The following is a 109,852-nucleotide window of genomic DNA, read 5'->3' as shown; positions in this document are numbered from 1 at the left end:
TTATCCGGTCCCATCAAAATGGTACTTGTGAAACGAACTATAACTTCTTCTGAATGTCATTAATCAGATTGGGCATCGCGGTCGAATATATGAGCCAGGGGGAATTATATAAAGTATCGAAGTATAAATATATCGTGTTTATATAATTTAAGGTGTGTTGCCGAAACAGTACAAATGTGTTAGTTTGCGGACCATCTGTTGGCGATGGCGGATCTGTGTCGCGGACGTGTCACGATTGCGTCCATATCTGGCTATAAGGCATCTAGGCGGCTATCTTGTGCTGACATTTACTTCAAGCTTATCTGATTTTTAGGGTCTGAATAACCTTCGCTGGAAATACGTCTGGGTGGTATTATATTGGTTTTAACTGATTGCGACCATGGAATGCAATGTATCTTTGGGGTCGAAGCAGTTAGTGAGTCTATCGTATTAAAACCTCAGTTTCGGTATAATGAGTTTTATACCTCCTTGATATTAAACAAAAATAGAGTGTTTAAAACATGTGTACACGTTATAAAAACCCACCAAAACAGTAACAGTAACAGTATCGTGTAAAAGTATCGTTAATATTAGCTATATTTTAGATTATTGTATATACTGTAAGATAATTAGATGTCGTTCTGTTCGTTACAACGTCCTAAATATTACCTTGTCACCAAAGTTATTGGTAGAATAGGATGGGGTTTTTGTTTATTTGTTCTAGAAAAAAGCACACCCAACTCGATTAAAAATCTATTTCGAATAGATACACACTTATTAATTTAACTATTGTTTATTGTATGTAAACTTATATGAAAGTACTTAGTATTCAATACAACTAAGGACAATCGGCTAAGGTTGTATTATTGTAATATTTTAGAGGTCTTTATCCATTTTACCTAGCTAATATGTTATTAAATGTAACGTATTCAATGCAATTCACTATAGTATTATTATATTATTCTACAATAAAACTATTTATCGAAGAATACTCTGTATGTTATACGAGCAACCGTACCGTTGTCTTCGCGACCAGATTAACAATAACACTTTTTTTTTATTGTATCAATGCCCCCTTTTAAATAATTACTAATATTTCTATTTACTCCTTCCACTAAGGTTAATGGAAGCTAGAAGTAGAGAGGATAATAGTCCAATAGGTCAGAATCAAACCTGCGACTTTTTACATCATTTGTACCGAAAACCATTACACCTTTGACGCTTATTTATACTGTAAAAATTTGTTAATTCATAATTACATATTTTTGCAATATTTTACAATAAAGATTTACAGTAAAATTTTACACCAAGCTGCTTGTACGAATGGAAATAAAAATAGGAAAGCGCGACAGTGCTGAATTTGAATTGCACTTCTCATTTTGCATTTTCTCCCGAGTATTTATGAGGATGCGGTAAATGGATTTAGGGACTTAGCGATCCTTGAAGGTTGACCACATAACCAGTAGCATGCTCACTCTGCGTAACGCGACAGACGCTTGACACACTTGTACATATACAGATATTTACAAGTAGGTACCGTGTTAGGTAACAACGAGATCATATAAAATCAAAGTAATTATACGAGAAACAAATAAATTTAGAGTTACCACCGATGGGATAATAGATTCTACCACAAGCCGCCAAGTAATTCAGTAGTTTAGTCTATAGGTAATTAAATTTAAATGAGGATATTCTAAACATTGAAGATTTTGTAATCATTATGGTCGAAACAAAATTCAAAAGCTAACCGGAAAACTTGCACAAGTTTATGGTGTCAAACAAGGTTTTGACGTTAGGTTTTTACTTACAAAAACTATTACGATTATTAAGTAACTATCGATTTTACTTGGAAGTACTAACTATTCTATATATTTATTATATTTTTAGTGAATAAATTGTCTAAAATTAACCTATGTCACAGGACTTAATGATATATAAATATTACGTAAGACAAAAAGGAGAGCGAAGTGGACCGACGCGCATTGAATCACTATTTACCGCGGCATCTATAAGGAATAATTAAATTATTTTTCATAAATACAGCGACAGGGTTGAACATAGAAATTTTGATAGTTATTTTAAATAACACCTTCAAAATATAGTTTAAGAAATTTTTGGAATCATAACTGCGTTTTATGATTTGCCTTTTTTTCGGACTGTTTACTGCTGTTGACTCTAATTGCCTCCACAACGTCGTTGGGGGGAGAAGTGAGTTAAAATACTCACATCGCTTTTAGTGCCATAGAGATGCTATGCGTTAAAAGGTAAATTCGTTTACAAAAACATTTAGTCAAAATAAAGTAATTTATTCGAGTCGGCTTTTGAACACCGTTTTACAAGAATCTCGGCAGTTATTATTTCCCTACATTTAAACTATGGTATGGTAATTAAATTTTATATGCCCTACATGAAAATCAAAAAAATACTGAAACCACGTAATGTTGTTTTGAGTAATTTATGAATGATTGTTTCTTAAAAATTGGTTGGCGTTAGAGTTTTATTTCAACTAAAAGTTCCCAGCCCTACGCTCACCCCGCAGTGGGACAAGGGCGGCGGGTCTCGCTGCGAGGACGTCGCACATATGTTCCTGACTCACTGCCCAAATATTTCACATCGCATTGTGCGCAAGTCATTAATGCTTAAGGAAAATTATTTATTGAAATTATATATTAAACCACACCGGAGCCCTCAACTGCTCTTTAAAATAATATTTAATATTTGTGTCAGGCATATGAATGTAGTGATAAATACTTTATTTTACTTTTTCTTCCCTCACGTGAAGCGGGGCGTATGAGGAACTCACTGGTACTAAGAATGCCTGGTGTGCCCCAGCTAACCGCCCCCACTTAGGTCGCCCACGGATCGCTGCGCATGCTACCGTGGCGGTAATAAATCGTACCGTAGCTTATATTTGCAGAAATTTAGATTTTTTTTCTAAAACTTTAATTAAAAGATAATCCTTATGTAGTCTCTCGTGAGAAGGATAGGTACTATAATGCTCGTTTACACAACAATTAAATAAATTTATATTTCAAAAACGTAACCGACGGTTAACAGCAAGTTCCCAACTATTGGTATATTAAGCCCTTTTGGTACCAGAGACAACTGGACCGTCTTCGACGATTAAATTACTCGTCAGACACGCAGAATTCCATCCAATTTATAATGACCGGACAGCAGAAGGTAATGTAATGTGCTATGAAAAACCAGTCAACTTGAGCTATACTTACAAAAACACTTTTTTATAAAAACTGTTTTCAAAACACCGAAACATCATGTCGCTAAAACCAAATATGATTTCTTGGTTATTTATACATTCGTGCCAATTCATCAAAACACGCCACAATCAGAAACCATAAGTCAGCCGTCACACTGTCGCCCACCGCATTTATCTGGACATAATGTATAAAGAGTTATGAGCGCCACTTCCTTCGCATAGACGTAAGGTTTGAGAATAAAGTTGGACATAAGATCATCACTTCTGAATGTAAGATCAAATCAACATATACTCTGTTCCAGTTCCGACGCGCAGTTTTGGAATCTTTTGCTTTTAATTAAATGTAACTTTAGCATCGCAATTTCTCATTACTGGTGGCCAACAGGCTACCCACGAGCTATGTAGAGACCTCCGTTACAGTTAGTAAACAATAATTATTTAATAGCTAGAAATGATTTAGTTCATTTACGTCTGTGGCGTTTTAAATTTGCGTTTTCGTATTATGATCTTATATGGCTTTGTTGTATTCCTATTCTTAACTAAATAGTTAACTTGCACATATTAAAACTGTTTAAGGAACTCCGATTTTAAGGTATACGGTTTATCTGATTCACATTAAGTTAAAAGGTTAATTAAAAGAATCGTTAAGTCTTAAACAGCAGTTTCTATGCTAATCAGTTAGACCTGCTGACTAGATAGTATCATGTTTTGTAAAAATTACATAAGCCAATATTATTACACAGAAAATCTAACAATGATATACAAACGACAGTTAACAGGATTACTTCAAACCTCTTTTATTGACTACTAGCTACCCGTCCCGTCTTCAACGGGTTCAATTTGGATTTGGATTCAATATACATTTTTTACATCGAAGAACAGTCATAAAAAATAAAACTTGTCTTCTTTTCTCTGCTATAATATGCATGTATACATATAAACCTTAAAAATATCCGGTTTTAAATACTGATAGTAATATCTTAGTGTGTGTATGTGTGTGTAATATCTTGAATCACTCTGTTTATTGGTGATAACCGCATTTAAATCTGTTGCGTAGTTTTAAAGATCTAAGCGTCCAAATGGCAGGAAGTGAGTCTGTTTTATACTATGTGGGGATTATTATTCACTAAGATATACTTCGGAAGCGCCGAGATGGAATTGATAAAACGCATCGATCTTAACAAAGATCATGACCCGAAGTCGACATGAGATTTTATTTGCTATATTTGTATTCATCTCGTTTTCGACGGTGAAGGGGATCATAACTGACGTGCGTTTTTTTAATAAGTCTGTGTTTATTTCTTATACGATTAAAGTGCAGCTTAATGATAAAATTATTTTCTTTTTGTCTCTTTGTCGGGATTCAGTTTCTAATCCGAGCTGATTTATAGCTTATTTTTATCCTCGATTGGGTTGATCCTTGTACCTCGAGATCTGCGCCATTGCCTTGATCAATGAGGCAGCTTGATTTACACATATGTCGAATTATATTAGATCAGATTCATTTATTTTTTAGCAAAATAAAATTTGTCACCTGATTGTAAGTGATCACGACTGCCGATAAATATAACCCTCCCTTACATAGGGAATTCACAACTTGGGGAGCAATAAAGTTAAGTCCCTTGTAGCTGTTACTGGCTCTCTCACTCTTCAAACCAAATCACAGTAGGCTATTTGACTGGTTTTTAAAATCAATTTTATACTATTTAGTAGAGGTTAAGGAGCCCAGTAAAAATTGTGTATTTTAATTCTAGTACATATTTGCTGAAAAATATCAAATTAAAAATTCTATATTTTAATAGCGCGCAAAAACGCTACTTTGACAATATGGCGCTGCAATGGGGTCGGTGACGTCACTTGCCTGTATTGTAATCTGTGGCACATATAATTCACATACAGTAGGCAAACGAGGTTAACAAACAAGTGACGTCATCATAAGCCGGACCAATCAGGAGCGTTTTAATTATCGAATAATAAGCATTTTTAAACTCATAATAAATACTGATTATAATAATTGACACTTTATTTTTCACATTGTCAATTTGCCTATTATACTAAGTATTACTGTTTGGCGGTAAAGTATCTGATGACTTGAGTAGGTTTCAACCGAAGGGATTTCACAAAGTCCTACAAGTAAATAGCAAACCTAATAATAATAGTTCATCGGTAGTAACATTTTTACGGACTCATATCATTTATCATAAACTAGCTCATCTGTCTGGCCAAACTTTTACCGGTTGAATCTCCCGTCGACCGATCCACCTTTGACTTTCACGAACAAGCGTACGAAGCTGACATTAAACGACTTATCGCCGTCGCCTGTCCGACCGCACGCTGCAGTATCTTGTCTCGGCCGTGCGATCCCGAATACCACCCTAATGACGTGTAAACTGGTCGTGTGTTTACTTATCTCTAAATAGTTGGCTGTCAGCTGACAAAGGAAGCTAATCTTACAAATAGCTAGCTTAGCGTGTTTTATGTACGATTACGAATCAAGTTTAATTGCTTGAGAAAATGTAAAGGATTCGCTCGATAACGAACTGAATGTAGGTTTAATACAAATATAGAAATTAAATTTTAACTATGACATGTCATGAGAACATAATTAACAAAAGATAAAATTATATTAAATAGAGAAAAATTAAAAATACATCAATCATGTTTAAGTCATCAACCAAGTTTAGATTAATCACACTTAAATGATCTATTTTGAATAAATTTACCCTATCCTGTCTGTCAAATGATTTTTTTATGCCATAGGTAGGCGGACATGCAAATGGATTACCTGATGGTAAGTGGTCCCCACTGTCATTGGAGGTCGGCGCTCAAATTAATAATAACCATTCCTTTCACCGCCAATCCGCCACCAACTTTAAGAATTAAGATGTTATGACTCCTGTGCCTGTAGTTACTTACTCAACTTTCAAACCGTAACACAAAAATACCAAGTATTGCTACTTAGCGGTAGAATATAAAATAAGTGATAAATGGAAAGCCCTCCAATGAAGTAAATGTTAGTTATGTTAGGTATTGACGAGCTCTATATACTTTATCTGTATAGGTATATTCTGATATAAATTTTATGTATATTGATTCAGTCAGTATGCTAAGAGGAAAATAACGGACGGATGTGAGCGGAGAATAATATAAAAAAAAAACATCGGACAACAACAATATACAAAAATGTAAATCGCGAGAGCTTAAAGCTAACTAAAATAATATTTATAAAAATATACGTTAGTCAAGATGGCCGTTCCTTAAACAAAGTCCTACGCCGGGGGCTCTAGCGAAGTTTACATTAATCACGTTACAAATTTATTCACGTTGACATATCTGTCTCAGGCGTTCAATATAGATCTTACTAATACATTGTGTTACCCACGCTTTACCTTAAACGAACGTTTTTTTTTTAACTCCTTTGCATGTATTATGATGAATATGAAATAAGTCTGTTCATTTTAAGATAGCTGCTTTAGATTGGTACTTCTATGTTTCGAGCGGTTCTTTTAATCGGCTTGGCTTAGGTATATAAAGAAAATAAAATAATGGACTTACAGTAGAGTGAATAAGCAGAAAGTGACCACTTACCAGGTGGCCCATATGCTCGTCCGCAAAACCATTCCCATAAAAAAAATACTACGAATGGATATCTTCGCCCGTTGACACTGGTACAGATAGAATTATATCGCCCCCGTGCCACTCTAAATTGATATAGTACCCTGTTTGCACTGTCTCCCGCACACGTCAATCTAAACGAAAATATAAAGTATTGATGTACAGCGGTAGAATCATTTAAGAGTAGATGAACCCATCCTGCATGCACAAGGCCCTACAGGCGATGAAAGCCAATACGTCGCTGCAATATAGAAATTTATTTATATATTAATTAGAAAGTAGAACAATAATTTTGATTTACATAATACACAAATATATAAAGGCTGAAAATTAAATAAATAATAAATTCAAACGTGGTTTTCTCGCTAAAGTGATTTCTCAAGTACAGGCCTTTGGATAAAATGGTAAGAGAACGATTGAGTGCAATTAAAATTCTAATTAATATATATATTATATGACTGTATATATATTATATATATAATTTAAATAATATTAAATTCAATCCAATAGCATGACTTTGAGCCTACTTGAAAAAAGAGTTATGCAATTGATTTTAGTTTTACCCAATACACACGTAATAATATATATTGTAGAATTAATATTACTGAATATGGAAAACGGCTAACAAATTATTTTTAGTAAATAACTAAACGACACTAACATAATGAGTACCTTACCTCGCAAAGCCCGAACGCAATAAATAATTAATGTAAGTTATGCGTAGTTATTCTTATAACTGTTTTCATTAAATTCGTAAAGTTTAGAATTCGTATGGTTCTGATTTTCTAATAAGTGTTAAAGATGGAAAGACAGGTTTGATAAGTAGTACAATTAGTAGATGGTATTAATGAAGTAGTTTGTCTGGCGATGAATAGCAGAATTACGCGCAGCCGCCCGCCGCGTCGCCTCCTTTCCATATTTGGCACAACTCTCGGTATTTAACTTCGAGGAAAATTGTATTTCTATAGACTGTGATGTCATAAACCCTGACCCATTTTTGACGTTAATTATGAATTAAATCCTGAGAACTAAGCTTTATTTAGTTAAACATATGGTTTGATAAGTATTGTTTATCCTAGAGTTGTTTTTAGCCTTTGACTAGATACCTAGAAGGCATGATAACCTTATACTTTTGCCTTTCAACGATGTATTTTTTTATTTATTATCCTGTGGCAGAAGTCTATGAGCCTGATGACTGACTGTGACCGCCAGTAGATAGACATTTTTTTTTTTATGTTATAGGGGGCAAGCAGCGAGCAAGGGGGCGAGCAGGAGGCTCATCTGATGGAAAGTGATTACCACCGCCCATGGACATCTACAACACCAGTGGGATTGCAGGTGCGTTGCCGGCCTTTAAAGAATAAGTACGCTCTTTTCTAAACAGCGCCAACAACGTTAACTAAGATGTCATGTACTTTGTGACAAAAAGTATTGGTGCGGGTCGTTCCTGTACTGATGGGCAACCGCCAATTATAAATTTGACGTGATTTGTAGATCTTTAAGATTTAGGAATACAATAAAGAAGCTTTATTTGCCCTCAAGTTCTGTCTTAATTCGATATGACCCTGTGAGTAGAACAACTGTCTCATGACGGAAGATTGTGGGTAAAAATCCGGCTAAATCATCACGAAATAATTACGTACTTGATTTGTTTTTAATTCATCTCATGCTTGGCGGAGAAACCTGCACATGCTGGATGGAAATGTGGCATGTGTATTCACCATTCTGCATGTGATCAAGCTCTGAATAAGCTCTTGAACTTCTTGAAACCTTCGCCAGGCCTTCGCTCAGCAGGAGGACATCTTTATTTTATATAACTTTTAGACAGACGGGCAAATGGGATACCCAATTGAACATGGTACTACACAGACGAAATTAACATCGTAACTGCATCCTTGAATGGTACGCTGGTTGGTGGTGTAAGGAATGTTTAATATTTCTTACACCCTCATTGTTTATGGCCATAGATAATAACAGCTTAAGAAAGATGGTGACCACTTGCCATTGTCCCACTTGCCCGTCCGCTAACTTATGTCATAAAAACCTGCACTTGGTTTGACGACCATATGTTCTAAGTTCTTAACGTACCGAAAACAAACCTTGTTACGATACTAAGTGTGAAGTTTAAGCTCATAAGCCTTTCATTGACTTATACATTGTACAAGGATTGTATTTTTTGTTACAAGTGTACACTTTAAGGCATAAAACACGATCCTTTTAAAGAGATGGCCGTATCTGTAGTTTTGTATAGGTTAACATTGCGCAAGCGCCGGCCGGGTGTCGTAAGACGTGTTGTGTTCCCATTGCAATCTGTAACGTTACACTGACCGCAATTGATAGATATCGAAATATGATTAGTTCTGTCCAGGCTACCCAATGAACTGGCTGATTCAAGACCTAAGGTGCTATGCAAAGAGATATTACAGAAATAAAACTGTGATTTCATATCTCAGTAACGCCACTTAGCGTAATATGTCAATACTAGAGCGGAGCTACTGGAAACACCCCATCCGCCAGTACCGTCAGCAAATGCATTTATGAAAATTATTTGAGTAATTATTAAATAATTACAATAATTGCGATATAAACTGATGTTAGATCCAGTCACTTGACCATAATGAGATTTGTAATAACGTAATGTGAAACTCGTCATATTTACATAGAAAATGTTTTTGTTTTATTGGACACGTATGCGACTTGACATGCAGGCGTATCGCACTAAAATGAGCGACTTTTGACTACTAGGATAGATGTATTGGATCTTTTTGAGTCTGTATAAACGAGACGACTATTGTTAAGTATTCTTTAATGTATTTGGCAGACGATTTTCATTTAATGCTGATGACTATCCACATGTATATAATATTATAATTCCCATGTGATTATAATTATTTATTTACTAGCATCAAATAGATTATGTTGCGCACACACATTATTTATATTAGGCGCAAGCCTAATTATATGTCCTGTGCAATTTTATAGTCTCCGATAAATTTAGCCGCCATGAACGAAATTGGTGCTAGGCTGTTTTTAACGTTATTATTAGGATGTATATAACTATATCTACAGTTGTGAGTATGTGTATTTATTTTTCAGCAAACTCAGAATACTGTAAGCATTAAGTCGAAAGTCGCAAGAAGCATTTTTTTTTGATAAAACTTTGCAAATAATTATTTTGTTAATCTAGTATATTACTAAAATAAAAAATGTTTAAAGTAAAATATTCAAAAAAGATATGTCTGTCCCCATTACGATCGATCTCGCTACCCTTGATACCGCATTATACAAAACAATGTAGGTTTCTGAGGTCGTTCAGTAATAATCGTACAATTTATCGCAATTCGAAGACAAGGGCTTTAATTATTCTTAATTTATTTACATAAAACTTTACACGAAACAGCCAGCCAGTTTCAAAACCACATACGAATCCTGGCCTCCACATCATCACGAGCGGTATGGAACCCGTGACCGTCGACTCTGATACTAATTATGTAAGATGCTGTAATCTTTTTCATGTGTATGATACATAATCACAAACAGTACTTGCAAGCAACCGGAGAGAGTCCAGTGGATATTAGCCATAGTACGTGAGTTAATATTTCGGTTAGTGTAATAATATACACGTACATTGTAAAGATTTGGGCAGAATGGATCACAAATCATTATAAAATTGCCGAGATGACCCAGTGGTTAGAACGCGTGCATCTTAACCGATGATTTCGGGTTCAAGCCCAGGCACCATCAGGTATTCAGGTACCACTGAATTTTCATGTGCCTAATTTTTGTTTATAATTCATCTCGTGCTCGGCAGTGAAGGAAAAAATCGTGTGGTAACCTACATGTGTCTAATTTCAACGAAATTCTGTCACATGTGTATTCCACCAACCCGCATTGGAGCAGCGTGGTGGAATATGCTCCAAACCTTCTCCTGAGAGGTAGAGGAGACCTTAGCCTAGCAGTGGAAAATTTACAGGCTGCTAATGTATTATAAAATTGGTCTGGACTTGAAGCAGCGTGGTGGAATAAACTCTAAACCATTTCCTAATAATGAGAGGAGACAAGACGGAGGGAGATTAACGGGCTAACTTGTATGCATGATATTAAATGAGTACATAAAAGTTAAGATTTCAAGCTTGCTAAATACTTGCATTTTCTGTGTTTCTCAAGCCTATCTTGTCACTGTATGTACGCTCTTAAGCGTCGTGGTTTTCATCTTGATTTCTAGCTACTGGCGTTCCACCCCTAACAAGCTTTACGCTCAATGGGGGTCGAATAGAACTACCTACAATAAGTTGATTCCTTTTTTCTCAAAGAAAAACTAAAAGTAATTTTTAAATACATGTACCAAAAAGATTTATCCTCAACATTATTAACTTTAGAGATCAGCGATTCAATGCTTTTTATCCTGAAATACGAGAGAATAATAAGTAGAAAAAACAATTTCCCAATTTATTAGATTAGATTAGAATCGTAAATTAATAAAAGGTTTTAATAAACCGATTAACGAGACTATAAACGCAAACGTTGTATTGAATCTTTGATATTAATGACTAAATTGTGATCTAATAGTGCTTTCTATGAATACTCGAATGCAATTTCCAATGATTAAAGATACTATTAGAGTATCCGATACAATAGGTGATTCTGAACAGCATCCATCATCGCGGGGTCACGTCCCACGCGCTGAATCATTTCGTGAACAGACAAAACGTAAAAGTCAATTTCAATTAACAATGAACGTATGTACGCGTGGAAATACAGTATGTTAGTATCTTTTGAAATTGAAAGTCTCGTTTTTGGGTGATATACGTTCCTTATCTGTCATCACACAGGAATCCTTGGTATTGTTAAATCTATAGTAATATAGAGGTAAATTTTGTTTGTTTGTATGCAGGGAGCATATCATGTAATTTTATTTATTAATCATTTGCGCCCGTACGAAGTTGAGACTAGTGTATAATATAGTATAGTGTATAATATAATATAGTATAAAGTATTGTAAAATAAAGAGTGATCAAAGTAAGAAAAGTAAAAGTTTTTGATTTAATTGTTAATAAATAAATTCTGGTTCTATTACAATCTGCACAAAAAATTAACTTGGTTACCTGTGTGCAGTCATCGGTATCAATGCTGATTTTCAGACCCCGTCCCTTGATCACGGGCTGATCGGAGGCCATTTTAACGAAAAGAAGCAAGTTATTTTTAGACTTTTTTTTTGGATATTTCTATCAGTAAGTATTTTTAATTTTTGTATACACACCTCGAAAACTTTATTTGATCGAATTAATAGGCCTCTGTTAGTTGTTATTCCCTTAGTCCCATCGCAGCATTAATAATGTACCGGCAAAAAATATTCATCGTGTAAGGATGACAAATTATGTGCGTTTTGCTTATTTAAAAATAAAAATGGTCGCCCATTTTTTTAAATAATAAAATTGGGTTAAACGAACCCTAGTATCGATACCTCGTCATTATTGCTATAAAAAAATCCCAACCAGGTGTCAAAAAACGCGTCCATGATTTTAAGTTTGACATGACGGGTGTTGCCAATGGCTGTATTAACATAAACGATGAATGTTTCTATATATCTACTGTTGCATTACTACTACTTAGTATATCTACTTAATTACCACATATAATAATCGTAATAAAATTCTTTAAATCTTTAAAGTGATTAATTTCGTAAGTGTCATTTCTTTTTTACCTAGTTGACATTGGCAGAATATTTACGCTCAATTAGCGTAGATACATATCAGATATAAAAAAAAATGTATAAGTATTTTACTTTATTTAATGTTTTTGTAAGACGTAATTGTATAAATTTTAGTATTATTTCAGCACTCCTCTGTATAAACTTCTCCGTGCGCAATATGTTAAAAATGGGTACAAAGTTTTCCCTTCGCGTATTATATAGATATTACCTAGTAACTCGACATGCAGAGGCGCTATTTATTAAAATATATCAGTAAATATATATCGATATGGTATCGGTGTGATCGCGGTGTATGTTTGTTTCGTGCGCACGATTCTGCTAACAATGAAGGTTAGTCACAAGTCGACCAGCGTTTTTAACGCATAATGAATGACGTAAACGTATGCATCACCTTATCAATATTTAAATGTTATAATGTATGTTTGAAAATAGCTGTGTTCTATTTTATATTTCTTAGAAAAAATATCCCAGAGCTAGGTTAAAGGCTATTCCGGCACACTGCTCCAGTGCACAGGTTTTTACGATGTTATTCGTCAATTTCTGTTCGATTTATTACAAGCACAGATTGTGCACATAAGCTTCTTGTACTACTTGGTGTATAGTATTACTTTTATATTTATATTATATATTACTTTTAGTAAAGGAGCATATAGACAGGACCGACTTAATCCGGGGTACAGAAGGGAAAGGGGAGCCTTTGTTGTGCTTAAAGGCTGAACATAGACATTAGACATATATATATATAAGTCATCATCATCCTCCTGCCCTTATCCCAAGTTTACTTGGGGTCGGCGCAGCATGTCTTCTTCTTCCATACTTCTCTGTCGGACGTCATCTCACAAGTAACATTCATTTTAACCATATCGTCTTTCACACAATCCATCCATAGTTTCTTTGCTCGTCCCCTACCTCTATGTCCATCCACATGCATTTGCAAAACCTTTCTCACAGCATGCTCCTCATTCCTCCGCATTACATACCCATACCATGACAAACGGTTTCCAGATAGCTTCTCGATATACATATAAGTATGTATATAAATTATGATTTTTATAATAAATTTGTCATGTATATTCGTCGCTGGAAGTTATGAAATAAACAAATAACTCAGTGGTGTTAGTCTCGATTAAACCCAGATCTGTGGTAAAGATCCCACTAATCAATTAGGATTTTCAATATGTAGTAATTTAACTTAGAAAGGTGTTAGTTAGAATTTAATAGCCAGAGTTTGAAAGAGCCAAAGTTTACTTGGTGGGAGGACTTTGTACGGGTTCGTCTGGGATTCCGTAGCTACCTCCCACTCATAACTCACTCTGCCGCTAATCAACACTTCCTAGTGTTCTCATTTGAAGATTAATGAAGCCAGTTTAATTACAAGCACAAGAAATTTCTTAGTTCCCAAACGTTGGATAATTAAGTTGGTGGAGCATTGGCGATGTAAGGAATTATAAATATAACAACGCCAATTTCCATAGGCGGTGGTGACCACTTAACATTAGGTAGTTCACCTACCTGTCATAAATTAAACAAAACACGTGAACGCCTCACTGCGGTGCATGTTGACCAATATCCGTGCGTAAATATGTGCCGCTATGGGCAGTCGGTTTGAGGTTACCTTTGAGCCGTGCGCGCACTTCTGTCACGTCACGTTGTTTATGTATAATTCGTTTGAAAAGGCAATTCATGATATGATTTATACAATTGATTGCGATAACAACATGCAGCTGGATATGATACGCCGTGAAAATCTAAATCATGTCTAAGATTTAGATTAATAAGAATAGGAATATATATATATATATATATCTTAACCTGATTACCTATTTTCTCAGTTTAAAAATTATGAATCAATCACAATCTTGATTTGTAGTTTTGTTTAGTTTTAAGACTTCATATAAATACTGGCGATATTCATATTCAAAATATGTAATTATTTTTAAGAACTATGTTTTTATTTATTTTCAAAATTATATATAATTTAATTATAATATTTTTGCGGTTTCCATACAGGGTATCATCTATTTATCTCAAACAAATATAATACGAAGATACATTTTTATATAAGGCTTATATTTGAATAAATTAAAAGCAAGGCTTTAATAATAATAAATAAATAAATATTGGACAACATCACATACATTACTCTGATCCCAATGTAAGTAGCTAAAGCACTTGTGTTATGGAAATCAGAAGTAACGACGGTACCACAAACACCCAGACCCAAGACAACATAGAAAAGTAGCGAACTTTTTCTACATCGACTCGGCCGGGAATCGAACCCGGGACCTCGGAGTAGCGTACTCATGAAAACCGGTGTACACACTACTCGACCACGGAGGTCGTCAAAGGCTTTATATCAGTCTTCTACGAAAACCAAATTGTTTTTATGGCATTGGTAGGGTTGGCAAATGAGCCAGCTGTTGGTAAGTCACCACTGCTACAAGCAGTCCTGCGTCTTGGTTTCCAAGATAAGTGGCGCATTGGCGGTTTATGGAATATTTATTTAATATCTCTTCAGAGCCAGTATCTATGTAACCACTCACCATCAGGGGGCCCAATTTGCCATCCGCCTTAAATCAAATAAATCATAAATCTTGAACAGCCCAAGCAACTTAAAAGCACTCTAATTCTCATCTACGCTCTATCATCTAGAATAAATTACGAATAAATTATTGCTAACATTATTATCATACTTTTATCATTTTAAAATATTATCTACTTTAAGGATATAAATATTTGAATGCTCACATTAAGAGTTCTCAATCTTATAAATTCGTAATAAATAATTTTATTAAAATTCTTGATATTTTTACTTTTTCTCAGAAATAAACCCAAATAAATCAAATCAAATCTAAATATACCGTATTCAACTAGGCTCGTGTGATCACTTTTGAATCGTAATTTAACATGATTAAATTAAAGCTAACACCGGTTCTGAATGTAGATTCTACAGAGAAGAACTGGTAAGAAAGCTTATTTAAATGAATGAAGTTATTATTTTAAAAAAATCAATTTATTTTATTAATAATTAATACAAGTTTTTTAACATGCGAATGAAATTTATTAACAAGCAAAGCGATAAGTATTTTAGCAATTGTACTATAGATGCGAACACCTTGCCCAACGAAGAATGGATTGACATTGCGTTGAAGGAACCCAAGTGTTACAAGCTTTTTTTGACAATCGTGTTCATACAAATGTTCTTACCTGTTTAAGTAAAACAAGCAATATTATTATATTGAGATAGGATGTAAATAATGTTATTATAAATATCTATATTGTGATGCCATCAAAACCAATAAAAATATCTCAAAGGGAGTCTCGAGGTCTCAGATTGTAAATAGCCTTAACGACTCGCCTTTTAATGAATAAATAGTTTATATGTCAGTAGCATTATCTCAAAGTATTATTCCATAGAACGTGATTCTATGAAAATATACAAATAGATAGAGCAATATCAATGTCTCTCAGTAGCTGTCCAACCTTCCTAATGGCGCATGTAGCGGAGCTGAGTCTGCAATGGCTGACAAATGAGAATCCACTTTCTAAATTTGTCGTTCTTCAATTCAAATATCTTCCTTCGTTATAGAAACTTTAAACTACACTCACTTATAATAATACACTGAGCTGAGAGGATCTGACGAAGAAACAAGGTTAAATAAAAATATTTAATAAAAAATTGAAAATAGTTTTCAAGTATACTTATACAATGGACAAACATCATAAACATGCTTTCTTGATACGTTTGCGATCTTAACCTCGCGGGCCAATATTCCTTAACCACTTCTTTTACGATTTGGGGTGACATTAACGGTATAATCAGCGCTGAAATGACGTAATCTAAAGTATAGTATTAGTGTAAAACCTACCCGGTATAATAAGGTACAATTTATGACCTCGATCTCTCGCTTAAAATCCGATAACATCTTCATATAAATACCTACCAGATAGGCAACTTTAGTAATGCCTACGCTAATATAATTTTATTGACAAACGATAATTACTCGAAGCGAGAGCCCTTATAAGGCGCGCGGTGATGGCTGACGTCACCTGCGCCCACGCATCCTGCTCACTCCAACCTGCTGAATATTAGCTCAACTTGATATTGAACTTGAACAATGTTGCTATTTTGTTTTAAATAAATTAGACGTTGTGCATGTGATAATTATGTTGAACGTCCTTTATTGTTACGAAAATAACTTATCTATTTTAGTAATGATTTTACACATTACATTTTTTACATTAGCAGCCTGTAAATTTCCCACTGCTGGGTTAAGGCCTCCTCTTCCTTGAGAAGAAGGTTTGGAGCATATTCCACCACGCTGCTCCAATGCGTTTTGGTGGAATACACATGTGACAGAATTTCGTTGAAAGTAGACACATGCAGGTTTCCTCACGATGTTTTCCTTCACCGCCGAGCACGAGATGAATTATAAACACAAATTAAGCACATGAAAATTCAGTGGTGAGTGCATGGGTTGGAACCCGAAATCATCGGTTAAGATGCATGCGTTCTAATACGGTTTTGTTACGGTGATAGTGTTTCGTGTGGAGCTTAGATCGGGCCTGGTTCCACCCGATTGGGTGGATAATACACGCACATTGATTAATTCTCACCAAACATAATTTTACACCACTGTATGGTAATGTGCACTTTACTTCCTGGTTGTTCTAGTGTTTAGCTTTTGCATATCTGGAGAAAATTGATGATTTCTTCCATCGAGAAGAACCGCAGTGAACGAGAATATCAAATCATTTCGATACAGCTCACCCACAGCGCCCTCCCCAAAATGGGATAAAGTCGAGTGAATGAAAAAGTATAAATAAACTTTTGAATGAAATCATAACGAAAAACTAATCATTCAAAGATTTCTTGATGCATTTTATAGTCTACACGACGTGTATATGCCGTTGTAGGTCTTGTTTTTTTATGTCATAGATTGGCATATGGGCCACCTGATGGTAAGTGGTCACCACCGCCCATAGACAAAGGCGTTGTAAGAAATTTTAACAATTTCTTACAACGCAAATGTACCACCAACTTTGGGAACTAAGATGTTATGTCCCTTGTGTATGTAGTTACACTGGCTCACTCACCCTTCAAACCGGAACACAACAAAAATGAGTACTGTTGTTTGGCGGTAGAATATCTGAAGAGTGGGTGGGTGCAAAAAGTCCTACCACAAAGTGAAGTGTCACATTTTTTTCAAAACTAGAAACACCAATCACTTTTTCACGTAATAAGTGTCTGTTTAATAGTTTGTCTCGTACGTGAGGTTACCGCACTAGTGAAATTTTGAATCAAATCTATATTCAGTTTCCGCACACCCTAAGTGGAGCATCGTGGTGAAATATACTCCAGACCCCTTTCTTTATCGGGGAGGCCTTTAGGGTACATTTACAAGAACTAAGATAAAGTAAAAACCAAATATGGCACGGTCAAGAAACGGTATTTATATCGAAAGTTTTAAATGAAGTTGTGGCCTAAGACTCGTATATAATTAAAATAATTCTTCGAACATTATGGCATGAAGTGGAAAGGAAACATCGTGTCCAAACGTTCGTCTTACATGAATTATATCTAAGCCAGGAGATAAGCCATCGTCCTCACGAACTATTCGCTCACTCCTAACTTCTAAGTGCATTTCTGTGTTATTCATGTTTTAAAGTTCAACAAACCGACTTATACTGGCTGACTAAGTTGGCAAATTTGTCTATGTTAATGGTAATATATGATTTATTATAAAAGGAAATAGAAATTAACCTATGGTTGTTTATTGAACCAACACGAACAAAGGCAAAATGACCATATATCTCTTTTTTGTGTTACGCAATGAAAACACCATTTGATATAAAAAAGCGTATTTCTTGTTAATTTTCTCATTATTTTCATTATTGGATGATTAGTAACAAACTTATAAACATAGTAATTGTTATATAAATCGGTACCTATAATAAAAAAACAGCAATCAGCTAATGACATGATAAAGAGTCCAAATCCTCCTTAACGGGACTAAAGGTGCTTCAGAATAAGGAAATACTATATTCTAACAATAAAATAGCCCGAGCCAATGGACTCAGTCCTTATTACGTCTTAGCCGTAACTTACTGACATTGACAGAGAAATCTTAAGGACCGTGTTCATCAATGATTTAATTCCTACGCTAAATGTATTCGCAATCTTCGCCCGCCATTTTGAAATTTATATTTACCGTTACCAATGAAGTCTTTAGTAGCAAAACCTTATACAAAGTTGAAAAGATTATTGTGTAAATAGCGTTGAACGCAATTTTGGAAAATCGAAGGATTTTAAAGGTGTTAATGATTGGTTAGTTTCAGAAATAGAATTAGTGTGTGTTTGCAATTCTGGATGACTACATCCAAAATTATGAGGTAAGGTTTAAAAAGTGTGCTCAAACTAGTCAAGGGAACAATTATCATGAAAACTAAATAATTTTATTTTTATAAAGGGCAAATAATAAAAATAGACTCAACTTTATTAGATACTCATTAAATATCTACAAATCTTTTGATAGAAATCGAATTGTTATAATTGATGTGGTTATCGTAACATTATCTTAGTGGATCTAAAGAAATATATTTTTTTGACAAGGCCAAATAAGCAATTAGTTTCAAGCTTTTCTGGGAAGGGTCCACTCACTCACCACATATTCTACCGCCAAACAGAAATACTAAGTAACTTTGTGTTCGGTTTGAAGGTTGTGTTAACCAGTGTAACTACAGGTTCAAGGGACGAGCCTATAATATCAATGTCTATGAGCGGTAGTTAACACTTACCACCATGTATGCGTTTGCCCGTCCGCCTACTTATATCATAAAAATATACCATCATGGGCTGACTTTACTTTACTTTACCTAAATAAATTCATAGAAGTAGGTCATTCCTTAAGTTACCAATGCGTGGTTTACCGTCTAAATTATTATTGTGTAACTTAATTTTGTACTTAATTATCTGTACTTTAGTGCAGTTTTATGTCCACAAATATAATGACATCCTGCGTAATCGACGCCTGGCAACACTGGCAGTGACCTTCCCGCCTCCGCAGTGCAAAATTTATGTACATTTCAGATATAGGAGGTCTCGAATATATTAAAATAATTGGGTACCTACGTGTTGTTGCGTCGATATTCAACATATAAGGTTATCAGATTGTAATTACGTCACTCTCATTCAATAAACTTTTTTTCCATTTATATTTCGATAAAATTGAGTAATCCTTATTTAAAAATTCAATAAATTAATAACGCTCCGTGTTTAGTTGTTATTTTAATATAAAGTGGTCCATTCTACGAGCGAATTAAATTATTGAAGGTTACCTTTGAAAATTTCTTCTCTACACAATATATTAAGCTAGATTCTATTGATATGATGCGAAATGTCAAACTTCATACTCAGGCAAGCACCACTGAATTTTAATGTGCTTAATTTGTGTTTATAACTCATCTCGCGCTCGGCGGTGTAGGAAAACATCGTGAGAAAACCAGCATGGGTCGAATTTCAATTAAGTTCTGTCTTCCACCAAACCGCATTAGAGCAGCGTGGTGAAATAAGCTCCAAACCTTTTCCTCAAAAGGGGGTCTTAGCCCAGCAGTAGGACATTTAGTGTCTGTTACTTTCTAAATTCTATTGAAAAATGAAAAGGAAACAGAAATTATATATTATTCTAAAATAAGAGGAACTGAAAGGACCCGATGATTATAGAAAATACTTGGACTTCGATTCCTATTGTTTTTATACACTCATAAGGAACATAAAAAAACTTCACTTGTATTTTCAGAGAAGTGATAAGAAATAATATTGAAATGATTTCATTTCAAATATAATATAAAAAAAAACTTAATTATCAATTTCAGCCCATAAATGTACCACTACTAGTCGAAAACCTCTTCTCTTGAGCAAAAGATTTGGAACTTATTCGTACATATTGCATGTAGCTTCCCTTAAGATATTTTCCTTCACTATCGAGCACGAGACGTACCAAACACTTCACCTTCTGGCTGTTATTTTTCAATGTTTATTGAAAGATTAGGCCTCCAGGTTTGACGACCAGCCAGAAAACAACAGTTCAATGAAATTATTCTACACCTTCATCGGTAGAACTTTTTCATTGCATTTAAATGTTATCTACCTTTTTATCAATTTTAAATCAAAAACAATCATAACTCACACAAAATACCTTCTGTTTTTGAAGTCGGCTAAGGAGACGAGTCTAATGCGAGCAACGACCTTAAGGAAACGGAATCCTACCAAATATGTCTCAAGAATGTCCAATAAATACAATTTAATTGTACTAAAATACGTTTTGCTATTAACTTAAGTTGAAGTTTATTGATATATTATTATATTAAAAAAAAATGTCACGAAATACTAATTAAGGCTAATCGTCTACGTCATTTGGAATTAAGCAATTAAATAATAATAAAGAAGTAATTACATAATAGTATCTATTATATTGACTTTTGATTAAACATACTATTGGAGACATTTTCTGCGCAATAATATAGTTTACATACTATTGCACAGATGTTGGGCGGCATGCATTGCAATGTCTCATTATGTCTCATTAATTTAGCTTTTTTATGATCTACCAGCGCCCGATAACGGCGCAGTAATAAATCTTAACCATTCCTTACATCGCCAATGCGCCACCACCCATGATTCACCCTACATACCGGAACACAATACTGAGAACTGCTGTTTGGCAGCAGAATATCTGATGAGTGGTAGCTACCAAGATGGGCTTGAACAAAGCCCTAACACCAAGGGAAATTATTTCTGCGTTATAATATTGCATTATACTTGACGGTGACCGTCTCTGTAACTTTGCTTGTAAACGATTGTGTAACTATTATGTATGTATGTCAAAAATTGATTAACGCTCTTTAGGTGTCCGCCTGTCCTACCATTTTTTACCCCCTACGTATTTAAAATAATAAACATGTATTTATTTTAGTAACTAAAGCTCTAGTTTTTATATTTACGAAAATCCGATAGTTTTAATTTACTTTACTCTCCATATCATATATTTCATAAATTATTTAAATAACCAACGATTTCAACGATACGCACCCGCCGTCAGTCCTGTGACGCCAACAATTTTTAATGCGACGTTCTCCGTGATAAAATGCATACACATTCTCATTGCGACCAGTTGTTACATATTCTGGCGGCATTTTTTCCGTGCCTTTGGTTATTTTTTGAAGTTATATATCTTTTAACGCTTTATGAAAAAATGATGAAATTAACTTTTAGAATGAGTGCGCAAAGGGTATTGTGAAAGCTACATGAAGTTGCTCGCTAAACCACCAGATAAGTGTCCGCTCGAAATAGACAACTTCACACCTCGTACATCGTAATAATATGACTAGTGGTTTATACAATCGATATCTTCAATAATCATGGTGATATTTCAGTCAATTTACTCAGAACTTTTTACTTGGTGGTAGGGCTTTGTGCAAGCCCGTCTGGGTAGGTACCACCCACTCATCAGATATTCTACCGCCAAACAGCAGTACTTAGAATTGTTATGTTCCGGTTTGAAGGGTGAGTGAGCCAATGTAACTACCTACAGACACAAGGGACATAACATCTTAGTTCCCGAGATGGTGGCGCAAGGAATGGTTAATATTTCTTACAGCGCCATTGTCTGTGGGCGGTAGTCACCACTTACCATCAGGTGACCTATTTGCTCGTCCACCTACTGATATCATAAAAAAAACTTACACAAATGACACACGTTAACACATGAATAAGTCAACCCATTGATGAAAATGGTATGAAAATCCGTTGAGTAATTCATGAGTTAGCCGCGTTCAAACAGTCAGAAGCGAGTGAGGTCTTTGTTTTATAATATGTAGCGACAAAGGTTAATTTCGACACATACCCAATCACTGTTTTATTGAATACTTGTAGCTTAAGACAACAGTAATGGATATGTTGTCATTACTATAATATATAGGTGATTCACTCGACCTCGGGCCAACCAGCCACTACGCCGCGCCGCCTATTGACACAGTATTCTTAAAATATATTTTCCTTACACCCACTTACGTAAAGAATGTTCTAATTACATACATATGTATTATGAGTTAAAAGATGATGTCCGCCTGATCCTTGACTTATCGCTCACAGCGGCGACTCTCGGCCGTGTAAAATACGACACGATCGGATATATTTCGCTATCAATAAGTTTATTAATAAAATTTAATATTACCTTAACAATTTCGTGAATATTATCCTAACAGTGACTGTCGAAGTGATAAAAGCAGTGTGTCTGTATAAACACAAAACAAGAAATTTAACATTAAACGCTTTCAATTAACTTCTCTGAACAAAATGATTACATGCCACATGTATTTCGGTTTCATTATTATATAATATATTGTTTATATCGAATCTGTCAATTCATATTTTGTTTTTATGAACAACTTTAGCGAATATGTACCTGAAATTATTTAAGTATAGAAAAATGTGAAAATTTAATAATAAAAACTATGATTTTATATTTTTTTGTGATGAAATCTGCATTTGAATTCCAATATCCTAATTTATCAAATTATATAAGCGCTATATCAACGGCCTAGCGTGTTTTAAGGCATGTAAGCAATGCCAATTTCCAAACTCCAGGCTTCTACAGAAAAGGACCAGAATCCAGGACCCAGAACCGTGGGATTATCCTTAAATTATCCGTAAATATTATACAACATTGTAATACTAGTTTTTTTTAGTAGTTCTTTTTCTCTCGAGCTGCTATGACCTCACCAATGAAGGCCTCGGAGCCAGGTTTAAAATGCCACACACTTATGTCTTATATAAGAAACCACCCAGTTTTTAAAAAACTATAAGTGTAGGAATACGAAAATTATGCAAATGCTTACTAGAATCAAAACACATTTAACAAAAACCTCTGAATAAAGTTTAATGGCCGTGGCATTCCTTCTTCACAAGAGCTGGTCGAGCTACTTGTAATACCAGAGCTCGAGGCTCTTCGGGACGTTTTAACAAAGTAATACTTCCACTGGCATCAAGTATATTAGCAACAACATGATGTATATTAACAACAATACTTATTTTTTTAACAGTTTCAAATACCACAAGTAAAATCAACAATTAAGCAACGATAAATAAAATTAATTCCGATTTAAATTTAAAACAAGATGTGTGCGTGTAATTAGGGATAAAAAATCTACCTCTGTGCCAAATTAATTCGGATCCAATATCGGATCGGTCTGCTAATTCGGTTTTTATGTTTTTGTATTGAGACGGAGTCCGGCAGTGTTTCCACTTTGATTATGTGCCTGAACTCTTTTTATTTGCCTTTAAAACAGATTATGAGATTGAGTATAAAAACAGTGCAGTAGTGTTTGCGTGAACACTTTTGTACTATAATACGTCCTGGGGGACAATTCTACTCACTAAGAACGGTTATAATACATTACTGATTCAAATTCCAATTCAATTTCGACTTAATCGCAACTGAATCGTTGTATTAGTAGAATAGAAAAAGGGCTGAACGAGATATAACAGGGCTGAACTAACAATTTGTTAGCAGAATAAGAGCCCTGAGCAGAGGCCTTTCCCTATGGGAGAGGTCGCGGGGCCCGAAATCATTCAGAACTGCAAATTATTAGCCCGTTACAATGTTTCATAACATCCACATTAAGCGCTTAAGTGATACATAGTTATCGTAATTATATCCGATAATGATTGAAACATTGAATATTTAAAGCATTATGTCACTTAAATATTAATCACTTGTTCGAATTGAATTTCGACAAGTGATTTACTTAAATTTTTTATAAAATTATAATTAAATTGTATAAATAGTTTGCATGTCGAGAATAATTATAATGCAATATTTGTGTAAAAGGTCATCATAAATATCGGAAATTTAAATATAAAAAGTGCACCAAGGCACTTCGTCGTTGACAACTATAATTATATTGGGCATGTCATGTAAAAACTTTTACATACCCTGATATATATAACGCCACTGGACCATTTCCACTGCCCCATATGTTCTTGATAAATATATTATATTGTTTTCACTGGAAACGTTTCGTATATGACAAATGATTTAGTGCAGTTTTGTTATTATATTTTGTATTGAGATGATTATTATAAGGACTGTGCCTCACGGATTGGCTATACTTTGTTTAAAGAGGTTTAAAACCACTTGAATCAACATTTATCATAAACGTGTATTATTTAAGTATATTTACTAATATTTTAAATGAGAATATAACTCGGTCTGACTGTCTGTCTGTGTCGATTTCACAGCTCAATGACTAGATCGATTTTGATGAAATTTAGTACAAAATAAGCTATAACCTCAGGGAAATACGAACATTTCATTTTGAGAGGATAACTTTGGGGATAAAAGATTGTAAACATATTTTTGAAGGCTTTTCGCCACAAACTAAATTCCAAGCGGACGAAGCGGACGAAAATTTTTCGCGAATAACTGTGACTAATAAATATACCATATTACATACTCCATTTGTAAAAACTTAATTGATATAAACAGTATTGATATCAAAGAAATTTATAGAACCATATATTTTAAGCGTATTTAATTCAAACAAGATTAAATGGTCATTTCTTCTAGTGGCTATTATATTAGGGTCTAGACCAGGAGCTCGCTTCTGTATAAAGCTTTTCAAAAAGTTATTGAGCTAATCTGTCATGGAATGAGTAGTAGGTGTGTGGCGTAGTAATGTGCAATGTGTAGTACGAGAGCGTCATATGCATGTACCACCATACTAAACTAGAAGAGCGTGGTGGACCAAATCGTTTATAGGAGGTTCATAGGTTCACTAGGTGAGAGGCAAACGACAAAGCAGTCGCTAAACATTTAAGGATTGTAACTTTGCTTTTTTGAAGTACTTATAACTAAAGTTGATATAAAATGCGCTGGTTTAACTTGAAGATTCTGTGTGGAAGGATTGTTATCACTGTTATGGAGAGACATAAAAAGGACAAAGTAAAACAACTAACTCGGCTGATTGCTCTTATAAAATATCCGAAATTTTATAAACGGACCAACCAATAAACATAAACAGTCGTATAAAGCTTTGTCAGTCAACTAAATTCTTTTAATATCAAGGTTCAAAACGAACCGTTTAAAATAAATAACATACTTACGCTAATTATGTGTATGTGATATGGGTGTTATAACGCATTGAGTGGCGTCGAGTTGCTTTCTCGGAACGCAGCCGATAAAGTTTTATCTCGGGGCACGAAAGCCTGCGGGAGAGGGCTGGGGAGTAGGAGGTGCGCGCGCGCATCCCGTCGGAGCCTCGAGCCGTGCGCGCCGCAGGCAGTGATCGCTCGGACGCCACACGCGCTGCACGTCCCCTCTCGCCGCTCTGAATGAACAAAAAAAAACACCCGACCCCGAGTGACCCCAAAAGTGCATATGAGCGGCCGACACGAACGAAACGACGTCGCGAACACATTCCGCGAATAACTCTTTAATTATTATTAATTTAAACTAACCGCTTCGCTATAACATATGTGAGCTTATTTAACTGTTTACAATACGCAAATTAACATAAGGTGAAATATTACGGACTGTGAACTTGAAGTAAAGTTTTGATTTAAATAAATGTTAACGAGCGTTCTGCGTTAGGCCCGAGGCGATACCAGCGGTCAGGTGAGTCATATTTTATAATGTTTAAATTATTTTGCGAGACATCTTATTACGGAATTCGGGGGGCTCTCGCTCGGCCTGCATTTATCCTTCAACTTTTAGGATACGCTCATATTTCTTTTATAAAATATCTGTGACTTTAACTGACATTCATATTAATGGGTTTCCTCGTGTGGGTATTTGTAAATACAAATTGACATTTCGCGAAACAAATAGACAACAATTACTTTATAATCAATAATAATTTCATTTACTCGAGTATTTGGTACCAATAGTATAATTTAAATATAAATAAACAATAATCATTTTGGTGTAATTGAATAATATCGACTAGAATGTTTATTATCCGTTACGTAAGTGTAGTACTCTCTTTGATAAATGTAATAAAATACTATGAAATTAGCTAACGTGGGAGAAAAACTGAAGGATACAGATTATCATAGTATAGACATGTCATGCGGAGGGATGGTCATCATTACGAGAAGAACGTAAAAACCGAAATGAAAATATTTGAAAGGGGCTATATTAGGGATAGTATGTCAAAGAAGGCAGTAAATTAGGATTTGATTTAAGAATGGAAGGGAATAGTTTAACAACTCAATTGAATGGGAAATAGGAAGCGCTTGACGATGGTGTTATATCTTTTTTTAGTTATAGAAGCTTATTATGAAGCCAAAACAAATCGTAATTTTACAAGATTCTTGTAAATATAATTATTGTGAAACTACCAAAGTTTCAAGGTGTGGATTTCACCCTATACTCCAATAAAATAACTATATATGACAATAAAATAAATTTAAATTTGAATATCCTTATCAGGAATGAAAAAAATATGTAAATAACACTTCGGACAATTTGTTGGTGATAGACGACCAGAAAGAAAACAATGAGTGTATTATTAAATTGTTTAATTGTTACCGTATGACACTTTATTCAAAGTGATGGTCCATTGTTGTAGAACTACTTTTGTAAATATAATGTACGACGGCATGAGACGTTGGCATATGAGCGTATTGTTTGTGGATGCTATTGGTGCTGGTCGATATCGCTTTGGTTTTATTGCATTAATTTATGTATTTTCTGGACTTAGAAGGAGCATTTCGTTTCTTTTTGTGTCGATTTATTGTTGAATATTGTGGTCGTAAAGTAAAAAGCAAAAGCTCCCCTCCCAAGGTGTTATGAAGGAGACACATATTGTAACGAAATTTTATCCATCACAAGTAGTGAACAACTAGCTCAGTCGATCCTAAGGATGCGCCACAACACTAATGTTTTACTAATAAAACTATTTGGTGCCACTGGTAACCATATTTGTTCAATTATTTTCGAAGTGCTATAATATGCAAACAATTAGCGAATCTTGTCATCGCGATTTAGAATTGTCTACAATTTGTCATATAGATAGGTGGACTGGCAGATTGGCCACCTGATGGTAAATGAACCGCCAATCTTAGGAACTGAGATGTTATGTTCCTTGTGCCTTTAGTTACACCAGATCACTCACGCTTTTAATCAGAACACAACAACGTTAAGTTTTGCTTTTCGGCGATAGAAGATATGACGATCATGATCAGTATCGTCCACCGCTGTAAATGGGCATCTTCTGTGGAGCCCACAGAACTCAACTTTTGGCTTTTATTTTCGAACCTCCCGCCATTTTTCGTATGTCACTATATATAGCCTGATTACGTCCTCTCTCGCTAGTAGCTTACAATTAATGATTGTAAATATTTTGTAAAAACCAATTCGTTTTTGTCACTGTCTTACAATATGTTAGTCCGTAAGCGAAAAGAAGACAAAGTATAGCAATCTATGCCCTGTCTCTTTTTGTTGTGTAATCTGTTTTTTAATAATCCAGTAATTAGTTATTCCGTGTGAATCTTGAGGAGTCGTATACAAAAGAAATGTTATTTATTGACGCCTGTGTACTGTAACGATTAATGAATTCTGCAACCATCAATTTCTTTTGATTGACAATTTTACAAATAAATAAAAATGTATAATAACTTTATAAGTATTTAATCTCTGCCATTCATGTCCACTAATCCACACCAGAGTCGTTTTGGCTGGTATAAGCTTTGGATGAGTTTTATAAACAAGGCGAGGCAAAAATCGAACATTTGAAAATTTTGTAAAGTTACCGTTTCGGGTAAATTCTACCCAGAATACGAGAAATGAAATAGGTGTCCATTACTACAGTTTTTTAACGTAGTAATTATTAAGTTAGTAACTAAATAGTAACTATTCTCTCATGGTTCATTAAAAATTATGTAAATTTAATTGGTTCAAGCCTTAATGAGTATTTTAATGTTGAAAATTAAACTTTTTGAACAATTAAATATTAACATTTAGACTAATTTTAAGTGATTTAGTTTTCACTTAAAATTTTTTGGATTGTAAATTGGTTTTGCCTAATATTTTAATGGACGTAATTAAAACTATCATAATTATTTTTTTATGTTCGTTCTGTGACTGTACATTAAATTTTTTCTTCTTATAATAAATAAAAAAACGAGAATGTGTTTGTTCTTTTACGCAGCAAATGAACTAACTGACGTGAGCTTAGGGATAGGTTATGGGCCGAGCTAGAGATATTTCTGATAGCACCAGAGACACTACATCTGCTTAAAGAATGAGTGAGCAAATTTAACGGCACAAGGGACATAACAACCTAAAACTCATGTCGCTAAGCTGCAAAAATTACTCAAACTAAAAATGGGACGTGTGCCTTTTAAACTTAAAAAAGAAGTATAATTTTAAAAAAGTAACTTATTCAAACTATCTTCATGAGACCGAAAAGACCTTTCGATAAGAATCAGCACCAATTACGAGCGAACTGGATCAATTTGTCGATTAAAAACCCATCTAATTAAGAAAACAGGTATAATTGTAAGTCGATTAATATATGACGTCATAAATTGCGTTTTAAAGTTTTGAATATGTTGTTACCCGAGACGCCACGGTCAACAATGTACGAACAATGCGCCGCCGGCCACCGGTGGGACAATGCCAGCTACGACGCGTGACGGGTACATTATATTTAGTATACTTATTACTAGAATTTATACTTAGAAGGGATAAACTAGTATTTTCTCGAGAAAATTCAACTGATTTTAGTGCAATATGGTGCGATCTGAGTAGGTACCACACATATTATTATTATATGATATATATTATGATATTATATTAGTTGTTGTCGTCAGGATTCATAGTAGAGATTGAATAATCAATCATAATATACTTATATTAAGCTTTAAAAACCACTTTTGAATCAATGCAAAATAAACTTTATTCAACAGGCTTTATCGTCCACTTTTGATTAATTTTACACGATTAAATCAAAGCTATCACTGAATTTGGAATTAGAGCTCAATTGAAAAGAGCTGACAAAAAACCCAGTATTTACTTATTTCAAACAATTACGTATCATGGTTATTTATTGACAAGTACGAGTTGTATACGAGTACAAGGATAAACAGTTTCAAAATTGGGAACGCATATCGACACACCGCATATGACATTTCTCATATCAGGCATAAACACGACAACTAGCTTGTTAAATAATTAGTGGATTCTATTGAACGTACATTGACCTTTGACACTCGAAACTATAAAATTGTAACAAACGCTAATTCTTATTTTCTCAACCATGTAATATTAAAAATAAACATTTAAGATATCGTAAAGTTAACGGCCTTCAATAAGGAAATACCGTAATAAAAAAAACACTTGGAAAATATTGTAATATTTAATTTTCTTTCTGACAGTCTTATGGCTGTATAACTATACCTTCAAAGCAATTCAATGAAAATTGAGAACATATAATAGTCTGGGTAAATCTTGTATACAAATATTTACTATTCCATATAAGTAATACACACGTAAAATAAAATATATAGTACTGTATTATAATATCAGAAAACATCGATAATTATTTAGAACTATTCTCACGAACGATTCCCGTCGCAATTGTAATGTTACAAACATGTCATTACCCCCCGAAAAACAATTCGGTGAAAATAATTTACACTCTGATAAACACAGCGTAGTAATGATACGTGTCTTTTTTTAATTAATTATAATATTAAAGCGATAGCGTGACCTCGAAGACGTCCTTGTAGTTATCGAATTAATTTACACGTCTTTCTGTTGGCGCCAACATTTTTTGCTGCCGATTAAACAATAAAAGAAAGCCAGGGTTAGACTAAACCAATAATATTGGCTCTTTTATAAGCATCACAGTCGTGCTTTCTGTTACTTAAATACGTTATGTTATATTGTTGATGTACTATGATGTTACGAGGTGAGATATTCCACGGAGTGGAGTGTATTCAAATCTAACTGTAGAGGGAAACATAATCTATACATATAATAAAATTGGAGTGTCTGTTTGTAATATTAAAATAACCCATTTCTACTAAATATGTATGTATACGTACCATACATATACCAAAATAACATTTTTTACAACATTTCTCTGTCTGTCTGTCTGTCTGTCTGTTTGTTCCGGCTAATCTCTGGAACGGCTGAACCGATTTCAACGATTTCACAGGCATATAGCGGATGTAATAAGGAGTAACTTAGGCTACTTTTATTTTAGAATTATATATAGAATAAAAATAAAATCACGCTACAATATCCAAATAACGTAAATTTAAACAACGCGCACGAAGTCAGAGCAGGGCAGAGCTAGTTGATAAATATAACTTAATATAACCAACACCTTCGCCATATTGTGAAACCGATTATAAACAAACGCGTTTGGTACAAAGAAATCGTTATATATTATTTCATAGTAATCATTATTTATTACAAATACGTACCCACTACGATGACTAGTTATCTTAACTCTAGTTTATTAGAAATTCAATTTGCGTGATACATTTTAAAACGACATCAGGCGCTCTAAATTATTTATACTATCTGTATAAAATTAAACAAAAATTTTGACAATTTAACCAAACTATTTAGTTTATAACTTGTATATAATAAAGGAATAATTCCTTCTAATTCTCATTCCTTCTATAATAGGTTTTTTCTTTTAAAAGTATCAAAACAATACTCTTGTTTTCTCCTACATATATCTTGCAAGGCGGTCTGCAGGCCGCGGCGTTATTAATTACTATTTACTAATTAGTATAATATATAAATGATCTATTATTATAATTACAAGTGAAATATTCCCTGACTCATGTCCACTTCTTTGAAACAACGAGACCTACTTTAAAGTTTACTCAGTATTTTCCTTATGTTCCATAAACTCACTCACTCATCACTGAGAACTGGTTTTACTGTAATCAAAAACAAAAAAAAAATACAAATGAGAATTATTATACTTACGCTTGAAATACTTTGGGCATATAGAGATAAAGTTTTTGAAACAAGATTTTATAACATATTTTTATACGCGTAAGAGATTATATCTATCGGTATAAAGATTAAAACAATGTTGTATTTATAGCTCATCTTTATTATTTAATCTTTAAAAAGAACCTGATGAAAGTATTGACCCCTATAGATATTGGCTGTAAGAATTGTTACCTTTGCCTTAAAACGTCAATACGCTGTCAAGCATGAAATCTGTCGATGAAGATGTAATGTTCCTTGCCGGTATGGTTTTAAAAAATCAATTAAAATGCTGGGTTATATAAATATCTATAAAGCTATATATAAGGCTGTACGCGGAGGAATTATACAATAAAAAAAAATTGGTTACTTGTAACAGACGGGATCCCATTTGCGATAGAAATGTATTATTTTGTAACGTTACGTTGCACTCAAATTAAAGATAAAATTTAACTTAAAAAATGACAAGTGATTACATGTTCATAATCGTACAGATAAAGAATTATGAAATAAAATTTGACGTTTATTTAAATTCTACATAACTACATGTATATTGATAGTTTTTTACAAATAAAACGTTAAAAGTATAATTGCGCCACATTACGAGCTCTGATAAGTACGCGTGCTCTATCGACCGATTGTTTTATACCACAGGGCTATCTTATTTGTTTCCAACGCATGCTAGCATTCCTCATCTTCATTTATCTAGACTGTATAAGGCAGCTGCTCTTCCGTACATATTAATTCATTTAATCCTTAAATAAGAGTATAACATTGGAAATACAATGGAGCAATGTAATAATTTTATAGTAATAAAATATGAACAAGCATTTATTTCAAATATATCGTGAGAAAGATTAAACCATGGACGACCTTGTATAAGAGCGTAAATATGATCGAGGATCGAACGTAACAATATAAACATTGTATTAAGGGTATACAGCAGGGGAGATAGGAGATTCCAGACGTAAATCCCCCTAAAATCGAATTTAGCTCTCTGGGACGTCGCTCCTTAGCGCGTTAGTGGCCCTGAGTGCCATCGCTTGGAACCAATACTTAGTGCAAAAACAGGTCTCGCTTACTTTATGAATGTATGAACTATATAATTTTAAGTAATTTTCAAAGTCAAATTAGCGAAGTTTGACCTAAACAAACTAACAAACATTGCAAGTTCAATAAAAGTTTGTAATAATTACGTTTATTTACGCAATGCTCCTTAAGAAACGAGATATAATGTATTTATATATAAAATATTTATTATGTATAATACATTATATATTGGAGCCCCTATTAAATACTCGTTGGTCTAATAGCTGGCATATACTGAGGCTGGAGATTCCAAATAAAACGTTCCGAGGCTTTCGGTCAAGAGATTTTTATGAGTAGTCCCGAGTTTAAAAGACGCGCGTATGACCGCGCCTCCGCCTCAACTCCCCGATCGTGTCAAATTGCCGATATTGTTATCATTAGTCTTTAAACAAGAACCGATAAGGATTCCAATCGTATCATATGTTTTAAGAGAATGATTATACCTTGTGGCAAGCGTGATGTTATTACAACAACAGATTGTTGACTTTTGGGCAGGATGTACTATATACAATATAATTGTACTTAACTAACATAATGTATTTAGTTGTGTCTTGACGGTTCCCGGTAGAATCTAGATTCACTGGTGGTAGATTAATGTTCAATACAGTAGTTAAAAATGATTCAAAAGTGCCTCTTTAAGCCTACTTGAATAGAGTAGATTTTATTCGATATCAATACATGACACCTTCATTGTGTTTATGTTCTGTGGAAGGATTTCACTTGTATAGGTATAATGGTAGTTTCTAAATATATCTCAGTTGATCTCGAGAGCCTCGTCTTAATGATTAATTATAACAAATTGTATCAGCAATTATTTCTGAATTTACGTATTAAGTCTATACAACATTATAAGGCGAAAGTAACTCTATCTGTCTGTCTCTCACGCGAAACCACTGAACTGAATTTGATGATATTTGGTATACTTAAGCTTGAACTCCAGAAAAGGATATTGACTACTTTATATACCTAACTGACGATCAACCTCTAAAACGCGAGCAAAGTCGCGATTGACAACTGGTTATTAATATGTAAATGTAGAATTTTATATAATCTAATACTTATTTTATTACATGTTACAAATGTCTTTATAAAACCTTTGTATATATTTAAGTAATTATAATAAATTATTTAAAAAAAAAAAATCTTAAAAAACATAATACGACTAAAAAATTGTCGAAGGCATAAATTTATCAAAAAAAAAAAAACAAAACACGCAAATCCATTTGATATTCGAATGTAAAATAAATTAACATAACTGACGTAACATCAAGTGACTTAAATAAAATTAATTTAAATTAAAATACGATTTTATTTACATGAATCGCATTATATTCATTTTTTTATTACTGCGGTTAAGCTCGTCACGGTAGCCGACACTCACTGAAGCCAATATTTTCAATACGATTTATTTAACAAAATACTTTATTTTGATATTAAATTTCTAACTGGTTAGGTTAGGGCTCCGTGACCCGATGGTTAATTATATCATTCTACTGCTAAAGAACAGAACTATGTATTATTTCCGGTTTATAGGAGTAAGTCAGTTTAATTAGACCAATTTTAAGTTAAATATACTTTTAATTATTAATTAACAAGCTCTAATTTCCCATGGGTGTCAACGCGTTGATGATGTAACATTTCTTAAAGTGGCCCATGAATACTGGTCTCTAAGTTAATGATGTATGTAGGTGGACGAGAAAATGGGCCATCTGATGGTAAGTGGTCACCACCGCCTATAGGCAATGGCGCTGGAAGAAATATTAACCGTTTCTTACATCGCTAATATGCCACTAACCTTGAGAACTAAGATGTTACGTCCCTTGTGCCTGTAGTTATACTGGCTCACCCTTCAAACCGGAACACAACAATACTGGGTGCTGCTATTTGGCGATAGAATATATGATCATTGGGTGGTACCTACCCAGATGGGCTAGCACAAAGCCCTATCACAAAGTAATATGGGAATGACTGCAACATAAGTATATTATATACCAACCACGTACCAAAAGTTATTCAATGCTGAATATTGTCTCTTAGGTCTCTTCCAAAGTACGGCAAAGTTATGGTCCGACTTCCGTATCCAGTGTGGTACCTCCTTCAGGTCATCGATCCTCCTCGCTATTTACATATCAATTAAATTATCTTGTTCTAATGACCTTGACTTTCATATCACTGGTAGCGTCAGTATGTGGCGCAGTAAATACGTAATTCACACCTTGTTTGTTTATTATAATTGTTTCCACTTCTAGCCTTGAATCAAACATAAACCCTATTTACATTAGAAAAGTGCTCAGCAAAGTGGTATCAAGTTCCTGGAGTTCCAAGACAATTTATACAACTAACCGCTCAGGTGTCTGGTGCAACTCTTTCACACTTATGTACTGCACTTATAATCCTATTATAATCTCCATTAAAGAGAAGGCTCAGCGAAATATTTACGGGCGATAACATTTATTACCTAATACCTAGGTCAGATTCTAGCTGGTTCAATAAGCTAAATAAAATAAACAATTTTCGATACTTATACTATCTTAATTGGACCATACAATAATTTGTAAATTAAAAGTAAATATTTAACAAACCTGTGAAAATACGTAATACACACATACATAGCTTTATGTACAATGATAAATTTTAACGACGAAATTTAATTAAAACGATTAACAGAAGTCTTTAATACGATTTTTTATGGCTAGTGATTGAACGTCCTTTATCGATAAAGGTAGTAAATTACAAATATATGCTTCAACAATAAGAAGAAGACGAGAAGAAGGTAGAAGCACGGGAAATGGGCAAATATCAGAATCTAATCCGAGCGAAAGGTTTCGTTAAAGATCACACTGCAATATAAAATATACATATGAGGTCAGTCGAGTTTTTTATACGAAATTATGATAATTGTCTTGAGTTGAATTTAAATTAAGTAACAATATAACACGTACATGTGTTGCAACTAGTACCTTACTGATGTAAAAAACTAATAGATCATTAGACAGAGACGTGTGTGGGAGTCGTTTTGTTTACGTCTTCCGTCTTACCTTCTGATGCATCAAATGTATTATGGTAATGATTTATGCTAAAATTTATTGTCCTAGTAAAAAACAAAGTTACTTTAAATTATTAAAATGAATAACAATTCGATCCGAATTAGTTTTATTATTTGAATTTGACAACATACGTCAAGTCCAGGTGAACTGATGCCCTTATCGTGAAAGGGATAAGTTTATGTGTACCAGTGCTGTCAGACTGCGATAGCTCAGTGAACTTAAACACATTTTGCTAATTCAAGAAAAGTACTTCAGAGATAATATTTATCTATTTACAATTAATATTTTCGTATCCCATTATAATTCGAAATTCAAATGTCATTAAACAAACTGTAGGCACTTATAAAAATTTAAATAATATTTATTATTAATAAATACCTACACCATAACAAATATATACACAGATTATTTTTTATTAATTGTTTAATTTTATAAACCTTATAATCCTTCGGTGACCGTCATTTTTTATATTTCTAATTTGACGCGGGAAAACACCTTATATTAACTTTTGAAGCCGAATGACGTTCTGAAATCAATTACACTTATTTTTATGAAATCGGATACAATAACAAAATGTGAGATTATTAAATATATAATTAATATAATTATAATATAAATGTAACTGCATAAATAAGTGTTTCTAAAATTATATAAAAGCTTCGAATTTTTTCATAGATAAACGAGATCAATACCCAACCGTGAGATATTAATGACCTAACACTGAGACTTTTCTGTGCTCTGTAATGCTAGTAGAGTTCTCTCGTGATATTTTGACGATCGTCTTACGATATTACGCTATTTTCAATCTTGTATTATTTATCCTTTAAATGTTTTATTATATTTTTGATAACGTGGTCAACGACTCATATTACTTTCTGCCATTTCGAGTAACTTTACGGAACCGGTTTTGATTGTTGAAAGCATACGAAATAGTATTTTCTGATATATGGCGTTTAATAATTATAATAGATTTAATAAATTAAAAATAACACTTTATAAGTCTTCGCAAAGTATTAATAGATCTAATAAATTTAAATTAGTTTCGAGCAAATTAAGCGTTAAGTTAAATCTGTCATATTTCCAATCTTAATATACATATCATGCAATTTTGATCTTTGATTTATCGCCTTATAGAACATTAATAGATATGAAATATTATTCAATACGAGATTATATTGATGACAAGCAAACGTGAAGAGTAAACTACTGATATTCTTGCCGGCTCCTGTCAGTTGTGTTGAACAATCTAAAAATTCTGGGACTTTTAGAATAATGTATATTTTAATTTTGGCTCGTAATGTGTTTTGAAAACGTTGTATTTTAATTTATCATGACACAAATTTTATTAAAATCTACCATACTGGAATGTAGATTCTACCAAGAGGAACGAGCAAGTATATTAGTTCATTCCTTCACTGATTTTTATATATCCTGTATGTAACTAAACGACTACCTATTGCATAAACTTGTGAAGTATAATAATCTTTATTTATAAATATAGCTTTTTACCAAGCGTGTTAAATTTAATTGTTAAAACTTAAAAGTAATATCATTCCAACTCGTGACGTTACGTGTTCCGTTAAACAAGGAACTGCGGTGAGAGAGACAGTGCGTTTAATTAGCCAAGCTGTGGTCGTGTCTATCTGCGGTTAGATCGCCACAAATAGACTAATGATTAGTTTGTGAGTAGATATCTAATTATTTATTACTCGACTGCCGCACAACGCTCTAAGTAACCTGTACGTAAAGTCCATTATAAGAATAAAGATGAGATGTTTGAAAACTTTGAACGATACTTGATTTTTGATCTACATTTTATTTTTCAATACAATTCTTGTAAAATATTGACGTTATAGATATAATAAATCACGCTTTTATATGTATTAAAATAAATGTAAATAATGTTAATATTGTCTAACATGTATAATAAACAAACTACTATAATACCGTACTTAAAATGATTTTCTTTTCGCTTCGTGTTTGTGGTAATTTTTTTGTAAACTTAATAATTACAAGAGCTGAAGGTCCAGTAACTATTATAACGCGTTAATCTTAACCGAATATTTGGATGATTATGACTCACTCACCCTTCAAACCGGAACACAACAATACTGAGTACTGCTGTTTGGCGGTAGAATATCTGATGATTGGGTGATACCTAACTAGACGGGCTTCCACAAAACCTTACCACGAAGTAAAAATTCAGACGCGAGCTAGCCAGAAGGTTTATCGGTCTGTTTTCAAAAGTCATAGTGTAATTAAATATGCAATTCAAATAAATAAACTCTTCATCTTTATAATATAATATCGTTTTACAAGAAACCATTACAACATATAAACGATCGCAGTACGATCATATTTTAATGAAGAAACAAGCCAATAAATGTCATTGTGATAATTGTCAAGTATACAATTTAATGTCTTTTGAATTTTATATTGTATTCGTTTCGTTCGAGTCGGGATGAGCTGGCGAGTTTGTATCGACTTAAGGTGTTAAATCTACCTTTTGTTAAGGCTCTGTAAAGTAACAGCTTGAAGATATCCAACAGCTTAAAGTCTCGTCTCTTTTTGTATAGAAGCTTAATGCACATGGAGCAGAATATTATTCCATAGATGCATGTTTATTCGATATTACCTTATAAACACAAATTGAACGCATCAAAAACCAAGGCGTGTTTGAAATAGCTTTTTTCGGTTAAAATTAACTTTCTACTGAAAATTTTGATTATGTAACTGTGTTGCGCAGGCTCAAATCTTTAAGTTAAAGTGTATTATTTATTTACTTAAATGATAATTCCATTACAAACATCGTTTATATGACTTGATTACTATTATTATATAACCAGAATTACATATATAATGTATAATAATAAGTAGAAAATTGAGATACTTATTAAACTGGTTTCACAATTTGTCGCCATATTGCTTATTATAACTAGAATTACATATATATATATATATTTGGAATACTAAACGAATGAACACAACCTCATTTACCAAAATGGGTTGAACGGGCGTGGTAACTACATCTCCGTTTTTGGCTGTATGTTATAATATATTGAATATTCTTAACGTTTAATTTTAAACTGACTTTGTTACTTTTACTTTTAATCTAGATATTTTTGATCTTTCCTGCTAGATATTGCCTTCTCTTTTCTGCTAAATGTAAATTTTATTTCGATATGCGGTTTCTTGAAATTAACTTATTTTTCTTAATCTAAAGATTTAGGACTTTATTTGGACAAATAATTGATAAACTTCGATAACTAATCTGGTTCTGCAATATCCTTTTTTTTAATAATATAGGTAGGCGGATTTACAAATTGGCCAAATGATGGTCACCAACGCTCATAGACTTTGCGTTTATGGCATTGCCAACTTTAATTCCTTCGATCACCAAAGCACCACCAACCTTGGGAGCTAAGATGTAATGTTCCTTGTACGCGTTACACTAATTTTTGTTTATGTTCATTTGTATAGCGTACGTTAAAATTTACTTGGTAATGTTTTGATAGTACCTCGCACTTCTACGAAGTTGATGAATAATTTGTTTTGACTCAATACAATTTTTGTTAATTGATATAATATTTATTTATAGAAATCACACAACATTTATCCTTATGTATCGAGTGGTCGCCGTAGTTGGGATGACTTCAAATGTATTTGTGCTATGACGGTTATTTATAAGCCTTTGATTATTTATTTACAACTATTTTACGAGCGCGGCTTCGCTCTAAAGGGGTTGGTTGTCAATTATTAGTCACACAATATCTTAACATCCATACACACACACATATGCCTTTATATTATTAGTAAGGATTCGTAGATAATCTTCCTAATAGGTCACTCAGTGGTCACCACAACCCATAGACATTTTCACTGTTAGAAATATTAACCATTCCTTACGTCACCAATGTACCACTAATCTCGGAGACGACCACCCAGATGTGCTTACACAAACCACCTAATCATGAAATCAACACTTAATCATATTTCTTATCCTTCTCTCTATCTCTCTCTAAATGCCCTCTCGTTCTCCCAAGGGTCTATAAGATATCCTCGATACATGTAATTGTTAAGTAATGGTTGGAATTGCACCGTGTAGTGACACTGAGAGGAATCGCCCACGCATTGTTTAACGTAAATCCAGCGATGACGCGCCGCTACTGCGTATTAGGTATTGTTGACTTTCATATTATTTACCGACTTCGATAAAAGGAGGATAAGAGGAGACATCAAAATGAAATTATCTCTCATCACGCTTGTTTTTGGTATACCATAAACACAGGCCTACAAGTGAAATCGTTTTAGCCATTTTTTATTCTTGTTTCCAATCAAAAATAAATAAAATACTCCAACAGAAATTTTGAGACACGATTTAGCATTTTTTTTTTGGGAATACAGAGTACGATCCTGTCGCCTGTTTGATTAATTTTGATGTTTTTTACAATGATATGGTTTAAGGTTAATTCGGGCTATCAAAAATGAACTACATATACTCAGTCAATTTCATATTATACATAAATTATCTCATTAAGTAAAAATAATGTAAACAAATATTTGATTACAACAAAATACAATTGTTTCAAAATAGACAATTTATCAAGACTGCTTCAATCAACGATTGAAACACAAAATTTATAATAAAAGCAATAAATCTTTCCCCAATCGACCCGAATGTAACTGCACCAGTCAGACGCGTTAGATAACATCATCGCCAATTGTCTCAAAATCATTCCATTAAAATTTGTCAGCACCAAATTTAGCGCAATTTCAATGTCGGACTGATCGGATGTTATCCGGTGAATTATTAATGCCACAAATAACAAATTGATATATATTGTAGATTTTTTTTAAAAAGACGAGAATAGATCGCTGGTTTAGCGATAAGGCCGCCTAATGATGTGTGTGTCTATTGGTGTAAAATAAAGAGTATTTCATACTACGACAAGACATGCGCAAAAGAGTAACCAGTAGTATGAGAATGGGTAGAGATTAATGGAAGAGATTAGTAGCGCCGATATGCATTTTCTTTATTTATATGTGCAAGATGTTTCTCTACTGACTTCTTATTGAAAACAGAATATCCCAATGATAAGTTACTAAAAACAGTAGAATATCTGATGACCTGGTATCATCTCCTATCATTTGATAAAATAAAATTGCACATTATGGCTTTCGGTATTAAATATAAATCTACCTTTGACACGTGCACCATAACTCCGTTTAAATAGAACCTACCAAAATAATTTATTCGTACCATCTTTAATCATGATTTTGCTAAGGATTACCTTTTTAAGAATCATCAAAGCTGGCTGTATTCTTACATACTGGAAAATCGAGATATTATAATCTACGTATAGTGTGAGAACCCTGCACAGGTAAGCCTGGTGACAAATGAGGTCCAGATTGAAATCTACCGCCGTCGTTTGCCATTTTACTGACATGGCTCTGTGATAGATAGGGCTGTTAGCAACTCTTGTGAGTTAAAATTTAGCCCTTCTTATCAACTCCTCTCTCTTATTAGTCAAATTAATGGATAAAAAACATTGTGATAAAAAAGCAACGTATTGTAATCGCAAATTTAAAAGGCGCACTAATGATTATTTCTGTAAGTGACGAAAATCTCGCCGCGCCTGGTTATGGACTCGGCGTTGATTAATTATTTCGAAGATAATAAAAAAAATAAACTCGTTTTCAGTAAAAATAATTGACAAACATTTATATTTTTTATTATATTGCAACGATGTGCTGAAAAATTAATTATTAAAAATGTGACATATATTATTAAAAATGTGACAACCCTGTATGGTCAGCTATCTGGCCTTTTGGATTACATGTTGCTCTATTTTTTTTTGTATAATATAGGTGCACGGTCAAATGGTCCATCTGATGGCGAATAATTGGTCACAACCACCAATAGACATTGAGAAGAAAAAGTAATCCATCCTTACATCGCCAACACGCCACCAACGTTGGGAACTAAGAATTTACGTCCCTCGTGCCTGTTGTTACACTATCTATAACTTTATACGAAAAATGAAATTAATCGTGAATGCAAATATATCATAAAAATATTTTTATCAAAATTCGATCCCAAGCTTTTGTTGGTCCAACCTGTAATTTGAACCAATACAAAAATATCAGCCAAACATGTTACCAACTCGTTTTCAGCCATCGGTTTACGGGTGTAATAGTATTTTAATTACATAAAAAAAGTCTATATCATTACATTTTCTAAAACATAGGGGTAAGGTATTTGCATAAATTTAATAAAACACTGGAAATCATTTGTATTTTGTGAACCTAGACTAAGACTAAGACTGAGGCGTGATACTACTCAGCAGTTTTAATTTTACTTCATATTTATTTGGGCTTACTTGTTGGTAGGACGTTGTTGAAGCCCATCTGGATAGTACCCATGATATATTCTACAGCCAAATAATAATACATATCATTGCCGTATTCCTGTTTGAAAGGTGGGTCAGCCAGTGTAGTTACAGGCACAATAGACAATACAACTTAGTTCCCATGGTTGATGGCAACTGGCAAGGTGATATAAGGAATGTACATGAACGGACATTGGTGACCACTTATGAACAGGTAGACTGCTTAAGAATTATTGAAGACCACGAATCTACATAAATCTCCTTAGGAAAGTTCAGTGTTTAACATTTAAACATGTTTTTGTTTTACAAACTCCCGTTATTATAACATGTGGATTATTCCCATCATCGGAATTAAACCTGCAAAGGTTTTGTATTTGTTTAGGTTCGCTTCGTTACCGCTACCTGCACCGCACGTTCGGTCATTGTCTTGAACATATACAAATAGTGAAGATTATCTTTATATTTATAACATTCTGTATAATTAGCCTTAGCATAGTGAACGTCATGCAACATCTTTGGATCATCGAGTCAGAAAAATGAGTCTTAGCTCAATATTTCTTTTAATAAAACCACCATGTTAAATTTCATTAATAAATAACTAAACTCCCCATCGATATATTTTCGCGAACGTCGACATGTGAGCCGAGTCCGCGTGGGTGGGTTCGCTCCACCCGTCACCATCTTACTTCTATATCACAGTACGGTCGCGCTTGTTGTATCGCGTTGCCTGCGCGTGCGCAACCTGCGCTGATCCTTGTGTTATATGCTGTGTTATTGATATCTTAACTCGTTGATTTTGGTAAGTTATACTTACAGTTAAAATAGATATATTTGAATCGTACTTTTAAAACTTATGATAATATATCAGTGAATTCATAATGTGTTGTTGAATAAAAACTCATTTTATATCCCATTAGTTGATGCTAGCCTTTTTGCAATTTTCTTGATCATATAGTACTTAAAATTAAAAGGGGAAGTTTTAAATTTATTAATAGGCAATGTTAAAAATATCTGTATAATTTGACTATAGGAATGAATGCTGAAATGTATGCTATCATACATCCTTTTAACTTTCATCCGTATTAACTTTGTCGAATATGAAATTTACTGTTCTAAGTTTACTTACTATTCTCTTTACTTAAGATTGTCACTTATTCTATCAAAATGATCTATTTTATTTTATTTTATTTTAACATACATAATATTGTGATACTATAACTATGTTTGTTTATGTCACCCCGAAGTCCCGAGTATGAATCTATAAACATCCGCGGAGTTTACTAGTGATGGTTTTCTCAAAAAACAGACTCATATCTTCTGTTCAAATGGAGAGCAGATCTTTGCCCAGTGGTGGAATCTGTACCGGCTAACGTTACGCTTTTAACTTAAGTAATATCTTTCCTATTTTTTTAGGTTTAATGATTTTTGATATCCTTTCTTTTTTTTCGGGCAGCATAACAAATATAAATATTATTGATATACTTAATAGTCAAAGTCAAAGTCAAAGTCAAAAATCTTTATTCAATATAGAAGTGTTTGCACTTGCTTATTGATTGTCAAAAATCTACCACCGGTTCGGAATTTAGCACCTCGGACCTGAGAGGAACCGGCGAAAGAAACTCAGCGGGATATATTTTTTTTATTTTTTTTAACCATTTTCCATGTAGGTACAATGATAAGTATATTTTAGTTGTTTGAAACAGCCTGGAGGCGATCATTTCATTCCCAAGGTGTGCAGTCAACTAAAAAGTCATTAGTGTTGTAATATCCTTTAGCACACAAACGCTCTTTAACGATTCTTTTAAATTTTATAATTGAATAATTTTGAACTTTTTCTGGGATCCTGTTGTAAAAACGTATACATAGCCCCAAAAAAGAGTTACTAACCCTGTGTAATCGGGTACTTGGAGTAACAAGTTTATTCTTGTTCCTAGTGTTAATAGGATGTACGTCACAATTTCTAGGAAAATCATTTATGTTTTTGCGTACATACATAACATTATCAAAAACAAATTGAGAAGCGACAGTCATTATTTTAATTTCTTTAAATTTACCTCTTAACGAATCTTTTGGGACCAGGTTATAAATTGCACGAATAGCCCTCTTCTCTTAATAAAAATAATAATACACTTGTATTACAATATTTTTAGTTTAGATAAACAACTATATAAATAAATTATTAATAATTTTATCAGTTGACGTAATGCAAGAACACCTACGGTTTCTTCGAAGCTCTAATAATTGTTCATTCCTTTCTAGAATATTTTAATGTGATGTAATTTGTAAAAAACAACGATTCGCATATCGGCACCTTGACACGAATTATTGTAGTGAGTATCGTAGTCTCATTACTTATTGACATATACATAAATACATCGGCCAAATTGTATTTATTTATATTTTATATCGGAAAGCGGACTGACTTATACACCTGTTCAAACTTTTTCTGTAGCCGGATTTAGTTTTGGTATTACAGGTGGATGAGCTTCACGCACAAAATCATCATAGTTCTCTTCTCTGTAGTTAATAGTGACGGAAACCGTGTAAAGTAACAGCCGTATATGTACCACTGTCGGGCCTCCATTCCACTTGAATTAAAGAGCTTATTCCACCAAGCTGCTCTGCTGATTTAAACATGGGTAGGAATTTCATCTAGGAACACAATAACACAAAGTATTACTGCTTGACTGTAGAATACGGCGGGCTTGCTCAAAGCCTTACCACCAAATTATAAACTACTACATCAATTTGAAACAAAGATGTCGTTACTTGCAGTATCAGATTATAAATATTATTCAAATGTCATTAAGTAATGACACCTGTTAAGCACTTTTGCCTACTATATAAAAAAAACTCTATTTATGGCATCAAAAAAGACGATAACAAAAAAAACTAAATACTATAAAAGGATTTCCTGTGACATCATAGTCTACGTTCAGGGCGGTGTTTATCAAAGGCTCTGATTGCAAACAAGCACGTAAACAAAGAAGTACATCCCCATCTCGTCTGCGTCAACCGACTGCGTTTATAAATTGCAATTCAAATTGCTAGGTCAATATATTATTATTCATATATTTGTATAACCTTATTCATATTGAGTCGTTTCATTAGCGGCATTTGATGCGACGCCGCTTATTGTAAGACGGACGGACAAACATGTAAACTACATGCACATATTTATACATTGCTCGTCTCTCGCCGCTGGTAGTCCGGAAGCTGACTGACATTTGTTTGAAAGAATCACAGAGGCTCCTGAGTGTTGAGTTTGAGGACTGTTGTGCGGACACTGATAATTTTTGAGCCCGATTTTGATTTGTTTACAAAGACTGTATATGTACGCATACTCGATTATTGGTCTTTGATTTAATTCTAGATCCTTGACTCGACTCTTAAGTATAAGAAGATAGCCGTAATTAATTATATATACAGACTCAGTAATTAAAATGGTGGAAATGTGTAACTACTGAGTTTCTTTCCGGTTCTCAGTAGAATCTACTTTCCGAACCAGTGGTAGCTTTACATCTTCTAACTAAAATTAATGCTAAACTTATGAGCCTACGAATAAAGAATTATTTGATTTTGATTGATCTGACGTCTATCATGTCTATCATCGCGGATTGATAATACATTTTATCCAAGTTTGAACAAAGTCGCAAATGTTAAATATAAGTATTAAGACGTTACATAAATTGCACAATAGCTCACAAACTGCACGGACCAGCTCCAAGATGCGGTACCGTGAAGGTTTTATATTTATTCTCCTCACACGCATACATAAACAAAATACTTTTGATGTACAAACTTTGTCCTTAAACCACTAATCATAAGGTTTGATTTACAATAGCGTTACGGCTTAACGTATTAAGGTATCGAGTTATCTTAAACGTTTCGAAGGAAAAACGGTTATAATAAAATAAGACTAAGACTATCGGTTAAAATATTTTAATTGAAATGTATATTATCGCAATGAAGTGAAAAAGTAAAAAATAATTTAATTGTAATTAAGAAAACAAAATGATTTATCTATATAAATATAACCTAAGTTACATACATTACATTACATACATTCATTAACAGCCTGTATATTTCCCACTGCTGGGCTAAGGCCTTCTCTCCCTTTGAGAAGAAGGAATACATAAGTGACAGAATTTCGTTGAAATTAGACACATGCAGGTTTCCTCGTGAAGTTTTTCTTCACCAAGGAACACGAGATGAATTATAAACACAAATTAAGTACATGAAAATTCTGTGGTGCCTGCCTGGGCTTGAACCCGAAATCATCGGTTAAGATGCACGCGTTCTAACCACTGGGCCATATCGGTTCTCAACCTAAGTTACAAAAAAGTATTAAAGTCAAATACCTTGCAAATCGATTTGAATAAATATCGAAATTATTTAAATATAGATGTATTCCTATATATGTCTTTCGAACGCCAGTATATTCAAAGTATTAAATACTTACACCATTGAGTGTTCGTTACGCGATTGTTTAGCTTTGCTAGTTACAATCTTAGCTACAATTATGCTCACCCTAGGCTTTTCGCTACATTGTTGCACTATTTTACTCAAGTACATTTAAACGATCAAACAATTCTACTTCCTATTTAAACGGAATACGGACTAAAATACAGCGAACCCGTTGTAAAAGCAGTTACAATAATTTAAGTTCAATTGCGTGGAGAAAATGCGTTTATGGTATTAATAGATTTCCGATAGTAATTTAGACTTCGACTTATAGAGATAGTTACGAGAACAAGAGCTTAGAATGTAATTGTATACCTATCGCTTGCGGGTAACTTGTAATAACTTAGAACTAATATTACTGGAAATGGCATCAACTAACTAAATATACTTTGATGAGTTAATTAAATGATTATAATATATTCTAGACCAGTGATGGGCAAAGTACGGCCTGCGGGCCAACTCCGGTCTGCGAAGGTATTTAATCCGGCCCGCCGAGGGTCCATCGACATGGATATTACATGGCCCTCTATAATTATGTTTTGACGGTGGAAAAGTAGAATCTACTTAGTAGAATTATAGATGCTTAACCTATACTGTTAGGGGCAATTACACACAAGTGTATAGTGCTGTAATATTTTTATAATATTATGATTAAACCAAAATGCTTTTATTTCTATAATTCTGACCGGCAAAAGCTCAGGTGCAGGACCAACGGTTTTACGTGCTTCCCGTGATAGGAGAGTGTTGTCAGAGCCAATTTCCAGACTTTGAGCTGCTACTGAAAATTTCTTAGGAAAACCAATGGCACAGGTTTTGAACCCATACCTCATACCAGTCGAATTAATGATAAAAATTTGTTTAATATCATAGTCTATTCTCACACAAGCTATTCAAGACTAGAATCGCTAACGATGGCAGAGGCGACGATCGGCGGATGTTTTCAGAGAATGTCGGTTGGGCTCCGTCAAAACAAACATTCGTCGCTTGTTTAATTTCGATTTAAACCATCTTCAACTATTATTTAAGCAACCGCTCCGTCTGCGCTAAAATTAATTTTATTGATTGTTTAATATAGTAGTTTGTAGTAGGGAATTATGACATTCAAAAGGACCGCGGCTATATTAGTTTATATACTAAGTGAGCACGTAAGAGTCTGTCTTGGTCTATGACACTTAAAATGTGATCATCTTTCTGATGTTATTTGTCGTTATTAACGTATTATTATTATTATAATAGTTACAAGCTGTACATCTTATATCATAAAGTAGGCGTTATAATTCACATTGGTTGCAAATGTTTGATTCGTTTAAATATATGGCGCTTATTGATATTACGTTATTCGCCAACGTTGGTAATGCTTTGCAGAAATAAACCAGATTGACCGGTATAGGGTTGGACAAACGTTTTTTTTTTTAGATCTTACGATCTTTACCGTCTCTGACTTCGCTCGTGTTATTTTTTTTATGTAATCGGAGCAAGTGAGCCACCTGATGGTAAGTGGTCACCACCGCCATTGACAATGGCGTTGTACGAAATATTAACTATTTCTTACATTACCAATGCGCCACCAACCTTGGGAACTAAGATGTTACGTCCCTTGTGCCTGTAGTTACACTGGCTCACTCACCCTTCAAACCGGAACACAACAATACTGAGCACTGCTGTTTGGCGGTAGAATATCTGATGAGTGGGTGGTACCTACCGGGCTTGTACAAAGCCCTACCACCAAGTAAAAAATATAACATTTTTAATAGCCGTGTTATGCAAAACATTGCCTCTCGTTGATAAATGTAAATTATTACTTTAATTAACGTTAAATCGATACAACATATTTAAATATGCGATATGTGTTCTAATTTAAAACTAAATTTAAATAAATATCAACGTAATAAATTTGCAATAAAGACATTATTTGAACACATATAATAATATAGAATTGGACACTTAGGTTATTGATGTTTCCATTAATATATTATGATTTATTCAACTTGTCGATTCGACTCGAGCCGTAATCACACAGAAGTATATTTCCACTTCGAGATGCAAATGTTTCGTAATAAAATTATATTAAGCTTCGTTTAATACGGACTTTCTGACGTTTAACTTCAACACATAATTTCAGATTGTGTCAGAAATACATCTAAAATCAGTAAGGTTTAAGATGTATCCTACGTTTCAGGAAATCATTTTATTGTTTTTTTTTCGGTCTGTAACGGTTCTACTGATTGCCAAAGATTTTTTTCACGATGTTTTGCTTCGCTGCTGGGCACGGTGAACTATGAACACAAATTAAACAAATTAAATGCGTGTTGTTCCGCATTCACTGTTTTCGCTTAAGTTTGCCGCGGTCTAACCACTGGGCCATACCGGCTCCCAACTGAACATAATCTATGTAAACTCTTCCTGTATTTCTCTCTATTGCTCTTTCACGACTAAACCACTGACGACCAATCTCTAAAAAGCGAACGAAGCCGCAGATGACAACTAGTGCTATATAAACATCTTTAACACACATAACAATAATTTGATAATATTTCGCAGTTTAAATTTCATGACATTGTTAGGTAATTTATATAAAAAACATCCTCGCTTGTCTCGAAATAAAACAGAACGGTATTAATTTTAACATAATCCTAACATTAGTATTAATTTTTAATGCACAACATTTGCAGTAAAAGACAAAATACTAAAGTAAAGAGAGGTGGGTAGGGTGTAAATCAACTAAGTACATAATGATAAAATAATCAAAGACTATTTGAATAATTAATAACTTACGTCTGACAGCCCTAACAGGATTCGCGGCGAGGAACCAGTTTCCGCTATACATACGGGTATGTGCGACTCGCGCTCTGCGCCTGCGCACTGCGGGGTTGGATATTGCTATGTCTCACAAGCTATAAATACTCGGAATGCATCATAAATCTTTGAATAAAATTGTTTTTAATGCTTTTGAAGGACCGGTTCAATTTGCTAACAAGTTTCGAGGCTCAAAAAAAAGGTTACGTTTTACGATTTATGTGTGTTTTAACGTGTCTCATGACTAACAAAGGCTTTATTTTTACAAAATAAGTGACCGATAGTCATAAAACTTATTTTGAAAATTTTATTTTTACATCAGTATTTTTAAAAAAAAGATTGATGAGCTAAGCGTAGAGGGAGGGAAGGGAAGAGGGCGACCCAAAAAGACATAAACGGAGTGTTTGAAGAGGGATATGAGAGAGATAGATGTGAACGATCAGATGACAAATAATAGAGGAGAATGGAAGGAAAAGATATGCTGCGCAGACACCAAATAGGTCAAGGGCCAGGAACAGAAAATTTGTATTAAAAAATCTGAACTCGGTATTGATTACTGGTTCAATACACTCAATTAAGTCATTATAACATAGCCTATTAACTGTCTTAACTATTATCAAACATTTTTTTGTTCTATCCATAATTCGTTAAGTATTACACACAATTGCTGCACATCCAATGTTTCTATAGAATCTCAAGTAAGAATCCCACGAGTTTTGTTAAAGAGTATAGGAATTTGTCTAACATTTGTACTATGTCACATTTGTAGGTTCTTTTTGATTATTGAATTATCATAATTTTTCACAGTGTCGAAAATGTGTTGCTATGTATATATATTTATATATATTAAAATATATTAGTATCTGCAAGAACCATATATACGAATAAGTGCAATTGATTTGTATTTATTAATTACTAGTTGCCGCCCGTGGATTCGGTCGTACTTTAGGCGTTGTTCGTCAGGCATAAAAAATAGCCTTTGAATTAAATCTTCATACCATTTTTCTTCAAATCCGATTTATTGGTCCGGCCGTGAAAGAGCAACAAAAAGACAGAAGGACCGTTACTTTCGCATAGAATTTTTTTAAATAATATGACGTTTGCTATTGACATTCTAATTTTAAGAGACTTGTATTAAGTGTAATACTAAAATCATTATAGTTTTCAAATAATCTGCACAGATGACAATAGTTATTTTAAAATCAAATATTTAAAAACAGAGTATCCGTGACAAATATGAAACTCCGTCAGCCATGTTTCATTTCAATGTTACATATACAAACTATACATTTGAAGTCGAAAACAAAAAAATACCTTATAGGACCTTTTTCAATTTACTTGGTTTTAGTAATGTGTTTTTAAACTACAATCATTCCAATAATGTCCAGTTTTGTTGTTAATTTAAGTTATCAAAAGAAACGTTGAGAGGTTAATCGTTTAAAGGGGCTTGAAACCGTAATATTTTTGCCAGCTACGTCAACGTCACTGGCGACACTTAAGACATTATTATAAAGGTAGAAAAACAAACTTAATCCCTGAACCAATCAGCGATCAGCGTATGGAATTTTAAACAGAGAGTGCTAATACTACGAATTTGATTTGAATGACAGGAATAAAATTACACACAGATAAAAAATACAGTAACTTAATTTTTTTTAATTGAAGAATCATGTTTTATATAATTACAGAAATAAATATAAATACCACCCATTATACTAATATTAATAAAATAAATTATGATCTGCAAATGCCTTGGTTTGCTTCTATAATAACGCCACTTTGTTTCTCAGAATTTTTGTATTCTCAAACATGCTAGTCTATTCTCATGAGTAAGGTCACAACTCGTTTATGGAACTAATGTATACTAGGAGACAATTCGTCGAGTTTATTTTTGTCTTTAAAACATCCGTATGTACCGTACTATATAAGGATATTTAATATATCGTAATATTATATATACTTGGACAGAAATAGGTACAAACAAATACGCCCATAGATAATATGACTCTTATGATGGAAGTCAGATAATTATCATTTATGACCATTAAAAGAGAATAATGAGATTACTCTCCGATAGCCGTCCCAGTGGACTCTGAGAGGGATGGAGTAAGGAGTGAACCTTTGTTTTCATACTTACTTGTGCATAAGTTCTTCGCATATGGTCAGATTATGATACTTAAATAAAAACAGTTTTCATTAAAAATATCAAAGTTAAAAATAGTTAATGTACAAATCATGAATATGGGAAATAGTTTCACAGTAAATAAATTCTACGAACACTATTAATTATAAATTTATTATTTATTGCAGTATCTCGATGATGCTGTTACGGTATCAGACAGACATGTTAAATATTTGCTTTTAAATGTTTACAAACAGTTTCAACAATGAGACGACGCGCAAAAGTATTCATCAAGCTATCATTGAGACGACTGACAGATAAGCGTAAATATAATCGCATATTTCCACTGCAATAGACGATATAATGTCTGACGATGGCTGTGTTTGCAATTGTTTGCATTTATTCAAAAAAGCACCAACAAAATTACACAATATTATATATATTTTTTATTGATAACTCAAGGTCTGAATCAGTAACACTTTATGAAAACCACAATCTCCCAATTTGTTATTTTTTTGAGATGCAATTTAATGAGATAAGTGTTATGTTTATCCCAAATAAAAATAGTTTTATTAGTAATAATTAAATTTTGAGGTTGCCTCGGAATGATAATATGAAAGAACACTAAATTAAATACAATCTTAAAAGATGCATCAAAAGCTCGGACATGTCTAGAGAAGATATATAAAAATATTGTATGTATGTATGATGTACATCAAAATCATATTACCCGCAGTAAAAGTTAACCTTGTGGTACTTTATGCCCGGAGATCAATTACAATAGGTTTTGAAATTACTTCTGTAAGACTAAAATACTTTCTACTGATTCAAAGTCCGCTCAAAATAATGGTCACAGTCAATTTACAGATAAATGTTTGCTCATAACCGGTTTTTTAAAACTCATAATCGATACGTAAAAAGCCTAATAATTCTTCGAGATACTTGACATAATCGGAGATAAATAGTCGATTTGTCAATGTTGTTGTATCTCTATGTAAATTCGCAATGTAGGCACTCTCGCCATTAGGAATAAAGGAGAAATCAATACAAGGAACAGCTAGTAAACAGATCTGGTCTAGGTAAAATAACTGAAGTCGTGATATCATACCGGTATGTTTATATTATATGTTTTTAAGAAGCTGACGTAACCGCAGTAGACTAAGATTTGTAACTTCGTGTAATAGAATAAATTGCCGTATTATAGTAGGTGTTTGTGAATCGCTCGTGTCCTTAAGTCATCATTCTTTTCATGTTCAACTCCTGCGCAAGTCGTAAATTTTAGACATGATTTACTGTCGTATTTTTATGTCCACGTAGGTGATCTAGGTATTAACTAGAATATGTCGCTTTTAACAATTCTAGAACAGTGGTCTGGTTAAGTTTTTATGTTGCCTTATTATTTATTATACAGCGGGTCTAGATCTATACTAATAATATAAATGTGAATGTAACTCTGTATATCTGTCTGTCTGTTACACTTTCTCGACTAAGCCACTGAACCGAATTTGACCGTAGGTTCGAAGAACCGTAGTTTGGTATTGTCAAATTTGAACCCTAAGGAAGAAGGCAATTTTTACCAATAACCTACGCGCCTAAACTAATAGCGAAAACTAGTAAAATATAAATTATTGAATTCTTTAGACAGACCAAAATATATAAAACTATTCTATTTGTACTGTATGACAATTACCTAAAGTGGTTTGTGTAAGTCAACATGTGTTCACTTCAAGGACAGCTGCGCAGGCTGTTCAATAATTCAATAAAAACAGTTAAAATGGGGGCATTCTTACAGATGAATTGTATATAGAAATTGGCACAGTGTGGGATGAGAGATAAAGTGTGATCTCCTAAGCAATTCCATGCCGCTGGGAATTCTCGACAGAGTAACTTAACAACGTCTACCCGATCCTGAATTTTAAACCGAGGTCTCGGGAGCTGCAGTCCGAAACACCATGCGCCGCACAAACGTAGCTCATTATAAATCAATGAAAGCGCATAAAGAAAGTCAAATTCAAACACTAGTTTTCTACACGTTCATATGTTTTCAATGATCTGTTCCGAATTCCCATATCCGGAGGATCGCTTTCCGTCAATGTGAGCGGGTTCGCCTCAAGAATGGTAAATAGTCCGTGTTTTGAATTCTAATATTCTCAATTGGCAATAACACCGTGTTCTCGGTCAGTGAAAGCGTTTTGTATTTCTCGTAGTTAGATCAGATTTTCTAAGAAATAGCAGCAATTATCTCGGAATGAGGTTCCTTTTTATGAAGTAAACATTTTGGCGTTTATTTTAATAAATATATTTATGACTTAAAACTCGGATGGCCCAGGAACTGAAACTTAAATAATTTAAAGATTACGATCTGAAACCCATGCAAGGCAAGCAGTACTAAGGTATCTCGTGCTCGGTGATAAAGAAAAACATCGTTAGTCCACAAAACCCAATTGGACCAGGGAACATAAGCTCCAAGTCGTCTCCTCAAAAAAATCTATGCCCTTATTTCACTTTTTTTTTCAATGTCAAAATATAATCTGATATTGATTTACATACATACAATTATAATTTTCATTATAATGAGAATATAAATAAAACAAATATTGGCATTTATCGATCTTTTGTTAGGATCTTATTACCAGTTTAGCAAGATGTAGAAGTCTCGTTAAAACATTCACTTTGTTATATTCGAAATAACTTCATGTAAATAACCGCGTTACGTCTCGGTCAATGCTTATTAAGAATTATTTAAATCTTCGACATGTCCTTTACTTACGTAAGTAACACAAATACTTTTCATCATAGAACATAAGAAATCTGATATGTATTTATCTTATATTATATTATATATATATATATATAAAGTGTCACATTGAAATAAAACTCAAACAAATGGAGCGACTTTATTATCTTGGTTGGACGGCTACGCTTGACACAAGCCGAACGTCATAATACTTTACAAGTGTGCGTGTACTTAGAGCCAACGGTTGGCTACTATTCAATTCAACTTTCTGTTCCAACAATTAATTTCTTACTTCTCGTCTCTTTCGATATGCTGAAGTGGTGATTGTAGTTTTACAATTTATACAAAATGATTTCATTAAACAATAATAAAATTGTTTATATAATTCTTATATATTAGTATAATTACTATAACTATATAGAATTATAGTTCAATTGATTTATTTACAATTTACAAATATTGCTGTGATTAATTAAGTCATAAACAGCATTTGTATATCTATTTATGTCGATTTTTTTTTAATTATGATTTCTCGAAAACACTCCTGCCATAAAGGTATTAATGTTAATAACATCGTTACCTATTCTTTGGCTCATGGTCAGCGGTCGCTGAGTCATATCGCGGTTCAAGGCTAACAAGGAAAGTTGTGTTATGCTTACTGACTTACCAAGCACAGCATACATTACGTTACTGCATTTTAAAACCTCGATACTATGTTAAACATTACAGCAATGTAGATTTGTCTTATATATTTGACATCTCAAGAGCCTAACTGTGGTGCTATTCGGCAAGGAAAAACCCGAAACTCACCGCAGGACTCGATCGTAAAATATGTAACTATAATTTGCTTTATAGCCGATATTTCATATGTGAGATTCGAAGTAAGTTTTGCAGTTTAGCCTTTGATAACCGCATTCGATTCGAATTATACCGATTTACATCGTCTATCAATCTTTAAGCTTTGATTATAACAAGTAAAATAATCATGTAATTGTACAAGTTTTAGTGATTTCTGCAAACGAATTTGTTAATTGTTTTGTAATTTGTCTAGGCCTGCTAATCTATCTGAAGATTTTACGTAAAATTAATTACCCAAGTAATGTCAGTGTAAAGCTTATCATGAGCTCCACATTCTATGATTTCGATTTCGAAAGACTCTCGGAATACAAGTCTACTTCTCATGAATTTAGCTTGAATATTTAATTTCATCTAAGGAGCAGCATGCAGCAGAGCATTCAACGATTGTCAAAACGTTTTAAAACTTCGCCTTCGTCTAATTATTCAATGCGATACGTAAATTGCTACATTATTATATTTGTATCCTATTCTTTAAATAAAATCGACAATCGCTATGTGTTATTGTGTAAACCCGAAGTGACACTTTCTATTGTTTTAAAATATTCTACTAATTTACTATACCTAGTGCAGCATGTCTTACACTTGAGAGATGAGTCAAGTCAGTGTTACGTGAAAAGCCATTGTAATGACGTCACAGTTTACAAGAATTAAAACAAAGAATCAAGGCTAGTTCATTATCAAAATATAATTACATTCCAAACAGTTTCATACTTCTCTTCTCGTTAAAATATACCAACATAGAGGAAATACCTAATCTATTACCAAAAAAAGGCGTTAACCTTTTTAGTGGTTCATTATTACAAAGCGTGTTTTTAAACGATCAATATACCCGTATGGTTGTAAACATTGTAGAGTTGACACTGGTATTAGTACCGTTGTTTGTTGTTGTACAGGGCACCATTTTTATCAAGTGACGTTATCACGTGCGTTAAATATAATACGTTAAAAGAGTACAATGTAGGTTTGTGTGTGTAGATTCTTTACACTCGCCATGTGTTTTAACAAGTGTCCTGTGCACTTGTAATTACAGACATGAAGCCGAGATGACACAGCGGATAGAAAACGGGATACTTAAACGAAGTTCGTAATTTCAAATCCGCACAAGCAACTGTAACAAATAATAAGAAACTTCGATCCGATTACTTCTTTTACTGTCGTCTATATATTAGGCACAATCAGAACAAACATTGGTTGGTCGCTGAAAGTCCTGTGCCTGAACTCTTTCCGGTCGTGGCGAATTTGCCGTTCCAACGGATTATGAGAGTGAAGGATCAGAGGTTGCAACTGTGTTTACGCACAGACTTGTGCACTAAAATATATCCTGCACAATAAGCTAGTCTCTCTTGATATCGGTCAAGGGGACATCATTCCATCATCATCATTATCGCAGCACAAAAAATATTTTTCGTGTTTTTGTGGAACATTAAGAAGGCTCTTAATAAGATGGTGATGACCATTTCTGTATACAATAATTCATCTCATGCTCAGCGACGAAAAATTTGTTGAATGAAATCTTTGCACATTGGTGGCCTTTAAACTCAAAGCTACCACTCCTCGCCATTGTTTTAAGTTAAAAACCCGGTTCGAAATATATATTCTATTTATTAGAATCACCTCGAAAATAAGTAAATTTTTCATGCCATAAATTTTAGCATCAAAAATCTCTTTAAACACTTTAATATATACAAATATTAATTACAAATAGTTACTGTATAAATCTTAACCGCAATTCCGATCCTCTGGGCTAAAAACGAACCAGCCCTCCTGTTCACCAGTGGAGGCAATAAGGCGAGGTGTTATACTTTTGATGAAGCTTTTTGTACCACTACTCAAAGGGCCAAGTGCTTGGACAAAAATTTTAAAATTAATTTATTAAAAAGTTAATAGCATCTGATATTTTAATATAGAAACATACCTAATACCTCCACAGAGAGTGTATTGACTTTGTAGAGACTGATATATCTATACATATCTATAAGTACGCATAATAATAATTAATTTTCGCTTCTTGTGTAATATCGAGCGGTAATTATATCTCGTGTGTCAGATTAATCCACTAACGTGACTCATTACATGGATATCTTGACCACCCATGTGCTTACGACATCCTAATCTTGCTAAGCCGTATCCGTATCAGATATATGGAAAATTAGTCCTTATTCACGAAGACATAAGAATTACAATAGTTTATTTTGATTTTTCGTGCCATATGTCAAAACGAAATGCCAATGATCAGGTGTGGTCAGTAATGGGTTCAAACCTTTTTAGCTCTTTGACTAGAGTTTAAAATGTTAATACAAGTAAGAGAATATACCTACCTAATAAGATTGTTGTTTAATAGTTAAAGTCGTACATTGACGTACACGTGATTTTTTTTTAACATATTTCCCAATATTACTATTTATGTAATCTTTCAGTCGCCGTCTGTACGTTTAGATCTTTTAAACTACGAAACGGATTTTGATGCGGTTTTCATCATTAGAGTGATACAAGCACAAAGTTTATATGTATAGTAGAGAAAAGCCGTGAATTTCAACTTGACTGGCCGGAATTTTTTTTTTTATTTTCTTGCTTTTTCATTCTGAACGTTGTATATAGAGGGTCTATATATATTGCACCCGTGTGAAGGCTTTGTTTTTATAATTTAAATAACAACGATTGTCCGAACATAAAATTAAATATATATTAGTAAATATATTTGTTAATAATATGAAACAAAATGTATGTTGTTCAATAGGGCTCTTAGAAGCACTTTGGAGTCATCACTTTATAAGATCGAATTTTAAATATAAATGTAAAGCTTCACCCGGTTCTAAGGTAGATTCTACTTTGAAGAACTGGCAAAAAACACAATTGTTACTCTATTTCATTAATCATTACAATCTAACAAGGATCTCGTAATCGATATTTTCTAATTGTATTTGTATGTTTGAATGATATATTTCGTCTTTTAAAATGTCAGTTACATACAATTATATTATGTTATAACATTAATAAATACACGGATGTTTCTGAAAGGCCGCGGCTTCGCCTCTATACATTGTAATCTATTACGGTACTTCTCTAAATCGTTTTTATTGTTATATCATCAAGCCCTGACATATATTATTTTACGTGATATTTAATTTTTTTTTATAAAAAATCACCAAGGTAAACAATAGAACACCTTAATGATTTTATTCTAAAAAAAAAAACAAAGCAACAAATCGTTACACTAGTTTCGATGTATGTACTTGAGGCTTAAATAAACAATTAACAAATGTAAGTATAATATGTTGATATATTATACTTCAAGAATATAAAGTTCGCACTCGTCAATTATGTATATTTTAAAGCGGGTTAAACTACGAAACCAGCTATTTATATAATAACGTTATATGTTAAAGCCTCCTTTGAAATGTGATGAATCTTCTGAAATAACTTTTACGTATATTATTTTAGAAGGTTTTTATTGTGGCATTACAATATATAGGCATACAGTCACCTTATTTAGTAGTATAGATATGTATATAAATGGATAGACAATAAATAAATCATATCTCAAGATCTATTAAACAACTGAAAACATTACGCTTAATATACTAATTTATCTTTAAATCTGTTTAAGTCTACACTAATAGCTCTCCGGCTCATTTGTCACTTGACATAGTCATTACGAGCTGACGCCTCAAGACGGCGCCTGTCACTTTATCTAACTTTACTAAACATAATATCTGCGTACTAACAAGTTCTATATCATATTGCAAATTTGTTGTAAAATTGAATCTATATTAATGCTTCATAAAACGAGGTACTGAATTCAAACCCCGGATCACGAAAATAAACTATATTTTTTGTTAATCTATGAATAAGTTCTCAGTAACAGTTTGGAGTTAGGAAGTCTGCTATTTTTACACTCTCCCGTGTCTTGGAAAATATATAAACCTATTATTTTTTCGCCTTAACTCACCTAGGTCGTGTCTGATTGAATAGTAGGTAGGTAGGTAAATAGAGTGTCCAATGTATGTGCCCATTTTCGCTCTACAATATTCTGACTTCTTGGCTAGACTTCATCAAAACTCCATTCTCCAAATAGTATTACTTCAACATTTATTTAGATCAATAATGTTATCTATGTCGTAACAAACAAATAGGTATGTTTAATATAATAAGTGATATAACATTTATCACGTACGGGAAATGAACCTGCAACGCCTGACACGCTTGATAGCCCTAGATAACATCAGCTACAATTCATAGTAAGTGAAATAAATGACCAACCTTGGACGTTATTGCTGTTACGACAGTGCGCGTATTGCTATTATTTTTAAGTAGGCGCTTATTTAAAAGTGACTTCCAACTGAATAATTACCACTAGTATAAATCATTTACAACGTCTTTTAATAAAACAATATAAACACAATAAAAATAAAATAAATAAATAATCAGAACACTTTTAATTTAAGCTCTTCCAGTAAACATTAAATCCAATTTATATTATAAGGAATAACTAATAAACTATTATCTGAATAGTAATTAAGACCTTATGTACATTATTTTATCATAAAATATCTTTATTTAAAATATGTATTACTGTATAATTGCAAAATCTATTTAATTAAGTATTTAAATAATTGTAAGATTTCACCCACGAACGCCTACCCAGTATTTAATTTAATCTGTCTCATATTGGGTTATCCATAACATACAAGCATATTAATAATAATTACTATAACCGCTTGGCTCAGACCCGTGTTATCTTTCCTGCTACCTAGCCGAGGAAAATTTATGTAGGTGATAATAAATGTGGATTTCAAATAAATAAACATTTTATACGGCATAACATATCGTTTATAATATATTATTACATAGATTAACTCTTAGGACATTCAATTGGACTAACATGGCAAAATTTTACTTCTTTAAACATTAGTTAACTTATAAATGCGAAAGTAACTCTGTTTCCGACAGACAGGCAGAAACACTGAAATGAATTATAGACATTCGGTATGGAGCAAGTTTGAACACAAAAGCTAACATTAGACGACCAACCGATAAAATTCGGCTTCGCTCGCATTTTATCGGTAGCGAGGACTAGTTTCATATACTTTATTCCAACCATAACAGGAAAAAAGCCAAATAAACAACATATGACAGCAAATTGACGCGATATCACTGGTTGAGAGCTTGATTAATCTATGATATTCACTATGGATTTGCGAAAAAATGGCATTTGGAACGTCGACGAAACTGTTATCGGAATTTTGGAAGTAAAATTAAAGTGAAAATACGTAGTTAAGTGCAATAGTTTTATATTATAAATAAAGATATATTAATCATAAACTCCCAGTAGTGCACAATATAGCTGAGTTATTAGCAAATCGCATGGAATACGTAAATCTAAGGTTTGTTTATCTTTTTTCCTACTCCCATTGGAATAGGCGATATATATTTGTTTAAATATACATTTTTGTATCTGCAATAACAAGTAAATGCTAAGTAAAAGACAGCTGTTAAAAATCCTTGCTCAATGATGTAAATCGGTTCCATGTGCTGAAATATGCAAGTCTAAGTCCATATAAAGCTTTGCGGGGCAAGGGCGGGTGGTACCAGATATGGCCTGCCATATGGTCGTCCAGTTCAGCTTAAATAGGAACATAGAATGATTTATCAATAAAAAGTTTTAGCCTTGTATGCTACGAGTATTGAGAAAATTGAACAATTGTCTTTTTTTTAATACATTCGTCTCTAACGAAAAAAATAATTAATTAAGTGTTTATTTAAAAAAAAAATTAAGTCTCATGAACACCAAGGAATAAACAGCCATCAGTGTTGCTATTATGTAAAGATATTTGTACGGAATCAACAAAAATAATCCACAGCAAACGTTATTTAACAGTAAAATCAAAATAATATACTTAATTCATCTTGCAAGCACTTTTGAATCGTCAATCCGTCATCCTGTAAGGATCAATTTTTTTTCCATGTATATAAAAGTTTTACTTGGTGGTGGGGCTTTGTGCAAACCCGTCTGGGTACCACCCAATAATAAGATATTCTACCGCCAAAAAGCAATATTGAGTATTATCGTGTTCCGGCTTGAAGGTTGAGTGAGCCAGTGTAAAGGCACAGTTCCCAAGGTTGGTGGCGCTTGGGCGATGTAAGAAATGGTTAAAATTTGATTTGTGTAAATGAATTTAATTTGTGATGTATTACAAAACAGTATTTTATCAAGTAGGTATTAGTTAACATTCTACAGTTACATTAAATTTAATGTAAAAGGGAAATAAAAGTAAATTTTGCAATCCGACACATTCGCTTATATAAGCAATGTTATTAATTCATACAATAATTGAACGAATCAGACAAGTCTGGGGCCTTGTGTACAACTTACTCCAATTAAACTCAACCGCCGCGAACGTAAATACGACAAGTAACAACCATTAATAAATATTTTCAGACGAATTAAATTGTGACTACTGCCGTAACGTTCGATATAACACTTGACATTGATTGATTGCCTTCAGGAACGGATTAACCATGTTGTGGCACCTGGCAATGCACGTTTCGGGACCCATTTTAGTTTTTCTAATTCCTTAAATATAATTTTTCTACCATACCACTATTTTATTCATAATTACGAAAAGTTTTACTATATCACGCAGGCACACATCCTATTCAAATAGGAGACATATTTATTTTCAATCATTTTATTAACTCCAAACCTTATGTCCCAATTGAATGGAATTGCGAACAGCAAACCAAAAAAAAATAATTTGAATGAAAGGGCATTGCTACAAATCTTTATAAAAAAAAATAAACAATTTAACTGCCTTATGTGTACAATCCTGTTCTGATTTCCTTATTATTGTTTTATGTATTTATATAAAATTAAAGTATAGCCATTTAAAGAAGAATTGAAAACAAGTTTATCTAATCTATAAAGTCTTGGATGTTTAAAATCAGAAACTGGAGCCGTCTTTCGAAATGTTAACACATTACAATTACGTTATCATTAAACTTGCATTTTTTATTTATTACAGTATGTCTGAAGGAGACGTATCCCTCATTCGCGACGAGGACGTATTACGTCGGATGGTAAGTACGAACTACGAGTACATCCACGTACACACGAATAATATTATACTCTATAATTGTTGTAGCCATTATTGTCGTATACCATTCTGTAAAAATATTTCGCAACAGCATTCTGTGACGAATAAGAGAGCTTTTAAGCTGTAAGCCGGACCTGATTGCAGAAAATATAATATGTATCGATACAAAAATAAAATCACAACAATTATAAATACTGTTAACAGTAAATGACAATCTTGCTGGATCTCCTCTCGTGCTTAGTAGAAGATTTCGAGCTGATTCCTCTTAGATGCTCCAAGTAAGGGTTGATAGCAAATGTGATTCTGGTGTTTATCTCGCAGTTTTTCTCACGACAGATATGTCGTGAGAAAAACTGTCGCCTGTGAAGAGATATCTTTACCGCCGTTTCATATATATAAGCATGTTTCATATATATAAACCCAAATTAGTATGCGTATTTTAATGCGTAAAATAATACTCCCAATAAATTCTAGACATTTATATGTACAATAATTAATCTTTAAATATTTTTTTCAATTTACTATAATTATTATTTAATTAATTTCACCTGTAACTTTCCAGTGGCAGCAGACTGAGGACTTCTCCCGAAAAAAAGAGATTCGTGCGCACATGTACAGACTAAGGGAGGAACGCCTGCGCAACCTTTACTCGCCCGAACCCGGCGCGGAATCTAAAGGTACATACATGCTATTTCTGAGGGAAAAACGTTAATGCTATTGTTAGGCCCAATGCATACGCGATGACGATCTTCGAGCATGCTCTAAGCAGCGCTTCGTGAGATCTGCGCCAGTTCTAAGCATTAATGATTACTTTTTTTTAAAAGAGAAGATGATCGTTATACTTTATATCGATCATCTTGTCAATATTATTTAAAGATACCGTCTATTACCAATGTTAGAATAAAGTAATAGGTTATCTATAAACATATAAGTTCATAAATGGTAATGCTATGAAGTAGATAATGTATATAAAAAGTCTCTACACCCTTTTTGATCTTCTGCAGATCAGAGAAGACTATTCGAGAAATGACTTTGATTTATTGTTATTTATATTATAATTTAATCTTTTCTAAGGATTGCCTTCCATGGAACAAATGTTGAAAAAGAATGTATGTATGAATGTTGAAAAAGACAATTACTACTGTTACAATCGTAAGTTTTATTGACCCATTTTGGCAGGTTGTGAGTTTTCATCAACCCAGGGCCACGTGAAATCATTCGCTGACCAGAGCTTCCAATCCATGAAGAGCAAGGAGGTTCGAGATGCGGGCTCTCCGCCCAAGGAGTTTACGTACCGCGGCCAAGGTGCCTACCGACTACTGCCACCGACATTATAATTCTAACCGAACTAACTCTCATTAACCAGTAACAAAAACTTAAGTTAAAATTTCCCACACTTATAACAATTTATCATTTACAGATCTCAAGGAGCTATCCAACGCTGGATGGAATGTAGAATCTGAGAACAAAACGACGGATGATGGGCACACGCACGTGAAATCTGTTCATGCCAACATCGAGGGTCATTACGACGTCGACGGAGGTCGTGGCCAGTTCGCAGCTGTTGACCACAACAAACAAGCTATTACGGAATACGATGACGGTAACACCAGCCTGAAGCGTAATGAGAACGTGTCTAATACTGCAGCTCGCGAGCAAGTCGTGCGCAAAACGGACGATGGTACACAATTTTCATCAACGACAAGTTCATCGACGTCCACATCCAAATTTGAACAAATATCGTCAAACAAACATGAATCTGTGCCATTTACTAATGATAACTATGACCTATCGCCTCAAAAATATAATACTAACCGCAACGAAAACAGTTCGACTAGATTAACAAAATCAAACGATTATGAACAAAATTTGAGATCTGATTTTGATCACGGTGAGATAATATCTAGAAAAATTGACTATCCGGATGAGAATACAAAAGTTATTGTAGAGACTAGATGTCTTCCCGATGGTACAAGAGTGACTAGTACTCGTCGGGAGTTCCGTGCCCCAGCGGTACAGACAAGTCGTTCAGAGCAACACTCCCATGAAACAAGGACTGAAAATAAATCATCTTCGTATGCGACCATGGAGCAACGATCACATGTGAGTGATTCTGCATCTAAAACTTTGCGTGAAACCATTGACAATTCTAGACGTGATATTGTAGATTCGCAAAAGATTATTGATAGTAATGATTTTAATAAAAATCAGTATTTCGATTATTCAAATGACAAAATTGTTCGTGACCATGATTCTGTGGACAAAATTAAGGACCAAGATTATAAAACTAATATCAACGAAAATACGATGCGCGATGTTTTCACATCGAATGTCGATGAACATACTAAACATTTTGACACTAATGAGACACATGATAGAAATACGAAAAATATTGAGGAACGCATTCATAACATAACCCGTGAAAATATCGTAACAGAAAGAAAAACTAGCTCTGATCAATATGAGTCGACATATAAATCTGATTATACTCAAAAGAAAATAAGTCACGACTGGAGCCCAGCTCACCAAGCGTGGGCAAGTACTCTACGTTCCGATACACCAACTAGACCATCTACAAGAGCTTCTTCTCCTGGAAGCAAAACTTTTAAGTCAAGCACATCTTCTTTAAGGAGTAGTGTTAGCCCTGATAAATCACACAGGAAACCTTCTAGTCGAGGAGGCAGCCCTAGTAAAGTGGACAGGTATTCTCCAACTAGCACTGTTTCTGAAAAAAATTCCAGTCATTATTCTTCCAATACAATTACCGAAAAGACAAACAGGGTTACGAGCCCAGATAGGAAACTGCAATATAACTATCGTCCAAGATCAAGTGCAAGTCCAGAAAAACAACACTACCCTGCACATGGACCAAATTCAAGCCCGGACAGGAAGAAGTCTCCCCTCAACGACAAAACAACATCTCCAAGGTCTAATTTAAGCCCTGAAAGAAAAATAAACACAACACAATCACCCTTAACCCCTTCAGATAGTCGCAGCCCATCACCGAAGAGGCAAATTCCTGATTCAAGAAAAACTAAACCCCATCAAGATAGTGACTTACTAGTAAAACATGAAGAAGTTGACATTTTTTCATATTCTACGATTAAAACTAGCTCTATCGATAAAGCTAAAAGAACTCTAAGTCCAAGTCCAGATCGCAAAAATAAGCAAAAGCCATCTTCGCCAACAAAGAGTGTCTCTGAACCAATACAGAAACATTCCAAAGAGCTATCACCATCGAGAAAGATACCTCAAGGAGAAAAAGAAGAAACTGATAATTTGCCTGGTTACATGCGACCAACTGCTGCTAGTAAACCGATAGCAAATAGTCCTGACCGTAAAAACTATGACACTTCCGTAAATAGAGTCAAACAAGAACATTACAAATTTGTTGACGAGGAAACTAAAATGTATTCCCTAGCGGACAACGAACATAAAAAACACACTTTCGAAGAACAAGTTAACATAGATTTATCTCCTGATGTAAATAATTCTGAACCTACTGAAGCCAAGGAACTATCTAAAGACCGTTCACCAAGTCCCAATAAATACTTACAAAAAAAACCATCTCTCACAAGAGAAAGTCCTGTTAAAGATATTCCCAAAGACATTGACGTTTCTTCAAAAGAACAAACTCGTCGTACGAATAATTCATCTACTAGAGAAATGTCTTCAAAAGATGAAACTGAGTATATAGACACAACTACGAGGAGTCCGATTAAATCTGGGGCAACCTTGACAGATTTTCAATCTCGAACACAAAGAAATAAATCACCGAGCCCTGATAAATCAAGAGATAGCCCAAATAAAGATACACCAATTGCTGATTTCTGTGTTACCAACAAGCAACCAAACTATGACAAGTCAAGAGATGAATATCATCCTGATACTGAACAAAAATTTGGCCCCTCTACATTGACACAAACTTGTCAAAATAATAAATCGAAATCTCCAGACTCGATTTACCCCAAATCTGATAAAACTTTCACAAGACGTAGTCCATCGCCCACTAAACATGATTCAAAATCTTATAGTGACGCTAAAATAATAAAAACTAGCTCTGATAAATGTTTTGATATTGACGAAACTTCTACAAACATTAAAACAACAAAAACTGATATCTGCGGAGAGGATTCTACAAAACAAAATGTAACGTTAATTTTGGATAAAGATTCTCAGAGACCTAATACACAAACAAGAGAACGTTCACCACCAAAAAAATCGATACAAGAAAAATACCCAAGAGAACCTTCACCACCTAAAAAAATTATACAAGAAAAACACCCAAGCAGTGTAGATAACTCTAAAATAGATCATGTTATTTTACAAACTCCAACAGATAAAACACCTAGAGATAGAACTTCCCCCGATAAATCTAAATCTCCTGTACGAGAAAACAAATATCAACTTGCTTCTGAGTTTATTAACATTGAAAAGGCTACTGAAGAAATTAATAAAAATACAACGATAGAACGTCCAAGACAACTTATAACACCTTCAACAAGTCCGACCAGAAAACCAAAAACTGTAGAAAAAGAATCGTCTTCTTTACAAAGTTCACCAACAACATCCGTGAGCGGCTTCGAATATTTTAGCTCTCACCAAACAGATGAAAGTATGGTTACAGATTTAGATGAACAATTTTATTCTGAAAATACAACAGAATTTATCAATAATGAAAAAACAAAAGATGTTAGGAATCCATTGTTAACGAAAATTCCCTGCAGATCACCATCACCAGAAAAACGTTCAACAAAAGATAGTCTTCCTAGAAAAAGCTCATTGAAAAAACCAAGTAACCAGGTCTCACCGACAGAAAAACCTCCATCCAATTTCCTCGTTTCACCTAATGTAGAAACTAAAGAATTTATTGACAGTAATGTAATAAATAAAGATTACTCTGGTAAAGAACATGATAAACCCGTTAAACCTAAGCCTCCATTTGAAAGACGTGAAACATACGAAGAAAGATGTCGAAAAATTTTAGGGATGACTGAACATGATTCGAATGAAACCAATATTCCACAAGATTCGACAGATTACCAACCATCAGAATCAAACATTAGTTCACCGAGTGTATCGCCATGTCATAGTTCTTCGCCGGAAAATAATTTTATACACAAAGATACTTTAAAAAACACTTCAGAAAAAATAAAAGAGAAAAAAGTTTTGGTAAATGAAAATGATAATAAATCAACTACCACTCAAATAACTATTTCAGAAACTCGTAAAAAAAATAAAATTCCATCTAGAGAACCATCTCCCTGCAAAATTCAAAATATTATTACCGAAGACAAGGGTACTAGTCAGTATACAACAAATGTAAAAAAAATTGAAAATGAATCAAAGAGAACAACTTCTAGTTCAAAAATTCAAAGTGAAGGTACAGACGAGCAAATTTATGACATCAAACCTAATCGTTTAAGTGTTAGTCCCGAAAAGAAAATTGAACAACAATATTTACCAAAAAAACGCGTAATTTGTCCAGACCAGATGCCTGAAGAAGTTGACAGTAAATTGATTGATAATTTCCCTAAAAAAACAATTGACGATGCAGCTACTCTTACTAAATCTACAAAGAAACCAATGAAAGCGGTCATATCATCCGAGTACGAAGAAAATTATACTACAGAGGGTATTATACAAGATAATGTTACAAACATTATTGAAGATGTAACAGATTACGTCAAACCGAGGTCTTCTATATCTCCTTCACGTAAGGCGGTTAAGAAAACTTCTTCCCCTACAAGAAATACTGATGATAAGTCTTCAACAACCACATCAAACACAACATTTGACTACAGTACTGAATTTATAATATCTGAAAAAGAAAAAGAAGTTTTAGACAGGGTACAAAAATCTTTGAGAAAACTTTCACCAGAACGTATCGTAAAATCTCCTGATCGTGAAAAGAGTACTCCTAAATCAACAACTTTAAGAGATTTAAAAATAATTTCTAAAACCGAAAACATTGAAGATGTTTCAATTAAAAATATTACACAAATAAATAAATCACTGAATGAAGAGGTTACAATAACGGAGAAACAAAAAATTGAAAAGCCCAAAGATCAGAAAATATCGAGTAAACCTCCATCGAGAAATGTCTCGCCAACGAAAAAAGTTTCGAATGTATCTCCTACACCAGCAAGAAGTATATCACCTAAAAAACCAATATCACCGACTGAAAGACCACTATCACCACAGGTACCCAGAGTAAGTGGCATAAAACCGAGAGAACCAGTTTCCTCTCATCTCAGAAAATCTTCACCTTCTACATCATCACCAACAAAGACAGATAAACCGTTTGTATCAGATGTTAAAAAAGTTGCAGCTATTACAAAGCAATTTAATCATACAAAAGCAGCTGTTAATATTAAACCGTCAAATACTAAGATATCACCGGCAAATGTACAGAAAACAGAACAAGAACCTAAAAAGACATTTTTAAGCAAAGGCAATAAGGAAAATGTTAAGAAAGATTTAGACTCAAAAGTAACACGAACCTCTAGTGACATAGCATTAAAATCAAAAAAAGTTTTGCCACAGAAAATTAGATCCAAACCTGAAATCCAAGTTAATGATTTTTCTACAAACAAAAATTATAAACATACAATCACTACAACTAAATCACAAAAAACAACAACAAAACTACCCACAAGTAAACCAAAATCAGCAACATCCTTAAATACCTCGATTGATGATGATGATGATGTAATTATAGATGTTCAGCAAGCTAAATCATCTCGTGAAAATTCTCCAGATCGTATATGCCCGACGCCTGTAGGGTATTCGGATGACGTTGGTACTTCTAGGCTTCCTGATGAAGTAAAAGAACCAGATGAAGAATATCAAAAACGTGGATATCATACGATACATGAAACTGAATCTCTAGTAGATGATATTGTGGAAATAAGTGAAGATGAAGAGCTGTTTGTTAAAAGAAGAGAAGATGAATTAAAAAAGACCGACGATCATCTTTTGAGTGTTAACAGCAAGGTATCTAAATTTTTGTCAAAAATAGGCGACGTCGCTAAAACCAAAGATACGACTACGAGATTTAAAGAAACAGAAAGAAAAGTACACTCTGACTTTGATGAAAATTTAAAATCAGATGACTGCTTATTATCCGTATCAGAGAAAGTTAATAAGTTTGCTAAAGGGCCTCTTGATAGAAAAGACAAGAGCCCCTCACGTAATATCGTAGAAGAATTTGACAAACATACAACATATCAGGACGATTATACTAAATTAAGCGTAAATGATAAAGCTCATTTATTCATTGAAACAGCTGAAAACGTTAAGTCTACTAAAACTAAACCAGCACAAAAAATTGAGCGACCTGATCTTCATGATGTTGATGATGCATTGAAAACCGACGATTGCTTACTCAGTGTATCAGATAAAGTTAATAAGTTTGTAAAGACCGCTGAACAATTTTTAAATGAAACACTAGAAGTTGAAGAAAAAGAAAAAAAAATTAAAGAACAGCATGACAAAATTATGAGGAAAATTGTGGAAAATATCGATGATAATGTTTCTAATGTAAAAATTAACAGTGAAAAAGAAAATATCGAAGACGTATCGAAAGTAAAATCCGATGTTGCTGACAACGTAAGACGAAGTTCTTTTGCTAAAGAAACCACGTCATCACATGCAAAAGTAAAAGAATTCATTAGCCCAAATCTTAAAACAGCCGAAAAGCCTTCAAACGTAAAAGTAACGACTCTTCGTAGTAATGAGGCCGTAAAGAAAGCTAAAGCTTTGTTTGAAAATATTGCCACAACTACTACTACTACCACGAATCGAAAGACAAAAGATATTTCTCAAACGAAGTCTTCGAAATTAACTGAAAAAATTGTAACAAAGAAGTCTCCTAAAGTGGATTCGACAAAAAGTCCACAATATTCTATTAATGATGAAAACAAAAATAACAATGAAAATGAAAACAAGCCAAAATATTTACCAGTTGATACAACGCAAGAACCTTCGGATGAAACCATAATAGAGTGTCGACCTCAAAAAAGTCCAACGCCATTAAGACAACGTTCGCCTGATAACATAGCTAAATCTCCTTCACGCAAAACCTCGGATTTCAATACACCTACGTCACAGATCCATTCTGTTACTGATGTACTTAAAAGAGACAACTCTGGATTAGAAAGACCTGAAAAATCAAAAGATAAAGTACCCGGCTATCAACAGCCTACAAAAACCAGCCAAATGAAAGAAGAAGTAAAAACGATAGATGATAGTGAGATAAGTAGTAGACGCGGAAGTGGGAAGTTTGGAGTTGAACTTCGGCGAACGAGTACCGAGAGATCTACTGTCAGTACTGAACGTCGACGCAGTAGTATTGAACACTATCAGCCCTGCATAGAAGATATCTTCGACTTGGACCTCTTAGAACAAATGGTTAGTTTAAAAATAATTCATTAATATTTTTAAAACTATGTTTATATACTTTTAAATAAATTTTAATTTCAGTTGGAGAAGGTCGTCGGTTATGAGCAGAGACGTCGCATTAGAGCCCAAATACGAGTAGCTAAGAAGAAAGTAGAGAAAGGGCAAGTCGATACAAATACTGTCACAAAAACGAAGCAAACTGTTAGTAAAATGACTAAGACTCAATCACCTGAACGTCAAAATAAATCACCAGAACGTCAAGTCAAATCTACAATTCAAAAAGCAGCTTCTCCTGAACGACAACCCCAAAAGTATTCGTCTCCAGTAAGGCAGCCTCAGATAACTTCTTCCCCTGACCGTCATATACAGAAATGTCGTTCTCCTGAACGTGATCTAACATCAACAACGCATATAACGTTGTTATCAGAGCGAACGGAATCAGAAGAAGTTAAACACTTGTTGAATGGTAATTCAAAAGATACTATTACCTTATCAGAAAAACAAATTAGATCGAGAACTCCAGATAAATTACCTACAAAAGCACCACCCAAATCTAAAAGTCCAATTCGCAAACACAGCCCCGATAAAAAATCTAGACCTCTGTCACCAACTAAAACGCCTTCCACAAAACCAAAATCAAATCGTTTTAGCGAATATGCTACTGCGTATATGAAAAAAATCGGATTGAAAGATTCGGACAAAACTATCGATGTTAAGCTAAAAAAAGTACCTATTAATGAATTGAAAACAAAAACAATAGAAACTCACCATGCGATTGAATCTAAACATTCATTGACTTCTACTAAGACATCTGAGCGCATATCGTCGAAAGATACAGTAGAAGTTACTCATATTAATGGGAAAAGGTCACCTTCACCACAAAAGTTCGATAAAAGCCGTTCTCCACAAAGAAAGTTCTCTCCTGACCGTAAAGTTCACAGTCCTGAACGTTCTCAAATTAGTCCAGAACGGTCACATCGAAATACAGAACACCTTCGGCACAGTCCCGATCGTGCAAAGCATAGTCCAGAACGTGCTAGGCTTAGTCCAGACCGTGCTAAGCATAGTCCGGAACGTGCTAAGCATAGCCCAGAACGTGCTCAGCATAGTCCTGAACGTACTCCGCACATTCTTGAAAATACTCAGCAAACCCCTCGACGCAGATATGATAGTCCAGAAAGATCACCTAGTCCAGAGATGGCTCGTCAAAAATCTGACGTCAATAAAAGCCAAATTAGTAAGGAAACTATTATAAAAACAGTATTTGATATTGAGAAGAAAATTCCACAAAAACCCAAGCAAGAAGACAAACCTTCGTGGGTAACGAACAGAAATTTAAAGAAAATAACATCGGAAAGTCGCACGTTTAGTACTAAAAAGATAGAACCAGAGAAACCAAAATACCGACAACTGAGTCCATCTAAGGTTATTTCAAAACCCATTGATGTTATAACTTCTAGCTACGGTCCAGGGCCTCTCGATACAGACGGTAAACCTCTGTTTGGTATAAGAGCCTTGAGAAAGGGATCTTCTAACTATCAAGGTGTGTATGAATAATAATTTTATTATCATTGACATCATACACTTTATTCACTCTACAAATATTTGTACAGCTGAATAATTTATTCTGTTATACACGTTAGTCCTATCTTAAAATCACATTCGGTCGTTTCTAAGGAAAACATTTTATGAAATGACTTGTTAATTAATTGAATAGTGCGATATAAAGGTAGCAAGGTTACTCACCCAATGTGTAGCGTAACTTTGTGTCAGATTTTGTATACGTTTCTTTTAATGTAATTCATAGATAACAATATTTATTTACGGATGACTAACAGTTTTATTACTGATTCGACAGTGAAAGGTACTGTCATTCGTCAAGAGTTCCATTCGCGGAACGGAGGCGAACCTGAGGGCACGGTCTCCGTCACAGCGTACTCGACGGAACCAAAGGACTTGGAAAGATTGCTCGAAGTTCAAGGAGATAAGCCTTCGAGGCTTCATGGCTTGGCCGCTATTACTACAACAAAAAAGTTCGGCGGAGATACCGGAACAACTTTTAGCGAGGTTCATAACGTAAGCGCCTGTTGATAATTTATAATAATTTGTTAAGCGACAAAATCTCACTTATTGCAAAGTCAGGATGTAATCTTTTTTTTCAACGTTAGATTATTAAATTTACTTTCATATTTTGTCTATCACTTGTATTTTTATGACATACAGTAATATTTTAATTATAATTTATTTCTTATTGCATTTCGTCTCTTTAATTACTAAGTTAAAGTGTTTAAACGTGCTCAAAGATGGGACTCCGTGAATAAATTAATTTTGATTTTAATAATGTAGAAAGAAGAACGCGCATCACTAGACCAGTTCACACATAGCGATCGCCGAGTCACTGAAAGCACAATAACCAGCGGTAGTAGCAGCTTGGACAGAAAAGGACAGACATATGCACAGAAAGACAAAATCGTAGAGATCGATAACGAAGAAAGATTCGGACATAAGGAGAGATCGGAGCGAATTATAGACACGCATGAAAAACGTGGAATAAGTGGCGTTAAATCAGAAACAACAGGAAGTGTCAATAAACAAAATAACACTAGAACGCAGAAAGACAAAGTCGAGAGGAGTGTAGATATGCAAAGAAGAGGGAAAGAGATGTCAGAGAAAACAGAGAAACGCATGGAAGAACGGAAGACAGTCAGACAGAATTCCGTTAAATCGCTCACAGAGAAATACATTAAGAGTGCAAGTAAGTGCAGACAATTTAACCGTAATATTGAGTTAAACGATAATTTTTAGAAAGCTACTGATATTATAATAATTAATAAATTGCCAAAATCATTATTTTGTCTATGAAATATTGACTTTGCAATACAATATCCGATATTAATATTCAAAAAAAGTAAAAGTCAAGCATCCGTGTTCGTACGTCGAATACAAAACTGTATTTATGAATATTATTTGCGTGATTCCATTATCCGTTATTCATTTCACTTTCATCCTTCCACAATATTATAACGCGACTCGAGTATATCTGAATCATTTGATTTATCAAGTCAAGTGTATACAGTTTGATTGAAATTCGTAACCAAAAAAATCTTCAAATTTATCTCGACATTCAGTGTGCGTAAAGTATTAAACTCAGTGAAAAGTAATAATGTTCCTTAATTACTATTTATCAACAACGAAAATAAAAACGGGTATGACAGCGTTGTTTTTTAAATATATTGTCCATTCTAAGATTTAGTTTATAATTATTTGTAGACGATGTGAAAAAATATAAATATATCTTTTTAAATTTAGTATATACAAAAGAATATTCATTTTAATTAAAAGCTTGTAATTTATAAAATATTTATTACTAGTTTTATGTTTCTTTATTTAACCTTGAATTTTTAAAAACATTCAAAGGCGAGACTTCGAAATCTGAACGGCACATATACCCGAGAGCGGGACTGATCTTGCGCACCGCCTCTATGAAGGACAGTGTCTCCAGCGATTCGTCAGCTCACGCTGGTTAGTTTATTTCAAAGTTAAAATATTTTACAAAGATTGTTCTTGATCGAAAACTTTAATTTTAATTTACAGACGCTTATATTTAACACTAAACTTAATACGAAATATGACACCAGGTCTCACGCGTACGGACAGCGAACAGAGTCTAGGCTCTGAGGATGAAAGGGTGACTACAACCACCACCGAAGAAGTCGGGGACGGCGTACGCACTACGACTACCACCACAACGCGATCGGGTCACACTCGCGGTCAAGAGCGGTCTTTCCTCGACAGCACCACGAAGGTCACCGGGGTACAAGACATACTGACTAGGATGAAGAATGCTGATATTGGTAAGAGTTGGTAATTTTGTCTTTAATCGATTATAGTTTTGCCAAAGATAGATAATGATTCATTTTTTGAAAAAAAATGAACTTTTATTTACACTCGGCCTAATGTTGCATTATATTGTAAATCCAAAAAAAAACGTAAAAAGTAGCAGTTTGTAACCATCCCACTTGTGGGCTAAGAGCTTATCGCCCTTTGAGGAAAAGGCTTGGAGTTTATTTCAACGCTTTGCTCCAATGTGAATTTCATTTAAATTAATGTAAATTGTTTTTTTAGTAGAGTGTAACTGTAAAGTGCTTTTTACTTTTTTGTTGAGAAATTGCTTAATATTCAATTATTTTTAATAAAATATGATTGTAATGCAGTGATCGAGGAGGGTGACAGCAGCGCGGACACAGAAGCACGTGCTCTGCTGAATAAGTTTCTAGGCGCCACCGTGCTCATGGCTGGTATGCAGAGCTATGTCACAGAAAAGCCTTCTGGAAAGGTTTTGGTCAAACAAGTAAGTGATCATTTTAACACTCTTTTTAAATTATATTTATTTAGACTGTGTATTATTTTCGTCGGAAAATAAACGCGATAATAATTTTAAACTATGTGTATGTTGCTATTGACAACACACACACACACACGAAAGACACTATGAACAAAGTTACATTTAAAAGACTATCTCTATATATTTAATATACAAAACCGTTCATTTAATGTTTTGCTAAACATTACTTTGATTGATTAACATTTAATATTGTTTACCAAACAATATCCCTTGCCAAGTAAAATTAAACATTTTATCGCTAATATACGAATACCAGAACTCAGAATTTGTAGAATATATGTTAGACCGTAGCATCGCCAGTATAAGTCTTATAATTTCATTATAGATGTACTAATATCCTGAACCAATAGTTCTTCCAGGCATGGATTCCAAGGACAACACTCGGTTATATATATTTTTTAAACCAGGTTATTTGTTTTAATCAATGTATGTTAGATTATTTCTATTTTTTTCGCCAAATCTACATATACGATTTTTACAAAAATAAACCTATAATAATAATTAACCCGAACTATAATCAAATATACTATTTTCAAAACTTAAAACAAAAATATTTTAACATATTATTAAGTCAACTTTGTACATAGTTCACATTGAAACTTTTTTGTAAATTTCCCACTGCTGGGCTAAGGCCTCCTCTCACTTTGAGGAGAGGGTTTGGAGCATATCCACGCTGCTCCAATAGACATGTGGCAGAATTTCGTTGGAATTAGAAACATGCAGATTTCCTCACGATGAAATGAAGGAAAACCTTTCACCGCCGGGCACGACATGAATTATAAACACAAACCTTCTATTGAAACTTAAAAGTACTTAATCCTATATACTTAATGTTAATATTACAAAAGTGGGCCTAATGTATCAATACCTGATATATGATTATCAAATAAAAGTTAGAAAATAATGTTCAAATGTGTTAGTACTGAATCATAATACAAAAGTCAATACACATACTAAAATATCTTGTAATTACAATAATATCGCTTGGTTCATTTCCCGTAATACAATATAACTTTAATAAATTAGTGGGATCGGAATCTTCCAGACGCTGTCTTCGTATTGATTTAATGTTAGTAAGTTGTAAATGTCAAACATATTTATTTTTTTCCACGTAGCTGTAATGACGCTGTTACTCGTGCAGTTTTTTGAGGCGACGTTTTATCTCTTGCTCCCAAAACTTCATGAAAATTGGCATAAAAAAGTCTCCAGACGGTAGTGAAATTAAGTTTTTTAAATTTATTCTAGTTTAGTAGGAGAATTTTATATATTGGTTAATATTAATATAAAATACTTAATAGGTACTTTCCGATGTCTCCCGAATGGGAAAAGCGGCCTATTTTTCTGCCTATGTATCTTCCATTGAGCTTACCCAGAATCTGCTTTAAGAGTCGGGAATATTAAAAATACCGCCATAGTTTGATCCATGTATCTATGTACGACGTGTGTGACGTTTTATGTAAAGGATATGAATTATAAATTATCATAGCGATACCAGGAGAAAAGCAAACTCCCACCACCATTGAACTGTACCAAACCCTTAAAATCATGGTTCAAAATCTTTTAGCTTAAATAGTAAGTTTACCAGGTTGTTTCGTTTACACAGTACGCGACCGTGAGTAACCTTCAAAGCAAAAGAATCCTGCAGAGGCTAGCCGTTGTGGTTTAGGAGATAGATATAGGAGGAGATAGGGTTTGGGTACCGCGGGCTTTTAGTAAGTATTCTAACCAGAAGTCGCACATTCCAATCTTCTGATCACACTTAGTAAAATATGCATTAATACATTGTAGGTATAAAAAATACACAAACCAAAAGTGGACTTTAATACACCTATGATTTGATTTGTTGACGTAGTGATTGACATATCCGCTCGATCAACATCTGATTGATTAGTACAGAACTCCAGGCTTGGTCTGATGACCCTTTAATCAAAAATGCACTCAGGATTGGCTGGCACCCAAAGATTATATTTCTGACCATTTGCATTTACGCGGTCTTCCGTAAACACACGCGCTGCCAACTTTTATGTCAAGTCATCCTCTACCCATTTAAACAAATGTGACATCGTTATTGCATGTACTTAAAACTAAATACTAACTTAAATTGAAAAGTAATAATCATTTAAAAGACTGAAAAAATCTTGACTATCGAATTACCTATTATAATAGTTTTAAGCATTTACTAGATAAAACAATTCTTATAGCAAACCAGAGAGATTTAGACTATTAATTTGGTGTATACAATGTGTATGCATAAAAACTAAAGTCTTCAAGCAATGTTCATCACAGACGATTAAATAAATATTAGATATGCTTTGTTTGAATATATTTATATTAAGAATTTTCGTCGCTACAATAACGCTTATCTAGTGACGTTATTAAAAAATCAGCAGGTGGTTCATCGTAATCTAATGCCATGTTCTTCTATATATGTATTTATTCACTCGATGACGTCTGAGTGCACCTAACACAAATACAAAACAGCCAGTTGATAGCCCAGCACTATTCTTGCCATATTCTGATATGGAAGCATTACTTTAATAGTTTCATTGGGACTTTGTATGATTTAACATGGAAATATTTATCAAATATCAAAATATTATTTTCTTCCCACAAGATATTTCCCTTCCTAAAAAAAAACAAGGATGATTTTTTTCATCTTATTGAAGACAACTTTGAACGCCTTTTGAAAACCGGTACGATTTAAATAAGTAATGCTATTTAATAAGCTATAGATATACTAACTCACAAAGGCGCCACAAAAACAAACAACATACTCAACCCTCCCCCAAAGGAAACCTAGTAAACACAAGCGTCACTTGCTCATACTAACAATATAACGTGGAGGTGCGAGCTTTTGTAACTGAATCTGAAGATCTATACCAAGTTCAAAACCTTTTTTAAATAATCTTTAATTAGTATAAGGTATACTGAAATGAATATAATTTAGTATCCTAGGGTTGTATTGTCAGCAACAAAAGTGTTTGCAAAATAAGAAATATCTAGAAACTGGTTTGAAAGTCAGATGCAAGTCCAAATAAATGCTGGTAAAAATCGGTTTTAAATTGCTGACGTTAATTTTAACATGAACACGGGCTCATTGATAACTGTATAATTGATTAAATTAACCTTCTGTTTACCATATTTAAAATACTTATTATACATCATTGTTATAGATATATTATAACAATTAATAAAATTATACAAATATAACCTATAAATGAAAAAGAGCAGTTTTCAATTGAAATAATTCTAATCTTCATTCTTTCCGTGCTCCGAAAGATATATAGGTTTTACCATATTCGCAGTAACGATCATGTGCCCAGCGGCGTGTGATCGTAAAAACGTGACACAAATATGGCGCAATTCATCATTGAAAACACTCACTCTACTATCGACTCGTGGCTAGTAAACAAAAGCTTCCGATAGATGCGCCCGCGCAGCCGCCTTGCCGTTTTAAGACACGCGCGTGAAACGAGAAAATCGCCGGCAAAAATAACACCACATCTCCTTTTCACCGATCGACACGGTATAAGAGAGAGACCGGTATATGCCATTATAAACCTTACTGGTACGTAAAAGCTTGGCGTTTAGAAGGAAAATCGTTTAGAGAGTTTTGGTCTCTATATTTGGTGTGGTGACGTCAGGAAACGCCTCACGCGCAGTCTGATCCCAGCACCCGCTCTGGACGGTGCCACCTACACCCATGTGAAAACTTACCTTTGGATAAACGTAACTACAATAATATTCGTTTTTAAATAAAAAGTGCTGACGGGTCACAGATAATCAACAGAACGTTAATTTTTGGCGCGAAGTGTCAAACGTAATTTTCAGGATTGCGTTTATAATCAATATTCGCTGAGGTAAGTCTTAAAAATATACTTTTAAAATAGAAATGAATTAATGTAGAAAAATATTGATATCGAGTTCATTATGTAATAGTATAATTTACATAAAACCATAGTTTTCGTTCGAACCAGTGGGTATTTTAAATTTTATAATCAATAAGTAAATTTAAAGGAATTTGATTTAATTATTTTTTCTTTAATACAATATTGCTTTTTTACAGAAATATTTTATTTGTATTGTATATTGTTAAAAAACGAACTATTTCATTCAGATTAGATTAGATTAATAAAATAGTTATTTTTTACAATTTCACATTTGACAAAAAATACATTTTCAATTAACTTATTAAACTTGTTAAATGTCAAATTTGACATTGTATCTTTCAACGCATTCCGCGGTCACAGCCCGCGAGGTTACATTCAACACTCAAAAATAAACAAGACGGATGTTGTAACAAGAAATGAAAAAAATATATATTTCCCAAACTGAATAGACTGCGAACGCTTTCCGCTCTGAAAACTTTGTCGCAATTATTCCATTGTAGTAAGTTTGCACGCAACGACGACAATTTCAAAAATGTCTTTTTAATAGTTTCGTTTATAACGATAACAGTTATTTCAGGAAATTAAGAAAACCCGTTTAAATACAATTTAATAATAAATTTTTAAGTTCTGTGATGCATGTGTTTGAAAAATTCGACATAAAAAAAATATATGTATAGCATAATTATATATTTTTTTGTTATCAATCTAGCATTAAATTATATTTACTGCGATTGTCTTATAGCAAATAAATAATAACATAGGAACTAAATTCTTGCCTGAAAAATGATACTATTTAAAAAAAAAAATGTAGTTTGACAATAATTACTATATTTTCAATCAACCTTAAAAGTTTTAAAAAAAGGATTTTTAATACAAGAATCGCAAAATAGTTCATACAAAATCGAGAGAGGAGGCCTTAGCCCAGCAGTGGGAAATTTACAGGCTGTTAATGTAAAAAAAATACAAAAATCATGAAAAAGTAAGCAACATATCTGCATTATACATATATGTAATGCAGCATTATTGAAATGGAAAAAATATTAAAAAAAAAAACTAAAACCAATAGCAGATTGATTCTGTAACGTTATTGGAAAAATCTCTTGCATTCTTTGAACTCGTACATTGTAGTTTACAAGGCAACCTTGCCTAGTGTATTCAAGCGAAGACAATGTCATAGTTAAACGAAGGTACATATGTTACGTAGTATGTTAAATACGTAATAATAATATTTATTTGACGAAGGGTAACTGCATAATATTCCGGTAGGTTAAAGTCATTGTTATAAAATCGCATTTGCAATACCAATTAAAAACAAGATTTTGACAATTATTGAAAATGGCTTTCGTTATAATCTTAACTTTCAAAATAGAATAAGTTTTTTTTTTTAAATAAACGATTGCATAGATTAAACATTAAGAGCTGCGTTATAAAATGAACAGTTGTCATTGAAATTATATTTATTTTGTTTTATACGGCCCTCGTTAGAACAAACAATATGTGTCAATATTTATACGAATAATTAACTTTAAGACAAGATTTGTAAAGGGTTGACAGTCGCAGCGGCTTGATAATTTTATACAAAGAACATTTATGTCTTGGTTAGTATAAATGAATAGGGGTTTAATTCACTTAATACACATAAAACGGTCGCAAGTAGAAATAAATTCTGGGGACACGTGTTTTAGTTGACGTCAAAAATTATTTATATTTCTTGCGACGCCGAGCGTACTTTGTTTATTCGGTAAATAAACGTTTCAAGTTTATTACTAGACTAATTGGCGCCGATGACTTTATACTTCCTTCGTGCATACATTTTTGTATCAGCTTTACTGTCGGAGTTATTTTTCTTTATTATTTTTAAATTAAATACTTATATATATAAGTATTACCTTCTTAATTTATGTTTCCTTGCAATAAGGATGAGATTAATGATTTAACTTATTTTCAATTTCTTAAAAACGTCAATCGTGGTTTGAATTATTCGCGTTGCTTTTTTTCGATATAAACGATGCACGTTAACATTTTGGAAAATAGCCGAGAAATGGAGATTATATGATTATTTTTACTGATTTGCACATCAAAATTAAAATACTGACTGAAATATATCGGTCACCTTTAGCGACAACGTCTTACACCGACCAATGACTATTAAAATTAAAGCCAAATCAGTTAAATTGATATTGGTCAGCGTTTCAGAACCTTTTAGAAATCTTACTTGTTTGATTATGTAAAGTAAAGTCCGATGTTGTTTTAAATGGAATTTCTTTTTCCTTGATTCATTTCCACTATTTGTAATGACTTTGTTTCAATTTTTCTGAAAAACGTCAACGATTACACAACATTGTTTTCAGTATACTTTAACTATATCTGCATCTGCTACATATATTAATAAAAAATCACAAGCACACCCTTTCCATTTTAATACCATTTACAAGCAATTAATTATGAAAACTGGAAAGAAGCTCTTAAAATAAGCTAAAAAGAATACCCAGTATACGTCCCTATTCGCTAATTAATTAATATCCCTAGGACTTACCTTAACTGAAAAAACCAACAAAACAGTTTTCCTATTTAATAGATCTATATCTCATAGTCCATCCGACTTGGATGGACTTCTTGGCTTTTTATCCTCACTCATGCCTAATACATTGTGATATACCCCCCGCCAGTAACTCTTCCAGATTTATCATTTATTGCTAAAATATAATTATAAATGTGAACATAAATCAATTTCATTGCGTCCATAATCTCGAGAGTATTGTTGAAAGTGTTCCGCCATCGACGTGTATCGAGTCAATCATAATATAAACAGAGTACGTTCACTCGCCTAATTATACCACAAATCGATCTAAATTTAGCTTTAACTGGGTCAAATGCTTAAATACCTGCGAGTATAAATTATTTACTCTGCACGAATTTATACTCAAAACTGATTGTTCAAAAACAGAAGAAAAATTTTAATTCTTGGAATCGTTTTTTAATGTGACATTTATAAGCACTCTACCGAAAATACCATCACTTTGTATTGCTGTGTTTTGGTTTGGAGGGTAAGTTAGCCATGTATCTGTATGTATGTATCTGCGATCCCATGGTTGACGACGCATTGGCGCTTAAAGAAGTGATTTAACCTCCATGTAGTTCCAGTGCTTCAGAAACGTTGAGCATTCACAAATAGTTAGTCCGCTTGACTTTCTCAAATGAAGAAATAAAATAAAAACGTACACGTTAAACAAAAAAAATGTAATTTATTTTTCTTTCTTATAATTTTTTGCAACTGTTTTAATTCCTCGTCTTTTGACGCTGTGACGCAATTCGGAATATAAGCAAATCATGTCTGCTTTTGTTCCTATGAGAGCCAGAAATACGCGTGTGACGTCAGACTCTGTGAATATTGCGGTCTTGGGGCACCGCGAGAGACTCCCCATGTCGGCTTGTACTCGGACATACATAATCTAGTTCTCGTCATCAATAAAATTCTGAATATATTGAATGGCGTAACTTTTATGAGACTCTTGTCATCCCCGTGCGCATTGTTGCTGGTGCATTTGAGTCTTAAATTATTGTTTAATTGGAACAATGACTTAAAGCTGAAATTCTTGCATCCATAGATCTTCCGTCTTCTAATTATGTACCACAACACTTTCACGCCATCTTTTACGAGTTTTGTTACCAACAAAGCAAAATTTCCGTCAATATTTTTGTCCACAAATGGTAAAATATTATGTAGTCCCTAACCATCAGCGCGGATCGTTTGGTCGTATGCCAAGCGACGCGTGCGCAGCGAGCTAACGACCTCTACGTCTTCCTCCTCTCCCGATATGGAGATCCCGACTTCCCTCGAAAAGGCCAAGGTTGGCTTTCCCTTCGCTTTGTGCTCATCAAAACAAAGAGATGATGAATCTGTGTAATTATGTCTGATCTATATAAATATAATATGTGGAAAAACTTCTTTCTCCTTTTGTTTTAATCTTAAATAAACTGAACATGAAACTTACTAATATTTAAAAATAAGTCTGAATTTCTACTACGTAGATTATTATTGACTTACTAATAATGTAGCACGCGGTGTTTGAGTGGTATATTTGGACATTATTTGGATAATTATAATTAGTAATTTATTTAGTAAAAGTTACCATAAAAGGAACACCTGCGTTTTAAAGAAAACGATTGCTTATTGATATGGAGTTTCATCCGACACGTGCAGGTTTCCTAGCTATTTTAACCTTCACCTTCACCTTCCTAGGGATAGTAGAGGTTTTAACTAAGTGGTACTGGACTTAAACCACGATCTCAAAGACACATCACGTATGGCACATATGTATGCTGGCCTTATAGTAAGAACGATTCCTGAAGTATTAGTTCTATTAAACTTATCTCTTTAGATAAGAGGCAATGTCCTGGCTGACTGATATACCACGCACAGCTTCTAATTTAAGACAGAGACTTGAAATTAAGAAACCTTTAGTTTGTTCTTAAGATTCAATAAAAAAGACTCCAATTCCATTCTAAGACACTCTGGAATGGAACAAATGGAATTGGAGCCTCCAAGTATCCCATTCGAAATGTAATGGTTTTGAAAACAACGAGGCTTGTTAACAAATAACAACGAATTAATATTAATAAGACTGACAGGTGCTAGTAAAATATAATATAATACATAATCAGCTTATCTTGGCATTGAAACAAAGGGGGGGAAATGGGAGAAATTTCTGGACGTTTGTTAATTTTGTCCTCATTGCGAACAAGTTCAAATTACTGTTATACAAATTACGTTGTTCATAGAAGCGTTTATTTAAAACTAAGAAACTAATGCGTAATTATGAAATGTATCTGGTTAGATAAAGTAATTAGTGTAATATCTTAAATTCCCGTTATAACAACGGAACTAAGAGATAAAAGATAAAAAAAATTAAATTTTAAGAAGTCCATGATAACATAAACACGGTTTGTCCAAACTGGGAAATATTGACATAAAAATTAGCCGCGCTTTCTCGGCTACACAAAGAGCCTACGAATCTAGAGAAAACCATTGCTTAACCATAGACCTTAATCGTGTTTGTTGATGCCGTATGAGATTACTTATTTGCTTATGACAAAGTTTGCCTGAATTTCTCTACTTTGTGGATTGACTGTGATCATGAGATGGACAAGTATTAAAGCGCATTTAATTCAACTTGTGATTACAATCGTTGCTTGCTGCTTCTTTTATACAATCACATTAAATTCAATGTGTAACTTATCTCGGCCCCCAGCTTATGAGTACAAGAAATAGATGTTACAAAATATAATATACAGTTTTCTCGAGATTATCTCTACGAAGTTATCTATTTTTCCATTTGACATTTTTTTTATTAAAACCGTAAAAGAAATCGTCACACTCCCGTTACAATGCGTGTTATCTGCGCGTGCTAATGGCGTCGCGTGCGCGTGCGCAACCGTTACCGGTACCGAGATGAATATTTACCGACCATTGTGATTAACTCCGGGAAACGTTGAAAGCATAAATTACACATATCATTATAATGTAGAAGAAGAAATAAGGACGTTAGATAAATAAGAGCAACCTGGTGAAACCCGCGGCTTCGCTCGCGTTTTACGGGTCGATCGTCAGATTTTAAGAAGTCGATGATAACATTAACCAATACTTATTCGAATTCGGTTCAGTGGTATGACCGCGACGGAGCAATAGACACAGAGTTACTTTCGCATTCATAATATCAGTAAGTATAGAAGCAGCAAAAATAGTAATAGTTACTCTTTTCGACCAATTAAAATACTACTACTTGACGTATAATCTGGGTTTGATTGGCTAAATTTATATAATATTATAAAGAGAAAATTGTCTCTATGGTATACGAGGTAATATCCAGAACTAATGATCCAATTCTAAAGAAAATCACTGATAGACAGCTACATTATTCTTGAGTGCTGCAGGGAATAAACTATATTTATATCACATCATTTTCTTTATTTGATGTGATATGTACGAAGCTTCTATTCTTATGAATGAGTGATCTGGTAAGAAAACGTCAACATAATCAAATATATACTAGTGTAATTTTTGATTTATGTCAAATAATCGTCCCTGTCAGTTTTTAAAAAGAATTGAACGCACATTTTAAATTACCGATATACTACTTATTATTCAGAGTTACAAACTTTTATTTATTTTATTTATATATTTATTGGGAACTATTATAAAATTTGAAAAAGAACCGCTGAGTTTCTTTCGTTGGTTTTAAGAACGAACGAAAAAGTTTAGTTTTTACGAAGCGGTGGCAGTTTACACTTTGCCAATTAATTTGAATATGAATCGTATTATAACATTAAGACTGATATTTCTTATGATTACAAATATAATCTAAAGGTGATATTATTTTTTGTAATCTAAGAGATATGTTTAATATTTTGATTAAATGTTATTTATTCGCACGACCCACCTGGCTTAGAGCCAAGCTAATGTGCCCTTTGTTTCTAGTGCACCTGCTGAACTTAATTAAGATACTCTTAACACTATACTTTTAATTACACAACGAAAAGCATGAGCAAACAAAGAAGTAAATGTTTTATACTATTTTAAACATAGTAGGTAAACTATTTTGTGTTGAAAACTGCAGACTAATCAGTATCTCTGGTTTAATGTTTCAGTAAGATTGGACCCATAAATAAAGCTCATAAATATGGTATTCTTATCAGCGGTTCCGTTTTGTAAGAATTCATTTCGCGTCTCAATCGTAAAATGTTGAAAACCGACTTACGGTGATACGCTATTATGAAGCTTGTATTCTTTAAATGTTATAAGTATTATACTCAAAATCGCATAACACTTTCTGACATTTCACGAGCACACAGAACTGATCTACTTCTCCGACGAATAAATGTTAAACATCACATTTATCTACATAAACCGAACATGGATCATTTAATTTGCATTCAGAGATCTATTACGTTTAAAACTGTCAATAAATATTGCCGGTAGACAATTTGTCTCACCACTTTTTTTTCATTTAGCCAATGACAACTCAATTTCTTCTTCTTATTTCCTTTATTTGTGTATTTTGTGAGAATATCTGTGAGCTAACTTCAGGCTGGTCAACTTAGTTTACGCAGATTGTAAAGTATATCTAGATATTAGATTCTACTAATAACATTCTACCCTTAACTAGAATATACTTGTAGGTTACCTTTACATTTAACTAATTTAAGAAGTATTTTTTTCCACTCCACTCTTATTTAATCTGTAGTATATATAAACGATATTTTGCATCGGAGCTAATGATCTAACATCTAATGTTAGTGCTCGGGCGCATTGTACGCGTCTATTTGTGGACTAGTCGACGGCGCGCCCGGCGACGCGCCCGGTGACCTGCCAAAAATGTGGCCCACTGATCTTCTAAGAGGAATCGACACCTCTCATACATTTTTTCTATTTCCGCTTGTCGATACCTGTCAGGTGAAATAGTGCAACACCACGTATTACACGTACTCGAACCAAAAGTATGAAAGACTTTGTAAATAAAAAAAAATTAGACTTCCTTCAGTAGTTATTGGGAGACATACTTATAGAAATTCCATAATTTCATACTACACCTGTTAAGATATTTTTCTTGAAAATCAAATACGATATAAACGGTAAACACAAAGTCTGTAAAAATTTCCGGCAAATATAAAAAGTATGGCTAAGAACAATTTTGGGCTATAATTTTTATATAAACTTGAACTTATGAACATTATTATTATACCACGAGATTTAAAATATAAGCTCATAGAAGATAACAATGAATTAAAACTTAAATGCCAACACGCGATGCTGGTAAATTAATTTGACCCGAATCATTAATTTCTGGACACCAACTATCATTTAGTTTTATCTCAACGTGAACCAAATAGTACGAGTTATAAAGATAATGGAGGCTATAGTCGTCTGCATTTGTCTTCATGGAATTTTGATGTAAATCGATAAAATTAAAAAGTTGTTTAAGGGTCTTCGTCAAAATAGCAACTGTATACAAAAAGTTTCGTGGTATTCGCCTCATGGCCATAAGTCTGACACAGTGGAGGATGTGAGGATGGCTCTTGTTTTTATTACACGGCTGAGAAATGTGTGTCTGTACAAAATTGGAAGATCGCCCTTCGCGAATACACGAATGCAGCTAAACTATGCAAGAATGAATCATTCGTATATATTTGGCGACACAAAAAAACTTACTCTGATCGGAATGGAAACGAAATGTCAGATAACCGTATCGGTGAATTTAATGGGCATACGGTTAATGATCATTTCGTATCGATTAATTCGTTGAAAATAAAATACATGGCGAAGTATTTTAAATCAAGTATATTATTTCTTAATGTAGTTTTCATTTATATAATTGGAAATATATAGTATATATTATTGGTGAAGTAAATATCTTAAAGGATGTTAAAACACTGATACTGATACTGACCAAAATAACTTTCAAGTTCACGAGGAACCAATTCATATCGGTAAATGATCTCACCGAAAAGATCGGAAACCGAAGCAGTAAAAATCATTTTTTATTTTCCATGAATTAATTCGCATCGATCGTAAAAGTTTACAACTACGATATCGTAGTGTATAATATATTACCGGCTTCAAGGTCTGGATCCAAGTGGGAACGTATTTACGGCTTGTTATGAAGACGAACTCCCACACGAGCGCTGAAAAGAATGTAGTTGAGCATTTGAGGCGCCGACTGACACTAATATTATATTAATCTCTGATTTCGTAATTATTATGTAACTAAAGCTTTGTTATGTCACATCTGTCACTTCTTTATAGTAAACACAATACTAGATTTTTTTTTTTAAAGTCGTCGTGAATTTAATCATTCAGCTCTTCTATATTATGCCGGCTATTAAATTTATATTTGAATATTTAAAAGTAAATTCAATTTTGACTTATTATCTTCAGAATAACTTTTTATCACAGTGACCACTTACCAACGGGTGGTCATCTTCGTATGTACCTACTTATATTCATTAATAATTCATGAAACAGTTAAATTAAAAGATATTATTCTTTTGAAATACTTTTTTGGCTTTGTAAGTGTTCAATCCAGATAAACTCGAACTACTTTAGCCAGATTATCTAAGCTAATGAATACTGAAAGGTCTTGAGTTCCTATTCACTTGATGTTAACCGGCAGCGTCTTTAGACGTAAATAACATTTTGTAACTATGAATAACAAACAAACTGTCGCCTGCAATTTGTACAAGTTGGTCTTTACAAGCGTCTTTTACAAAATTGATTTAAAGTTAAGACCGGTTCGCCGTACGGAATAAAGATTCTACCTATAAGCACGGTAGAAAACTTCAGTAGTTACAGCTTCCACCAAAAAAATAACATGATATGCTTATTAAAATATAAAATATAAATATATCCTATTTATGGATAAATAGGATATTTTTATCATTATATATTTTATTGGATAATAAACTTTATTTCATGATAAATCCAAGAAAATTTGCGCAATTTTATTATAACAGTGAACATGATTTACCCACACATCTTGTCTAAACTTGTCAGAAAAATCGTAAGTTTGCGTGAATCATCCTAAAGAGAAATGCTGAAAGAAATAGAACTGTCAAAATCAAGGGCGACCTCGGTGTGATGTGACAAGGCCTTTTCCACTGCGTTTAGTTTTTCTCTACGAGTGAGGCGGTATAATATTAGATTATACCGCGTCGGATGTCAGATGTCTGTCACGGGGCTGGTGTAACACTTTAAGAATATAACCTTTAAAGTTGCTCAACCTGTACAGATGAAACAGGTTAAACGTAGCTATAGACTAAATGAACTAATAGCTATATTTAAGATAACTTGTATTTTATATGTACAAAAAATAACCCCACATATTTTATTATATTTATATAGCTTACTTCATAAAGAGACTTAATTATGACCGCTAATAAGAATGTACCTAATTTCGAAGCGCCTCCTGTCATTAATTTCGTATTAATCTTTGCTTCAAACGTTATAATAATTGTGTAAGAATTGCGTAACCAATGTTTTGTTATGTATTATATCTTTATACCAAAACACGCCAGTCGACGAAGCTCCAGCTTCTTCTTCAGAAACTCTGATAATAATCAATTTACTTATTTACTAATTTTAATATCCTTTTTATTTAATAATTGGAAACAACAATAGCAATATGCGTATTTTTATCTACAAAGTCTAATTCAAGATCGTATGATATTACCTCTCGACATCTAATACCGATAATGCCTTTTGTCTGAGCTGGTACCACCCACTTGCGACATAGTTCAAACAATACTATGTATCGTTTTGTTTCATAATGAACTGGGAGTTATCGCCCTAATATATATTATTATTTTATAATATATGTATTATAATTTTATTAAAGCTAATTTAAGAAATATTATTGTGGACTTAACATTTTCTTTGTTTTTCACCATCAAAATTCTGAACTTTTGGATACGCTACTAAATCGGAACATTTAAACTGAACATTCTTGTGTCCGTCAAAGTTCGCTCGCACCCTCTTTTCCTATTATTTTCTATAAGACTTGAGGACATTCGTAATGATGACGTTTGTGAAGTAGAAAACTGAGAATTTTTAAATGAGAACAACGATATATATCTATTGATAGTTGTTTGTAATTTTTGAAGGCTTACGTAAATACAAAACTTTAATTCGGTGAAAATCTAACCAAATGAATTTTATTGAACGTACCGTCTAGGCAGAGCTACTCTGTAAGATACTCAAAACTCGGCGCAGAACACAATCGTGATATGTCAAGAAGTGACGACATTGACTCTAATAAACCAAATGCTTAAAGGATCGCAATAGCGTATAAACTTAAGTCAGTTTTCAACATTTCACGAATTGGATAGGTATTACTATATCTCAGGGTTTCTATGATTCAAATAGCAAATTAATTTCGAGGGTTTGAGTTGGAAGTTCATGCAACCAAATAAATTTTAACATTTAAAATTGTACTAATAATAATTATCTGTTGTCGCAGGAGACAGTGCAAAGCAGCGGCGGGAAGGTGAGCAGCAGCCGGCACGTGGAGGAGATCGACATCGAGCAGTGCTGGGACGAGCGCGTGTTGCGCAAGCTCGTGAGTACTCGACATCTCGAACTGTAACTTAACTTAATCGAAGAAGATAGTACAAGGGAACACTTAGTTTATAACAAAAATTTAGACAACCACCGCTGAGTTTCCACGTGTTTAATTGTTATACCTAATTTAAATCATACTCGTCGGTGAACGACATCATCCTCGAAATACAGGGGTCCGCAATGAAAAGACTTAGTAGAATAACCATTAAAATTACTTCTTAACATTAGCGAAGGCCTTCGCCCATCTGTGGGACAGGCTTTTATTGATGCTACACTGGTAAGGAACTGTAATTATTTATTGTCTACCTTGATGTAAAAAACGTAGAGCTTCCTTGAAAATATATCAAGTGTAGTCCATAATCACCAATGAAAGGAAAAATGACGGCAGAGATGAAGAGAGATATATGTACGAAATATAAAGATAAGGAGTAGACTTTAACTAGGTTAACGCAATAAGCGAGGTATAAACAGAAGCAGTATTGTTCCAAGATAACTTATCTGATGGAAAACTGGATGAAACTTAATTACCAAGATGTGAGTTATATAAAATGGTAGGAGATTCTCATCGCTTTATAACAAAAATATATACAACTGGAATTTAAAGTTTTCAAACGCACGAAGCAAAACATGCAAATAGAACAATTAATTTTATTTTCACTGTTACAGAAGCTTAAGGGACACGTTACAAGAATCCGTCTAAACTTGAACATAACCGCAGTTATTCGTACGATAAAAATACTTTCATCAGGGTGAATAACGATCATCGATATGAGTTTTATAAAGATCAATGTTAATATTATTAATAATTCTGCCTATAATTACAAACGATAAAAACTGTACCCGTCAAAAGTTAGCGACGAATGACTGCACAGATGTAATTTTTAGATTCAAACGAGGTGTACTGCCGGTGACTTAGACTAGAGATTGCGATAAACATATTTCGCGGTTACAATTACACATATAGTTGATTATTTATTGTTATTTTTATTGTTTTTCATGCGCAAATATATGAAGAGCCAAACCTCATTCCGTTCACACATTGCGCGTGTTGTACAAATCGTGTAAATAGAATTATAATAAAAATAATTTATTTTCGCTGACCATCATCCGATCGCTGACCAATAAAAGCGGTAAAATATCAACGGAATTAAAAAATTAATAGCCTATAACGATGTACGGGCAGTTTTGCGTCGATTACTCATAGTCTCCTACTATATTCACGCCTAATTCTAATTTTCATTAGTTTACACGTGACATAGAAATAATACATAAGATATATAAACTGTGCTGAAAATCGTTCCGAATACGTGTAGACAGACCCGGTAACTTTCTTTATCGAACGCCGAATCATAAGGCGGTGAAACCTCTCTCGAAATACAAGTCATCGTGACTGACAATAACTATGATTTATTGCAAGACACGACGGAGCTTTATTTATTCTATAATGATATATTGTTTGCTTTTTTTATTCAGCATAATCGTTGACCGTGACTTTTTACACTAAATTATTAAACTCTCTCCTTATTTATTGCAACAGATATATTTAATTGAATCGTAGATATTTTTAATTTTAATTACTATTTTTAATTACTTTTATGGTGAGTATTTTCAGGTCTTAAACAGAATAATTCACAGAGAAATCTAAGATTTGTCTCAATGTATTTGTATTGTTGTTATAAAATTATTATGAAATATGAAATGGTTTGAATAATGTTCGAAAGTATAAATCGGATAGAACCTGATGTTGTTACCGTTTAGGTAATTTATCGATGTATAATTTAATTATGGCAGCGTGTTGCGACTCGCGGAGCTGTCACTCGGACGACGGATTACGCTCGCGACGGCCATGATAGACATTCAATTGATTAAATCAATTAAATGATATCACTTTAGAAACATCTATATATTAAAGTATCATAATAAAATATAAAGGAGCCGTGTGTTCAAGTGGAATAAAGGAGCAAAAACTCATTTTTGTAATTATCTGCTAATTCTAGATCATCTTATAATATCATAAGGAAATTACTGATTATATTTAAAAAAAAAAAGATAGTTTAATCGCGACACATAGAAAGGTTTTAAGTGATACGTCAAAACGATTATAAAACTGTATAAAACAGGATATGTAATGTAGAATATATACAATAATCGTAAAATACGTTTTTCTTGATCAACATTTATAATTGTAATTCCATAAAATTAGCATATTAATTAATATAAACAATATTACAAACAATTATCAATAAATAGCTACTATTTACTGTTAATATTTGACACTCGCTTTTATGAGTTTTTAATAATTTTTGATCTGTACTTCCAGAATGTAACAATAATGGTAAATAATGCAGTGTTTGTGTATTAAGTTAAACTAACGTTAATAATACATTACAAATGACTATGACGAAGCACATTCAGGTCATTGTGAGTTCCGGTTACCGGTGCTGACCACTTCCGGTTGTAACTGGGGGGACGGATAATTGCGAAAACCGTACAGATTGATGCACAAGTTACAATGGTATTCAACCGTTATTTTAATATACGGCAACTTATAGATTTTAAGAGGCAGTTTGTCAAAAATATTTCTTGATTATTTCTAAAGTGAAGAAGCTACTTAGTACCTGTCTACCACTTAAATTACAAGTGATGTGTGGACGACGAATAAGTAGAATAGTAACCTTTTCAACTGCAGATTATTAATTACTGGTTTACTTTTCCTTGATGCGATGTAGAAATTGTATTTAGGACCTTCCTATATGGAATTTAAACCGAACACCTAGATATCAACAGCATAACAAGCTACTACACCAAAAACATCTAAAACGTATTAAACTTCTTGTATTAACACTATATATAATTTATAAATATTAAATTAGCATAATTAGCACGCAAAGCCGCGGGCGATATTAGATTTAAGAGAAATTAACTGCAAATACGAAAAGAAATCACATCTCGTTATGTTTCATTACCATAAAGCGCTATTCGCTCGCTGTACAAAGTGGTCATTGTACATACGAGCCGGTGAACGCGACGCTTGTCGAACGCGATTTGTAACACGCTTAAATATATCATTCCCTATTTACATATTGTAATTCGTATTTCAACGTATATATTATTTATCAGATTACTTTATTATAATTTAAATTTCATAAAAAGTGTGTGAAATAATTGCTTAGTAGCAAGTTAATTTATTAAGAAGGGCAACATCAAAATGTTTAGTACATCACGTGTAAGTAGATATGTTTGTAATTACTAAGTTTATATATTTAATAAGTAGGTCTTTGTTAAAATTTTAAGCTTTATAGCGAGTAGACATTTGTAACGGTGTAGCATGTACGTCTATTCTGCTCCTTTTCAGAAACTCGTAACTATTAACAGCCAGTAAATATCATACTGCTGTTGGATGATTATGTTGGTTCAGTGGTCATTTTATGAGGCTGTACATCCCGAGGTCGTGGATATAATTCCCGAGTCGGGTCTTTGTAATGTATGACAATTTTCTCTCATAAATTTTCAGTAGGAGCCAGGAGAAATATATAGGATATAGTTGATTATCTCTTTTACACGGCTGTAAAAACTGCTAAAATTATTATACGCACAATATGCTTATTTAGAATTAAGATTAGCTCATTCTTTCAATACCTTTTTTTCCTTAATCATTTCGATGTAGAAGTTATGATATGTGTCTTACCCGTACTAAGAAGGAACAGGTCGCTTTTTTATTAATTAGGTGAACGATTTACGTCCGAATAAGGTTTAGACTTATACAAATAAAACTTGGTAAGTTTTCTAATACAATTATATAAAATGAGACCATACAGGCAATAGCGCACTGCGCAGTATCAAATAAACAAACTAAATTATTTAAAAAAAAATTTTAGTAAAAGTGAACACATAACCATGAACTTAAATATGAATATTACAAGATACCTTTAAATAAAGGAAAAAAGCAAGTACTTATAAAAATGTCGTTAAAATTTGGGTTAAACGAGTAACGGGAAGCACTTATCGTTATGAAAAAACTTACAGAGGTCAAAAAACAGTTTGCGATATACTCGCTAATTACGTACCGAGGTGAAATTAATAGCGCGTTTAAGTTAAATTAATTAAAAACTTAGTTTATACATTCATTCAAAGTATTCCTTTAATGAATTAAACATTTCATGAAAAAAATGTCTTTACGAAATCGATTTTATTATTAATATTTATATCTTTAAAAATATATCTAAATTTAGATACGTTTTACTTTACTTTATCATCAAGCAAATATTAATAATAAATTATTATCAATGTTTTAGTTGGACGAGTGCACAGACTACGAGCAACGTCGCCGACTGCGCGCTCGCATCCGCACACTAATGGCTGAACAAGAAGGTTCGAAATTGCAGTAACCAAAATAACACTTTTTTTTAGGATTGTCACATAATATCTACAAATAATATTGTTTCTTCCATAGCATGTGCGAGCGCTGTGACCGAGGCGTTAGCAGCTGCTGGAGAGACGGTAGAAACAGAGGAGCAGTCCGGAGAACGCGGTGAGTCTCTTCTTCTACCGCTGCTGCAGGGTCTCCTGCAAGGAGGTGGGCAGCGACTGCTGGCTGGCCTCGGAGCGGCCTCTCATGACGTCGTGGCCGATGTGCGCCGCTCGCTGCAACGCCTGCGTCTCGCGCTCGCTCCACCCAATGACCATCCTCAAGCTCGAGCCCTACTCGCGCTAGCTGACAGACTAGAGGATGCTCTCGATGCCGCAGACAGACTCGATGGTTGTAAACGCAAACCGAGACGACGCAGCCGTACTTCCAGGCATACTGTTGGTGTAACGCGAGAGGAACTCGAAGAAGCGCGACGAATGGTTGACCGAGACCAATTGTTACCTGAGTCAGTGAAACCTATCACTCCACCGACATCCTCCACAGTGTCGACTGCTCCGAGTATTGAGGAACCTTCAACGCCTGAAAGGAAACTCAGTCTTGATAACCAAGTTTGTTATCATGACGCTATTGAATCACGACAAAAAGATCCTCCACAGGCGCATAATATTAACTACGACGTCACACCAAAAATAAATAGAAATGCATGTGTTGTAGAAAGACGAGCTCCGCAATCTAAAAAACCGGACTTTTTTAGACATTCTATAGCAGATACAACACAACAAGAGCTTCCTAAAAGCGCTGATCGCTGGCACACGGACAACAAAAATAGCATTATGGCCATCGCTAATAAATTCGACAGTAAAATACAAAAAGAAGTCCCTACACCAATCAGAAGGGCTCCGATTAATAGACCTACGGTTACAATACAACAAAAAGCTGAAGAAGAATTGAAACGAAGTTCTTATTACAGACCTCCTCCACCTGGATACAATTTTGCCGCACCCCCGACAGCTGATGACATGTCAAAGCCTCTTAATCGTTTTAATAATAGTAAACGTAATCGTATGAAACGTGCCAATACTATAGATATTGGTAGACCTCTCGGTGGGTATAAAATAGATAGTGACACAGAAGACGATAATATTATAAGTCACGCTCCCAAGGTTCCTGAATTCCAACCTCAAACAGAAAATGATAGAAAATTCTTAGCGTTTATGCAAAAAAATCAAGATAATCGTAACACAGGCACTGTTGGACAAGCTAATTGGAGTAACCGGTTTGGCAACATCAAAAATGCCTTTGAAAATCGCGAAAAAGAAGAAAATATTAGGTCATCGAGTGCTTCCTCGGCTAAAAGATTTTGGCAAAACACAAACAGTACTTCTCACTCACTAGCTCCGCGCCCTCGAAAATTTTTAGCTGATATTACACCAGAAATAGTTAAACCTCCATGGGCATCCCAACGTAGGGACTCATTGCGGAATCAAGTCCCTGCCCCAGCGCAAACTTCAAAACATACAACTAATCCACCTATAATACAGCCAACAAATAAACAAATTATAAAACCTTTTGTTGCAAAACCAATTCCAGTTAATCAATTTTCACATGCACCGATGTCTGCATTTAAACCCCCACAAAAAATTCTATCGCCTACGTCGGCTCCTTTAAACGTGTGGAGTCCTCCATCTTCTAGTATCCCAGTATCGCCTTCAGTAGATAATTCAAACGTTCATCCAAATATTATGAATTCACTAAGCCCCATTTCGACTCTACCTCCTTCACTCTTAGCGTCTGATGTTGATCAAAGGAAATCAATGGGATCGACTGCGGCCAAACTTGAGAATGGTAAAATTGATCCACAAACAACATTGATACCCAAACAATATGGCTATCATCAGCCCACGCCACCGACTCACGTACGTCCACAGGCTCAAAATTATCCAATTAAACCCATACCAAGTCAAAATGAATTGTCTGCTCCCGAATTAGTTAAAAAATTAGATGAATCTAAATCTATACTTAGTCCAGAACCTTATTTGCCGAAGGTCGATGCTCAACAGCTCCAAATTGAATTTTATGAAAGACAAATTAGAGAGAAACAGAGACGCGAAGCGTTGAATGAATGTCGTGATATTCCAGCCCATAAGCCTCCCGCACCACCCGCGCCTGTTTATACAATAATTGATTACACACCTCAAAATGGCACTGCGACTTTTATGCCTCTACAGCAAACGCCAGACATAGAAAAGGCAAAAGCTCACAAAGTGGACTATCTACCAGATGTAGTTATGAATGAAACAAATAACTACGACTACGCTGAGTCGCCAACGACTCGCATTGCACCCGCAAGTCCTTCAAAATCTAAAATTCCCCAAAAAAGTCAAAATGGAGTAGCATACACGAACAACTGTGAGGACGGAACGGCGACAGAGCACGATAGTGTAGTAACACGCGTGATGCGGGGTCCAGTTCGCGGTGCCGCTACCATCACGGCGGGCGTGCGCACACGTGGAGCCGCCGACAATCTACGGGGTGTGCTCGACAAAATCTCCACTCCAAAGCAGGAAGTCATCTCGCAAATTGAAAGAAAAAAACGGGACATAACGCGAAACCAGGTACGGCTGCCGGCCCCGTCTTCTATTCGTCCTGGCCTCTCTTCCCCGCACGCCCCCTCACCGCCCCGCCCGAACCAAGTATTTGAGTACGACGGATATCCTCGATCCCCAGCTGGCCTGCGAAGCCCTGCGCTCGCCGCATCACGTGAATCAGTTTTCTCTAGCGAATCACCCGGTAGTCGCGATTCGAGCCCTGGCACCGCTTTAACTCGCTCTGGATCCTGGCATCGTTTCGGAGAGTTCGGTTCGAAGCCGTCCTCGCCGCGAAGAGTAGTAGCGCGCACCAAGTCGATGCACCTACTAGCTATTCCGAAATTATATGAAGGTGGAATTACACATGAGCAACTGCCAGAAAAAAAGCGCACAGTGGAAGCATACTTCACCGGACAAGCGTCTTCGAACCGCGCCACTACCCAGCTATCGACGAACACGCCACTGCGCGGGCGACTGGCCCGCCCCTCGCAGCCACAATCGTTCGCGCTGGGTCGCAGCCGCACGATGCCAACCGTGTCGGAGCTACAGTTTCTGGACGAGAGCAACGCAGACGACGCATTCGAGGACCTCGTGTCGGCGCTCGCGTAGCGCGCACACATTCCACTAGTTAGGAGAGGGAGACAAGCGAGACGCGCGTGAGTCGTGTGTGTGTGGGCTGCCTGCCGCTTGTGTCGCGTCGCATGTCCCCTCGCGCCCCTCCGCCCCTCGCCCCCTCGCCTCACCGGCCTTTGGCCTTCGCCCGTGCCTCACGTCGATGTACATATTGAAACATACGTTCTTCATTTCACCGAATCCCTTAACAGTGTTATTTTGACTAATAGCTTTTAAGTATTATTTGTATTGTCTTGCTGTTGTTTTCAAAGTGTTCCGATTTAGTGTTATTGCCATTGAAGAAACGAATAGAGATTTTATAGTTTCCTTTAATTTACAGACGAAGAGGAAGTAACGACTGTAACATCGAGCGTGAGGAGGAACTCGTCCGAAAAAACAGTTAGCAGTACCACCACTACTAAAACTTCGAAAGGTGCTGATTATATCGGATTCTTTTATATAATATTGTTGCTGATCGATTGGTTCGATATTTATTTAAATAATATTTGTGTACCAGTGATTGAGAGTATGACTCGACCGGCGCCAAAACCCGTGTCGCCGTTCGCCAAGTTCCGTCAACTCGAAAAGCAAAATTCTACTAACAGTCCCAAGTAAGTATACTGTATAATATACTGACACTCGATATTTTACCGAAACACACGGACAATATAAACAAAAGACATCGATCACGAGACGATACTTACATCTAGTCTTACAACGATCATTGCGAAATATCTATAAACATATATTTTGCTTTGTAATTATTTAATAAACGTATTTATTTATTTTGGCAGCCATAACAGTGGATACGAATAAGGAATAGGTAATAATTAATATTCAAATAGATGATATTATAACAAGTACTTATAGTAGTCGCTTTTCTATAAAAGTTAGAAGCATCATAGCATCGCTTATCTAAGCACTTACGGAGTCTACAAAGCATTCAGTATCCAAGAGAACGACTCCGTGTGTACTTAGCCTTCATTAAGCATATAGATTACCACATTCATTGATCAAAGATCCGCCGGCTGATAGTCGCTTGATAGAAGATTTATAATATAGCACTTTACATTAATTCAAATGTACATAACAGTGCGTCCACCGCCATAACGACAGCACAGCGCGTTGCACACGATTGTGAGAACGCACATGATCTAATCCAAACGTTCTAACGTCAAAATACCGCGACAAACTAACCGAGACGCGTAATAAGAATGCGCATTAAAGGCAACCGTCCGTCGGTTACGTAACGCCACGCATAGCTTCCAATGATCCATGCGTCTCGCTCCAACACGATAATATTTAAAGACATTTTGTCGTGAGACCGGGAACAGCATAAGAACAGCGAGATACATCGAAAGAGACTGCGTTATGTGGCGCTACGTACTCGGTAGAGGATTAGCCTAACATGACGCTCCGGTTATAGCTCGCCCAAGAGCCCGCAGAGCCCGGGCTCTCCGTCGCAGCCTTACTTCAAGTTCACGGACCCCGCGCTGCAAGCCAGCGCCGTCACTATTAAAGAGCGTTTGCTGCATTGGTGTCGCGACAAGACCCGGGAATACGAGGTACACTTCACACTCCGCCTGCCCCCCACCACCTGACACCCCGCTACGGATAACGCACTGTATATATACTTACACGTTATATTGACAAAATTACTACAAATATTATATTTACACCGTAATAATTAAAGTTATATCTAAATACGTACCGGGGTTTCAATATGGTCTCGATGAGCTGATGTGCAATTCTTGTTCCGCACGGCTTTCTATAAATGTTCTTTAAAGAAAATGATTCGTTAAAATTATCAATGAGCGAGGCAAGGATGCACATCGGCTTACCAGGGAGCGTGCGGGTGTACCGAACTCGACGTCGACACTGTAGCATGTGGAGCGAACTGCGCACGCGCACCGAGTTAACACGACGCTCACATCACCGCCACCGCCACTCATACACTTCACGCTTATTTGAATGCTTTATTATTACGCTATCCTGTATATATTGCTCAGTATATAATAAACTATATAACTATGATGTATATATCATGACCAAATTGTATCACTTTGGTTAGAGTGCGTCGCCTAACGGAACTAGGACTGAAACTAAATCATCGAATAATAAAACCATCTTATATAAAAGTAATTTTCAATTAAACTGTGACGATTGAAGTGTTTTACGAAATTAATTAAAACAAACTAACAAATGTTGAAAATGACATTTTTTATGACAGAATCTTGTAAAAAGAGGTTTGGTGTACAAATTACCAGGTATAATCGTAAGCCTTGATACAAGGGGCTTAGTGCATGACTTGTGTGGTTTTATGTGTAAAAAGGCATCAGGACCAGTGTCTCCAACTACGACGTAATTACGAACTACCGTTTTGATACGACTACCACATATCGTAGGCACGTTATAACCGCAGATACAATTGTTGTAAATACTAGCACAGATAATAAAATTTTTACAGTACTATTTAACGCCTGATTAGAAAAAAAATATGCTCGGTACCTAAAATTAGGTTTTTGATTACTTAGTTCCTTTTGAATGGCATCACCGATATTTTGACCAAGCAGTTGGAGACACTGCAACATATATGTTCCTCAAATATCAGAACGTATATTTGTATATGAAAATAACCGCCAACTCGTTAAAATCTACTGGAATTTAGGTTGAGTTGAGATAGCTTGATACTCGTAAATCATCTGTGTTCCTCTTTAACAGATTTGTCTAATTATAACAAATAAAAGTCCCATACTTTGATTCGAAATAAGCATATCAGTCGGAAAGACGAAATGTTTTGTACACGGATACTTATTAAACTTTAGTGCATTTGTATTAATTATTAAATTCTTTATAAAGTTAGATATTGGATTATTTTAACAATTATGTATCAACAACCAAATTTGGAAAAACAATTACAATTTTGTCGCCAATATTAACGAATTCCTGAAACTATAAATAGAATTAAAAAGCGCCTGGAAAATCCTTCTACCTTAAAGTATAAATTGTTATATATATTGTATAATCGGTATTGTGTATAGAATGTGAAGCTGGAGAACTTCTCGACGAGCTGGGCGGACGGGCTCGCGTTCTGCGCGCTGGTACACCACTTCCTGCCTGACGCGTTCGACTACTACGCACTCACGCCCGACAAGCGCCGACACAACTTTACGCTCGCCTTCAAAGTTGCTGAGTAAGTGGACTCTACCTACTTATACACCCAGGGCCGGATCTACCATATGGCTTTTTGGGCTTCAGCCCAGGGCCCCGTGGATTCAAGGGGGCCCCAGCAAAGTCAAGTCAAAGTCAAAAATAGACGACTTGTATGGTTTCCAGCCCTGGGAGTACTGCAATTAATCAAAATCATTCGATTAATTTAATTCAAGTCTACGTTCAGATATGTCTTAGGTGGGCCCGTAAGTAGCGTTAACCCAGGGCCCCTTAAACTTACGGTCCGGCCCTGTATACACCACACTCCAGCGTAATTCCCTACCTTAATGAAAGTCTAAAATTATCGAACAATACTATATATATATCAGGCTCCTTCTTGGGCTATTCTATCCTTGAATAAAATCCGAGCTATGATTTCACCAAAATGAGGTTAATCTGTATGGAAACATCGAACGCTACAACAGCGTATATTATTTTAGGAAATGAAACTTGATTCGAATACTATGCAAAAAAAGCCATATTAATGAATAAATGAATAACAAAATTGGCGAATATTGGCCACGTTCGATGCCAAATACTTATTGAAGTCATAATTCAGATGTGGTCTGCAGTCATGTAGTCAAAATAATGAATACATCATTATCATTAACAGTAAAACGAATTGATTGCAGTGAGAAGGCGGGCATCTACCCGCTCCTGGACGTGGACGACATGGTCGCGATGCGCAAGCCGGACTGGAAGTGCGTGTTCACGTACGTGCAGTCCATCTACCGCCGGTTCAAGGACGAGCAGTGACGTCACGTCGCGTCCGTCGGTCTGAGCGACGCAGTAGTTGAACGTTTGAGTCACAAATATATTATCGTGGAAGATTCGTGAGTCCAAAGAGCGTATGTTGTTGATATTGTTTGTTCGTGTGTTATGTTTGTCAGATGTTTATTCGCCAGTGTCCGCCCAACTCGCCGTTTCTCCGAGCGCCGTCTCGTATAGAGTCCTCCTATTTATTGTAATCTAAAGATGTATGTGATTTTTTTATATTAGCTTTTAAGTCTGACTAACAGTTATATCTCGAGCGTTTATTTAGGTCATAGTCTCTCTGGTATTGTCTCTAGCTCTTATGATACGACGCGCTGCCAGCGTGGATCTCCTTCACTTATTTACCTACATAAGCAAGCTGTATCCTCGCGGCAGCTCTTAACGAAACCTTCATTCTAACATTATTTACTTTTTATAATTTGATATATTAATTTTATAACCACTTGAGAATAATCGTCTAATGATTCTTTGACTATTATTATTTATAATATTAATTTATATGGATACAATGAAATAAATATGATTAACAATTTATAATTCGTTTATTATTTCATATTAATCGTGTTCATTACTAATCATTGTAATTGTTTTTAACGAGTTGACAGTGATCGCATTTGTCTCGCCAACAGTATCGATATTAGTAGTATTGCGAAGGCACCAGTCGATACTACCAAGTACATGAACATTTGGGACATTATCGTAATAAGGGTATTTTATTCAGCATATAGCTTAAAATATACGGTATTCACGGCTCCGGGAGCGTGTAGGGTAGGGCGACTATGAAGGGGTCTGCAATATTGGTGGATCGATCAGTAACTCCCGACGGGTCCTGGTGGATATCTGAATCTCGCTCGGGCACCACCGTAGCGAGTGAATTGGCACTGGGAGTGGGAGACTCCCCCAAAGCCACACGCACGTGCAGTGTGCCGTCGCGCCACGCGCGCCACGACATCTGGTGCTCCTGGATTTTGAGCAGCATCCACGTCGTCAGCAGGCCGTTGAGTGCACCTAGAGTACGTTAGGAATATGTCAAATTAGAAAAAAATAACAAAATGTTTAAATGGTATTGTTTCACAGTACGCCAGAAGGCTATGTTAGAGTAGGTTCTACACCGGTGGATAAATAATATTTAATAAAGAATAATTAGTGTATAGTGAATAAAAAAATAAGGAAAACTCATATATCCTATAATAATACACATGTACATAAATACATATAAAATCAAAATAGTTAAATTTGCAAAATGCATAATGTAACACACTGAACTTTTTCATCATGTCATAAACTCAAACATTCAAACGAGCCGGAGGCTCGCCCGATTGAAAACGACTACCATCGCCCATGGACATCTGCAACACCGAAGGGCTTGTAGATTGCAGCCCTTTAAAACTCGGTAGACCAGAAAAAATCGGTTCACAAGCAGGCCAAATATAGCATTCTAAAATTGCATTGCTACCGACAACAACAACAATTTTCTATATAATACGAAGAGCGGTTATTACGCATCTCAAGATAATTTATAAAATCGCATACAACGGTCAGAATTCGCTAAAAGAGAATTAGAATTATAAAGAACCCCTTCTTTATAATTAAAATAAAACGCTAAAACGAATCCGAACGATTCGAGTTATACAATATACAATAAACGACGGGAGATAAGAACCGAAGTCGACTCACCGATGATCCCGATGAGCAGCGACGAGAAGAGGTTGGCCGCGAGAGCCGCGCCGCCGCCGCGCCGCGCGCCCGCCTGCAGCGCCGCGTCGCACGCGTGCAGCGCGCGCGCCGTACCGAGCACGGACGCCGCGCCCAGCGCCGCGCCGCGCCACGCGTCCGCCGCCAGCGCGCGCCCGCGCCCCGAGCGCGCCCACTCCACCAGCGAGCGCGCCCACGACCACCTGCCGCCCACTCGCTTGTGTTACGAGCCCGACGCGTTTATGCTACCACTTGGGAAGATCGCCCTATTTTACCGGCAAACTGTAAACCTACCCTTAGTTTTTTTCTATAGAAATCAGTGCGTTGACGTGACCGAGACGTGCGACGTGATATGACTAACTTCTAACTGTTAGGTCGTGCATTTGCTCGTCTGACTTTCTAATGTGAATACGAGAGCCGAGGTGGTTCCGAGGAAACGGAATCGTATACGAGCACATAACATAACTTGAAATACTTTATTAGTTTCGTTTAATCAGTAATAATCAGCATAAAGATAAAGTTTTAAGGCTCTAAATCTCGAAACCATTCAAATTAAATTTAAGTTCAACATAGAAGTATTACACTTTTTTAATTGATTGTCAAAATTCTACCGTTCGGAATGTTCGAAACTCATTCTTTCCCATTATTCACTTAACTTACTTGTGACTGCGAGTGACTACGTAGTGGTGTCGACACAGCTCGCAGTAGGACGTGGCGGCTTGCAGCAACCAGCGCTCGAGGCAGGTGCGATGCACGGCGGCGATGGTCCCGCGGCACGAGCACGGCCGCACCAGACGTTCCGCCGACTCTCCCCCGAAGCAGATCCGACATATGTTATCGGAGTGACTACCGGATATGCCCGACACCTCTTTTGCGTCTGATCCCTAAATATGATTAAACTATTCTTTTTAATAGTTATTTTACCTAGTAAAGGTATTGTAAAAATTGGACATTAGCTGTACGTAGACAAAATTTTTATTAAATAGACTTTACTAGACTTCTTCTCCTCGATCCTTTCAATACATTTATCTAAATTATAATGAATGTAACTATTTGTAAAATAAAAAAATTGCAATGATTTTGTAACTACAGCTATTTGGTGATTTCGTCACGTCGGTACCCTTTTATTAAGCAGTAGAGCGCAAACCGAGCCAAGTATAGACATAGACCGTCTAGTTGGCTGTAGGATCGACGACGCAGGTGAAGAGAAGGTCAGAGAATCAGCGATGCGAGCGCGCAGCAGTCGCTGCTCCTCACTTTCAGTTAGGTTTACTGAAAAAGCATTAACCGTGTAAGTAACTGTAACTTTCAAGGTGCGGGATTTTACAGTTTAATCAATTTTAATGTTTGTTACTGCAAAACCTTTTTCTAAAAACAGTACAGTTTGAATATATCATATAGTTAGAGATATGTAGTTTCAGACTGACCTTTTTCCTGGTATTATAAGATTAAAGATATAAACCTGGTGATCCAATGCCTGGAGAGTAGCGCAAGCTAATGTCGGTTTGCAGTGCAACTGAACGCAAATCTCTGTCTCTTTGTGAACTCGTGTTGTTAACATTAGCCTAAAACAATATTATAGGAACAGGTAGTCAATTACATACAGGTCTTACTCATTTTGTAACTATTGGTTGGTTTCTAAAAATCTCTTGCATTTATTGGGATCTCTTACATTCCTTACATTAAAACATCACAACACATTTAGAAATTTATTCCGTAACTATATTACTTCTAAGAAAGATTTTTTATATTTTTGATAAAATTTGTAAAAAATACATGTTATGTTAGTACATTAGAATTATTATTATTTAAAATAAAATAAATAACGTACAATTTTATCAGTTTGTTTTACTCAATGGATCCAAACAGAGAACTTAAAATACAAGTCTAACCACGACTTCAGATTTATATTCGCTATTTACAAGTAAAATAACAAAAATGTTCTATTACTATGACATCATAATATGTATACGTTTTATATATATATTTATATAAAGATATAGCTCCATAAGATACGGGCATATAAACTTGGAGGAAAAAATTAACTATTGTCGTTCTCGCCAGTTTTCTTAGTATTTTTATCATTCCGAAACGATAATGATTTTATTTACTAAATGTAATTTATATCTTAAATTAATCGATTCATAAAAAAGTATGTTATACATCACTATCGATGAAATTGTTATAAGAAATTTGAAACTACAATTAATGTGTAACAAATATTAGATTCATCTAGAAGTGTTTCTAGTGGAAAATACAGCAAAACTATTAGCATTTATCTTTACTCGTTCTGCCACGGAAATATATAAGTACATTTTAATATCAGATAATATTCAATAATTACTTAAAATGTATTTTGATGAGGTTTGTGTTCATGGTGTGTTCCACATAATTTAACACTTTGGATACTTAGAAACCACCGGCGCTTTGGTTATTGCCATTTTAAAGATGATTTAAATGAACTTATATATTTTACGATGTTCGAGCTCCGATATATTTGGGCAAAAGACGACTTTAGCTGTATGAATATTATTGATCACTTAAGATGTGTCTTCTGTTTTGGTAATCTCAACTGTTACTTTATATATGAAATACTGTCTGAATAAGCCGCAAATACAGAAGTTGTTGTTATAATTTTGCTAGAATAGATACACCACATATATTTATTAAAATATTATTTACTAACGGGTGCATGAAGCGATGAGCAGCTAGAAGCAGACATGCTTATTGTTACTCTGCTATCTGAACTTCTCGAGCCCCAAAACATTAACAATGTTTGTTCTTCCGCAACATCACAGTCCTTGAAAATATTGATATATCTATAATAGCAAGTAAACCTATTTATTTTTATGGTATACAGGCTAATATGAATTACCCTTAATAAATTTGAGACACTGCAATTCCTATGAAATTTAAAATTTATCGTTTGTAAAGCTTGTAGAATATTTGGCTTGTATAGCATGGGAGCAAGAACGGCTTTTCTTAAATTTTGTACTGTATCACTGGGAAATGTGGGAACTTCATTTAATTCTATAAAGCAGTTTAAATTAACAATTTTATACATTTTATAACTACTCCCGAGACATTGTCAATATTTTTATTCATAACATAATATAATTGCGCACGATTAATATGAACATAATAACATAATTTGTCTAAGACATTGAGTTCAAATAATAAATCCGCTTTTAAATGTCCATTTGATGTCCATGAAGAATAATCCAGGAATTAAAATAAGTCATAAATATAATTTAAATTAAAACATTGATTTGAATGATTCCTATTGCACAATATGGTTGAAACTTGAATTTGACAGTTATATTATTTTCATACATAGACTGACAACTGACAATTGAGTCAGAAACTGACAGCTAGAGTAAACCTCTGAGTGTTTTTTCGCTCCACGTGAAGATTGAAATAGCTTGTGAAACATTTTGAAAATACATAAAATCAATAAAAAAGAAAAGTAATTATGGCGGTCCGTGTGCAATTTGAAAATAATAATGAAGTGGGAGTGTTTAGTAAACTAACAAATTCATATTGCCTCGTAGCGATCGGTGGATCGGAAAATTTCTATAGCGTGTTTGAAGCTGAACTAGCGGACACAATACCAGTTGTGCATGTGAGCATCGCTGGATGTCGGATTATCGGGAGAATGACTGTTGCCAACAAAAATGGACTTCTTGTACCGTCTTCAACCACAGACACAGAACTACAGCACATACGCAACAGTCTACCGGACACCGTTAAAGTACAGAGAGTCGAGGAGCGGCTTAGCGCTCTCGGCAATGTCATCGCTTGCAACGACTATGTTGCATTAGTACACCCAGATTTAGACAAAGACACTGAAGAAATCCTCGCTGACACACTAGATGTAGAAGTTTTTAGGCAAACTGTGGCAGGAAATGTACTGGTAGGGTCATATACTGCGTTAACTAACCGAGGTGGTCTCGTCCACCCCAAAACTACTATACAAGATCAAGATGAACTTTCATCTCTATTACAAGTACCATTGGTGGCAGGCACAGTTAACCGAGGCAGTGATGTTGTTGCTGCTGGCCTTGTTGTTAATGATTGGAGTGCATTTTGTGGAATGGATACCACATCTACAGAAATTTCAGTGATTGAGAGTGTGTTCAAGCTTAATGATGCTAAGCCAACAGCTATCACATCAACTATGCGAGCCTCACTCATCGACAGTATGTCATAACCCTGAACTACGCCACGAGCCTGTTTAGTGTTAAATATCCATGTGATAATTTTAAGTTCAGTTTTGACATTGTATAAATTTCTGTTGATCAGATGCTACCAAACAGATCACCTTTTTTATTACATAAGTAAATAAATATCAAAATTGTACTATTTTTTATTGATATCTATTACAGAGTTAAAAAATCAAAATAATGTTGTTTAATTTCACATATGTTGTGAAATTGTGTCATTATCAGAATAATTTATTTCATGAAATATTAAACATAATAATAAGACTACTTAACACACATTGTCATAATTCTACCATAGAACATCTACTCTAACTGTACATGTACATGATGCATGATGTTGACAGTGCACTACATAATGGCTTATCCGTGTACCAACACATCACTGACCAGTTTCATTTGTCTTTACTTTTATAATAAAATACTTTTCCAACTATTTCAACCAGAATGGTTGAAATAGTTTTTTTTTAGTCTGTTGTCCATTTCATAACATAAATATTATGTCTGTCTATTAGCATCAGCTCGGCAAATAATGTGTTTGTTTTGGTATTCCACTAATTTAGAAAAAATAAAACACGGATTTTTATAATACATTTAATTGTAAATTATAATTAGATCCAATAGTCCTATCTACATTGACACACAAGTTTCATCAGAACACCCAACCATTCTATCCAAAATCAAAATAGGAACAAAAAATACAATAAAATATCTGTCACAATGTTTGTACAAAAAAGAAACAAATAGTGCCGATATAATAATGTTACCCTTTAAGGATCAAACACACCAATGAAAAGTCACACAAAACCAAAATCCTTGCAAAAATGCCTGTAGTTTTTTTTTTTTTTAATGAACATACATCAATTTTCCACAAGAGAATAAAGCAAGGGTATTTGCAGTCGGAGCCACTTAAGATAATTATATATTTATAGATAATTGCTGTTCAGTGCAGGTATATTCAATAACTTATTACAATAAGAAATTACTTAATAAATGGTTATGTACAACAAAGGGACAGATACAATAATCAAAGCAGGACACATGATTGTTACAAAACAAATAGACTGAAAATATAAATTATTTTACATTACATTGAAACATAAAACAACTGTAGCAACTAGAATAACATATTCCTAAAACAATTAAGGATATACCTACAGTACTTTACAAATCATAATGTAAATATACTTACAAAGAAAAAACGTGAAAGAAATAAAATAACAGTTGTTAATTAATTTTAATAGTTAGCCTATTTTATTCTTTTTTATATTTGAATTTCAATAACATGAAACAGAGTATTAATTTTGAACATGCATAATATACCCGTAATAAACATGAAGTAATATATTTTAATACAGAAATCACTGAAAAACCACCATTCTATAGACAATCGTAATATTTCTCCCAATTCGACGTGCCGATTTTTTTAGAATCACAAGACTATGTTTGATATAAGATAATTAGTCATATAGATCTTTAAATTTTTTAACATCTTAAGCAAAAATAACACTTAATGTCAATTTTTAAATAGAATTAACTCAACGATATTTTTGTAACTTTACCATAAAACATTTTACACCTAGAAATTATATTTTTTGCTATTTAACGGAATCTTAAACTGTTAAGTACCAAGTATTAACGCCTCTCGGGTCGCCTGACAACTTATTTCAAGTGCAATCACGTAAATTTGCGGAGTGCCTGGGTCGACCGGGCCGCGCTTCCGGATGCCCGGTGCTCTTCGGAAATTGCACAACTACAAAATATATTTTGCATTGGAGCATCCGTTGTATTGCTGCTTTCGATCATATATAAAAAAAAATCGCATGTAAAGTAAGTTTCCACTCAATCGGTTATGTTTAAAGTGCAAACGGACAAAAAGAAGCACTTTACATTTAACATACATGTTTAAAATAAATATAATAATTGATACATCAAGACTCAAAATAAATGCAATTTATTAAGTTATATTTCAAACATAGGATTTTTTATTAAGTAACTCAAATTAATTGTTATAAAAATAATACTAATCAAAGCGCGCCAAAACAAATTTACGCAAAAAGTTTTAAAAATATACTCTTACACGATTAGTGTTCCTACCGGTTCGGCTGGAAATCTGAAGATTTTAATGTAATTTACATACATATATTATATATATTTTTATCTGGTATTTAATACATAGTTCCTATATACCAGATAAAAATAAGAGGGCACATTAAACAACTAAGCCCGAGGTGATAAAACGTATCAAAATTCATAGTTCTAAGCGCAAGTCTTGTCGTTAATAATAATAATATTCAAAATATCTACCTTATGGCACAGTGCAATACAGCCCTACGTATGTTACAGATAAAAACAAAACAGACGCCATTATATCGAGCACGTGACGTAAGTGCTAACAGTACTGCCACAATATATTTAAAAAACTATAAATTTA

General features: G+C 34.2%; 3 protein-coding genes across 7 annotated transcripts; 2 read left to right on the top strand and 1 right to left on the bottom strand.

The window, feature by feature from the left end:
- The first annotated feature begins 25,864 nt into the window (after window positions 1-25,864).
- LOC125068505 lies at window positions 25,865-101,821 on the top strand. Of its 5 annotated transcripts, XM_047677680.1 has the most exons (19): window positions 25,867-26,200; window positions 62,068-62,122; window positions 62,702-62,816; window positions 63,319-63,444; window positions 63,560-70,551; window positions 70,624-72,085; window positions 72,401-72,618; window positions 72,889-73,297; window positions 73,960-74,064; window positions 74,181-74,396; window positions 74,757-74,893; window positions 89,850-89,948; window positions 94,246-94,321; window positions 94,404-94,481; window positions 97,860-97,952; window positions 98,037-98,130; window positions 98,946-99,084; window positions 100,561-100,712; window positions 101,362-101,821. In XM_047677680.1, the coding sequence occupies exons 2-19, from the start codon at window positions 62,069-62,071 to the stop codon at window positions 101,483-101,485; spliced, it is 10,689 nt and encodes a 3,562-aa protein (XP_047533636.1). In that variant the 5' UTR covers window positions 25,867-26,200; window position 62,068; the 3' UTR covers window positions 101,486-101,821. The 5 variants fall into 5 exon arrangements, with proteins under 5 accessions (XP_047533639.1, XP_047533640.1, XP_047533636.1 ...); XM_047677683.1 differs by lacking the exons at window positions 100,561-100,712; window positions 101,362-101,821 and adding an exon at window positions 98,314-98,342 and having other exon boundaries at window positions 25,865-26,200; window positions 98,946-99,079; XM_047677682.1 differs by lacking the exon at window positions 63,319-63,444.
- A 251-nt stretch (window positions 101,822-102,072) lies between these two features.
- On the bottom strand, window positions 102,073-106,263 carry LOC125068230. The gene is made up of 7 exons (XM_047677307.1): window positions 106,074-106,263; window positions 105,885-105,998; window positions 104,661-104,763; window positions 104,319-104,470; window positions 103,859-104,082; window positions 103,181-103,401; window positions 102,073-102,511 (listed from the first exon to the last, which is right to left on the bottom strand). Exons 1-7 carry the CDS (start codon window positions 106,260-106,262, stop codon window positions 102,249-102,251), a joined length of 1,266 nt encoding a protein of 421 aa, XP_047533263.1. The 5' UTR covers window position 106,263; the 3' UTR covers window positions 102,073-102,248.
- Window positions 106,264-106,558: 295 nt separating this feature from the next.
- On the top strand, window positions 106,559-107,557 carry LOC125068159 (eukaryotic translation initiation factor 6). Its single transcript, XM_047677194.1, has one exon. It carries the CDS (start codon window positions 106,671-106,673, stop codon window positions 107,406-107,408), a length of 738 nt encoding a protein of 245 aa, XP_047533150.1. The 5' UTR covers window positions 106,559-106,670; the 3' UTR covers window positions 107,409-107,557.
- The last annotated feature ends 2,295 nt before the right edge of the window (window positions 107,558-109,852 follow it).

The sequence above is a fragment of the Vanessa atalanta genome, chromosome 13 (genome assembly GCF_905147765.1).
Source record: "Vanessa atalanta chromosome 13, ilVanAtal1.2, whole genome shotgun sequence".
Classification (NCBI taxonomy): Eukaryota; Metazoa; Arthropoda; class Insecta; order Lepidoptera; family Nymphalidae; genus Vanessa; species Vanessa atalanta.
This window is presented reverse-complemented; position numbering and strand designations above follow the sequence as displayed.

Bases quoted from the DNA above. Each gene is read 5' to 3' on its own strand.
- LOC125068505 (XM_047677680.1), top strand. From the start codon at position 62,069: ATGTCTGAAGGAGACGTATCCCTCATTCGCGACGAGGACGTATTACGT. The intron at 72,086-72,400 runs GTGTGTATGAAT...CTGATTCGACAG, and splicing joins GGGATCTTCTAACTATCAAG to TGAAAGGTACTGTCATTCGT. The intron at 74,397-74,756 runs GTAAGAGTTGGT...ATTGTAATGCAG, and splicing joins GATGAAGAATGCTGATATTG to TGATCGAGGAGGGTGACAGC.
- LOC125068230 (XM_047677307.1), bottom strand. From the start codon at position 106,262: ATGTATAAAATTGTTAATTTAAACTGCTTTATAGAATTAAATGAAGTT. The intron at 104,764-105,884 runs GTTAGTAAATAA...ATATTGTTTTAG, and splicing joins GCTCATCGCTTCATGCACCC to GCTAATGTTAACAACACGAG. The intron at 104,083-104,318 runs GTACCGACGTGA...AATCATATTTAG, and splicing joins CTCTACTGCTTAATAAAAGG to GGATCAGACGCAAAAGAGGT.
- LOC125068159 (XM_047677194.1), top strand. From the start codon at position 106,671: ATGGCGGTCCGTGTGCAATTTGAAAATAATAATGAAGTGGGAGTGTTT.